The sequence below is a fragment of the Chelmon rostratus genome, chromosome 22 (assembly GCF_017976325.1).
Source record: "Chelmon rostratus isolate fCheRos1 chromosome 22, fCheRos1.pri, whole genome shotgun sequence".
In the NCBI taxonomy this organism is placed as follows: Eukaryota; Metazoa; Chordata; class Actinopteri; order Chaetodontiformes; family Chaetodontidae; genus Chelmon; species Chelmon rostratus.
This window is the reverse complement of record NC_055679.1, coordinates 6,222,068-6,366,246: the sequence shown is the minus strand read 5'-3', so window position 1 is coordinate 6,366,246 and position 144,179 is coordinate 6,222,068. Positions and strand designations below refer to the sequence as shown.

The 144,179-nt window shown below is 42.3% G+C and overlaps 3 protein-coding genes across 5 annotated transcripts; 1 reads left to right on the top strand and 2 right to left on the bottom strand.

Moving 5' to 3' along the window:
• Positions 1–28,461: 28,461 nt before the first annotated feature.
• On the bottom strand, positions 28,462–87,268 carry LOC121625898 (chemokine-like protein TAFA-2). The gene is made up of 6 exons (XM_041964215.1): positions 87,145–87,268; positions 52,141–52,244; positions 41,815–41,970; positions 33,910–34,034; positions 33,270–33,324; positions 28,462–28,686 (listed from the first exon to the last, which is right to left on the bottom strand). Exons 2-5 carry the CDS (start codon positions 52,241–52,243, stop codon positions 33,295–33,297), a joined length of 414 nt encoding a protein of 137 aa, XP_041820149.1. The 5' UTR covers position 52,244; positions 87,145–87,268; the 3' UTR covers positions 28,462–28,686; positions 33,270–33,294.
• Positions 87,269–88,418: 1,150 nt separating this feature from the next.
• etv6 (ETS variant transcription factor 6) lies at positions 88,419–116,802 on the bottom strand. Of its 2 annotated transcripts, none has more exons than XM_041963842.1 (8): positions 116,440–116,802; positions 112,393–112,522; positions 96,457–96,621; positions 92,499–92,633; positions 90,204–90,812; positions 89,828–89,970; positions 89,124–89,224; positions 88,419–88,965 (listed from the first exon to the last, which is right to left on the bottom strand). In XM_041963842.1, exons 1-8 carry the CDS (start codon positions 116,467–116,469, stop codon positions 88,863–88,865), a joined length of 1,416 nt encoding a protein of 471 aa, XP_041819776.1. In that variant the 5' UTR covers positions 116,470–116,802; the 3' UTR covers positions 88,419–88,862. The 2 variants fall into 2 exon arrangements, with proteins under 2 accessions (XP_041819776.1, XP_041819777.1); XM_041963843.1 differs by having other exon boundaries at positions 112,393–112,519.
• Positions 116,803–119,011: 2,209 nt separating this feature from the next.
• On the top strand, positions 119,012–131,853 carry si:ch73-252i11.1 (uncharacterized protein LOC553517 homolog). 2 transcript variants are annotated; one of them, XM_041964235.1, is made up of 12 exons: positions 119,012–119,372; positions 120,647–120,782; positions 120,950–121,646; positions 121,755–121,805; positions 121,920–122,046; positions 122,949–123,111; positions 125,533–125,653; positions 125,760–125,856; positions 125,976–126,054; positions 127,167–127,297; positions 127,817–127,968; positions 128,419–131,853. In XM_041964235.1, the coding sequence occupies exons 1-12, from the start codon at positions 119,074–119,076 to the stop codon at positions 129,003–129,005; spliced, it is 2,640 nt and encodes an 879-aa protein (XP_041820169.1). In that variant the 5' UTR covers positions 119,012–119,073; the 3' UTR covers positions 129,006–131,853. The 2 variants fall into 2 exon arrangements, with proteins under 2 accessions (XP_041820169.1, XP_041820168.1); XM_041964234.1 differs by having other exon boundaries at positions 122,946–123,111.
• Positions 131,854–144,179: the final 12,326 nt, after the last annotated feature.

Below are 144,179 nucleotides of genomic sequence, written 5' to 3'. Positions count from 1 at the left end.
CCTCCTCGATCCGAACTGGATCTGACTGAGAACCGGATGACACGCTGTGGTAGCAACTTCACAAGGTAGTCACACCCTAAATTTATTTATTTATTGTCTATTCCACTCTAAATGGGACCATAATTTACAAACTGAGCATCATGCTGGGTTGAAGGAGACTTGAAACTAGTGACTGAGCCCATAAACTCATGAAGAATATGTTTATCAAGTGAGAAGAACAGCCTTTTTCTCATAAGCTTACACACATTGAGACTAATTTTTGCAGCTTGTGGAGTCGACCCCTGCTGCATGCAGGTTTATGGCACTTCCACATTGGGTTCACTTCACAGACTCGAAGGCCCCGTCCACTTGTTTTACTGAGAGGGGGCCAACTTTGTTGTGTGTTTACAAACCTCAATCGACTAATCTGACTCATTCTACCTTGAACTAACTGTAGTTCGCCTGGGCGTTCCAGCTGTTGACTTGTTGCTGCTGTTCACACAGTCACTGTGGCAGGAATAGACACTCCATGACTTTGAATAATTAGCTGCTTTTTCTGGCAACCTGTTGACTTGTGTGAGTTGTGAATGAGCCTGTGCAGAAGGTTCTGCTGAGTGAGACTGAGATACTTTTGTCATCCTTTGTTTTTGAATTGTGCAGTTTAGTGAGTCGTTAGCTTGGATAAGACTGTGTAAGCCATGTATTTGATACATGCATAGATGATGTGAACATACATGTCTGTGAATGCTTTTAGAGTTCAATCTTTTTAGCATTCAGGCGTGATCTGTACCTCAAAGGTTGGTTGTTCTGTATAGATGTTTGTATGCTAAGAAGATGCATAAAGAAATGTGTGTAAGACATTTGTATACAGTATGTACATTTAAAGATATGACACCTTAAGGTTTACAAAATGACCATTATGTGGTATTCCTCCAAAATAGAACAATATTACAAATCTGGATCCAACTTTGTTGGTAAAATAACACATATTGTCCAGTTTTATATCTTAATGACCCGTCTGACTGGCTGCTGAACCTTGCCACTGCCAAAATGAGCACTTAGTTTTATAGTTACTCTAACAGACCCCTCTGAAACACCAGATGGTCCCAACCCCCAGATGCCCCCTTGGTTGAAATGGGCCAGAACCACCACTGAAAACACTGTTAAACGTTTTCCCTTAAGTTGTATATTAAACCAGGGGTTTCCCACTAGATTTGTCCAAGTACCAGCCTAACTAGCCTATTTGTTGTTTAGTGTTTTAACTTTCTGACAAAGTTGTTATTTTTATCGTTAGATGCTCATATGTTCTGAATTCTGTGGGACAGATGTGGACCAGTCATTGTTTTTGATCTCTGTCTCTAATAGAGATCAAGTGTAGGTTAGGGATATCACATAAATCAGTAATTATATGTTACTTCAATTTATGTTTTTTACTTTTTACCAGCATCTCTTTAACACCTAGTGTCAGGATGTTTTAGTGTTATGTTGCCGCAGTATATCTGGGCCCAGACCTCTAAACATGTCAGACTTTACAGTTTTTGGGGTTGTCAGATATTAGGGGTAGCGCATCTTTCATGTCACAAGAGGTCAGTGCAGTTGACATGATGTGCTGTGATTGAATCGAAGTAAGGTAATTTGTGCTTCAGTAGCCTTCCAAAACATTAACTTGGTAAGCCGGGAGGATATGAAATCATGTTTTATTTTACCGACTTACATTTACTTTCTTTAATAATTAATTGTGTCAATTCAACTTTGGATTGTATTTTTTATGACTTTGTAATATTTTCATTAAATAGACAAAAATCCATCAAGCTTAATTATGAGAGCAGCAGAATTAAGAATTGAATTGGAGATTTTACACCAACCAGTAACTTCTTGGAGTTTCTGCTGGGGGGCCAAGTGGTCCTGACCAAGACATTTCGATCGCTGGCAGTTAGGTGAAAAAGCTGTGTAAGAGCCTGTGTAGAGCCCAAAGGACGCTAAAAGACAACGCTCACTCAGCCACAACCTGTCCACCCTACTGCCGTCTGGCAAGTGATACAGAAGTATTCACTGCCGTACCACCAGACTACAGAGCAGGGAGTAGATTTTTGTTTTGTGTGTAGCATAAAGGGACTATAGCTTGCGTTTTTGTTGAACCCTGTGTTGTTAAACGATAAATAAATGAATCTTGAAGCTTGACAAGGTGAGAGCTTTTTGGGCTTGTTGCAAGGCAGCATCTATTTCCTGGAAGCAGTGCTCACCAACGCAGACTCGGTTCATGCCAAAGTTGAGAAAACATTGGTAGAAAAAAAAAAAGTTGTTGTTTTTTTGCCAGCACTATTAGGGGTCATCCTGGTTTAAAGTCTGGACGGACTACCTCCCAAGCATAACAATTTCACTGGAAAATAAGCGTGACATACATTAGTTTTCCCAGTATTACATGTCAGCTCACACCTTGGCTGTGACTGACAGCATACGAGGAAAGATATAATGAGATGCAGAAAGTGCTGCAGGACTCTCTGCTTGTGGACGTGCGCTGTAACAACTGTTTACTCCTATCCGAGACATAATTCCTGATATAATGCAGGGCCACAGTTTATGTAAGGTGCTACTTTGTCCTTCTCTGACCGTCCTGTTTCAGATGAATTTACACGCTCGGAGTGATTTCCACACTAAACACTTACTCGTCTCTTGCCAGGACGGATTTAGACAATGTTCCTCTACTATATTCATTTCTTTCTAATCGTCTTTCCTCACCTGTCCTTGTATTACCTGTCCCGCCGTCCCTCCCTCTCTCCTCCTCTTCTCTCTCTCTCTCTCTCTCTCTCTCCCTCCCCCCTCTCTCTCTTTCGGCTGAGTGACTCGTTGAGATGGACGTAATGAGACAGGTCCATGCAGGGAGGGAGATGGAGGCAGTGGCATGAAGGAGTGCAGCCGTAAACAAGGTGAAAAATAATCAGGTGAGGGTGGACTGCGGCTCTCTGAGGGCCCGGTGCAGCCACAGGCGCAGCAGCCAGCATAGCCTCGCAATAATACATCACTTTCTCCTTTTAGAAATGACTTTTTTACCTTCAGTCAGCTCTCATTAACTCCCTCACAGTTCAGCTTTTTTGTTTATTTGTTCTTATGCCTGTCTTGATTTAGCACTGACTGGCCTTATTACTTATTTGCTCTCAGCCAATTTGATTATTCCTATAAATCATTTCTTGCATGTCTGTCTGTGACCTTTGCAAGTGCAAATGTGAATTTCAGGTTCACCGTGGCAAAGTATTGTTTTCAGCAGTTTTATTTTTTGGTCTCTTTTTACATATAAACTTTATTTCTATGGTACAATAATTCAAATGCACAAAAGCAAAGAATAATGAATTTCACAAGGGACCAACAAAATGAGGATAAATACAATAAAATTTAAGTTGAGTGAAAAAGACTAGATATGATTAGATAAAATTGCTGTTGGGTAAAAAGAAGCCCTCTTTCTGGTCTCCTGAGATCTCCTGAGCTTAATATCTGGCTCTGGCCAAATGCTCCACCACGTTCACCAGGTAGTCACTAGCTTTGTCTGCCTGCTTTTTGGTGCTGAGCAGGTAATGCACAGGGTGTTTATCTGAGCTTTTTTTTTTTTTTTTTGCTGAAAACAGCTGGCTGCTGCAAATGGAAACACCCCTGATGAGAGCAATGAGACTGAACCACAACAGTACAGCTGAGAGAACTGAGTCTGAGAAAAACAACAGCAATGAGCTGAAACGCGCTAAAACACTCTGTAGAGCTCTGTAAACACCTTTTATGTTCGTCATCATCATTTGACCCATTGCTCATACAAAAATATGCACTAGAACAGCTTTAATAATTTGCTGCGCTTGCTGCCATGTTTTACTGAAAATCATAATGTACCTGTGTGAATCTCAGCTGTGAAAAGTAATCACGTTTCCACAGTTGAGGTATTATCTTAAACTTGCAGAGTTTATCAGATTATTGCAACCATAGTATTATTTACAAGCATCAATCCAAAGCTAGGTTTCTTGGTTTTAGCCAGAAAAATCTCTAATGTCTCTCACTAAAGTATGAGATATCAAGATGAAATTAATACCTGTGCCATGTGGGCGATAATATAACAGCAGCAAAATGCTGAAATCCTGCTGAGAACATAATCCCAACAAAATCTAAGGAGCACTCCTGATCACAAGGGATTATGGGTGGAAAGAGACAGGTGCTGTTCCTCATGATTGGAAAGCTGAAAAGTAAAAAAAATTAAGTCTGGAATGATAATCTTTTTAAGCTATTTTGTCCTGTGATGTTAACAGTATCTACTTGTACCTGGACTGGAATCAGATTCAGTCAAAACATCTGACCTGAGAGAATTGCATGTAGCGGTACAGACTAAAGATATCCAAAACAAGGAGTCCTGTGTTAGTCACTTGTATTTGTTGTGTTGGAGGGCAGTAGTGGTCTGGCCAGGCTGTCCACATCAGATAGTTTGATCCCACAGAGAGGCGAGCAGACGCTGCCCTGAACCGCAATAACAACTGACCTGCCCTAATGGCCCTTAAAGGCAATTAAAACTGGCTGCTGGACGGCCTTTCAACTAGTAAACCCACGGAAATGTTAAACTTCCGAAATGTCTCCCAGAGGCGCCATTCCCTCCACGCTGTATGCCAGTATGAAGGTGGGGAGCCGTGTACAAAGAGGCTGGAGGATCCTCTGATGAGCCGCGAAGGTGTTAGTTTAACTTTAGAATATTTGTCCTCTTTTAAATTACTATAGTTTTTATCCGTTTATCTGAGAAAAAAAATCCAACAGGACTTTCATGTACAACTAATAGGATCATAGTTTCATTGCAAACTTAATGGGAACAAACTATCTTGTTAGACTTTCCCATTAGACTGTATTAAGTGAGACCCACAGTATGAAGCCGACTCCAGTACAAGCATCAGTCACATGGAGTCTGTCTGTCCAGGTTAAGGTTAAAGGAAGTTATTTTAAAGTCCGGCTAAGGTTTTGTTTTAACAGTCACTGTGAGCACCCACTGGGAAATATTACTGTGAGGTGATTCAATCCCAGCAGCAGTAATGCTGTCCAACAACGGTAATTAGACAGGACATTTAACTTTCTTGGTGTCGTCCAAGAGTCGCCTGTAGGTTTTGACCAGTCAGCGGTCTCATCCAGTGATACATAGAACACATAGAAAACAGACTCAGGTAGAAGCAGTCGTCATTTGTCAGTTTGGCACCTGTGGTCCACAGTAACAACTGTGTTAGTGTTTGGATCGAATGTGATTTAAGGTAGTGCATTTCTTCATTCCTTCACTGCGATATTTCATTTATTTATTTAAACATTGCTTGTTGAGATAGATTCATATATACCAATCAGAGAGTGTGTGTTGAGGGTGTGGGCAGGCCTGTGTGTGTGTATTAGCCAGCGTAAACAAATGTTTGGTGAAACCCGCTAATCTTGATTTTTTTTTTGCACCAAATGTTTTCTTTGGTGTCGGTTACTTGGTTGGTGGTAGTTTAACGAAACGTCCGTATGGTGAAGAAGTGACTTTTTTTTAAATGATAAACTGACTGACTTAATATTATATTGTGATTTGACAGCCTTTGTGCAGTTTGTAGGCTTTATAGCGTCTGAGTGTATAAATGTGTATATATACTGATACGTGTCTTGCAACTCCAAAAAAGTACATTTGGTGCCTTTATATGAAAATGCACAGTTTTGTTTTTCATTTTTAGATTATGATAGACAATCAACAGTCAAGCTAATAAAAGTCTCTTTCTGTTGGTGAGTGTGTGTTAGTTTAGGGACAGCTTGTTTGCGTTGTACCCCTCCATGGTCCCTTTTTGTATTTTTTCAGTATAATTACACTCAAGAAACATTATTTGTTGATTAAAGGTGCGGCTTGTTTTGCATTAGCTACAGTTTAGTTGCAAGCCAACCCTGGCACATTTTGGTTGTTTCTGAAAATGTCAGATTTGATGAATGTTAACTGGCCCTTAGATAAACAAATAGACAGCAAAATATCACACTTTAATTTGACAAGCAAGTCCTTTGTATTTGTATGTATTTGTTTTGCCCTTTAATCACAATCTAGTAAGTGTTTAAGAGACTAGCCCATGTGAGGAGTTCTGCAGAAGTATCCCAGGGGACAGCACAGTTTAATGCAATAAAGCATTAAAATGTCTTCAGAAACTCTTACTCATCAAATGTTTTTATTTCACAAAGAGCAGTCAGGTCAACACTCTTTTGAAGCTTTGCATAAATTGTCAACACAGAAATAGAGTAAATTCAAAGGATGCACCTGCATTCATGTTATTTGAAGTTCATCTTCCTTGATGTCTGAAGCTGAGATCAGACAACACAATATATTTATCTCTAAGATGATCATTGTGTCAGAGAAGGCTATAATAGTCATAAATTCTTGCTGTGACTTGGCTGGGAGGCATGGCAGACTGCACATGAGACATCAACCCATCATAGCTCGCAGTTTCTCCTGATGGCACCAACAACAAACGTTTGCTTATGTGAATACAGTTTTATGAATCAAAGTGCGCCTGGAAACAAGCTGTGTTCTTGTAAAGAGAGCAACACAAGACAACGGCATGGCAGTCGATAAACACAACTTTTTAAAGTTGTCAAACTCGTTTGTGTTCGTGCCCTCTGATCCAGTGCTGAATGCCAGTGAAGTTGGCTGAACTGCTGTGTGATCGCCACTTCAGCTGACAGCGCTGCCAGCAGCCACAGGAGAGACGCTCCTCAGTGCGGGAGGATTTTATTGCTGAATTTAGACCAGAATGCTCAAAGTAAAACATAGTAGGTAGTTAAACACCCAAAAAGCTGAAATATTCAACCCAGTGAAGAAAAGCTCATGCATCTCTACCCCAGGTTTGCAAACTGTTGGCAAGGCAACACACAGAGCTGACGGTAAACAGGCAAGAGGCTGTGTGTGTCAAAAACACAGATTAAGATGCGTATTCTGAATGTGCATCTTAATGCGTCCAAAGAATGCTCCTAATACCAAATGCCACATGTCTTGATCAGAAAATGCTCCATTTGAAATAAGGCCTAATTGGGAAAATCCAAACTAAATTTGCTGTTTACAGGATCAATCGTATCAAATTCAGAACATTGTCATAATCAGAATAACAGTGGGAAATTGGTGTGCATGTGAACGTAGTCAGTGAGCATTTGTTGCACCCAGTGCTCACTTTATCCATATGCCAAAGAAATCTGATCACGTAAATGCATGTCACAGTGTTCAACTTTAATCCCAGAAGTTAAAACCACAAAGGATTTTGGAGGTCTAAGAGAAGTGACTCAGTTTTTCTAGTGTTAAAGAAGAAGTCTTGTGTATCCATCATGGTAAATGCCAATTGTAGATGACTCTTAAAAGACTGATTAAGATTCATGTTTATTTTTACATTTTGCTGCATTTTCTGCAGTGTTACAAGATCTACAGTAGCAGCCTGGTCTCAGTTTCCTTCCTGTAAGAGGAAATTCAGTAATGTGGTCAGCTTTGATCTTTACCACGCTGCTGTGCAACACTCCAGTGTAAACAATAAAGGTAAGCCCAACCAATCGCATCGTTTGGCTCGCCCCGTTGCTACACTGCTGTTTTTCTCCCAACTCGTGCTATAATCAAGGTTGCAGAGGCTGAATCGATCCGGTCATCCAGTTCTGCTGTAAAACCATTTATTAAAACATCAAATACTTCGCCCTGGTGGATGTGTGCCCAGTGATTACCTTTGCAAATCAATTAAGCCACTGAGTAATTGATTGGATACGAGTCCATGGTTCCAAGATCTTGTGTTTTTTGGAGCCAGTGAAGGTCAGCGCGTTTGTACCAGCTTTCCTTTGCATTGCTCTCTTTGTGTTGAAGAGAGTACAGTTAACATGAAGGGTTGAATCAATACAAAAGGGTTTGGATTTATGTTTTGGGGTCTCTCTGTGGGTAAAGGAATAGATTGTGAGTTTGTAATCATTAATTGCACTTTCTCTTTAACAGAACATTCCTGCACAGTGAGATTAAGATCAGTTAGTTTTCCGACTGTAAGAAACATGTCTTTCACTATCAAAATTAAATATTAACATGGAGATCGAGGGATTATGATTGATACATTTTAGAGGGAGAAAACACCTAAAATCTACATCTTGAGCAGCTCCTAAATGTTCCATTTGTTTTCTCTGATTGTAGAAATAAGTTTGACTCACGCACAGATTAGAGTTGAGCCTTACGAGCTGTAGTAATCCATGCGTTATGCTTAGTTTTTGGTCAGTCGCCTCTCTCAAACTGGGAACAAATTAAGGCAGATGGTCAATGAGCCTCCTTCATCCTCTACGGTCTGAATCGGAAAATAAAAGCACCAGTGATCTCAGACAACCTGTTTTACAATAACAATTCCCTGCAGCATGAAGATGTGGACATCAATGCAATTAAAGCAAAGTTCATCCCCACAACACCGCCGTGAGTTTCATTAAAAACAGGTAGCAGTCGGAGCGCTGGTTGAACGCGTGAACTCGGCTCTGCATTAGTGGCTGTATCCTCCAAGGCCTTTGCCATTATACTTGAAGAGGCAGGTTTTCCAACAAGGCAATTATTCATTAAATTAGTGTGGAAATGAGGTTCTGGTGGTTGTGTACTGATGAATTACAGTGGCCAGTAATTTGCACGGTAATTAAAGATTTGAGCTCCTCGCTGCGCCGTAAGCATAAATCACATTTGCAAAGATGTCGGCGAGAATCTGTGAAGCACTCCACCTTTTTACAGCCAAACACTCTGACTTCTAACAAGGTTTGGACTCCAACCTTTATCACAAAGACTTTTCTACAAGCCAATGAAATGTACAATGGCAGTATTCTCTGCAGTGCAATGAATGGAAAAGTTAATTTGATATGAAACAAAAGAGTAATTTCTTCAAATATGCTTGCATTCTCTCATTATTGACTGAATTTAAATGGCAGTCATTCCTGAAATTGTCATGTCAGTAAGGGTGGGTAATGAGGACAAGCAGGGCTGCACTGGGGTGATAATTCAGCCTGGGAATCTAACATCAGTCCAAGCATCTCCACACATTCACAACAGACATTCAGAATCATTAAAAACAGCCAAGCGTCTTCAGCTTCAAGAGCAGGTCCAGGATTAATGGTGCTTCTTTTGCAGCAGGCATTTCATTTATCCTTCCACCTGTGAGAGAAGAATGTACAGATCTTTATTTTCTGTGTTATTTCCATGGATACATCTCTCCTGCTGTCCTACGTAGCATGGTTAAGTGTTAAATTTTTCTGAAGCATAGAGTCAACTTGGGAAGGGTAGTTGTCACATTGCGATGTGCTGACGGTGGCCCCACTAGGATGTTGGTTTTTTTTAAACACTAACCACGTCCCTTGCTTGTGAACATATCACGTGTCTTTTTGCAGCATTTGGCTGCATGTTCCTTCAGGGCGTTTCTCCTCCTCTTCTCTCTTTCTTCCCTCCTTCCATCTCTCTCCTTCCTGTGCTCTCCATTTTTCCCAATTTTCTCGATAACAAGTAACACACATGAGTAAAAATGTTTTTAAGGAACAAGTACTTACATTTTTTTGACTGTACTTCTGCTCTTATATATGTATTTTTGAGGCAGTAATCAACTCTTTACTCTGCTTCATTTGCCATTTAAACATTTGTTACAACCGGTCTGTTTGAAATGCGGGGATGGAGTGTCGGGGGGGTTGCGTGCGAGGAGCACCTCTGCTGCAGATGGCAAGTTGCCAGCTGCCAGGAAGAAAAAGAAGCACCACCTGTCTTTTGACCACGATACAATGATGACTGAGTAAAGCCCAGAACAAGAGACGGCATCCACTGACAATCCCTGGCCACACTTATTATACCCAAATCTAAAAAAAAGACAGCAGTTGCATGATGATGCTTTCTGTGCCTGCCGAAAAACACTGAGCTGTCCGGTTTTAAAAACTCCTCCTCCAACCTCCGCAAGCACATGTTCCACACACTGTTGGTGAAAATGTTGTTTGGTAGCTAGCATTAGCTATGCAAATTTTTCATATCTAGCATTAATAATTGTCGTTGGACTTTCAAATTGTTTTGCTTTAGAACAACCAAACATAATGCCAACCTCAGCGTGAACGTTGCTTTCATACGTTTCATAAGTTTTATCCAGAAGTTCTCTTTTTTTCATTATTTTGCACTGGTGACTTGTAGTCTGATGCCTCCACAAGGTTGCCAAGCAACCGACAGAGACCCCAGCCTACCAACTCTCTGCATGTAGATATGTGCCATGCAGTTTCACGTTGCTCAAAATCTGATGCGTTAACTTGCATGTGCCTGCTCTCGACACACGAGCTTCCATCGTGGAGGGGAGGGCTTGTTGTTTGTCTTGCATGCAGCCGGTCACCTGCGTAGATCTCACACAGTAATTCTCACCACCCCTCGGTGAACAACACTTAAAGGATGTTCAGGGTCAGCTTGTAAAAAACGGGCCTTGTTACACATTATGTTCCCACTAAAATAATTGAGTAGTTAAGAGAGTACAGATAAGTATTGACACAGGTATTAGTACCCATGTTGATTAAATCGTGTTTAGTCTGTCACTGTCTGGATTATTCTTTGACGAGCCTTGGCTCGCTTTGCCAAACTGTCTGCGTCATCACAAGACAAAGGGATCTGGGTGTTTAATTTACAGAGCTAACCACATGGCACCGTGAGTGCTAGACCGACTATTACATCACTTCAATAATAAGTGGCTCATTAGAAAAGTCGCAAGTGTGCAGTGTTCAAACACTGTAAACAAATCATTGCCTTTAGCAGATTACTGCTACTGATTAGCATACACAGTATGTGTGCATGTAAATGCACACAGTGCTGAGTGATTATTCTGATTATTTTTCTGTTCTGAAGAGAATTCTAACTGGCAGTGGCTCGGATGGTTGCTGTCTCTGGAGGACTTTAGGGGCCGTACTCTATGTTGGAGTAATGATGTATTTGTGTCAATTTATACTGTTGTATTCGTCGACAAAAAGATCCTCAGGATACACAGAAGCTGAAGCAAAGACCCATGTTGAACTGTATGTTCTGTAATAATGTCCAATACTCACTTCAAATATAGTCAAAGCAATGCTGGAACCGAGAGGCGATGTGTGAAGTACAATGAGCTCCGTCCAACTTTCTCTGCTTAATGAACTTCCACTGAGATTAGCGTCGACTTTTTTATTTTCCTTTTCCTTCAATTTAATTTCCATAGTTTCTGTCAAACAATGTTTTCAGCGCTTGTCATTGTTTAATTAAGAGGAGGTGTGCACGCACACTCCGGCTGGATGAAGGGACTCCTCCACTGGGACTTCATTCGGTTTGAGAGACTCGCGTGGGTGGAAGAGAGGAGATACGCTTGCCAGAGAAACGTACAGTACTCCACCAACACACTGAACGCCCCGCGGGAGTTAAGGCAAAGAATTCCTCCTGGATTTTCTCTTTCAGTCTCTTGCTCTCTCGCTTTCTTGCTCCCCCCGTCTCTCTCCTTCTCATTTGGTTGTGGTAATTCATCATGGAATATCAAAACCATTCAAAGCTCGAGCCCAGAAATGAAGGCTTCGGAGCCCGTGTATAATTGGTTTCTGTGACGTGCCACCATCCCTATTGAACCTTCTTGACTCCCTGTCCCTAGCAATGGCAGCATGTATGATAAAGAGACAAGAAAAACCCCTGGAGACATTGAGATCATGACGACTGCGAGAGGACGGAGAAGCCGCTGCGCCTCCAGAACATTCATGAAATTACAAGCTTTTGATTTGCTTTCTCCCTTTTCATCTGTTTTAGGAACATGCATTCACATTGCATCCTTTTGAACACATACACCAGTGGAGAATGTAGAGTCAGAAGGAGCCCTGAAGGCAGAAAATCCAATGGGGCCCTTCTGACTGACTTTCATTATATTTTCCAGACCTGTAAATAAAATAAGTAATTATACCGAATGATTATAATAATAGAGGCAAAAGAGAAAATTATTCTCCTCCAAGGAAATTTGAATCAAAGAGACTGTCCTCCCAAGAAAATAGACAGACTCGTCCATTTCAGCAAATGGCTAAAAACATGACAAAGCCGTCTGGAGTTAGCAGGAATTAAGAGGAAATGAAATCATACCAATCTTAAATTATTTACTAATGTCCTATTTGCACTGCAACACCTACAGTATTGTATATTGTGCCAAACAGCAACTTTTTTTTAGCAGGATAAGGGCAGGGCAGACATCGATTATTATGTAAGCAACAGATTAAAATACATCAGAATCAGCCTTGCTTTTTCTTTAGGATGCGTATTTGTCTATCCTGCTGCTGATAATAAGCCAGAGCAAAATAACTTAAAGCGCCATTTTTTTTTAAGTTGATATGACAGATGTGTTTGCACACAGTTTCCTATTTACACATCCAGGCGACACGTAGCGACATGAGCATTTTTGATTTTTTTGTCTCGAGGAATGTTAAATGCCCTACTCCCGCTACTGTTCAACCCTTAATGCCGAATTCGCATCATAGCGCTTTAATCCACGTTGCAGCCGAATCACGCATGCATTCCTTTACTGCCGGTTTGTGCATATTCAACACACACCTAGGAACCTTTTGCAAGCACTGGTTTCTCGGTCAAAGTGAAAACTACATCCATTGTGTTGTTACAATGTCATTGTCGTTGTAAGCCAATTTTGTGGCTTTTTTGATGAAATAAATGAATTTTGAATACACAAAAAAGATGTTTTTACTGCATTTAAGCTTTGAAAAAAGTGGACATATACTGTTTGTTTGAACCCTATTCTAGTTGGTGCTACAATGTAAATAGTTGTAAATAATTTTGTGGCTTTTAGACAGATAGATAGATACTTTATTAATCTCCAAAGAGAAATTATGAATTTTGAAAAAAAAGTATTTTTATTGCATTTAAGCATTAACGCCTGTTGTCGCTAGTTTGCATCATACCTAAATTTATATCAATTGTATGTGCTACAGAAAAAATCAAAAACAAAACACAAAGCAAAAACAAAGCAAAAACACAAAGAATTATTTTTTTAATATAATTCTAAATAAATTCAGGTGTCAAGGGGCTAAGCTACTTGTCACTAACCTTGTCTGCCATTTGGTGCTGTAACATGTGATTAGTTCTCAGAGCTTTTTCATGTAAAGCACTTGCCTGCTGAAAATGAGTTTGACAGTGGTGAGACTAACCCAGTAAGTGTGCAGGCAGTTAAAACAAAACTATGAGCTGAAAGATAAAAATATGTGTAAAGGGAACTGGAGCCTGGTGATAATTCTCCATGACACCCTGAATCACATTACACGTGTATATTAATCCATTACTAAAATAAAAATATTGATTAGAGCAGCTTTAAGCAGTCAGGTTACAGTAGGAAAAGTAGGAAGACATTTCTCTTGTCTGTCAACAGCATAAAAACAAAGGACCCAGAGCAAATCTGTTATTGAATTTAATTTAACCTTTATCTTATAAGGTTAGTCCCATTGAGGTTGGAAACATCTTCGGCAAGGGAGACCTGGCCAAGAAGGCAGCATAAGAAGTTGGAAAAAACAATTAAACTTTAAAGGCTGCTTTGAAGCACCTGATTGTGTTAGACTGCTGCTGTCCGCTTCTGCTTTTAACCACAATAAAGACAGCGTTGGAGCTGAGAGCTTCGTGAGCCTTTGCGACTGCAAAGCGCCAATGGCTCCAAACGCCATCTGTGACTTTGGCCAGACAATTCCTGCTGCCTGGCGCAATCACACAAATCACACACTCAGCACCACTGCATCGACACTTCCAGTCGAGATCCGACAGTCATCTCCAGCCAACAGCGGGCTCCATTCCTTCCTCCCTCCAAAGTGCTGAGGAGGGGAAGACCGAACATGCCCTCTGGTTTTAACCGAGAGCGCTGCTGAGATGAGAGAGGCTCTCAATTTACTGTGGCATCTGCTCCCTCGGACAGCATCATCCAGCTTCAGCCTGCAAGCCAACAAAGCAAGCTTTCTTTTCCTCATCCGTTCCTGTGGAAAGGTGCAGGAAGTTTGGATACCCCAGCACCAATTCTTATGAGCGGAGCTGGTGGTAACTGGTTAAAGGTCTGGGTTAGTGGGAACAAAAAGTAGACTGAAGTTGCCAATGACCAAGTCATTAGCTCAGGGGTTAGGCTTAGCATGTTAACATTTGCTAATTAAGACAGAGTGGGTTCCAGTGGGTTGCACTGGAAGTCATGTTAAATCAGACAAATGTATTTTCAAAACCATCAATTAATTGTGAAATATTTTCCACATCCTCGTCATGCACTTTTCACCTCCGTCTCTATCTCTCTCTCTGAACCCTCCCAGCGCCACCCCTTCAACTGGGGAACATTGAACAATAACAAACTGAAAGAAAGTTTTATTCATCAAAATATTCTGTTTTGCATTGGAAAAAGAAACTATTTACATTTCAAAATATCCTTCAGTTGAAGGGAATGATCATAAAGTCCAATGATGCTGTGTTTCTTGATGTAACTGCAGTTCCCTTGGGAAATGTGCAGAGATGCAAAGAGTACTAGAATACTATACTCAAGTTATATGGGGGGCTGCAGTTGCATTGAATTTAAATCCAACAACACGTGTGGAATGACATCACACCACTGAGCTCTGATATCCAAAAAACAACAGCTTCCGTTTAGAGATTTTGCAGCCTGTGCATACCACTGATTATCAATGTTAAATATTCGACCTTCTTCTGTCTAGCCTCACTGGAATTAACCAGAAAATAGGAAAACTCAGATAATTAATCAGAAATGAACAATAAAAAGAGACAACAGTATAGACAGAGGTAACAACAATAACAACAAGAGCTATGGACACTACAGTGCAACAAACATCAGGCAACAGAATTGAAATAACTGCCACCTCAACAGCACAGTAAAATGTCACCTAAGTAGATGACACAGAGATGTATGTACAGTATAAACTTCACTGTGGTTGCAGTCACAAACTCATGTATTACGGTGTGTTCAGACCAAGCACGAAGTGAACGTTTCGCATGGCGCCATTACATACACTGTCATACACTGCAAAATAGATGCTAATTTGTTAGGTCTATTGTAAATTTTGGGCTGTTTCAAAGCTGTTCTGCACTCCCATCTGTGACAAACTGTCAGAAACAACAGGAAGTCCTCACACACCTCACTGAAGGAAGAAGTTCCTCAGCAGTACAGCAAACTTAGAAGTCACGGCTGGAGGATCCACCGTTAGCATTTTAGCGTTTAGCCAGATCCAGCCTGCCCCTGTTGGTCAACATAACATGCTCTATCAGGTTTACCGAAAAATAAGCGGTGACAGTTTGTGCTTCAGAAGAGTTTTTTATTTGCTTTGGTCAGGGATTTGAACACGGCTTCCCAAACTGCATGCAGTTTAGTCCTGATCCAGACATGAAGAAGAGTAGCTGGAGAATTTCTGCATTTTTCATGGGTTCAGAAGCTTCAGTCATTAGTGTGATGGGGAGGACAGACAGTGTGCTGCTGAGCCTGGCTTTGGTGATATGGTGAGAGTAAACCATGAGGGGCAGTTTCAGTGGCTGAATTTGGTTTTCTGCCTTCAGCTGAGCTGCTGCTGTGTGTGTGTTGGTATTTGTGAGGATGAGGGGATATCCTGTCATTTGGCTGATGCTTACAGGTGTTTACCATGCAGCACTCTCAATGAGACAGCTGACGCGCCACGGAAATGAGCGGTCATTAATGTATCACAGTGGCAGCCTGGTGTCCACTTCAGCTCTGTTGCTCGCCAAGGTTTCCTGTCTGCAAAACAAACAGGCTGTCTGCTGAAGAGAGGGGATCAGTGCTGGAGAGCTGTGCCTCTAATAAATCCCATGGCTTCACACACTCATGAATAGACCGCGAACAAAGGGTTAGTAAGAGGGGGGTCAGGATTTACTGTCATTCCCCCATATGTTGATTCGAGCAGCAGGGGACATATTCATTAGCAACGCTGTTATCCAACTCCTCAAACACAGTTAATGAGGTGCAGCCATGTTATGCAGTATAACTAATAGCAAACATGGTTTCACGGGAGTGCATATTCATGCTGACATCAGTGCAGCTCTTCATATTAATTGTCTATTTCAGGAAAATGACGTGTGTAGTTGCATGTCGCTTGGACCAAATCACATGAATACATGTGGTGGGCTGAGTTTTCACCTCTCAACTCCGAAATATTCCCCATTTTCATTCAAAGCTCAATGAGCAGAATCACACAAACATTTTTTCAGGCAGGGTCCCTTTCAATAACAAAGCAATTCAAGGTGCTTCACATAACGCATGCAGAATATAGAAAGAATGCAAAAAAATGAAAGTAGTGGAATGAAACTTTCATTGTATAGTTACTGTTCCTTGATGATAATGATAATAATGACTTTTGATAACTAGTTAGCATGCTTACGAGTTACTAGATTATGGCAGTTATCCATGCAATCAAGACAATTGGAGCAATTACATTTGTTACATTCGGAACCCAATCTATGTTTCAGCATGATTCAAGCACAAAAGTGCAATTTAGGTGCAAGAGTTGTATTAGAACAAGTCAGCCACCTCAGTCGTTCAGCCTGTGTGCAGCAAAGGCTTACATAGTGAGTTTGAACTCACTTTGTGTGGTCTATAGTTTGGGTTCTTAAATATCAGTTTTTCAGTTAATGGCTCAGTGACGAAGTTAAAAAAAGCTGCAGTAATTGACCTGTTTTTCAGACACTAAAATGGTTCTTAATAGATGTTCCGTGAGGCTCCTCTAATGCAGCAAGGAAGGCAGGAAAAAGCTATTTGTTACCTCAGTGTTTATGCCATGTTCATGTCGACATTAATGACAGGGAAAACTGAAATCATCTCTTAAATACACTCTCACAACCCATTCAATTAAACAACTTGCTGTTAGCAAAGTGTTCATGTGCTAGCTGAAGCAAATTAGTTTTCGTGTGGCCACTTGTTATTAATGCAGCATATCGCAGAGCACTGCTGCCTTTCTGTTCTACCTCTGCAGGTAGTTAATTGCATGCAACTTGTCTCCCAGGTGTAAAATATTTCCTGATTGGACAGCTAGAATGAAAAGCAGCTCGAGTGAGAACCACCACATTACCACTTATCTTGAATTAAATTGAATTTCGAATAACTTGATCTGAAAGTAAACAGTTTTCACAATTTTTTATTATATTTTTTTAATATATGTTATGTGAAATCAACTAATCAAAATCCAAGTCATTCACACACGTCGTCACACACACGTACACACACACCAGTTTGTCCCTTTTAGGGGATTTTGAACCTCTGCTGCCTCAACCACGGCAGCAACCTCTGCTACGCTCCTGTGGTTCTGCAGCAGCATCCTCTCCCCTCCCCTCAGCAGAAACCAGCCCCGTGTCCAAATAGAGATGTAGCAACAAGAGAATCCGGGGCTTAAAGAACAAAAGAAGAGGCCAAGTTTGAGCGAGACTAAGAGAGTCTTTGAGATTAGAGCCGTCAATCCCTGAATCTTTAGCACCTAGCGAGGCCTCCTTGTGGGATCAAGCACAAAGTTGTAATAGAAGCGAAGGAACTTTTTTAGTCTACCACCGCCCCACTTCCCTCCCATCTCTCAGCAGCATCACGACCGGGGTTGAGAGCGGTTTAGGTGGGGTAAGTGGGTGCGTAGGTGGGGTGTTGAAGAACTTTCCCTGAACTCTTTCCGGCTTTGTGTCTCTTACTTTCATCTCAGGTCACTGTCAGTGGAGGGTTTATCTCGTTAAAAGCGGCCCTAAGATGAAACAGGGACCATTGCTGCTGAACACTAAGGGCCTGGCTTGCGGTGCTGCTTTTTGTTCTCCACATACCTCCGAGTGAAGTTTTTCTTTGTGCTAAATAAGAGGTCATTTAGTCTCCAGATGCAGTCACCATACTCACACCCAACTCACGACGTGATTAATTAATTTGTGACTGGAAAATTCCACAAGCATGAAATTGTAAGGAAAAAAATGGATTGTGCACTGAGGAAAAGGAGCCCTGAAAATATCTAATCCCATATTTCATTCTTCATAATTGAATGAGTAAAATAAGAAAAGCCACCACGAGGGAATAGAGACAGAAAGTCTATTATGGTTCTGTAGCTTGGCATATATAGCAGGTAGTCACACTGGGAGAAAATATCTCAGCCGGGGCTTGATGAGTACAGAGGCATACCTAGACGACATGTTTGGATCAGTCAGATAAAGACACTGTCAGGAAACAAAGACACCGACAGAACTGACAATAGACACATTCGTTCAGTTCTGATGTGCCACCAGAAATCTGACAGTTATTGAAATGACTTGCTTTCATGAAAAGCCTGTGTTTTCTCACTCACAAGTTATTTGGTTGTTGTCAATCTCTATGCGCCATTGTTGTCGCAGACCTGGTTTTATGATAGCAAATTCATCCCTGGCTGGCTAGATAATAAAATTGTAGCAGCGATGGTAGACACAATGGCAAAGCAAATGACTATCAGAGTCTGTGCTTTATCCAGTATCTGTCTGCCTTTCCATGCTGCGCGCAGGTAAGTGTGATGACACTGATGGCTCACTCAAATCATCATTGCCTTCACTTTGTCTGCTTTGTTGCAGTAGATGTAATGCTGAGCAACATCTCATTTGCTCTTGCAGCATCTCATTTGCTCTTGCTGTCGCCAGTTTTCAACCAAGTTCTAGCTTCACAATAGAATCGGAGATTTGTGTCAGCGGGCAGACAATGAAGAGACAGCTTTGAGGAAAAATGATTTCTACAGACCTTATGCAGCACCACATGTCTCGGTCTTCATTGTATCCATGACTTTAATTTAGTTTGCCAAATCGCACTGGAGCATAATGCAAAGCTGCACACTTCTCTGAAAGCAAAGCTTTGACAGCTTTTTTTTCCCTTCACAAAACCAGTGCTGATATGAATCAGTGTGGTAGAAAATTAACTTTAATGGTGCAACATCTTGCTAGTTATTGCTTTCATGTCTTTCATAGTTGCTCTTTGAGGTCAGCTGTAAGAGCCAAGTGTAGGTGTGATGCATTGAATAGTAATGCTACTTGTCCAGTATAGTGCAGGCACCTCGATGTTGTGGAGAGCTCAGTTTTCATATTTATTAACAAAATCTTTCACAGTCAAAAGCATACTGGAGGTCAGAGGTCAGGCATGGCTAAAAAGTCAACAACTTATAATCTGTAAGAGTTGAGTTCTGGTTGATTTGGCAACACCTGTTCTTGGTGTTAACACTGAAAATATCTTAATAAGCACCAGAGTCCCAATCAAAATAAAATGCACTTTGAGCAGGTACTCTGACACAAATACAGCAGAAGGAGACTTGAGCAACCTGTGTCCAATATAAATCTCTGTAACTACCCTTGTACCAATGGAAATATAAATCCTATTTTAAATCCTCCTCCAGATCACGTCACAACACGTGACATATGCGTATGTGCGCAAATTAGGTGAAATGTGGACGTGCACTGACTCTTGTCTTCTGAATGTCATACAGATGTGCATGTGTTGTTCACTGAATCCCTCATGCATGTGTTCACCATCCGATGCTTTCAAATACAGTGAAGATAAAGAAGTTCAGCTGCTTATGCCCCGCCTGTCAAACCGGCTACACCCTGCCTAGTGCTAACTCCATAGGCCGTCTGTCAGCACTGTGCATGCCTGCCTGTGGAGCTCCAGTGGTGAGTGGATGCCTTCATGGCGCTTCAGATGGATGGCAGCGATGACGGAACCTGGGCAGACTGTGGTGGCGTCCCCCTGGAGGACGAGACAGACAGACTAATCTTCAGTGGCGGCTTCCTAGACATCCTGGAAAGGGACTCAGACAGCAGGCGCAAGTTGTTACAGTTGTTAAATCTCGTGTATGCGGTGGAACAGGAGTGAAGGAGGTTATTATGTAGGTATATTATGTAAAAATAGGAAAACCATCCCTCAATCCCCCCTTCCTACTAATGCTGTCCTTTAATCCCTTACCAGGAGACTTAACAATTTTTCACAGTTGGCATCAAGTGACAACCTTAACCAATGTCGGTCACACAGCCAGCCGCACGTTTTCAAGTTTCTACCACCAAGTCCAGTTGCCCTCGATTCAACCCTCCTTGGGTATTTCTAAGGAGAAAGCTGCACTCCAAACAGTGGAAGTCATACAGCAATCTGAAAACAATGGGTTTCCCCATAAACTGGCAAAAAAAAGTTCTCCGCTCCCCACCCAGTCGTTAATTTAACTGGGTGTGGAAATGAACTCCACCGCCATGAGAGCTAAGCTGTTCCCAGCCATGATGGATGCGTCGCCACACCTCTGTGGGTGTGATGTCAGTGATGCATCCGCTGGGTATGATGTCCACAAGCCATGTGGTTGTCCCCTTAGGGCTCCCTCAGGAAAATTCAGCGGTAGCCTGGCCGCCTGTGCCTCGACCCAGTTCAGCAAATACCGACCACCCTGCCCTCACTGCAGTGAGACCTGATAGACTGCAAAACTCCCTGTGTTCTGTCGATGGGGGATCCCTTCAGGACTGCGACTTTGCACATTTTGGTGTACACAGATGCGTCTCCCTCTGGCAGGGGTAGGATGTGCGAATGGGTTCGGAGAATCCTCCATCACCTGAACATATACTGTCTGGAGCTGTCCATGGTCCTGGATTTTTTAAAGCACTGGCAAACAGACATGACAGCGACGTACGTTCAGCCCAGCTGCTGGAAATGGCTGATTATAATAAATAGCCCATTTCCCCTGTTTCCTCGCCTCTTAGTGTACGTTCAGGAAGAGAATGTGGTGGTCAGTGTGTTTGCACTTGAACAGCTAAAGAGCTTTTTGTGTGTCCCAACCATGCTGGTACAGCTGCTGGCAGGGAGACCATGGCAGCGCCCATGTGGCAGAGACACATGGTCACAACAGTCACACACAGTAGTGACAGGTCTTAAAAGGCTATGCTTATACTCACAGAATGCGGAGTTACAATATGTAACTAATGTCATTTCCGCAAGTTTAAAACCGATGTCACTTCATGTCCTTTTGTTTTTTCTCCGACAGCTTTGTACTCCAGTGATAAGGTGGTTAGTTCATATAATCTTGGACATTCAAATACGAGTATAATTGGCTGCTCCGTTGTTTTTTCTTTGTGGTTCTCCTGGTTGTCATGGTGATGGAATGGAAGAATGAAAATTAGTTGTGTACTTACATGAGAGCAGCAGCCACCTTGGGCAGGCTTTGTTGCTTTGTAAGCGTGATCACTTTCGGTTACACTTCAAGATAAGTGCTTTAGATATTTAGGCCTCATGCAGCGCTGCGTGATTGTTTTACCGTTCTCTTTGCCCTGATGGACACTGTTTTTGTAGTTATGAAGTTGATTAGTCAGAGGTTAATGTCAGTAGACGTTGAGCAGGGTGGGGGCTGAACTTTCTGTGACACAGAGGCCCAGGGAGTCAAGTGTTATATGTAAAACCAGGACAAATCCCTTCTGATTCCTTTGTCTATGAATATAATCCAACACTGCACTGTAGGGATGTTTCACACAGTTCAGAGAAATGATGAAAGCAGATGTGATTCATCTTGGTGCTAATTAGAGACATTTCATTTTTATTGGTGTGGCAAAGACCGGATCTGCTCGGTGTACATCTTCCATGGCCAGGGATCTTGATCCTCATCAAATTTCAGATAACTAAATATAGCTACAACACCACTCAGGGCAGTCTTTTCACAACATGGGGCAGGGCAATTCATTTATGCAGCACTTACCAATGTTTGTGGTAAGTTTTCTTGTGCTGTGCTTCTTACAATGTGTACATGGCAGTCATCGGTATTGTCGGCACGTCTTGAGCCAATTACATTGGCATGGGTGAAACTGCAGCACCTGTTGATTAAATAAAGTAATGCCTCATATTTATTCTGAACATTTTATTTTCCATACCAGCTTTTTGCAGCTGCAGCACTTGCTGCTACACCACAGATTTGCAATTCATTTAAAGTACTCAGTTAAAGTTTTTCTGTATCCTGTTCTGAACCCTGTCATGTTGTTTCTCTTTAAAATTCTACGTATACAAAAATATGAACTTGATAACCAGAAAATTGAAGAAAGCCATTATAGGCCCACATGCACAGTTAGTCTAACAGGTGAATTCCTGAAAATGCATTGCAGAAGCGGTATTAGCACCTCACAAAAATGGAAACGGACTGAAATAAACACATCATGAAGCAAGTTAAAGAAATTACAAGTAAAAGCTCAGTTTTATATTCATCTGATCTCAGAAAAGCTCAGATAATGAAAATCCTCTTCAAGCCCACATAAATCCAATGCACCTATCAGAAGCAATTAGAATGTACAAAGTGAGAGTGCTAATTTGCAACTACTCATTTGCAAGATGGATGATGTATTATATTTAAGATTCATTACAGAAGCTGTAATATAATGCAACCATTTGTTTTATATTAAAAGTACATAATGGCAGCAGACATTTATATCATGTTCATTTGCACCTCTCAGATACAAAGTGTTACATTAAATTGCTAAGGCAATTTGAGGCATTATGGAATAGTCTTGAAATCTGTGTTTAAAACAGACTAGATTATGTGATCTCTGTGTAATCCAAGAGGATGTGACGTGATGTGGGTGAAGGCAAAGAAATTTTCACTGCAATAACCTGATAAATTTAAACAGCTGCTAGGACACACATATATACACAAGTATTTGTAAGTTAAAGTTGGCCCAATAATTTAATGTTTTACAATAAATGACTAATTGTAATGGGAAAGGGGTCTCTTGTAGACTGAGCGTTATCACCCAAAAATTACTGGTCCCCTCAGCTCTTCTGAGCTTCTTAACAACTCCCCAGTAAAAAAAAAAAAGTAATAATGATAATAAATCCACCTTCCCAGCACCAAGTGGCGGGCAAGTTAGCAGCCACTTGGTGAATATAGTAAAGCATTTAGCAGCAAAAAAGATCAATACCGAGCTAAAAGTAGGGTTGTAAGTAAATTTGCCACGTGGCCAGAAACACAACTTCAAATGAATGCTAATATTGCGCCACGTGTCCTGGATGTGTAAATTTGTGCCCCCAAGTCATCAAAAATAAATAAATCATTACTGCTTTAAGTTAGAGTTGCAACTGACGCAGATTTGCAAATCCAGCAGAACGCTGGGGTCACAGGCGTGGTTTTAAGAGTTATGATAAATGCCAACAAAAATTTCAGAAAAATGCTTTTTTTATTTGCATTTATTTTCCATTATTTTCCTGTCCCGTACAGCTTACTCAACATCATAGATTTCTTTCTGCCACAAGAGTAAACCTTCCACCTTCTATGTGGAGTAAGAATGAAACGTACATATGCAGGTGAATGCGGCACGCCACTGTTGATCTTGATGGCTGATACACAGACCTTGTATAGTTTTTAACTTTTATTGTCATCTAGATGGATGACAGGTTGAATTTAATTACTTCAGACATACGTTTCCACAAGCTGCATTTTGTTTGCATTCTGGTCACGATGCAGCTTTCACAGCTGAGACAAAGCAAAGTTTCCGACCGGAGTTCCCAGACTAGACATAAAAGGATTTCCACACACAGCAGTGAGAAGGCTACTGTGAATCAGCTCTTCTAGCAGCTATAACTGCTGAAACGTATAGATAATTTCACTACATCGAGTGTCTCGTTTGTCATTTGATGGCTTGATGAATGCATCAGAGGATTTCCCTGTACTGATGTGAGGTGCATCCATAAAAAAACAGCTTTCATTCATTAGTTGTATATCACGCATATATTGAAATGTCATGCAGACCACTGCCTCGCACGGGAAGAACAAATTACATGATCAGATGAAAAAATTTCTTGTATCTTGGTAGCTTTGCATGTGACATTCTCCACTTTTCAACATCTCTCCTCTGGCCTGAAACATGCGATTCTGACAAGTCCTTCTGTCATGTATAATGATTAAGTGAAATTGAAGTACAAAGCTGTTGATAGCATCAACGGTTTACAGTGGGTCTGTGTAATGAAATTTCTTTTCCTGGAGAATCGATGAGCTCCATTCCCCTGGTGGACGGTGTAATTACAAAACCCTCATTAGATTATGAAACTATACAGCATATGGTGAGAGGAGGAGATTCCTTTGATGTGCTCTTGTAATGACTGCAGCAAAAAGAAAAAGGAGAAAGAAAAGAGAGAAATGCCTTCCTTCACTTCATTTGGATCCCTTGAAAGAAAAACAAAGCTTTGAAAGTGAGATTTTCTGTATTTTGCAGCTCTCCCACCCCCAGACACTCCTCTGACTCCTCTGTACTGACTCACATACCAGCCGGGAGTCTAGCATTGACCCCAGAAACGTCAAACTGTTTTGACACGCCAAGGCCAGCAGTGTCGTGGCCTTTTGATTCATGGAGAATGTTTGTCGTTTTGCCAAAGGACGCCTTCGGTAGAGAAGAATGAGGCTTGATGTTTGAAGGAAGCATTCGATCCCTGTGAAACATGAGACAGACGCTTCAGGCAGCACTTGTCTTCTGTTCTCGGTGCAACACATTTCACAGACTCTGTGTGTTTGGAAAAGGATAGCAGGCTGGGAAACAGAGTCATTCAGTGTAACTATGTTTGACAGGAGCAGACAAGCAACAGTGTCTACAGCAAGCGCAGAGGGTACAGTATGTTACAAAAGGAAAACCAAGGTCCATTTAACACTTGAAGAAACCGAAGCAGTATCCCTGTTTGTAATCCTCTCATTTTCTGTCTGTCAAGCAATTGCAGCTGAATAACCTCCTGATTAAACTATTGCCTCTGTTGTGGAAACATTTTTTTTCCTGTAATTTCCCGAAAGAGAAGCGTTTAACAATTGAAAGGTGTCAGCAATGCAACAAAAAAGCAGGCAAAATCCTCAACAGTAATCGGGAGCAGCGCTTCTGAAACTGTGGGTTGAGATCCAAATTGAGGCTCGTTGCCGGTGGGTCCCTTTATGAGGAGGATATGAAATTTTTTAATAAGCCTGTTTCCCCGAGCAACCAAAGCTAATCTCTCACTGGGGTCCTCAGCTAAAAACATTTAAGAAGTGCTCATCTAGACGACAGAATTATGTGCTATATTGGGAAATTTAAAGGGGAGATAGTGTCATGAATCATATATAGAGTTATGGGATGATTGTCTGTACAGGTATGTGACTTAAAATCAGCAGCAGGTTGGATGGGGATGTGATGTATAGGTTTACAAACAGAGTTTTCCAGTTGCTCTCCCAACTCTACTGATGCACTTGTTACTTCCAATATCATCACTCTCTGTCCCCCGTTAAACAGCTAGAATAGTAGGAACTAAAATTATGCAATTATGCTTGGAAAAAGTAAGCAACAGTACAATTAATACTGAGATAATGAAATAACTGTTGGAGGAAGAATTAGAAAACATATTTCTTTCAAAGTCCAAACTAGACTCATTATTCAATGGAAATGGTGTTTTGCATGGCTTAGGTATAGAAACATAAAGTAGGATAAACCAGAGAAATGGAAGTAAACCAAAATGTAATCTGTTTGGTAACTGAGGTCACAACATCAGAAATGCCTGACTAACAACACAAGCCACAGTTCATTAAAATGAGTTCTGGCACTGTTGGCCCCCCCATGAGACTATACAACTACAAAATCCTGGAAAATACAACTATATATGCAGGACTTTTATTAATTTATTTTGTTTATGATTGAATTGTATTTTTGTTTCTTTTTATTGATTTTTGTTTTTAATTATTTTCATATATTGTGTATAGCACGCTCTGGTCCTGCTGGGTTGCAACATGTCGATAAATATATTCATATTCATTTTTATTTTTTATCAACCTCCCATTTTTGTGCATGCATTGTCGAAAAGACAGACTTGAAGTGAAAAGAATGTTTTATAAATTTAACTAAGGAAAAGGTCTGTTCAGCAGTGAGAGGTGTGGGAAGCTGACAGGAAAAATATCACACACACACACGCACATACACACATGTGATATCTAAAATTTAAATATATTTTATATAGAACATTAAAAAATATACAAAAATAATAAATTCAAAATAAAAATCAACAAAAAGAAATAAAATTCAATAATAAAACAAAATAATAAAAGTCCTGCATATGATTGCAGCAGCTGATTGAACTTGACTGAACTCCTCTTCAGTCACTGGATGACTTAAAACCCTTCCTGCAGCTGCCTGGGTCTGACTATTTGATGGATAATTATGGATTGATAAAAACTGCACTGCACAAAACACTGAAATGTGTTTCCAACATTTCATCCGCCATCACATCGGATACATGTTTCTGTACAAATCAGTCCAGTCAACACCATCACTGAGTAAACCCCCACCATTAACAGCTGAATCAACACCTCTCCGACAATGCCCTCGAACCTCTATGATAATCTTCACAAAGGTAGAATTTATTACAGGACTCTAGTTTTAAATTCAATCTGATAACTCACCTTATGATTGCAACCTCTGCAATGTACAAGCTACTGTAAATACTGAAAGTGAATTGCACTGTGAGGAATGTATTGTGGTGGCATAGTGGTGAAGAAGCCGACAGCGTCCCTGCATTTCAGGTCAACTCTATATTGTTCACATTTCAAATAGAGACGAACAACCAAAAAAAAATTAAATTCATGTTTCAATACTAGCATTTGCTAATTAGCACTAAACAAGAGGTACATCCCTGACTGGTACTGTTTTTTTTATTGTATTTGGTCATAAGAGTACTGGACAGATTAGAAATTTGACCCGTTGATGTCGCTAGATGAAAGGTTAAGGCATCATCAAGTGATTATTAATCATCCTGTGGGGGGTATAAGTGTATGTAGCAAAATCCATCCAGTAATTGTTGAAACATTTCACTCACAACCACTAATGTCAACCTCTTGGTGGCGTGAGAGGAAAAATGAGGGGATCTCCAAATTCATGAAGATTAGTCCTGTGGGCACCATGAATGTCTATACAAAAGTTTGTGCCAGTCAGTCCAGTAGATCCCGTGGCATTTCATGTAAGTGAACAAGGAAAAAGTAGGTGATCACCAAAGTCATTAGAATAAATCCTAATCGGACCATCAGGATAAAATTTCATGGCAATGCATCTAAAAGTGATTGAGATATTTCAGTCTGGACCAAAGTGATGGACCAACTGACGGACCAGCATTGCATGTTGTTAATGTGGCTGAAAAGTAGTCATTGTTAGCATACAGATACGTAAAAGACACAAGACGTTAGTTACACAACCATAGTTTATTACTGATGTCATCACTTACACAGACAAAGGAAGTGTCAGCGATACCTACTGAAAGGTGATCAGCAAATCATACTGGAGTAACTAGTTGGAAACAGTTTTGGGGACATCGTTGTCAGTTAACCAGGAGTCCAGATGCTGGTCACCGGTTTAATGTACACTGTGTTTAATTTACACTGCTGTTGTCTAGAATCTGAACACCAGAGCTGTGATACAAAAACAAAATCTGGCACAAGCGGCAGGAAATGGCAGAGTGATTTTCAGAGGAAAAATAAACAGTGACCGCACCTGACTTTTTGTCTGTTGACAGCTGATTGGATTCATCAGCTTTATTTTAGCTATTTGAATTTTTAACAATATCTAGGTTGAACATGTAATAAACATATAACATAATCTATATGAGGTTTATGCTGAGTTTCAAATTGAATTGGGTCTATTTATTTTTTTCCTACGTTGGCTGTAGACCAGGGGTTCTCATACTTTTTACTCAAGGGTCCACGTCTGATTTTTATTTAGTGTTAGTGGTCTGGAACAATTGGAAATAACAAAATAGCATTTAATCAGTTAAATAATGTCACATCTCTTGTGATTGGGCCAGCACTAAAACAGGCCGCCAGTTGGTGATATGAAATGGGTAAAAAGGTGAAGTGCGAATGGAGCTGAGGCGGGCCAAATGAAACCTCGTTGCTGAAACAGAGCAGCTAGCTGTCATTCAAAGTAGCCACACCCATAATTATGCATAACTTTAATCCTTAATATAATTGATACGAATGAGTTTGATAAAAATTCCCCCCTCATACAGTTGTCATGAATAGGGAAATTAGCTGTAGAGGGCAAAACCATGTTTGTACCAGACTTATTTCTGCTGTTCAGTTTGCCATTTTTGCAGTTTTTGGCGCTTATTTGTTGGCTTCATTTTTCAGCCCTGGAGGTTGCCGTTTGGTTGTGGCACGCAGTATGAATGATATATTGATGAATGTGGTTGTGTATTTCTTTGAAAACCACCCTGATTATCTGCTGTTCAGCCACATATTTTATCCATATCTGATTCTTTGAAACTACACTTTGTTAGAGAAGAAAGCCACAATTGACTGATAAAACAAAACCACATTTTGTATTGAATATTTGCGAGGCTTACAACAAACTGACCTGCTGTTCATCGTGGTCAACTTGTGATGCAAAATCCCCCGTAAAGGACATAAATACTCTAGAAATAAACACATAGGCAAAGTTCACCATTGTCTTCCACAACAAGCAGTACACTGTCAGAGAATAAATCCTGTTGTCCGGTAAGGCTAATCATATGGAGTCCTTCAAGAAGAAGTGGCGAATAATCCGTACTCTCAATAGGATTTACTCCTTGTTTTTATGTCCAGAGTTCAAGAAGAAGCATCCACAGTTTTCCAAAGATTAACTGCAGTCCAGAAGAAAGGAAGTCTCTATTTACAGAAAGGTCCTTTGCATTACTCTCCTCTCCTTTGATGACCCAACCAGAACTGTTGGTTCCGCTGTAAGGAAAGAAAACAAATATTAAAATCAAATCAAAGTGGCGGCAACATCAAAATGATGTCTGAGAAAGTTACCCCACAAGCATACTAATAAACATATATTTATATACACTAAATATATTGTAGTGTTTTTAGAAAACACTGTAGAACTGAGTTTCTTGACATAAGCAGAGGCTGATAAGAGAAAAGAGCATGACCTACTGTAATAAAACTAAACTTTATCTGGAGAAAATCCAAGCAAGAAGAAGTGAGACTCCCACCCCCACTGATTGACATGACAAAGATGTTGGCGAAGCAAATACAAAATCCCATGCATTATTCAACACTGAAGCCTCTTTTCAGTCTCGCGGTTTGTTTTTCATCGCTGCCACTGTGAGAAAAGTCATTGTCTTCTTAGGAAAAGCAAGGCTAAAGGTCTCAAACCCCTGCTATGGGCCCTCAGAGGCTGTGTAGTGTAGAAGAGTTGGATGAAACAAACAGCATGCCAATTAGATTTTGATAATACTTGTAGAAAAGTGTAAATTTTAACCTGATTTTAGTGCTGGAGGAAAGGTCATGGTCATGAAAAACAAACGGGTATTAACAGATCTTTCTGGCAGCTTGGGGGCGGCCAAAGGAAGCAGCACATTATGATATGGCTATTTTGTGAGTAAGTTGTTGCTTATTTCCACATCCAGCTGACACAGAGAAACCTTAGCATTCATTTAGAGTAGAATTTAAGTTCAATATTCACTCTAGTTCTTTTCTGGTTTCCACCAGCTTTTGAAAGAAGCCTCTGGCTCTTTGGCTGCTCAATGCACCATTCGGTTCATTTGCTGGACGCCAACTTTTTCTGCTGTTTGATACAGGGAGGCTAGCATAAAGTGGGACAATTTTGGGACAAGAATATCAAGACTTTGTACTAGAAAAGCAACATCAGCTCCTTCCTAAGCTCCCTACATTTGCTTCTTTACGTCATCTACACAAGTCACTCTCCATCTGACAGGAGTTATCTGTCAACGAGTGTAAAGGTCAAGTTTTCTTACCCTATCACCTGTGGAGTTCTTTCAGATTCAATATCATTCCAGCACATTGATCTATCTGTCTCAGTGTTACGCAGTCTTCAGGATTAAAGGATGCTGGTGAGTTGGGTTTGTGCTCCACACAAAGGTTTTCTCCCTCCAAGTTTCGACGCGATCACATACTCTGAAGACCTCGGTTCTCCTTGAGATTAAATTGCCTGTCATGAAACTCCGTGGCTGACTGGCAGCTCCTCTGCTCCTCCAAAAGTACATTCTGGAAAAGACTCTCGAGGAACATAACAACCTTCATAACGATGTCCGCTATCGATTCAAACCGTCCATCAGCTGCCACGTAGGCTTGACGGACTGAGGCAAGCCATCGGCGAACTTGTAAGGCTCCATTATCGATGCTGAACTTTTGATAGGAAACAGACAGCTCTGACAGCCTAGTTAGATTAATTCACAAATGGGTCGCTCGACACAGAGCAGGCAAGAGCAGCAGCACGCCACTGAATTGTGTCATATAAATCATCTTCAATTATGCATTAAAGCAAAACAATCCAACAACCATCAGGCCATCACTTGACTAGAAAACCTGCATAATCATATCAAGCACAGGGTAGTAAAGAGTTTCCGTAAATTTATCTTGTGGCAGCACTTTGCTGCTCTCTGTAACGGCTGCAATAAATTCTTCCTTTTACAGAGTCATTTACATTCTGAGCTGTCACTGTGATTAATGTGGTACTAATTTGAGAATAATTCCACGCTGAAAAGACAAAGAGCGGAGCCACTTCTTGTCAGAAGAGAAAATGTCTACAGAGATGAATCTCCCCAGTGTCTCTCTACAGGGGGAGGGGGGTGGGGGTCATTAACAGCATTTGAGTGACTGTCTGAAACAATGCTAAAAATACTAAGAGGAAAACTCTTCTGTGGGTGTTGCGTTTGTTTAATTGGTGGCTGACAAGTGATAATTTAGCTGGCAAAGGATGCATTTCCATTTAGTGCCTGAAGTAAGGTTGGCTGAAAGATTTAACACAGCAGGTGCATGGGCTTGTGTTTGTGTAATTCAGCCGTGTAATTGGCGCACCGCAGTGTCCTCCTCAGCAATATGTTGTGAGTTGTAACTACCGGTGCTTCGATTTTCATAGTATGGCCTTTTTTTTTTTTTTAATGTGAGAATCCGCCTGTAAAATCAGCAAAATCAGAAAGCAAGGACGCTGCAGATTCACCCAGACCCAAATAAAGTTTTTATGTCAAGACTAATGCGTAATTATCGCCGCAAATCACAACTTATAATGGCTGTTCTTGAGGTACATTTAAAAGTGAGTTTATATCAGTGTGGCTCGGCATTCATTTGAATGGAAGCGTCAAGGAGAACATGGGACAGCAGGGGGAGAAACACTCAGTATTCATTTGCCAGGCACACCTGTTATTATGAATATAAAACCTGCCTCAGGTACAGACACACCCACGAGGCAAACAGTACGATCAGTCATAGCTCTCAAAGGTTAGGGCACTGGAAAACTCTGTACCATGACTGTCCCAATAAAGTTTAGAAAGTTTAGCCAAACAAGTTTGAAAGTGTGAAACAAACAAATCCGAAAGCAAGTGGTCAGCGGGTCACGGGACACGCAAGACAGACACAGGCGTGAACAGCGATGTGTCTCGACTGTCAGCTTGTGATTGGATCACCCAAGACGCATGTTAATGTGTGAACAGGGTTACAGTGAATCTTTTGTTATCATTAGTTGTTTGTTCGTGACACAGTTTATGGAAAGCACGTTTCAATCGATAACAGCTATATACACTTTTTTAAATCAAAGTACGCAGCAGTGTATTTCAGTGCAGAGGTGGCAGTAAATATCTGCTTACTTTCTTCTGACAGAAGTTGAAGTGCCTGTAACATTGACTGCAGTACCTCTTCCTCCAAACTGTATGCAGCTGAAGTACTTTTAGTCCATGTATTTACAGTAAACCTGTTGTGACTTTACTGTTTAGCGCTTAGTCACAGTTGATGGTTTTAGTATTTTAGATGTGAGCTGAGACACTGCTGTTTTTTTTATATATATTTGGGCAAGCATTTCCAATATGCGATCATGTGCCGTGAGAAATTCTAATGGTTTTGACTATATTATAGATAGAACAGCTATTTGAGTAATATTTGATAATTGCAGCGCTAATGTGGATTTGATTGGTGGATTTGGGTTTGATAAAGTGCTTTCAAATTCCACCCTGTATCTAATATCTGTAATTAAATCACAGAAATTTACTTTAATGAGTTTAATCTATATAATCTAAATTAGAGGGGATGAGACACTCAATGCAACCTCAATGTTTTATTGTGTAGTTGCATTAAAGCCACTTTGAATTTCTTAGAAATGTTAGACGCTGGCACTCTCAAGTAGTAGGATCATAATAGATACCTTCAAGGGGAGGTGACGCACAAAAACGACCAAACCCCTCTTTGAACGGGACAAACTCATTTCCACGTGTATGAGGAGTGGCAGAAAAAGAGTTAAATAGAAAACCTTCCAACTTCAAAAAGAACATAGAGAAATGAAAGGAACTATGATCACGTAAAAATTCTACAGACAGTCCCTTTTAAAATCTTTCTTCGTGTAAATTCAAGAGTAAAACACATTTCTTTGAGAGACAAGTATCCAGTTTCCCTCAAACTAAAAGTTCCTTGTCTGTCAAAATTAAATTGTGAGATCTATCACATGCAGGATGAGCAGGGATTAGCAAATTTGAAATTAAAAGAGAAAAAAACTGTTGCAAACAGCAGGGAAATCCACACTCGCCATTGTTCAGTCTTTATTCTCTCTCATCCCTCCAGCATCACAGACGCTGACATCACCTTTCAGGATTTCTGTGTTTACAAGTCCAAAAGACACAAAACAAACTGTCACCTCTCACTGTCATTTTGGGCTTGCAAATGTAAGCAACCGGTACAGATTTCAACACTGCAGTTTAACATCTTTGCTCGTCGGAAACAGTTCATCATGAGATTTGCTCCAAGCTGAAAGACTGTATCCCCTGCCGGGTCCTGGGCTTTGTAGTAGCCAGTTGCTGCTTTGTTTATGCTTTGCATTATAAAGGTGCTTCCATTCTGTATGAATGCATTCATGATAAAGCGCGACAGAAGACGGCATAGCTGGGGATCCCAGGTTTATGTTGTGCTGTTTTCCCAAAGGCTCAGCAGAGGCGAAGAAGAAAGCCCGACCCCCCGCTGCTACAAGGCGCCCGCAGAAAGATTTGAAACTTAAGAAACTTGTCTCTCTAGCTGAGTTCAAAGGTGTGCGAGATAAATCTGCTGGGTAATGCCGATGCTTTGAACAGGTTGTTGTTGTCTTTTTGGATCGTACACGCCTTCTTGCTCTTCTCCGGAGTAGTTACGCTGCTGGGAAAGGTAATACCATTGGCCCTGTCTCTTTTAATGAACATGTGAAGTGACACCATCCAGGAAATGATATGCATACATTGCGTTTGCACAATGACATAATAATGAGACACATTAATGATCCCTGATGGAAGTTGAACATTTTAAATATTAAAAACAGAAGCAAAAAGCAGATTTATTACCTGGACTCTGCTTTGGCATCTGACGTTACCAAAGCTGGTCTCTGTCCGCAGAAATCTTTCCAGTCATGCATGTTAAAGAAGACAACAAAAGAAAATGGGTCTTATCAAGAGCTGATAACTACCAAACTCTCTATCCAGACATCTTCAGACACTCAAGCTTGTCTCAGAACACTCAGAGAAAACAAATTATATATATAAATATCCCATTTTGGTCCCGACAAGTCCCTGAATCAATAGCCCCAGGCTCCAGGCTCCCGGCTCCAGGCAGGTGTGGTGCGGGCGGTTTAAATAATTAAGTACATGGAGAGAGACAGAACTGAAGTCTACGGGTCATCATAACACAGTGAAGGATGCGGGCATCATGTTACAACGTTAAAAGCAGGTAATTGGAGTGAGTAATTGGCCAGTTTGGGTGCTCCAAGTGGCCTGAAAGTGCTAAGGAGACATGGCAGCCCATTGATTACAGGCCCCAGGGGCCCCAAGCACCCGCCTGCAAACATTAGCTGTTTTTAGGTAAAGGCAGGGTAGACGACTGTAACAGAAGCCACAGCCTATTGACTTTGAGCAGCTGGAAGTGTGCAAGGTCAGATTCAACAGGTTTGAACATGGTATGATGACAGTGATCGTTTCTTAAACTTACCTTGGTCGTTTTGATCTTGTTCCCTGTAGCACAGCTCCAGCCCTTCAGATCAGGAAGAACTTTGCATTCCTCCCCGTCAAGGCACGGATGCATCTGACACCACCACTTCTGCTCCACTATCGAGGCTGGTGAAAGAAAGAGCGAATAGTCAGTTCACATTGTCTGTCGGCCTTCATGCCTTCAACATTCATTGGTCACCTGTTTTTCTTCCATGAGGAATCATGATCAAATCAAATAAGAACACACATTTTTCACAATGTAAATTATGAAGAAATGTGTTACAATTAGGGCTAAAACAAATAATCAAATATATAATTGGCAACAAATTTCATAATTGATTAGTTGGGTCTGTGTTATGGTGCACAGCATGCAATGCAGTGTCTCCTGAGGTGGGGTCAGTAAGTCAGCCAATGCCATGCCTTGTTTGGCTACCGTGATGAATTACAGGAAATGACGCCGTCTGCTTTGCCTCTGGGCTAAGCGTTTGAAAAAATGGTGGAGACTAAAGACACAGCGGAGAAAGGCACGATTACACGTTTTAAATTTAAAAAAGAAAGGTCAGAAATACCTTCTGTGTGTTTTCTCTCCATTTTGTGATGGATAAATGTGGCAGGGTTTCTGATCAAGCTCTTTTAAAGCTAACTCCCCTGATAAAGCTTGATCCATCAGAAAACAGAGTGCAGTATTTCTGCAGTTTGTTTTTAAATGAACCTGGAATCATCTGTCAAAACTGACACAAACGTGCCAGACGGCAGATTTAGCTAACACTAGTTATCTGAAATTAGATCACTGGAGTATGTTGTACTGTTATGGGGTTTCTGGAATATTCCATACCATTCATCAGAGACAGTGTAACGTGAATTCTTTAGTTCTTCCCACAGAAACTTGAGCAATATCTGGTCAAATATATTGATTAGTTCCAGTTCCCTTTTATCCTCAATGTTGTTTATTTGATTTTAGTTTTTATTGTGGTAGCCTTGGCTGTACATGCCCTGCCGAGTTATACAAGAAGATAGATTGGAAGATGAATGCTTGAAATGATAAAATGTAACTTTTATTTTTATTAGATTAGTAATCCATTATTTAAAGTAATAATTGACAGATTAATTGATCATCAAAATAGTTGTTAGTTGCATTCCTAATTATTTTTTTTATTTATTAATGGAATTCTTATTTGACGGCCTGTATGCATCTGTGACATCACACATTGTGTGATCCTGACTGGTGAAACCGTACCCTCCAACTGTCTCAACTTTAAGTTAATGTAGCTGCGTGAGCTGTCACACTACGTGGTATTATTACGCATTTCAGTAACGTAAGATAACGTAACCGTTTCTCGGAAGGAAAACAGTAAGAGATCTATGGACTACATTCATCGACCGCCCAACTGAAAATTAGTGGCAGTAAAACAGCTTGGACAAATGATGAAAACATGCAGGCCAGCACATCGGCAAGATAACATCAAGGGCTGTGGGTGTAATGATGGAGTTACTTTCAGTTGGCTGCCTTGTAGGTTGTCAACTTTATAAATCTTCCCCTAGATCATCACTATAGGAATATTCCTGTTAAAGTTATCCTAAATTTATGATGATGATGTTACATTAGCCTCCCTTTTTGTTGCCGTGCTAGCCTGCATGTTTTTTTTATTTTCGCCACTGTCACCAGACGACTGAAAGCACATCCAAATCAAGTTCAAAATCAGCACTGCTTCATGCTCATCTCTGAACTTTTGCACAAATTTAACTCATAAGGCTTTTTTTTAATTTCAGGCCACTCACTGTTTATTATATAAGCACATTTCCATTACTACCAATCAAATCATTACTGCTGCGTCTCATCAAATCATGTCACATCTTGACAGCTGTCTCAGGTGAGTGATGTAAGATTGAATTTTGAGTGGCAACGCTCACTAAATCTATTTTGAGTATTCAAACGCGCGAGGTGTTGAGAGCCTCGTCATAAATATCCATGTGCTCTAGACGGGAGCTGGAAAAAGATTCCAGGAGTCATGTGAGGGGAAAACCTGCTGCCAGCTGCAGTGAGAACACCTCCTCAGTTGCTCCCATTAAAAAGAGCATTAAGCTTCTGCTACTCTATTGTACAAGGCATCATTTAAATTTGCCATATTACAGAGGTCATTATCAACATTCCACATCCCCATCCGCCAGCATTAGTGTTCTTCCTAATGAAGAGGATGGTTATTATAATCCACACATAACACCGGAGCCTCCCCAGACTAAATTGAACAGAATGGAGACTTTATGACATGAGGGAATCAATTTGCACCACACAACCATGGTTATAGCAGCACTGTGGTGTAAAACATGCATCAGGTCAACTGCAAGCAGATGGCGGTTGTGTAACAGCAGCTATTAAAAAGCCACAAAGGTTTCTCATGAAATGAAATGGGAGTATTGATAACATACATAAAAGTGTATGGGACACGTTTCACTTAACATCTAATGACGCTTTAAAAACACAAAGGCAGCTCAGGCTGAGGACATTTAGGAAGGTATGAAATAGGTTTATACTTTCATTGATACTACTTTTTTATTTTAGCTGTAAAAAGTTGCCTACAAATCTTGGCTTTGACCTTGGGCTCATATTCACGAACGATCAGAAATGGCTTTTGTTACATTTATGAAAGCAAAGGGCTGATAACTCAATTTTGCCAGAGGTCTGAGCTTGGCTACTTGAACACACATTGATATATTGCAACCTGAAACTTCCTAACGGGTCAACACAATTTAGATCTGAAACTTTGAAGTTGCATGAGGACAGTAAGAAACACAAAACCAAGCATGACCAGAAACATCCCTCGTGACTACCTGAAAGAGTGGGCACAAAATTCAAATCCCAGCTCACGCTCAAGAAGAAAAACGGGCTGAATGTGAATCCAACCTATGCCAACCCGACATCACCTGTGCCCAGTTTATAGGAGGTAGCGGTCAAACCTCTGGGAAAAGACTGGTGACAAAATTGCCACCTAATTATCGCTTATCATAGTGCCACAGACGTCTCTGTGTCTATGCCAGAGTCATTGGTAACGGAAGGACTGTCCAGTATCCTAACAGGTCATGCTGATATTGAACACTTCCATGCAGAAGGTAAGGGATGTGTGTGTGTTTCTGTCTAATTTCAGTTTTTTCGTATCATGATGATGAAAAATGTTCTGTAAGTTCATTATAATAAGCTACTATGTAGAACTCAGTGTATACATTTTAAACAAATATTTCATGACATGTGCTTGCTTCATTTTAGGTGTTTGTGCTGCAAACCACAAAAGCCTGTGCTAGGCTTGGTCCGAAATGTGTGAACTGGCTGGAAAAACCCTGGGGTCAGACTGTTCTGTTCCTTCTAAAGATTGAAGCTGGGGCTGTTGGGCGTACAAACAGAGGTTTCTGTGATTGGGTAAGTATATGACCTGTTCCACCTCGAAAACATATCTCTACAGTCCAAATCAGCGAGGGAGCTCAAAGCATTCATTCACAGTGAATGCACCCAGCGGGGCGAAAAGGACAAGGTGGCTGACCAATGTGATCGGGAGTTTGAGCACATTCCTAAAACCAGGGAAGGAGGGTAACAGTTTACAGCAGCGTACATGCAAACATAGCTGGCAGAGCAAGGACAGTTAGTTTTATCTCACCGTTCTCATTATTGAAATCATTTTTGCCTTTGGTGTTGTTTGTGTGTTGAGAATGAGGACTGCGTTGATGTGTTTGCAGATCAAAGCCTCCGTGGAGGACGGGACATTTGTGGCGTTCTGACACATCCTGTCAGACGTTTCTCTACCATCAGCTAGTTCAGGCTGTTCCTGCAGAGAATTGATGTCATCCTACTTCAGTGAAGGGGGACAGAAAAGGGGGCCACGGGGTGAAATGTATATTTCCCGTCTTCCCCCTAATGCTTTTCTCATATGAAAGTAAGAAAACAACTGTCTGTTCCCAGGTTGTTAGTGGCATTAAAAGCCTCCTCACTGCTGTAGAAAAGTATGGCAGCCAGACCCAAACCTGATGGTAAGAACCTGGACCACGGTGTGGAAGAGGTGGTTTGTCTTCACCATCCCTTCTCCACTGTCCTGGGCAGATGAGGGGTTTTTTCGTGCAATGTGTATCACATTTCTTTTTAAATTATGCCTGAAATGATGTTGATAAGAACCTTGACTTCCATTTCATTCTTCTATTTCATGCCAAGAAGAACAGGCAGAAGAGGAGTTCCAAGAGATGAAAATGACAATAAACACGTCATTCAAAGATAAAAGAGCTTGGACTGTGGGAAGTCTTGATGACAGAAGAGCCCTACTGCTCAGACTGTGGTAGGCTGTTATTTTTAGGATATAAACATGGCACAATCATTGTCACTGTTGATTTGGTCAGGTGGTTTGATCAGTATTTTCTTTTTTTGTAGAATATTCTACACATGGTCAAGACTATGCAACCAACTTGGACAGTTGGTAGCACTAAAATTGAGTCTGGAGCGCTGAACAGTATTTCGCACATAGTGAGTTGTCATTTTGCCGTTCAGTGCAAAATTGGAAGCCAAACTTGGCAGCTCCACCTGACTGTCAGCATGTGACCTTCCAAAGGTCCTTCAGCAAAGGTTGTGCTAAGATTTTAGATGCTGATGCTCAGTAAACTTTGTCCTCCATATTTGAGCTTGTTGTAGCTTATAGACTGGTAATGTAATAGTAGTTTAGGTACTCAGTGGCAAATGAGGTTAAAGGTCAAATAGTATCAGCCTTGAGTCTAGAGTGGCTGTGTACACTGTGGATATGGGAGAACATCAACGGACAACTTATGACCTGCAAGGCCATGATGGCGTGACAGTTGGAAGCAGTTGCACGATGATCCATGCAGTTATTTGTCCCAGCCAAGAAATAGTACCCCCGTAAAGCGGCACATTGTCATTTTGCACTTTACATAATTCGCACAGATTAAACAAACAAGACACACTGTATCAAATATTGAGCTTTAAAGGTGCTGGGAGATGTTTTTTTTCCTTTTGGTAAAGATCTAATCAGAGGTGGATACTGGACCCAAAGATGGCACCTTTTCAGACCAACCTGGCATATACACCAAAGAATTTCCTAGTTTCCTGGTTACTTCCTGGGTAATACTGCCCACTGAATCAGCGCAGTAAAGTTAATCCCATTCTGCCTCTGGTCCAGCCGGGCTATGTGAATCCCTCCCGAGACAGAACACGGACATGCCGAGCATGCTCAGACACAGCAGTGACATCATTCAGAAAGAAATGACTTTTCCCAATGGCTTAAAAATACACAATAGACAGAGTAATATTTGACAATGTTTTTAAGCAGAGGTGTCCTGTCAACAGACAATGGTGGTACAATGGTGGTCTATGGGGAAAATACTGTTTGGGCATGGGGGATTATTTTGTTGCAATACCGTGAGTGGCCACTGTGAAAGTTGAAAGCCAAGCTGATTTGCAGTGCCATATCCAGCTTTTTTAATACATCCATTGTTCCCAGTCTTAATGCTAAGCTAACATAACTGGCTGCTAGCTGTAGCTTCATATTTACCATCCACACATCAAAGTGGTGTCAGTCTTTTCATAAAACTCTGCAAGAAAGCAATAGTGTATTGCCAAACCGTTGAACTATTCCTTCATGGAATCAAGTGCGCACATATTTTCTGTGCCTACCTCTCTAAATTACACATTCAAATCTATTCAGTTTTTCTCAGATGTCTTGAGGTTCATTTATCTTCATATAAAGAGGAGATTGTGTCACACAGAGTGGAGCTAATGGTAATCCCTGGTTGTAGAAGAAAGAATAATTAAAAGGTTAAGTGCTGATCTTTTTTTTTCTGAGATCACCCATGGAGCTTTAAACTGAGGCCAGTGACTCACAGCTCTAATTTGCAGAAAAATGTCAATGCTAAAATGTCAAGGAATAGGTCAAACACGATTTGGTCCAGAGTTTAGCCAGAAACCCGCGCTTTTCAGACCATTGTGAAGCAGCCACTTCAGCTGAGTCGGGGGTCGGACACATTAGCATGCTAACAGACCCTGGCCTCTGGGTCATTGACTTTACAGTCACTGCCTTTGTGGTAGACAGCTTCAAATTCATAGGTGATTAAAAAAACCCTTCAGGAGCCTCTTTATAAGGGTGCTGGATTCACCAGACAGTACTCACTGCCTCTGTACAGTCAAATATAGCACAGTGATGTCAGCGTAATATAGGGCTTCTCAACGTTTTCACCTCAGTTCACAGCGGAACCGAACAGCAAGTCAATCCGGACTCATCCCATATCGTCAACTGGCGGCCCGCGGGTCACATCCAGGCCGCCAAAGCTTCCAATCCGTCCCACAATATATTGATGAATTCAGAAATTGATTGACAAACTCTTTTAGGACAGACTGGACCTCACCAGTGGAAGAGGTCCAGTCTGTCCTGAAAGTAATTGTCAATTGGCAACAAACCAAAAAGTCTGTAATTCATAGTTCACCTGTTCTACACAAAGGGAAAGTCAAGGAGACTCACTAAGCTCGTCTGGGGTTTGCTTTTGTTTGCCAACTGTTGGACTGACTCTTAAACTGAGTATTTAGGTTTGCTTCCTGCCATCGAAGAGGATTTTTTTTTGAGTTGAGATAAGGACTCAGTCATTGGTTGAACTGTGGGTTTTCTATTGAGCACTGACTGACTCCTTGGTTCAGTATCTAATTAGCATAATGGATTTTTTAATGTTTTTTAAGACATGCTAATATAGGCTAACAAAAATAACATACATTTTTGAAATGTATGTAATGTAAATGTCATTTTATTATTTTAAAGTCAGCCTTCCATAATGTCTGCACAAAGATATCAGGCCAATTCAACTTTTTAGGTGCAGATTTCTAACAGTGGCAATCATGCATATGATCCAATGCATCTGTCAAGCTCGGCAACAATTATTCAGTCATTTTGTAAGCAAAGATTCCAAACACACTCCGTTTCCAGCCTCTCCTATGTTGAGATTTGCTCATTTTCTTAGTCTTCAAACAAAGAATTGAAATATGTCAACCTGGGCATAGTGACAAGCATTACTAGCTATTTCCTGACATTATATAGGGGTACGAAAGAGGAGAAGAGCTAATGTATATTATGGCGACGTGTATGTGAGAAAGACCTGTCCTCCGAAACAGAGAATTGTTGAGCATGAGAGGTCTGTCAGGTGCAAAGAGCTTCATTGTCCTGTAGCAAGTCATTTTAATGAGTATCCACATCCTGTGTCTTCACTTCTTTTGGATGAGGATCAGAAACACATCAACCTATGGGCTTGAATGATGGGTTTGATTTGAGTGTCGTGCTCTAATTTAATATTTTTGTCTCTAATGTGCTGAGTGGTATGAGGTAGCATTTTCTTAGCAGTCATAGTTTCATTGTTTATCTCATAATGATCGCGTCCTCTCCTTTCTCTCACTTTTAATTGCACCTCGCAGAGCCTTTAAGCCATGTTAGTGGTAAACACTTTCATCCTTCTGGCATTTCTAGACCAGACAATTAGTTGAGAAAATAATCAGCAGATTCATTAAAAATCTGCTGCAGAAATTTATGTTTACTTTTATACATGTTAATTAAATTGGTGTAATTATCCTGTGTGGTTATCACCAGTCCCTTCCTCATATTGAATCAAAAGAGCTTTGTCTCCATAATGCAGTAGTTAAAATAATCTTTTTCCTGATGAGAATTTGTTCATGTGTAATCCAACGTGTAATTAGTTAATTGCCTAATATTCCCCACAACAGTTATCTCAGACTATTTTACTCTTCCTATATGTTGCCCCCTGACAGCATCCTCCAAAACCTATAGATGATCTCAGCAAAGCCAGTCCTCAAGATTTGCAGAAAGGCGTATCAGAAAGAAAGGGGGAAAAAAAGCCCATGAAATATGTAACTGGAGCGTACCATCTACACACGACGGGGCGGCTCTGGTGGTGCCGGCCACTTGCCCGGGAAAGCAGGAGCACTTCACAGTTTGCGACCTCTCCTCGATTTTGTTCTTGTTGCAGCAGCGATGCAACGCCACCACCTCGCAGGTGCCTGTTCGTACGTGGTGTGCAGCTGGAGAAATGACAGGAAAGATGGAATAATCAGAAAGCATTCAATTCAGTCCGTGTGCCATAGTTATTACCCTCATCTACACACCCACATTGCAGGCCTTGGATTGAATCCCTCAAGAATATCTCTCTTGAGTCTCTATTGCCTGCTCTGTATCCCTCTCATCAAGACAAAATTAGCAGACTACCAATTTCATTAAATGGGTTCTTTTATCACTAAGAGTTCAATTTCCCTCTTTTTATGTGCATATATTCTTTTGAAAGTATCATTTTGTTTGAGTGGGCTGAAGTGTTTGAGGTTGAATGCTGGTTTTCATTGTCCATTCGACCAGTTTCCTGGTAAGAAATTGAAGGGATATTACGCTGATTTAATTTTCCACTTTCATAAAGTTGGAGGGCTCTGAATAGAATAATTGAAGCAGCAGAGGCTGAGATATCCTCACTCCAGAAAACGTTGCATCCTAAATTTCCCATCGTGCAACCAGTAGCGCTTTTAGCGTTTCTTAGAAGCTCCCTGACTGGTACAGTAAAAGGCGAAATTCCACATGTTCACTTTGTAATGCAGGTTTTCTATTATACATGTAAACATGACAAAACATACTCCACTGGAAACCTTAAGTGCAACCCGGATGACATCATCAGGGTTATTATCTGAGACTTTACAGAGCTCCGTTCAGAGCCATAAAATGCGTTGTACAACCTACCAGAGTGGTACTTCTTGTACAACCTTTAAGACCATGTAGCACTAGCAGCAGCTTAAAGCAGCTGAGTTGAGGCAGCCAGTCCGGATCTGGCATTGTAAACACCATAAAGACCACGATCAGTGGACTTGAAGAAAACAGGTACCTTTTTAGATAACTAATAACCCAGGTGTGAGATGGTAATGATTGAAACTGGTATTTCCCACAAGCCAAGCAGCCATTAAAAAAAACTCAGCTATGAAGGGGGAAAGTGCAGCGCTGCAGTATTTGGAGCCAATATCCAGATCACGCGCCATTGTCTGAATTATTTAGAGCCTGAGCTGCCGCGTTCTCTTTTAATTGCATGTGGCATTTTCTTGAGGTGTCCTTCTGCTGAGATACTCGCTGCCGCGGCGGTAAACAGTAAATCTGAAATGGCTGCGTGGAACTGGTCCTAACTGTCCGTCCTGTTGCAGCACGGCTAAACCCATCTTAATTACGTTTTCAGCTCAGCCTGTTATGTTGGTGGACAGCCACACTTTCCAGTGTCTGCTGAGACGAGCAGTGATGGCATCGGCTGCTGTGACATTAAATCTGACAAAGATTTTAAGCAACTGTTGAGCCTTGCAGTACCTCTGGGATTCACCTTTTCCCGTTTTATATTTTTAGTTTACATGACATTAAAATCAACTGGGAATCTGATATTCCTCGTACATGTTTTACCCCTCCTGCAGTGTTACTGTCTGTGATTGCACAGCATCAAACATTTCACTGCTGCTAGAATATATAAGCAAACAGAAGGTGGAAAAAGACAGTCACATCTAAAAAGCAAAACGACAGAGAGACGGGAAAAAGAAGATCGGTTTTGATTATGAGCTCAACTTGTGAGAGCGCGTCTGTTCTAACAACCCCCACGTTTTTCCATATACATCAAAAATAATGCAGGTTGTCGGCCAAAAGTAGCAGGATGCTTACTCATGCTCTGCCCCAAACAAGAAAAGATATGAAAGACAAACCGAGCCAGACAAGCTGAGCTGCTTTAGATGTGAGAGAAGTGCTGCCAGTATCTCTCTAAAGGACGGGCTTCACACTGAGAGGCTGCGGTTTGTCTGACTGGATTTGGAGTTCTACTTGGATGCCCGCTCAGCTTCCCCCTGCCAGCAGATACAGAGAAAAGCATTTCGCTCGGGAATCATTCGGTCCAACCAGAGTCCAGCCGTAAACCTGCTGCGCCGCCGCTGTGTCAGAGAGGATCCCTCCGGCCCTGGAAACGCTGCTGCGGCTGTGTTTTGTAGATTTGTGTCTTTCAAAGTTTGATAAGGCACGCACGACGCCATGAAATTTAGATGGCGAGATTCAGGGGTGTCCTGGGGCCCAAGCGGTGAAGAAACAAACCATATGGCTGCTACATCCCAAGTTTGATTGTGGCTGCGGGGGCCTGTGTTGCATGTTGTTTCCCTCTCTCTCGAGCCATGCTTCTTGTCTTCATCTCAACTGACAACATCCACAAACGGCAAAGGGCCAAAAACAAACAAAGGTATCCATGCTTGAAAAATTAGAGAAGGACACCTAACCAGAAAGTGTGAGTAGGTATGTGATAGAAAGCAAAGTGGGACATTTATTGGACTTTTGCGTGGCTTAGTTTCATTGTAGTTACAAGTTTTGGACACTTTTTTTTGATAGCTCCTGAAGCAAATCTAAATGTTGTTTGAATTGTCTAAACCAAACACGAACCTTTGCTTTCATTATTTTAGTTGCCTTAACTGAACTACTTATCTGAAAATGTTGCTTCACTGTAAATCAAGCTACCTTCAGATCATTTGTGTCCTCTTCAGGGTGAAATATAATCATTTTAGTGATCGCCTGACTTTGCACCATGATCAGGTCAAAATTTTGCACTTAAGTATCTGTCCAACTTTTTGGTTTATGACCAAATACCTGCAAAGCCTCTGACATTCCCGTCAGCCTCTGCTGTACACTTTGAGTTTAGTGCTAATTAGTAAATGTTAGCATGTCCAACCAAGAGGGTGGACATGCTAACATTTGCTAGCATGGCTGTAACCAAGACCAAACGAGCCTAATCATCCAAACTGAACATGAACCTTTCCCAAACTAAAGATTGTTAAATAATCCTTCATCTGTAAATACAAATCTTTACACTTTCTGGCACTGTCACAGTCCTTTTAATTGATTTTTTTAAATAATAAAAAACACCATTGTCTCAGATTTGGAACATTTTCCAGATACATATTTGACAAGAGGAAGCAATGCATTGCATTGTGGATGAACGAAAACCAGAACTTGACCCTGAAAGATGATTTACTACAGTTCTGTTTTGGCTCGATTGTACAGTTTTAGAGGGAAAAAAAAAAGGCAATTTTCATGTGAAGAAAATGAATGGAGCCTCTCCTGTTAAAAAAAAAAAAGCCCTCAGGCATGTTGCATTGCTTTGTCTGCAAATAAAAGGAAGAAAAGCATGTACAGTTAAGAGGTGCTTCCAGAAAATAACGAGGAAACAGTTCGTGTCTGTTTTAATTAGGTTTGATTCTGTTTCATGTTTTTGTATCACGCACACACAATCTGAGAGACAGACTAGTCATCACACCCTTTGCCAATAGAAGAACTGGACAGCTTTAAGATGCTCTATAACAGGGAAGGAAAACAGTGGAATTGTGTACACTTTCGGGTCAAGTTTGATCAGATCAGCACAGTTTTTGGCAAATAGCAGAAACAACTCACTAAAAGCAGGATTTTCCCTGGATTGTTTTGAGAGAAAGCTGGCAAAGGCTGGAGAGTGTGTGTGGTGTGTGCAGCGTACACAGCGTGCACATTATTCCAAGATGGAACAAAGAGATGAAAAACAAAGATTGCGACTAATGACAGTGTTTATTCTGGCACAGGATTCAACATTCAGTCGAGGCTTGTGCAGTCTGCACATTTCAGTCTCCAGGCTCTTTCTTCTTCTGGATGAAACAAAAGGACACAGAGCCTGATGGAGGAAGTGAAGACAAAGTGATGGAGGAAAGGAGCTTCCCAGTGTGACCACTGAAGATTTTTTCCATAAAGATATTAATACAGAGTAAGTCACACTGAAATCCAATGCAATTCCATTGTAAATCATAATATTCACAAATAATAGGCAAGTCAGCACGAAGGTCCTGAAAGTAACATGAGCTGAACATCCTTTTCTACCAAAACTGGGTGAAACAAAGATACCACAGTGAATGTGTGTCCAGGATCCAACTTCAAACTGGAACCAGTAACACAGACCTCAGAGTGAGATCGGCAGGGAAAACCCCTTAAAGACTGGATCTCTCCCGGCGTGAGCAGCCAGGTGTTTTTCCATCACTCCTCACAGCGAGGGCCGTCACATGTGCGGAGTTGACGCCTCTCAACACGGGCCTGTTGCAGCTCAGCTAAATCCTTCTGCGGAAGTTCTCCGGGGTGGAAAGGTGTGACGTTCCCGCTGTGATGACAGTCATCAACAGATTGTGCGTCCAAAAAAACGAAGACGCGCCGTTTGCATCGGATGTGCGAGCTTGCAGAACCCACACCCGGTGAGCCAAGGCGTCAATCATCTCGCCAAGATAAGAAAGCTGTTTGAAAATGACAACCTACTGTCACTACATTTCATGGCTACACAGAGCGTAATGTAGTTGCGCTTAGCGTAACTGCGTCAGAAAAAATACAGAGTTTGACGAGGACGAAAAATAAGAAACTTTCAGCCCTCTCTGGGCTCATTTTAGCCTCAACCCAGAAACAATTAAGCTGTTTTTTAAATTGCTAATCAACATAATAATGTTTGGGCCTTTGGTCTAATAAAATAGACAGAAAGCAACAGTTTATCTGCCGTTTGTTGACAGGGTGTAGATTAATACCAACGACTGAATGACTTCTTGACTTGGTGCTAAAACACCTGACATGACTCCAGAATGTTGTTTTTAAACAGAGCCCTAATCTCAAGATAGTAGAAGAGCTGAAGGTCTGAAAGGAACAGAGGCATCACTCTGAAAAAAGAACAGGCACTCTGGATTTGTTGTCCTCCTCCTCCTTCGGTCACATGTTCCTCTTCCTCCAGCTCTGTGCTCTTGAACTTTTTAAAAAATCCTTGTACTTCTGTTCTCAGCTCTCATTTCTTTTCCCAGCACCTTTCTATCATAGTCATGACGCAGCCACGTGCATAGCAGGGATATTTCTGCATTTCACAGGGAAATATTGTAGCTTTTACTCCACTGATATAATGAATAGTTACCACTTATCAGAAAAGAAATAAAATGCATTGTTACAGATTGATCTCAGCCTTGTTGGCATGTTAAATATAAAGCAGTGTCTGGCTGGTGTCATCATTTGTTCCGCCAAAGATAGGTTTCCCCACTAAACTTCTCAGATGGTTTCATTAAAATAACTGTTATTATTATGAATTATCCAATATTTCAGCAACAAAAAGACGAGATTAGAGAAGCAAAAAGCCAGCTCAGTTTAGTTTGGCATGAAGTTTGGAAAGAGGGCAAACAGCTGATCCAGTTCAGTTCGAAGGTAGCAAAATCCACCTATTAGCGCCTCTAAAGTTCGCAAATGTACACGTTGTGTCTCATTCATTTAATCCTGACAAAAAAAACAATTGTAAAAACAGCACATCACTGTGAGGTTGCCAAGCAACTAGCAGAGACTTCAGAAAATGACTTGTTTAGTTAAGGCGAACAATTAAAGTGAATTAAATGTGGATCAGATCCTGAGAGCTAACTCGAACGTGAACTCCCCACACTTGATGCTGACGATCAGGCAGTCACCACGTTTCCATCAGCGCTCTCCATTTTTCTCCTGTACAATCTAGACTCTTCTCTTCTTCTACTCTGTTTATTCCAGCCATGCATAACGTAGCTAATACCACCAACTTCTGATGAAGGTACACTTTATGTAGCCTGGTTTATTTGACATAAAGCTGATAGAAACACTTCTAATTCCTTCAATTTTCTACAAATACACTTGACAATTAGATGGAGGCACATCTAGTATTATGTGTTTACCAGGCATTTATTCCTTTTAGTGAATCCTTTGAACTAGAGGTGCTTTCAGCGAGAAGTGATGGACCATTTCTCTCTGTGCAGCACTGAAATTACTGTGCTTGAGAAGCTTTTATATGTTAGTCCTTGGAGACAGAGAAGAAGCTGCAAATGATGCATACTTTATATCACTGCTGAAGCTGTTGTGAATGATAATAATCATGGGTTTGCTTTATGCACGGTGTGTGTGTGTGTGTGTGTGTGTGTATGTAGCCAAAAATACCACCTCTCATATAGAGAAATGATATTTGACGATGAGCTCAGCGAGTGTAATTCCCTCCCTACAAACCCGCATAATGAGGTTTGGAACTGTTATGTTAATAGCGATGAACAGATTTTCCCCTCAAAAGTATTTGTTGCTTTGTTAGTAGCAGTTTAACAGAGTGACAGATGAGGAAACGTTTTAGTCAAAGCACAATTACAAATCAGATTCAGGGAGCCAAACTCTGTGCAACGGTAAATACTGAGCGAGTGGATTGATTGTTATGGTTAACATGGGGATTTTTGTTGTGTCTCCGACTGTTAGTTACTGCTCTCTCAAGGGTGCAAGCAGTGTTTCCCTTTCCAGGCAAAATGCTTGTTATGCATCGTATAAATCATTTTTATTGCAAAGTGCAAAAAACTCTGCGGTGCAGAGCAAGCAACAATCTTTGATGCATGGATCAGACATCGAGGTCATACGTCAGTGCAACATTTGCAGCAGTCAGAAAAGCACCTCTACACTGAAGCGCCGCTGAAACCACCTGAGTGCTACATGTCTAAAAATACTGAGGAAGAACCATCGAGCGCATTTCATTCCACTCAGGTTCAGGTTCTGCCTTAGCAACCTGTGTGCTTTGATTCTTGCTAAGTGGTTTCCCCATTGTGGATGCTGAAATTCAGGGCCGTAATGTGTCTGCGGGGATCACGCGAGCACGACTTGAAGGTCAGAATTTGGGTATGAAGGCGCTGGGACATAAGCATAAAGCATAAATAGTTTTACTTCCGCTAAACACCAACGCATCCTGTTAGCATGCCTTGCATAGATAGCAAGAAGGCTAAAAAACAAGATGAAAGGAGGAAGAAGCTGAATGTGGAAGGGGCATGAACAAGCAGAGGAAAGCAGGTAACTCGAAGGATCAATTACAATAAAATGCTAATGGAAATAAATCACATGTTCCCACAACTTGCGAGCCGAGCCGGCCTCGGGCTGAGTCCCGTCTGACCCCCTCTCTATGCTCTGCCTGCCCTCTGGTCAATAAAGGACAGGCACAAAGGCAAACCGAACGGCCTGCCGACACTTTTCAAGTTTGTGTTGTAAACACCCACCGTAGTAAAGGACAGACTCTTCTTTGCCTGACGAGAGAGCAAAGGCAAGCCTTCTTTCTTCACATATCAGAGGGGAAAATAAACTGAATTTACATAACTGTCAGAGAGTAGAAAAGCATGTTTGATGGTGCAAATGTGATCCCGTCTTTGCTGACACAAACCGGATATTTCAAGGAGTGAAGGCTCATGTGTGCATTAGTAAATCAACTTGGCTGCTTGCTGAAATGAACTAAATTTGCCCTGCTTGTCAGCGAGTAGGCTTAGTTCTCGTCCTCTTCTTCTTCTCTGGGAAGAAACACATTTTCTCTATTTTGGAACGTGCTCTGCGTTCACTCCATCCCTTGAATGATAACAGGTTTACAGGAACAGAAATAACACCCAGGGGAAATTAGGGGGCTGTGGTGGCTATCAGGGAGAAATTGAATGCATGCGAGATTATTCTGATCCACTTCCTGCAGGAATGATGAGTGCCTTGAGCGGGGGATCGCTGCCAGTCAAAGCCACGCACATCAAAGTGCTGCGCTCCCGTCTAATTGGTCGACAAAGAGAGGAGAGGTATTGCGCCATTTCTATCACGCTCGCAAATGGACATCCTGTCCGGCAGCAGCGCTGCCTGCACACCACCAATTACCTGAAGCTGTGTATTGTCAGTGGGACTCCCAGTGATGAAACATGTGGGTCGGCCTCCAGTTGTAATGTTGGTGAGTTGCCATAATTGATCTCCCTGGGTTTACTAGTGACGACTCGACAACACTTTTAATGAGGCGAGGGGAGAGGAGTTTGACTCATACCTCCAAAATAGATGTTTTAATCCAATTACTCCCCCATTCACGACTGTGGCATTTTTATTTGTGATGGCGCACGGCGCGAGAAGTGACCGCCACTTTGGCGAGGCTCCCTCCATGTGTGCCTCCAGGCATCGGTGCAGCAGGGCGCTGTGTTTTGGATGGAGAGCTGAGGGTTCGCACCCTGGGCGACTGGAAGCAAACCTCCACAAGTTCAGTTGCTTCCTACAGAGCTGACGGATGGATGGAGACTCACTATGATCTATTGGAATAAACACCTCAAATCCAACTCCAGTCCTTCGCTTCATCAGCTGACGAGGCATAAAGAATATGACTCTGTTGTTCTATGCTTTCTCTTGCTCTGGAGGAGCTTTGTCAAGTCTAAGAAAATAACCAATGATGGCGTCATTAGGCCTCTCTCAGCTTGGGTTTGAATGTTGCACAGTCCGTGCTGCCATATCAATGCTGAATTCCACTGGAGAGAGGATGCACTGTACAATGTATCTGTGTCTCGGAGGCTTGCATCGTGCACACTCTATGGAAACAAATTTCCCCGCTGAGGACAATAAAAATCATTCCTCCCTAACCGATCTGCTGAGCTGCACTGTGGGAAACATAAGATGCACGATTTCAGAACTTGACTCACACCAGCACATCTCAGGCCCAGCCGCGTCGGTTTTGACCCCCTTTTTTTTTTTTTTTTTTTTAATCTGTTGCAATGAGATTTCTCAAACATTATTGGAGTGAAATACTAAATCACTGGAATACCTTTTTAAAAACATTTGCTTTGAACATTTTTGGATCGATGGAAATCTCATTTTGATGTTGCTACCGAGCTCCACCGGGGCTCTGGTCAAAGTTATCAGGAGAAAAAGTGTAAGTCCAGCTTCATCAACAGCCCAAAACCATTGATTCTTCAGTCTGTCTCTCAGTACCTTTATGGTTTCCCTACTCAGTCCGTGGCTGCTTCGGCCCGGGAGCGTTTGTTTCAGCTGAAGATTTAAATCTTTACAAACTGGTCACAAATGTATGTTTTTGTTTTTTAAAGTCCCAGTAATTTCTTAAAACCGCTGGGCACTGGCGTCACTCAAACAGAAGTTGTAAATATTGCATTTGTTGGGGACTATTTTCAGTTGCGGATTAATAGTCCTTTGCTGCTCTAGTGACTGTGACAGGACGGTGTGTGTGTGTGTGTGTGTCTGGTGAGAGGGGCGGGGAGACTGATTAAAGTGTGTGTTCATTGTAGTGAAGGAGCACGCCACATAGTTTTTGAGCAATAAGCTAGACCAGACAACACTTAGCTGGCAACATATACATTGAAAAAGCAGAATATCACCATCCTGTCATATCCTTTGACATTATGAAAGTCATTACAACTTAAGAAACATCCTCAAAAAGCACATGATTTTGCATTGAAAACATTTGAAACATTTGAAACATTCCACAGGTAAACAGGTTGATTGGTAACAGGTGATAGTATGATTGGGTATGAAAGGAGCATCCTGGAAAGGCTCAGTAGCTCACAAGCGAGGATGGAGCGAGGTTCACCACTTTGTGAACACATGATTGTATGAAGGATGTTACTGCATGAACTCAGGAACACTGTTGTCAGTAAACACAGTTTCTTTGCAAAGACTGAATTCTGTTTTTATTTACTTTATGCACAGCATCCCAACTTTTTTGGAATCGGGGTTGTATCGCCATAAATGTTGTCACTGTCAAAATCACTCAAAAAGAACATCACAATATAACACATAAACCAAGCTGCTCGCACCATAAGTCAGCAATAAGACAGATGGATCAAGGACTGTCTGTGAGACGATATGCTAATAATGCTTCTCGCCCAACAATAGCTCGGGAAACATCTTAAGTGGTATTATGAAGATATTTATTTTTGATTCCACGAGATGATATGGGATCAGCTAAAATTGCTGCAAGACAGAAGCAAGAGGTGACAGTTTTAACACTTTGTTAGTTTGCCTCGCTGGAATATGTCTGTTTGAGTTTGTGCACAGAGGTAAACTCTGTTTTTCCATTGGTTTGCTGGAGAGCAATGGAAAACAGTGCAGAGCCCCTACAGTCCCAAAAGGTGACAAGAACAATATCACTGTCTGTCTAAATCATGAACTTATAGAATGAAATGATTGTAGTAATAGTAAAACAGTATGTCTGATAGTAATATTACAGATTCATTAATGAAAAATGATATGTAATGTTTTCTAAAGAGAAGACAGGATATAAGGAGAGAGAAGTTGAAACTGCCACCGTCCAGGACTTTTATGGGCTCTCTTCCGGAGCAGAATAAAGCCGGATGTTGATTTCGTCTGAGTGTACTCACCTGTAGTGGCTTCCGTCGGCGCGGTCATATCCCAGACGCTGATCACGAGCACCATTACAAGTAGAGCCCCTTTACTTCCGATCTGCTTGTATCGCTCACTCATCCTTGGAAAAAGAAAGAGGAGTGTTACCATGAGCAGGCCGTTTATTACAGCATTACACAGGGGCTGTGTCACCAGACATTTGTTTCTATTCCTTTGCGAACCACGTCTTTTAACATCTGCATTAACCTCCACTCCTTTGGTTGGATTTGAAGGTTTTACGGCGCCCGGCAGAAACAGGATGCTGTTCCACTGTCTCGCAGTTTAACTTCATCGCAGCTTAGCTTGTCTGAATGCATATTTGCTCTTATCAAGAGGCGATACGGGCTCTTATCCATCTCCTTGCTTTTCAAAACAAACTGCAGCTGCGAATGTACCCTAGATCACAGTCTCCAAATCCTCTTTCTTCCCCGGAAACCTCCTCCCCTCTCCGAAGGCTCTCACGGCGCGAACGCGAACAGAAGGTGAAGACCCTCTGCTGCCCCAACAGGCTTCAATAAGTCTCTTTAGGCTCTACAGCAGAGTGGAGGAGAGCGAGCGGGCCGTGGCGGCTAATCCCTCCCTCCACAGCGCCTTTTCCTCTGCGCCCCGGCTCCCTAATCAAGTGCGGTGGAGCTGAGGCCACACTGCATAAGCCATCTGGCACAGTGTGTTATCACTGACAGACAACGATCAAATTTCGAACGGGGATGCAGGAGCGGTACGGTAATTACTGGAAGAGGCACGGTATCGTATGGCGTGAGCTTACAATGTTACAAGCTGCGTTTGTGCCTTATTTACCGCCTCCCGCCTCTTATCTGCCTGCCTCATTGACATATAGATTGGCGAAACCTCGCTGGGGTTCTCAGATTATTTGTGTAATTAAGTTTATTTTGGCAATGCGAACATGACCTTTTGTCCAGATTTTTTCATACCTCTCAGTGTCGCTCAGGAATTACAATGAAGTGATGTGTCAGAAGAGCACAGACAGGACTCACATGTTCAGCGTGCCCTTTAAAATTATGAATAAGATGTCTGCGATCAAGACATGCAGGCTGTGACAACATAAATACAAGAGAAACAATTTCACCTCCTAACACTGCTCATGGGAAAACACCGCTGAAAACAACTGGTCTTGGCTTTGAACTTGAAGACACACGTGTTTGCTGGACTGGCTCAAATGCACATATGAGGGATTTTAATGGTCTGTAATTATTGCAAATTGCCTTCAAATTAATATTCAATGATGCATTTCATTGCTAACATTAGCATTAGCTAAAGCAGCTAAAAGCAAAAAAGCTGTCAACTGTATCGTGAAGTCTCTTCAGTCATCCAAACCTTGTCGGACGAGCAGTTTGTCAACATCACCACAACCCTGCTTTTACCCGCTTCAGTGAGCGATAGTCGACATTTCCCAGAATGCTCGCTGGAGATATCTGGACATCATGCCACTTATCCACATAAATGGACCAAACTGATCTTTTATGGTTTCATGGTAAATTTTTCCCCAACCAAACTAATGTAAGCCTCCACAAAGGCCGAGATTGCCGGCTTCATGACACACAATCAAAGAGCAGAGCGAAAGAGACATGTGGAAGGAAATTCACTCAAATGTGGAGTGTGATAGCAGCGTAATGGTGAGGTTCACGTATTTGCTTAAATTGTACACCCGGGTACGACATCGGCGGGTGCTAATGTTCGCCTTCATGGCGACAGATTTAAGGTTAGCTGAAGAATTGGAGGTTGAAATGGCGGCCAGTCGGCTTGGCTGTGCAGCACAGTGATGTGTGTGTGTGTGTGTGAGAGAGAGGAGGGTCATTGGTGACAGAGCGCAGGGCAGAGCGCCACAGCATCATTTGTTGGGTGCTGTCGAAGGGTGCAATTCTATAAATGACATCTCATTGTCCCTGAATGTGCCGTGTTGTCATTGGTGCGGCGGCGTGCTCGGCAGAGCGAGCCGCTGACGATTTGTTACAGTTTCGGGCCATTTTGCATCTTGACATTGAAGTGCAGGTCTTTAGTAACTTTGGAGATATACAAAAAACGCTGCTGTATTCTCCAAAACTCCCTCCTGTGTGAGTCATCGTCGCATATTCTTTTGAGTGAACGTCTGTTTAGCAGCTCTCTTCTTGCTGATACAACAGAACAAAGTGATTCCAGCCTGCATCCAGCTCAGAGAGGTTGTTCTGACGGCTTTTTTTAAACAGTCTGGTAGCTCTTTTTTGCTACGCAGGCAGGGTTGCATTTTACATATCCTTTCCAAGACTCTTAAAAAAAACAACTGCATAATTTCTATCATAAAAGTTATTCATCAAACACTCTGCCGTCTCCATGCTTATGGTTTGGATATGGTTAGGGAACCTTATATCATGGTTAAAAGAGGCCTGGAGAGAATTATCACCTGACTCTGTGCTTCAGCTCGGCTTCAAACAATTTTACTGTTTTGGTTTTCTGAAGGAGCAGCAGGGATCTGGTTTTAGTAAGAACAACAGATGGGCCTAAACCTAAATGCTTCCGCTGTACAAAACCCATCAGCTAAATGCTTGAATGCATACTTCCAGCCCAGAACTCCCCCTAATATCACATTACATTTATGCATGAGTTAAACAACCAAGACACATTGTGTAAACAAAAAGAGCAACAGGTGTTTGTAGGCACAGGTTTTACCTTTGATCAGAGCCAAGCTAGCTGTTTTCCCCTGATCCAGTCTTAATGCTAGGCTAGGCTAACCATGCTCTGACTCCAGCTCTGTATTAGTTGACAGACAAGAGAGTAATATCGATCTTGGAATATCAGAAAGAAAGCAAAGAAGTATATTTTCCAAAATGTGGATTATTCCTTGAAGAATGATCTCCAGCATAATGGGGTTTCTTTCATCAGGCCAGAATAATAAAGATCTCGGTAGTGATAATTACTTTGGTGAAGCGCCAAAGTATTGTTACAGGGTTTGTTCATTTTATACATTTTTGAATAGTGGAGCTTTCATTGCCACCGGGGACGACGCAGATTCAAATGGGTGCTTTGGAAAGAAACAAACTCTGACTTCCATCTACAGTGCAGCTCTAATTGAAAATTTTAGTTTATAATACTTAATGTATAATGTAGAACTTTTGTCGGCGCGTAGGCCCTGAAGTGAAACACGCAGTGCATGCAGATGATTGAAGTTCGGAGGATCGCACATGAAAAACAAATACTAATAAACCGACGCTTAAATGAAATGTGTAATTATCCTCTGATTGTCTGCAGCGCTTTATTTCTCCTCTTGCCAGCAGAGACAGAACGTTTTCCACAGTATACTGTGCCTGCACTTGAGGACACTTTCAAATGCAAATGAACACCTTTATTGAAGAATAATGCATATTCTTTTCACTGGTGTCGCTTCAGCGGCTCCCCTGGATTTTTGTGCTCAAATTTATCCAGCGATTGGACTTTTATCCCTTTGTTACGACTTGGCTCTGTTGTGAGGCGCATAAGCCTGCGGTGTAGATCATCGGATTTCCTTTCAAGAGTACAAAATGAATTTGTTAAAAACTGAATGAAGCAAGAGTCCCTATCTGTGACCCAGACTCTGATCGCCTCAGTCGTTTAGGCCCGCCCTCCCCACTCCCTCCCTCTGAAACAAACCGGATAGCGGCAGACCAGTGAGCCTGCTCTAAAAAGACTCCACTGGAGGCTCGACCTTGGCGAGCGGACACACGGCCAGAGAAACTATTGCTTCTAAAAGACCTCCACACGAACAAAGATGAAGTCAACTTCCTGGAACAACCACTGCAAATTCCCACGTCAATTAAATCAAAAGACATAGTTGCATTTATGTACTGCGCTAACGCTGCCAACCTTATCTCTGATGTACTGTAGCAGAAATGTCCCTGCACTGCACACACCTCAATACCTCCATCCAATAACAACATAAATTATGAGCCAAGCTAATCAGACTTCCTTACTTATAATTTTCTAATGAAAATCGGCACCCAAAAATGGTCATACTGGAGCTATTTTCTCGTATTAGCTCATTAGCATGCTAGTTCCCAATCAAGGGTCTACCAAATCCACATTAGCATGTATTAGCAGCACTAGTAGCAGGGCTGCGCTATTTAAGCATCAAGTAAAAAGGAAACTGATGTGCACTCATAGGGTATAATGTCAGCATAAGCTAACAGCTAACTGTGGCTTCATTCAGAAATTAGAAAACTTCACAATTACTGTGTCAAGAGAAATATGTATTTTCAATATATATTTGAAGGCCTTCACCATAGTAGATCTCACAAGTCCGACGCTGGACCTCTAGCTTACCAGTAAAAGCTTTTTTTCAGGCTTCTGATTGGCCAACACTGTTGGTTTGGCATGCTCCTGACAGCGCTTCCATTGTGCTTGGGTGGATGGGAAAAAAACAAGTTTTAAATAACACGTGTGGATGAGAGATAAGTCATCAACCTCACAGTCAAAGCCAGGACAATTGTCGGCAATATTTGGTGTACTTCATTTCAGGGCTGTCACGCAAGCCAAAATTCTGGGGAGGGGGCACAATAAGAGCAGAGGGCATGGGGGTCCATGCATTTTCATGCTATTTGTCAAATATATTCTTAGACTTTTGGGAGGATTATTGAAAAACTTCACTAAATCAGCTTTTGTAGCTCAGTAATCTCCCACTTTATATTCGGGTGAATATAGTATATTTATTGAGGGATTTTCATGTCAGTTATTTGTGCTGTTATGATTACTGAAAGTGACACTTATTCACGCACTGCCTCACTGGCTTCTATACCGCTGCCGCTTTTCTTGAAGAGCTAAATTGTGTGTGATTCACATAAAAATGGACATTTCACACACAAAGACTGTATCCACAATGTAAATTGATTAACAGAACATAGATAATTAAACCGTAGATGAAAGGAACCTGCTGACATGATAACAGCTGTATTTTCACAATGCACGGGAGGCATCACATGGCAGTGTGTGCTCCATTTGTTGTTGTTGTTATTATTTTGATTATTTGTTGTGAGAATCATCATTAGGCTCATCACTTATCTCTACCTGCTCCACACAGATCAGCAACTTGAACTGCCTGATCATCATCATCATCATCATCCCTTGACTGCTCTGAAATGGTCGTTTGACAGAGGTAAGGAATCTTTCATTTAAATCTACATACAGTGCATGTCACACCCACACTAAACTAGGCTACGTTTGAACTAGCATAGCTGGTGCAACCCAGCGGCGATGTGCATTAGCATGAGTGCTGTGTGCACGCAGGTGCGTAGCCTTGATTTCGTCCTGCAGCTACTGGAAGAAACAAATACCAAATTAATTTTTGAGGTATGACCTGTGACATTAGAATAGTTGTAGTAGTAATTACAAAAAATAATGCTCGTGAAATAACTTATAAAATGCAATAAAAATGCAGTATTCTATAATATTCCTGATTATTGTTTGAATCTGAATGTGTATTTTCATTCATTCAGTCAATCAGCTGTTTGACTCAGAAATTAAAAGAGGTCGAGACCTCATTTCCAAAACAGCGGAGTAAAAGACAGAGACCACAGATGCAAGAAACACAAAGCTTAGCGAAAAATGATTTGATTTGGCAGAACGATGCCGAACAGTTTAGTGAGACCAAGGACGGCAAGTCGATCCTGATTCCGACCTCTTTTCTCATTATTGTCCCATTTGTGTCACTTATTTTCCTACTTTGATGGGCTTGCACAAAGCCACAATACTTTTCATTAGCGGGTGAAGGACTCTAGCGTCCTTGGCCTATTAATAGTAAATGTTGTTTGCGAAGGAGAAAAAAAACTGGGGAATTCATCCTTCACCTGCTCTCTGCAGGCTGATGAGGAGTTTTTGAGGTGATGCAAATCACTTCTACAGCATGCAACCCTTTAAAAATGCCTTTTTGTAAGAGACAATGATTTACAATTGAAGGTTTTACTCAATGTCACAAGTGGTTTTACAGGCAAGTACAAAAAAAAGTACAAATCCAGATTTAAAGGGCCCCTCCAGACATGTTTGTCAAACATAACTGCTGGACACAACATGTCTCCTGCTTCACTGGAAAATTGTCAGTGAAGGTGAACTGGAGGCTGAAAATCTCCACATCTCACTCGTGTAAATTTAATACTGGACCACAGTGGACTTCCAAACTCGTTGCGATATCACAAATCCCTCACAAGCTTTAAAACTGAGACTAAAGCAGAGCGCGGAGACGCTTTCCACCTTCAGCAGATGAAAATCTCTGCACATCCCGTATTCTGCGCAGTGAAGCTCAAACATCCAAATCAAGCAGCAATAAGAGAAACACATTTTGAAGTGGAGAGGGACTAAGTGGCTCATTTTGTTTCAGACTCTTTCAGGCTTATAAGACTGGCGGAGTTTTCCATAAATATCTGGCCTGTAAAGCAGCTTTAGTAATAAACCATAATGTGTTTTACTTTTGTGGCAGTAATCATTTTTAAAGTGTAAGATTCAATTTTCAGTTTTCCCCAATTGTAATAAGATGCACCGTTGAAATGCTCAAGGCAAGTGTGTAATCCACAGTATCACAGAGATTGCACGGTGGGCGGGGAGCGGGGGGGGTGTCACTAAACCATAAAAAGCTGGACTTTCCCTCTCTGTTTCTGCAGCAGCTGGATTCGATACAGGGATTACCCCCCCCACCCCTTCCCCTTCATCTCTATCTCGCTCTTTACTTGGACCGTGACAGAGTCTGTCACCTCGGACGGCTGCAGGGAGCCGATTGCCCCGTCGCAGAGCAAACATCGCTCATTCGCCAAAACACAGATGTTCCCTTCTGACAGCTGAGGAGTGAAGCTCTCAACCCTGTCACGCCAAACAAGGGAGTTTGCCCACTCTTTGTCACGCGCTCTGTGAAGCGTCTGCCACAAATCCTGCTCAGTTCACTTCATAAACACGACAAGACAGCTGTCAGGGCCGTGCTGAAGTTGATGTATGAACTTATGGCTATAAAAGGAGCCCCGCTTTAGCGCTCTGTCCTGACGCCTTGCTAATCAAATCATTATACACCAGCCTGCAGCGGGACCGAGCCGCTCCGCCGTGTGATTCGCAATCCAAATTCTGACATAAGAGACTGTAAGTGGCTCGGTTCACTCCTCGGGCCTTCATGCTCACTTCTGATTTCCTGCTCATATCTGATTATTTTTGGATGACTGTTCATATCAGTTCTAGGAGGTAATCCATATCACAAACCGAGGACTTGACAGCTCTGTGGAAAATCCACATGCAAAAAATATGTCTTTGGACCTTTGTTGCACTCGTTTCTAACAGATTTGAGCTGAGCCATGTTCACCAGTTTTTCCGAATCTCCATCGATCAGAAATCAACCTACAAATTTCTCACTTGCTTTTCATTGCAGTGTCTGGTTAATGCTAATTTTTCTCTGCAAAGCTGGCCCCGCCATGGTGACTTTATGAGATCCGCTTTGGATTTCAGCTCACAAAAATCACCCGGTTCTGATCAAAACCGCGAAACGTGACACCACACAGCTTTTTACCGCTCGCGCTGATTACAAAATGTCATCTCTGGGTCGCATGTGAGGGGGAAACTGATTGGGACGCTTCCAGCTGTGGCGTGAATGGAGCCCGAGCAAGGGAGGCCTTGATTTCACATCTCGCCAAAGAAGAAGCCCGGGCAGAGCAAATATCAGCGCTGTTACCCGACACTGATGCTGAGTGCCCTTTCAGAGAGTTAACCACCAAAACGACCTTCCGTAACGACACGTCGAGATGCTATCTGAGAGGCCGCGCTCATCAAAACCGCAACAGCCAAATGGTCTCAACCTTAGTTTTCCTTTGATCAAAGTGTCCGTGCATCACCGTCTCATGATCCAGTGTGCTATTTCAGTCTAACCCCACCTTCAAATATGGCCTGGCACCATCAGCGCGTAGCACCAGTCATAGAGATCACAGTGTAGCTCTCTAAGACCGGTCTCCTCTTTTTTCTTTTTATAGTTAAGATCTCATCACACGACAGCATATTGTTTGCCTCCCTGTAATTGCTCTCTTAGCTGAGGCTCTATGAATTATCAATGAGTGCAGTCGAAACACTTTAGTAAAAATAAGCGCGTTTGTAGGTACGTATCACCGACTGTAAAACCACAATGTGTAGTTTTTACACTCATTTTTTATGAATTAAACAGACGAAATACAATATTTTACGTTGTGAACTTTAGAGGTGCCGGTAGGTGGATTTTGTTACATATAAAAAGAGCCGGGCTAGTCATTTCCCCTTCCAGACTATATGCTTAGCTAAGCTAACTGGCTGCCAACGGTAGATCCATATTTACTGCAAACGCGCAAGGGTGGCATCAATATTCTCATCTAACTCTTGGCAAGAATTTGAATAAGCTCTCCAAAATATGGAATAATTATTCAAGGTCTTAGTGCAGGAATTTAACTTGTGCCGGAGTATTAATACAATGTGGTATTCATACTTTCACTTGAGCACAAGTAAAACAAATTGAAACCGGCAGTGAAAATTCATTTTCTTTGCAGATTGAAAGGCCAAAGACCATTTTCTACAAATGTACTGTTAAAAAATTAAACATACAACTAATGATAAATGATCTTCACGAAGATCAAAATGTGTGTCAGAGGCTTAATTTCCACTTAAAAACTAGAAGGTTACACATATTGACTCTAAAATCAGCTTCCACACTTCAAAACGGCACATGAATATCAAAAAAAAGAGTTGAACTGCTCTGAGCATTCACAGAAGTGTCCAATTTCATAAACCCAAACAGTTTCATGAAGGACACGCAGGAAATGTGGTCAAACTGTCAAAACTGCATCAAGGTCCAAAGTAGGTTAAATCACCAAGTGGCATTTTTGTCAGCTCTTTTAAGAGATATATCAATGTCACATTCTGGTGTCAGCGAGTCCTCGTGGCTCCAGAGTCCGCCCCGCAACTGGACGGGCACGGGTTTGATCCCTGCGACAGCCCGGCGTCCTTGTGCGAGGCGCCGAATCCCCTCTGCCGCCGCGCCTCGCCGCGGATGAGTGTGTCAGCTCAGTGACTGCGGAACAACACGGAGGATAATAAATAAATGATTTATGAAAAATTATATTTATCCCTGACAGCCAGTCAGGTGTGTGGGAGTCAGCAGGAAGCTCTCGGTCTGATTTCATTTCAGTTTTGTGGGTCACAGTTTCATGCTATTGCAGTTTCTAACGCATTGGGATGTTTGACTTGATTAACTTCAGTTGGCTGCAGCGCTTATTGTCTCCCTGCCATCTCACCAACACCTCAAAGACAATGATTGTTTCTACATTTTGTGGCAGCTACAGGACTCGTTCCTCCGGATAAAAAGCAGGCGTAACAGACCTGAGTCTGAGCCTTTACGCCGTCCCTCGGCTCGGCTGTCGGTTATGTGATAAGCCCGAGCCGAATCACAGGCTTTTTGATTTTGCATGTATCAGAATATTAAATGCCATTTTTCTTGTGTCCCAGTTTGATAACAGTGGAGAAATTGCGCTCTGTGTCATAGAGCAGATAGGAGGACTGGGGTTTCCACTTTAAATGTGCTGCAAATTGGCTTTTTGAAAATCATTTAGAAAGTATGTTGTGTTTATTGGCGTTGTTGACAGAGAGACGGGATGTAAAGAGGTGCTTAACGCCGATTGTCGCGAATTCCCATCATACCGCTTTAATCCACATTGCAGCCGAATTGCGCGTGCATACCTCTAATGCCGGTTTGTGCATATTCAACACAGACCTACGAACCTTTTGCAAGCACTGGTTTCTCGCTGGACCGTACAAAGTGAAGACTATATCCGTTTTGTTGTTGTTACAATGTGTAATGGTTGTAAGCCAATTTTGTGGCTGTTTTGATGAAGTAAATGAATTTTGAATGTCTTTTATGATGCACATTTATGAATTTTGAAAAAAAAAGTATTTTTATTGCATTTAAGCATTAACGCCTGTTGTCGCTAATTTGCATCATACCTAAATTTATATCTATTGTTTGTGCTACAGAAAAAATAACAAACTTAATTTAGGATCAATTTGAAAGCAAAAACACAAAGAATTATTTTTTGAATATAATTCTAAATAAATTCAGGCGTCAAGGGGTTAACATGCAACAAAGGACTTTGGTCAGATTCAGACCCAGGATGTTTGTGTCTGAGGAAAACTCGCTGGTTTTTATGCTGCCTTGCACCAGTTGCTTTACTCCATTATACTATCTCACCCCTGTATGCATCTGCAGAAACCCCTTCCTGATATTGACGCACATTGACCGACCGACAGTGTAAGACACTGTAAGTGTTACTGTAACTTCCAGGTTATCCACGGCTTATTGTTTTGGTATAAAGCTCACGATCTCTGAGCTAATATTATCACACCCATGCTCCAATTCTGCTTCTAAATGATCTGATTGATCATCATCAAAGTTCAGGCCATTAAAAACCCTGCAGTATCTCAGGAAGCGGTGCTCTGCAGCAGCACAAAATGAGGCCAAACAAGAAAACACAGCATTACCTGCCATTACCGACTACCTAACTCCTGTCAGGAAAAACAGGAAATCTAAAAAAAAATCTTGTCTCTGAAGAATAAAAGAAGTATTTTCAATCATATTGACATGTTAAAAGAACAGTTTAAAACAGTTGGAATGGTTTTGAGCGTCGATCTGAATAAAATGGGGTGATCAGACAGGGTGGTCTCAAAGTTACAATTAGGAAACAGATTCTCAGTTGTTATTCATTCAGTTTTCCAGTGAAAAACTCAACTGCTCTATGAAGGCTGTCAGAATCGATTGACAGTAGCCTGGAAACGTAAGCAAAAATCCCAACAACCACCATCACATTCAAATACAAATGTTGCTGAATTCTGATTGGTGCACAGACATACACGGCATCAGCTTTTCCAAATGGCCCCCACCCACTTAAAACAAGTGAGGGAGTCCACAGAAAACACTCTCGATCTCTCTCCTGAAAAAAGAACGAAAATGTACTTTCGCTCGAACAAATAAGAGCCTGACGAGATTAGCGATGTTTAAGGGGAGCTGCCTCATGTAATTTAACCACAATCAAATTACCGCTAAACCTGTCCCGCAGCGTGGAGCGACTGATCGCCGCCACTGTAACACGGCTGCTATTCATTTCAAATTCACAGCGGGGGCCGACTTCTCTTTAGGGGCCGACTCCCCTTTAAAAATAACAAAGAAAAGCTATTTAAGAAATCACATCGGAGAATAGGAATACATTACCCACCGAGCTAGCTCGCCATTTATCATCATTATTAACAAACAGCCAGTGCCTGAGTCTTGTGCCTGTACGTGTCAGAGCGTAGTGCTCTCTGGATACTTTGTCCCTTTTTACCTTTTGTCCATAACAAGTTAGAACACCTAGAGGAGCTGTTGGTAAGTTTTCCTCTCTGTTTGAAACAATAATAGGCAGCACTGTGAGTAAAAGAAGGGTTTCTAGTCAAGTCTAAACTGATATAATTGGCTTTAAACTCTCACTGCGTCTTTACAGAGAGGAGTTATTGAGCAATAGTTCTATTCAGATTCAGTTCGGCGCTGAAGGGAAATGGAAGGTATATAAACACAGCAAATAGAGCCACAGAAGAGGGAGAACGTCAATCAAAACATTGTGATATTCGCGCACTCGGTGAGAAATGGCTGTCAAGGCTGCAGCCGCCTCGCTCTTTCTGAGGCTAAAAAGGATAATTAAGTGAGGAGACGCAGACAAGGAGCGAATTTGTGTCTAAATTCAGATGTGAAATGCGCAGCTCTGAGAAATGCAGCAGAAGAGAAGGTGACATGAAGAGGAGCGACTGTAAGCGATCAAGTAAAATGTAAAAAGAGCATTAACGCAGGCTTAGCCTCGCAGCTAGAAGGTTGTGGGTTCGATTCCCGGCCAGGGCAGGGTGGGTTTCTTACAGGCGTTCTAGTTTCCCCCACCATCAATACTTTTATCTTAGGTCAATCCTCCTATCAGAGCCCTCGACCAATCCGGTGCTTTGCACAGTGGCCGCCCACCGCTCCTCGGGGATGAAATGCAGAGAACAGATTTCACGTTGCTGTGCCGATTCTACTTCTGTCGTCTTTGGCGGCGGGCTCAGCGCGCTCGGCCTCGGCACACTCCCTTAAGTCTGTGTGATCAAAAATCCAAAAACTCCCACCTCAGATTAGTTGCAGCCAATAAGCGTGGGGGAAACATGAATAGAGTCGGCTCTCGCACGCTTTGATGAGAAGAAAAGGTGACGAGTGAGGTGTCGGAGCATGGGGGAAGTCTATTTTTAGGTGTCTAATGAAAGTTTGCAGTGCTGCACCGATGACAGGGGGGAAGTTGACAGGCAATTATGATACTCTTTAATTAGCTCCCAAGCCCTGGTATATCTGTTAGCCAATTATCATCACTGAACGCCATGTTTGATGTCTCCTGCTCAGGTTTTATGTCAAAGAGCAAAGGAAATGTGCACTAGGTTTATGAAATAGCGCCTGATGTTGCTGGACTTCTCGTGAGGTACAAGTTCGGCCTTCAAGCCAGCGTGAGACGAGCAGGAGTCCTCATCAACTCCCCCAATGCTGTCAACATACGCGTGGATGTCTGTGTGGGATAGAGAGCTTTTACTGAGCAAACTTGGACAAAGTGACATCTTGTCCAGAAATTTTCCGCAACTACAAAGGAGCTGCAGCAAAAAATGTTTGTCTGATCTAAAACGTCACATATAAAGCCCAAAGGCATCTTCCTACAGCCACCATTTAGTTCTGATGTCTCACACTCATACAGGGAGAAATTGATCGGAGAAGAGACATATAGAGGCCAATTTAGACACCCACAGGAGGAGAAAAAGACCAGCATGCAATGCAGCAACAAGACAGGTTGGGTTTTGAGCCAGGGTCAGCTGGGAAATCTCTCACCATCACTGTCTTTCTCTGCTTCTGTGTAAAACCTGCAGCCGATTTCACAGCACTTCTCTGGGAAGCACTCTGGGAAATGTAGGCGATCACTAAATAAGACAGATGAGACAGACTGAGGGAACCATGGAATCACAAATAAGATAAATAAACGCTGGACAGCATTTCATGGATAACTGGTGTGTTCCATCATGGATCTTATGTTCAGGGCTGCAACTAACAATTATTTTCCTTATCAATGAAGCTGCTGATTACAATCTAGTCTATAAAATGTCAGAATATGGTGAAATATGTCCATCAGAAGTTTCCTAAATTCTAGGACGACAAAAAACATCTTAATTTTTAAATGATTCATCAAATCAAATATCAAAATAGTTGAGGATTAATTTTCTGTGGACTGACTGACGCACGTTATAGTATCATAACCAGTGGAAATGTTCACCAACACCACGATAATTAATCCTGAGTTGCGACAAACAAGAATGATCCTCGTTGACTTTGAATGGTGAAAATGGTAAACGTTGCTGCAGTGATGTAGATGTGTCCTCCGGGATGTGTCAGTGCACTGTGACATCACTGCTGGGTGTGGTTACAGGTGCACCGATGGACCGACTGGAAACTGTCATCCAGAGAGGGCAACGAAACACTGCTTTTCACACCTGGTGTAAAGTTACTTCGTTACAACTAAGGCGGAGCTGAAGTGGTGTGAGTCCTGCCAGTAGAACGCTTGTGTAATTGAAGTAAGATAAATGTGTGTGTGTGTGAGGAAAAGAGATCCGAACAGGAAGAAGAAACTGTAGAGAGAGGGCAGCCCTGCCAGCTTATCATAGCTGATCCACACACTCCTGCAACGGCTATATTTACATCCAGGCCATCTTTGTAGTACAACACCAGCGACGGTTATGAATGTGCCGCGACTGACAAGCTCCGCGGACACGAGCCATAAATCAACGTCGCCTCGCGTCCTCTGTCTCCTGCTCTGTCCTGTCGACCTCTGTCGCGTGTCAGAGCGGAAGCACAGCGGCGAGCGGCAGAGGCGGCGGCGCTCCTCTCGCCAAAGGCCGGCGAGGGCCGCTGGGGCAGAGTGGCCGGGGCAAGACGCTGAGGAACAGGAGGAGGGGTAAAAAAATCAATTCAATTACACAAAGCGATTGAGCAGAGCACACAGGCTTTAAAATAAAAATGCACCTTTTCTTTGTCGCGCTCCTCTCTCCGCTGTTTTACATGACGGAACAACGAGGCTCAAGTTATTTTAGCCGTGGCCCTCGTGAGGCTTATAATCCAGGCTAAGTGACAGGCTAATTTGCGGTATTAGATTGCTTTCATCGGGTCGTTTGGGCATACTTTTAATGTTAGCAGTACGAAAAGGCTGCTCTGCCTCAGCGGTCACATTGACTTGAATGCTGTGTGACTGCCGCGGGGTGGAACAGGGGAGGAGGGTGGATGCGAGGGGGGGTGGGCGCAGCGGCTCTCGGAGGCCATATTTCCTCAGTCGTGTTCAATCTTCTCACCGCAGATAGAGAACAAGCAAGAAGGATTGAGCTGAGGGTACAAAAACGGGAGCTGTGCGGGGAAACCTCCAACCAGCCGAGATCAGTGGACTGCTCAGTCTAATCATGGTCTGAATTCAGTGTGTTTGTAATGAGCGATGAGAGTTAAATTGAACTAAAGGTCCATGGAATGAGAAAATAGGTTTTCTGCAGGAGTGGAAATCCATCAAAAGGGACAAGAGGCGACTCTAGTGGTGTTAACATGGTTCAATAATGAGACAAAAACATCCAGTTGAAAATCTCTCCAAGCAGAAATCAAAGAGTGTGTGTGTGTGTGTGTGTGTGTGTGTGTGTGTATTTTGGAGTGTTAATGACAGGCTAAAGCCTCAAGATATATACCCTTAAACACAGACAACAATAAGATAGGACCCGTGCTAAGTCAACTTATTGCTGATGACCAATCAGAGTGTCAGAGGCCGGAACAAGTAATTAAAGGCAATAGAAAAATGGAGGATTAGTTCGAATTAATCCGCAACTTTTCCCATTTTCTTGCAGAAAATGTTGAAATGGAAGGATATAGAAATCTAGCGGAGCATAGCAGAACTAATGGCTTGGCAGCTCGCCCCCCGAAATGAGAAGGGACTAATGGATCCGCGGCCCTGGCTAAGATGGCTGAGCCAGATTGCATGTGGATTTAAGTGATTAAGAACATGGTGGCCCCGGTCCTCCTTTTGTCAGAGAAAATGTAATATATGACAATGAATGCTAAAATATGAAATTCCTCATTTAAAGGAACCGTCGCTGCCGCAGTGAATTCAGGGCACAATTCGCATCAGAGATTAGGAAAAATGTGTGCTGTTTGAATGCACGTCCGGGTGGGAATGGCAGGGATGCAGAGGGGCGTGGAGTGCAGGACAGCCGGAGTCTGCAAATGTCCATAAATCTGTTCATCTGTGGACTCCCTCAAAAAACAGCTGGGATCAACTTTTCCCTCTATTCCCAAATAAACTTTTGTGAATTAAATGTCATGTCACATGCACATTGTGGAAATATCTCACTCCATGAGCAGAATTTTTATTTAAAGATTAGTTAGTTGGTCAGTAAATAGTTTTGCTGTGCTTTGGGAAAAATGGAGTCCTCATTAATAGCGCTAATTAAGTCAGTGTTGAAGCACATTTCTAACTAGGAGTGCCACAATAATAATGCTGCATAAAAGGTGACAAGATTTAAGGAAAGGAAATCATTTCATCACATTTGTGGCTCTTAGTATTACAGATGTTATTACCGGCCTCATCATTTAACATTATGTTGTGCCTCACATGGACATATGAGCAGGTAATGTAATACTGTGATGTTGCCTCGTCTCAGAATTGATTGCCGGATCACACTTTATTGAATTTTTAAGCCATGTTAATACACAATTTATTACATTTCACCAAGTTATTACATCATCGATCAAGAAATAAGGAAAGACCAGAGGGGTGTGTGTGTGTGTTTGTGTGTGTGTGTGTGTGTCCGTCCGAGCACACGTATGCGTCTATTAAACTCAATTCAGCTGCACAATTACAAATTACAAATTTAACATGGAGCCATTCAGAATTTTTTTTACCGTGTATTAAAAATAATTGATTCTAGATTCGTGCTTTGCCCAACAGGTTCTCATCTGTAAACGATAAAGTGAGTCATTTGTCAGCGCGTTTGAAAAACAGCTCAAACGCTCCACTGTTGGAAACACGACCTGCTTGAGGTTAGGCAAAGTTCACCTTCATGATTTGAGACCAGAAGCAAACTCCCGTGTTAAAGTCGAGCACTTTGTACCTTTGCACAGATCCGTCCAGCCAGACTTCCTCCCAGTGACTCTTCGTCGTGCTACTTTGGGTCTTCGTCTATCTGAACAAATGACAACTGTCATGAATCTTGAGAGGATAAACTCATAGCCAGGCTAAAGGTCCGTTCATGCCGGAACAGAACAAGTTCGTACGACGCATTAGCGGTAGTACGCTCAGTTGTTCACATGAAAAGTGCCAGGAATAGTCGTGTAAGAGGAACAAGTTCGAACCCTGCTTCCTTTCTCACCTCCGCACAGCTGGCCAATCATGGTATGAGGTGGGTGTCGGACCGTCTGTGTTGGAAAGTTGCAGGAATGAGTCGAACGCAGCCCCCCCAATCCGAGACCAGAAGTGTGGTTTGAGGGTGTTTGTGATGTTATTACACATCCCAGTAACCTGGTTACTGTAAGCCACGTATACGTGCACTAAGCCAGTAATTAGATTTCTCCCTTACCACAGAACTTCTTTTGTAAGCTTTACTAACTTATTTTAACTCTAGTAGTGAAAGAGAAAACACTGTTTTTCTGAGTGTGTGTGTGTGTGTTTGTGTGAGAGGAAAGACTCTGTAGTGAGAGCACACAGCTTTTCATTGCAGCACAAATGCCTGAATATACAAATAGTCAAGTTTCAGCTCATTTTCAGTCCTTTATGTTTGTATATTGAATGTGATTATGCATGGCTACGTGCATGTCACTCCTGTCATCTTGCTGCTCAGCTGTCACGTTCATTTTCCCTGTCTGAAGTCTTTGTCATGCTCATGCACGCATGTAAAGAGCTGATCAGAAACAGGGGTGCACAGTGCAACATACATGCCACATGCGCTACGAAAAAACTGGTCTGTACGGTGATTGAAATAACTGCAGTCACACCCGTGTGATCCAACTTTACGATGCCAGTGTGAGACAGTCTGAAACGCTGCTAAAATGCTAACACCAATGCGCTTAAAATGTTAGTTAGTGTTAGCTTAGCCAAAGCCGGTGAATCAAGAGTGCATTGCTGTGCTACTTGGTAGTTGTAGTTTATCATGCAATTATAATGTCCTATATATGATAATGTTCATATTATTTTTCTTTATCTGACAAAAGTCAGCAGGTAAGTTAGTTAACTTCATATTAGAATAGTCTCTTCGCTTAAAAGAAGGAAACTTTTGGTGACTCAAAGCAAATGACACACTTCTAAATGAAAATAAGGGGGAAACGAGGGGGAAAATGTGTGGATATAGTGGAAAAAGGATTTCCCTTGGATAGCTTTTGATGAGGAACAGCAGCTTTTTGTTCTTTTGCTGGCGCAGGGAGGCTCCAGAAAGGATTCAAGGAGACAACCTTTATATAATGAGTCCTTTCATGAAGAGATGTCTTCTTGTTAAGGTCTGGATGGTGCCCTGTATGCAGCATTAATGTCCTTTGCCAGTCTCATGCCTGTTCAACTGTTGAACTGCCCTACTTGTGGTTATTTGTCGAGATGGTAACAAACGTTTTATACTCTTGCTGCAAAACTTTGTGCTATGTTCAGAAGTTATCGTACAGCCCTGAGAAACCCGCTTACATGTGAACATGGCTGGATTTTTCCCAGGGATTCTCTAATTTCTCCTTCACATGATGTTTAGGAAATCCTCTTGCTGTAATATGGCCACTTAAGTGAATGTAAATGCACTGCATCATGACTATGATGTTTAAAAACAAAGTTCATTAAGTACCTAATTACGTTGACATCTGTGTTTGCGTTTGATTTGGTGCATGTGAATGCAACTTTGCTCAGCAGCTGATTTGGAAATCAATGAAGCTGCCAGACAAAACGGGCGATTCAGAGAAAAGTTTCCATTCACTCCTTTTGAAATGTACAATTCGGTGTGCTCGTGCCAGAGCAACTACCCTCTCATTATAAGAGAGTAGAGGACATACAGAAGAAAGCGGAGGGGTGGGACTGCATGCGTGCCATCTGAAAGCGCCACTCCTTACAGCCGCGACAGACTTCGACAGGTGCTAGCGGATAATTGGGCGCCGTGCCGGCTACAACCGCAGCTCTGCTGTCTCCAAGAGCTCATTACTATCACTCAGAAGTTCCCTTTAAAAGGCTCCACAGCCACATGACTCTACGTATATGGAAAACCAACAACCGAAATCTGTTGAAACGCTGACATTAAAGGGGCTGTCAGTCTGTGAGCTGTTGACGTGCTGTTCAGACAGGTGAATGATTGCGCCCGGCATGTCGGAAGCATGGAAGACATGGGGTTCAGCACACAGGTTCGACTGTATGCAAAAAAAATAAATAAAAAAATATGCATATGGTGAGTTAGAGTCAATCAAGTGTTTATCAGATGGTGATAACCGCTTTAAAGCAAGACCCAAGCAATGTGTAATCGATAACAGGGTGATTAATCAGCTTCAGTGAGCCAACAATATCTGACATGGTGCAAACTTTCTGCCCTCGAAAAATCACTTTCCATGTATTTGTACTGTTTTAAACTCCACCCTCAATAGCTGTTGTATGCCGGATATTTTTGCTTGCTCGTTAGGTGATGTTGCAGGCATTTGTGCCATTATTAGTTAAAAGTCGATGCAGTTAATAAGGATGGAAAGGCAGGAGAGGAAGGATTCCACTGAGGAAGCAGGATGTCACGATTACCTTTCTGACTAACTGACCAACCAGAATGCCACCCACTGGGGCTATTCAGACTCAATACAGCCCTCAGCAAATCGCTGTGGGTCTGTGTTGGTGTTGCTGTGCTGCCAGTGAGTAAATATAAACCAGAGAATCCAGTCTTGGCTTGTCAGACATCAAGAGACTGCAAGAGTTTACATTATACTCTATTAACAAAGGTTTATGCAAGAATGGAGCAATAATGAGCAATAATTTTGTGCCCCATCTCACTGCTTGTCAGGTAAATCATAAAAGTCCTTATATGCTTCAAGCTACACACTACGAGGTGTTCTACTGATATGGAGATTTGCACATAACTCAGGTACTGCTGAGACCATAGACTGTATATATAGTGGACAGAACTTGCAGGTCTGAAAAGTGGGTCAGCAGGGGGCGACTCCACTGGCAACAACAGGAAGATTGTATGCTAGCTTACGAGAAAATTACTTTTTCTCACTTGATTTGTTACCTCAGTCAACAGTTTCCTGATGAGTTTATGTCTCAGTCACTAGTTTCAAATTGTCTTCAATACAGCAAGATGGTGATTTTGTAAATTATGGTCTGCTTTAGGCCTACGTTGTGATTGACAAGTCACGACCACAGCGTGTCCCCTGGTTCTCAGTCAGGTCCATTCAGGATAGAGGAATAGCAATGCATGTCCTCCCCAGCTCAACCCTCTCATCCTATTATGGCCACTTCTGGCTCCAAGAAACCAAGATGGCGACGGCCATAATGCCAAATTGGAGCTTCAGAACGGTAGTCTCATACAAATGAAGGAATAGTCAGTCTAAACGTGGTCTTACAAGCTTTCTTCAGAGCTCTCAACTGGATCTCACCGTTGTCATCAGCCCATGAGCTGGACCTTTGAGTTGAGAATATTATGTCACACATCATAAACTTCCTTACAGACTTGCATACGTTACAGGTGCAAGTGCTCAACAATAAAAAACAATGACATGACAATGGAAATGGCTATACACTGTAGAGCAGTATAAAAAGGTTTTTTTTTTTTCATGTGTTGCTCTGATTACTGATCTTAATTGGTTAAAAAAGGGACTTTTTGTGTCCAGCCCCTGTAGCCCAGCGGAATGAGAGGAGATTGTTGTGGTGCTTTCATGGTCCGCAGACTTTTGTTGGAAGAGCTAAACTTAGTTGACGTTATTGCCGTTCCTCCTCCTGCTGCTGCTGCCTATAGCAGTCAATAAAAACGCTAATTACTTAATGCCCCTATAACAACTTTAAAAATCATGTCATGCTGTTGCATCATGAATTTCTGATAGCTGATTGGATTTCGGTACACAGCGCTGTGACTGGGAGGCATCATTAAGCTTTCGAATAAACACCGAGCCTATGATCAGATAAGAGTCCCACACATTTGCAAGTCCTCTGTCACTTTGTCTGCCATTATTTGCTCAGTGGAGAGAAGGCGAGGACCGGAGGGGACACACTAACGACATCAAGCAAGCAGTCAAACTCTGTGGTTGAGCAATCACAGAATACAATGTGATCAGTCGCAGATGCCTGCTGACCATCCTAATGATTCCCACAAAGCATGGTTAGCCATGCAAAATTATTTACTGCTTTATCTCTTGTGGTAACGAGGGGGCAAGTTGCTTGATTTACGTGCATTTCCAAAGAGGAGAATGTTGGTGTAGCTGGTGGTCATTGCTTCATATTTAATAAACCAAATGATTAGACTCTCTGAAATGGCATCCTCTGACGGCTTCGAGAGAGCAAACGCTTCGCTTACACGCCGGAAATAATTCTGCCAGAACAGACGCATCTTTCAAAACGGTGCAGATGTCACTGAAGCAAATCTCTTCAAATTCAAACTGGGATCAAGCAAAATCAAAAATCAATAGACATTTGTGCATAGTTTGCCAAGCTGTTCTTGTTAGTTACGGTGAATTATCTTTAGCTTTTGATTGCAGTGTGTTCTTATTAGCAGGGCTCTGGTGCGCCCGTGTGCGCACTCATTCCTCTCCCTCAGTACAAATACAGACCGTGCTATGCTGAGCAGATGCTCCTCAGTATGTATCACATCTTACACCTCTGAATGAAGGCTGGCGAAGAAAGCCAACACCTCGGGAAGCAACTGCAAATTGCTGCAGTGCGCCGATACCCTGAGTGCTGTCATGAAGTGGAGGTTAAGGGAAAGTCTGCATTTTATTAAAGCTTTTCGTCAGTCTCCTCTGTTCTCATGTCACAGCTTTGCCTCCTTCCAAGGTGCATGGAGAAGAGGTGAAAATTGTCAGACCAGCACATTTACACCTGTGGTCTTCATCAGGGTGATGAAATGATAATGTTGTCGATGAAGTTGTTCTGTACGCTGGGCGGTATACTGCAAGTGCAAGAGGTTTTACCTCCGCACAGCTCATATTCTCATTATTTTAGTGAAATGCCGCCTTTCTTACGGGCCGTCTTGAATCGAGTTTAAGGGGCACACCTCAAGTACTTCTTTAGTCTTCCACTTCCGTACTTCCAGGTCTGAGTCCATGCAACAGAGGCTGAGGTACCCTGACTTTTAAGCTCTAGTGTGGGTTAGGCTTCAAAAAGACACAATCCTAAAATTGAATCCAAGGCAACCCTGATGACATCATCAGGGTTATTTTTTCAAACTTTCTAAGGCGACCAAAGAAATAGTACAACTGTGTTAGTTATATATCCATACGTGAAGAAATATGTGCGTTTCAGAGATGTGCAGTATTCATGCAGTTTATTCCAATATTCCAATTATAAGTGGAAGGATTTGGTTTGTAATTTGTAATTTCAGCTTCATTTTGTCATTTGTGAAATTTAATTAAAAATCTTCCCAGTTCACATACGTAATTTGTCAAGCAACATTTTGATTGGTCAAGTTCACTTAGCTGAGGAACAGTCACATCTAGTTGTAAGTATTTCCAGGTGATTAATCTCTCCAGAAGAGGCAGAACTTGTGCGGTGCAACCTGTTTTAATTAGCGACCACTTCTTGAATCAGGTAGATAAATAAATAAATGAGGTAATTAGGCTCATTTTGAACTTACTGAGCGTGGGTGTGTTTTGGTGTCGCTGCTCACATCGATTAAGAAATGACGTTAGCAGCAAGGCAGACGTGACAAACAAGACCTTTAGAGGTAGGTTCAGTCCTCCCTGTAGGCAGAGAAGCTCAGAGCGGCACCCATCAGGAGATCAGGACGGTCTCCTCTTTTACAGTTTAGACTGATAACATACAGGACTGCTTTCATATGATGACTCCCAGCAGCCAGGTGTGCCATCTGAGGAAGACAGTCTGCTCGTTGCAAGTGTTTCCTCGCTCTGGGTTTTGTAATTACCTGTCAGCACCTTGAGCTTGACGATGTAATTGGTTCCTGTGCTGCTTTAAACTCATTAAAGTTGACTATTTGAGAAGCTGATTTGCGATGTCTCCTCCAGAGAGACTGAAAAGGAAACGTTTGGTTCACTGCAGGATTTGGGCGATCAGGAGCGAGCCAATCCTCCGGGTCATCCTTCTCTAACAGTCAGATCCAGCACTGACTGGTCGCTGGGCATTGTGTGGCATCGCTTTTAATCTATAAATGACAAACTTGACACTCTCCATCCGTGCAGTATATCACTTATTTTTTGGATTTCACCACAGCCTGTCCACAGTTGACATTTGCCGCCCTAAACAAGCAAAACTGTGACTGGACTGAAGTGGCGTCAGGCAGTCCTGTCATAAAAAGGTTTCTGCTGTTGGATGCTGATATGATATAATATGATATAAAAAGCTATGATGAATATTCATAATGCCCATTGTTTAGATTAAATGTTGCACATGTTGCAACTTCAACATGAATACATGACTATTAAATCATGGCACCTTAGTGTAACGATTGGAAACCAGTGTGAAAGCAGTAAAAAGCATAGGTCACCTCGATCTCACACTGTTGGTGTTGTTAGTGGTTGTCCAAGTGAAACCACATTTTGCAGATGCTGTGTTACTTCCTGTCCTCCCCACCGCCGATAATGAGGTCGTTTTTTGAGCAGCTTTTTCATTGTTCCACCATCTGCCCTCACCAGAATCACGAAAAAGCTTCAGCGCTGTTTGCCCTGGAAGAACAGCGCCCTCTTCCTGCTTCAGTTAGTGCTATGCTTCAGGTGACTCTGGATAATGTGCAATAGCATATTTAGCCACTTGAATGGTCAAGCACTGTACAATTTGGCAAAATCTGAGGCTTTTCAGTACATCCATAGTGATAAAGTCAGGTGCATTTTTTTTTAAGGAGATGGAAGAGAACCACATCCATCTCAAAGCAGACGTCAAACCAAGTCAGATCAGCTAACTTAGTTATTGCTATCTGAGCTCATGTCTTCAGGTCGCCCTCAAATTTCTTCATTATTCGCCCGTTTAAAGACAAAGTTTGACATTTTGGGAAATCTGCCTATTCATTTTCTTGCTGAGAGTCAGATTTGATGATTGGCAACACTCTGGCTAACTTAGCTTAGCACAAAGACTGGGGGAAGCAGCTTGCCAGGCTCTGTCCAAAGCCAAGAAAATCCTACTAATAGCAATTCTAAAGCTCACGAATTAACACACTATAATTTGTTCCGTCACATATATCCCAAAAATCTCTAAGAAAAGGAATGCACCTGTAACATACGGCTAACTCGTGCATATACCAGTTCAGTGAGAGTAATAACAATAAGTGCATATAATTCATGCAAGGTATCCCAGGGCCAGGAATAAGGTTGATAACATATTGCAGAGCTGAGGTCAGGTGATCGTCCTCTGAGTGTTTATCACTAAAAGTGACACCTTTTACATTACACGGTCATTTAATCCATTGTTAATATAGAAACCCTGATTAGTGCAGCTTTAAACCTCACTCTGATACATGGTTTGAACCCGAATTATCGTTCAAACATGCATCAGCAAGCAAATTAGGAAGCAATTGCCTTGCATGAGGTCCTAACCTCAGAAGCTGGGCCCTGTGGTCTACAGTTCAGTCTGTCTCAGGTTCAAGCTGTTCAGTTAAATGAATAAATAAAACTCCTCTTTCTCATTCTGTGACGCCGTCAACAGGCCAAGACACACTGCTAATTGAATAATTTGAACATGAATCTGTCCGGCAACTATAACAGATTGGCAACGATCTCAGGAGGCACCTGGAACATCTGGCACGTGGATCAACAAATCAACAGATCCCAGAGCCTTGAGACTGGAGCTCAGTGGGTTCTGCAGTCTGGAGGCTTGCTGTTACTCATTTCTGGCATGTTACTGTACTCGCAAGCCAATGTGACTGCATTTCTTTTTTCTTTCTTTTTTTTTTCTTCCTGTCTCCCACAAGTGTATAGTAGCCTGACGTTGAGCCAGAGAAGATAGGGAGCTACAGAGGCATGGACGCGCTGTGGAGTTTATTCATCAACGCCTCCACTGCTCCTTCTTCTCCATGAGATATTCTGTTTTTTTTTTCCTGTCAGATTGCAAGAATGGCAGCTGATGCAAGACCCCAAGATCACGCTTAAATATTTATTCTTCTTTCTGCGTGGCATTTGATTAAACACCATAAGCCTACACCAGAGCGGATTTGGCATAGCTAGTTTTAATTTTATGCTAGTTTCTCAGAAGCAGAAATGCAAAACTAACAAAACAGCTTGAAAGCAAAGGACAAACCTGGGTTGACAGAAAAAATACAGCGTATGTACTATATATATATATATAGTACATAAACACACACACACAGTGACTTATTTTATTGCTGATTACCATGGGATCATGTTGAAAGGTCACCAGCCTAGCAAACTAGATTACTTGGATGTGGGCTAATATGGCTGGCATGAGCTTGAAATGTCTTTGTTGTCTTTAGCAGCAGAGCTCAAGGCTTCATAATATTATCTTTCCACTCACTGGCGTCATGCCTTTTCTTGGGGTTCAGTGAAGGTTTGGGTGGATCAGTGTCTCAAGTATCAATACTAAGCCTTGTTTTTAGTATTGATGCAAAAATGGTTGGCCTCTCCTCTCTGTTTTACCTGTTTTTATCGCCTTAAAGAGCAGGGAGGCTCAGCAAACATGTTCAGTTGGCATCCTCTGCCATTAGATCACGTTCTGGGGATGAGAACACACACCTTAGCGCATACATGTGTTGTTTCTGTGCTGCTGTGTGCAGCTACAGTGTTACCACATTAGTTCAGAGAGCACACACATAGCTGGTCTGATGGCTGAATCGTTTGGAGTTACTTCACGTGCATGAAAGTGAGTAATTAACAAAGAATAGTGAAAGAAATTCTTCAAGGAAGAGTTTGACATTTTGGGAGCTTTGGATGTTCTGGTAGGTTTGGACAGAGCCAGGCTGGCTTTTTCTCGTTTCCATCCTTTATGCTAAGATAAGCTAACCAGCCACTTGTTGTGGCTTCATCGTCAGCGTACAGACTTGAGATTCGTACTCTCACAAGAATATTTTCCAAAGTGTCAAACTTTCTTCAATGTTTGGCAAATCATTTGGTGATGAAAAAGTTTGAGGAAGTAGCATTATCAATGACACATTCAGTGTGGAAATCATGGTAACACATCAGCCTTTCAACCTGCACTAACTTTTTTTAACCACTTGGGGACAGCGTAACGCATAACCTGAGAAAGTTGATGTGGCTAACATGTTAGCAAACAGTTGCTAGCCAAAGCAGAGCTACATTAGCATTCATTTGGATTGGTATTTTTGTCGACCTGGTGAATATTCACTGTCCTTTTAACTCTGTTTTGGTCTTAACCAACTCCTGAGGGAAATATCTGGCGCTTTAGCAGCTACTTTTTTCTAACGTCAATATAAAAATAGTGATTTATGCAGCCTTAACAAGACAAAAAAAATCGATGCATCCTCCTTTAACTTAACAAATGAGATCATTTCTGCTTCTATGAGACGTTTGCAAACTGAAAACTAACATGTTTTTTTTTCCTGCTGCCTCTCCAGCTCTCGCTCCCTTCCTCTCTGTTTCCACCTCTCGCCCTCTCCCCTCATATCTCCAGCTGTCGCCTGGTAGAATGTAAATGAGCCTCTCAGCACAGAGCCTATGATGGTGTCAGGCCTCTCCTTAGTCTCTGGTCTCATTAGAAGCCGAGTGTAGCTGACATTTACCCAGCCGCTGTGTTGACTAGCTCTTCATGCGGGCCACATGGGTCAAAACAATACATAGTGAAACTTCAACAGTCCAAATGTCTTCAGAGAGGAAGGTCGCTGGAGCCTATTAAATGACTGGATGTCAACAAAAAAAAGATAAAATGCCAAATAAAGCTTTCAATGTAAAAAAAAAAAAAAAAGAAAAAGAAAAAAATCCATCCATATTCCTTTACTTTGGATTCACCATCCCTGATGATCCGTGTCCTTGCTGGATCCTGTGTATTGTTGGCGTCAGTAAGTTGTGAGTGTTTGTGCACAAATGTCACCATGACAAATTCCTGGCAGCTGGACTCATTAAGATTCTGAATTAACAGCAAACGCTCCACGTTTTTCTTCCCTCTTCATCTGCACAAATGCACGAAAAAAGCTGAAATTGTCAAGGTGGCTGTGCACAGTGACCGGTGTGATTTTACACATTAGTTACTACCAGTCTGCACATTAATAACGTCAGTGCGATGCACGCTATTATCTCAGATTTGCTTTGATTTGATTTGAACAACGGCCGCCTCCCGAGCCGTGCAGTTAGCTGGAGAAACGGCTCTGTGAGTCTGAAATTAATAGGATGGCCGCAGCTATTTCCTGGCTCTTCCTCCTCCTGGGATCTCACAGCTCTGTTTTTCTGCGGTCCTCTCATCCTGTTACTAATGCCTGACTCTGTGTAACCCTTATCTCCATGCTCACTACATGGCCTGATAGGGCTCTGTGTGTAAGCAATTAAAACGGCTTATTTGCCAGATAAGTGAGGCAGAGCGGTCAGATTGAAAGCCACAGGCTGCCAGTATCAGGTCTTTAGGTTACAGCCCCCGGGTTAAATAGTCGGAGGGGTGCAGAGTGAGCCAAACGAGGCGTACTGCTCAGTGGGAGTGTGTGTCGGGGCTGAAACTCGAGACAGAGCCTCCTCTAATATATATGGATATGTAGCCTGAGTCCTTTATGGAGTACGAACTGTTGGGGGAGTTAGGGACAATGTGATAGACTGTGATTTTCTTTATGTACTTTTTGCAATTTGTAGCCTGGATATATAAATCTGTGTGTAGGGTTTAATGAAATGAAATGTATTTTTTACATCTATTAATTGATGGCAATTTGTAACAGGTGTTGTTTGTCATTGTGGATTATGGGTAATTAAGATGGTGACTCTCTGTATTTATCAGAGGTCTGAGGTAGAGCCTTGTGCTTGAAATGTCACAGCTCATAAAAATCCTTTATATGGGAGCAGATCTATCTGTTTCAGCTCTGCTATGTTTATTTCGATCCAGCGCCCATCCTGTTGGACTTTTTTACTGTTTCTTATGAGGCTGAAACTCTGCCACAGGCAGACCCACACACGGCTCTCTATGCTTCCACGTAACCAACATGCACCAGAATGAATATTTAACCATTATCCCGTGATGCGAACTTGTCAGCTTTCGTCAAAATGTGCTGTTTTTTCCTCAAAATAGGTCAGCCATGCATACTTCACCCTGTGGCTGTCCACTGAAGTCATGATCAGCCCCACTCTGCATTTGATTGGCTCCCCCTGACATTCTTACCCCAACCCCAACCAGTCACTCCTCATGCCTCAACCTCACCAACGCAACAAGCCCGAGCCAATCAGAGGCACAGTGGGGCGTGTCATGGCTCCATCAGACAGCGGAGCAGAGAGGTGGACACAGTGAACCAGGCAACCACGCTCGTAACTGTAAGTGCAATAAAGCCTCTGCAAACGAGAACAGTAAGAGGACTTCAAAACAAAACAAAAATGTTTTCATCTGCTTTGTCTCCCACCCACCGCATGTTTGACACAACCACAGCGCGCTGCTTAGCCTAACAGCTAATTATCAGGAACACGCTGTATTTATATTATCTTGACTTTTTTTATTCCACGATCATAAGGGGATACAAAAACATGAGGAACACAGCAAGTATGAAGAAAATAACAAGCTGTTGTGCCGTGTTTAGCTTAGTTTGGGGAGTCTGCATCGTGACTTTACTGTCAGAAACATAAATGCAGCTTTAAAATTCTAACAGATGCGACTGAGTGTGTCTTATTGTCAGCACTGCTTCATGTAGGAGGTCTGAATATCACTCACAGGCTTTTATGTGGCACTTGAACAGAGCTTGGATAGAAAAATGTAGCGTGGATCACGAGAGCGGGCGCTGAGCGCACAGCGTCGATATGTTCTTCACCTGGCTGCCCCCCCGATCATCAGAAAGGGTGGATGCGTTCCTGAGTTCAAAAAGCTGTTCATGTGTATACACATTTAAGTAGCTGTGCACAAATACAACATAATATAATGAAACTAATTCTCTGTGAAGTGCTTCATGTCTGTACATCAAAGCCTTTTCCACCTTTGATTTCTAACAGGCAGACAGGTGCCATGTGAGCTCAACACTGGCTTCAGTGCTGAAATACATATGAATAACTGGCTTTCCCTCATATTCTAATATGCTCAGTATTTCTCCCCAATATGTTGATGTTAAAAGTATAAATAAATAAAATGTGCTATGCTTTGACAGGAAACCATACACCACCATGAACACAGTTGCTGGGTACTTTACAAACAAAGGAGGAAACCTTCTTGAGCTCTTCCTCTTGGCCGTGACAGCTAGCTGTTAGCATTTTGATTAAAGCGTCATAGGCTATGGCGCTTTAATCAGTCAACCGCCATCTTTAACTTTCGCTATTATCATCAAGTTACCTGCAAAGTTCATGAGACACACATTCACCCAGTGGCCAGCGATGGAGCTCAAAGGCGTATTCAGCTAACGTTAACGTCTGATATGCTGAAACTTCACTTGTCAGTTTTCGTGTCTGTGTTGTGACGCCGCCGTGGTTACGGCCCGGTTAGGTTTAGGTTCAGAATAGATCATGTTTTCGCTTCAGGTGCAAACATGGCTGTCGTACCACCACCATCCCCTCAAACTCCGTTCATATACATGTGACTCTACTCTGAACTACATCACTTTGACACCTACTGTAGAAACGTTGATATGATGCGAAATGAATTAATTGAACGTATGTGTGGTTTGCAGAAATGGACAGTGGTAATATTTGATGTTATGACAATGGCATGTACTTATCTTGTAGCTGTGGTCCACTGTCCACTGGAAATAGCATCATGTCGTTTAATGTTGAACCTGCTCTTTTGGTGGAAACTTTATGCCCTTGAAATTCTTTTTACTGGAGCGACAAATGTAGCATCTGCAGCACTTTTGCTAAAATTTCTGTAGACTTGCTTTGCCTTTGGTACATGGTGCTAAATAATCATGATTTATATGTGTGCAAAATCTCAATTTACTACTCACCATGGAGTAAACTGTGGATTGTTTAGTCTGTGAGTGATATAGAAAGAATGAGCGAGTCGTTTTGGGCACAGCGACTGACTTCATGTTGATGGAAAGTCTGTCAGGAGTCTATATTTGTCTTATTGTCAAGACCAGAACCACTCAGGGATGTCCCACGACCGCACACGTATTTTCAATAAAGCCAAAAACTGATATGTCTTATTCCTCTCTGAATCGACCACCAGAGTTTCTTTAAACTCGATCCCACACACACCATCCTGCTGCCAAAAATACCCACTAGAGCACCAAATTTGGATTCACCCTCTGCTGAAAGTCTGCAACAAATTGACTTTTCACACCTGTGTGAGTCACGCTTGCTAAAAACGGCAGCGGCCAGCTGATACAGGAACTAACTTCTGAGAGGTTTACGTCTTCAGCTGGAAGGAATCAGCTTGGGACTGAGTGGCAAAGACGGGGAAGGGAAGTCGGACGGTACCGAGCACGCGAGCCACCTGAATGCGTCATTGTCGGCTCACGGCGGTTCGTTTGGACGCACAAAACCGACTAATCTCAAGTGTCCTACATGTGCTGCATCACTGTAACCACAAAATTAATAAGTGGCTGACAAAAGCTTCAATCAGCTGAACAATGAGCATGAACACCAGAGTAAAACAAGAAGAACATGGAAATACAGGACATCACGAACTGCAGTGGAGGTTTGCACTCACTGAAGGTCAACCGGGTCACAGGAGGCTACATTATCCAAGAACCCTACCACATTAGATCGTTTTATTTTTCTAATAACGTTTCAAATCTCCAAGCTGTATCAGACTGCTCTTTTTTTCTTCTTTTTCTCGAGCTCAGTCAATTATCTGGCGGGCCACCGTAACGGCTTCAGATGTGGCTGCTGGCAGATTTGCTCGCAGGGCCTAAAACGAAAGCATGTATAGAAAAGACGAAAAAAAGCGGCGGTAACAGAGTCTGCTTCTGAAGACATCGTGGCAGAGTAACGGAGAAGACTTCGACCTTGGCTGTGACCTGAACAAACTGTAATGAGTTCTGAACTTCTGCCTCAGCTCGGTATTGTTGTGGTTTTCAGAGTGCTGAGAGCTGGTAAACAGGATATTGAGTCCCAGATGGGCTTGGCTCACATCATGAAAGTACTGTAGGCCCACAGCGCCGCACAAACCATCAGCCGTCGAAATGAAACGCCGGGAAGGGGACGGGAGGGAGAGATGTTTCTGCTGTCCAAAATGTGCGTTGGTGTGTTTGTTTGGAGGCTTTCGGAGGCTGGAGTTATCCTGCGTGACGGGCACATGTTCATAAGCCACTGGGCCACACACAGAGCAACGCTAAGGCGCTGCTGAAGAGATAAAACGGCCACGCGGGGGGAAAAACCTGGACACAGACCAGCGGATCTCCGCTTTCTCTCACTGTCTTTTTCAGCCTCGCTCGCTCGTCTTCCTTCCTCCCTCTTTTTCTCGCCCTGCATGAAATAGGATCACAGTGAGCTGGAGTGGCGATGCTGAACGAGGGGGCGGGCGGTGTGAACACGAACTACAAAGACCAGGGCTGTCCCAGCAGAGGAGGATTCTGGGACGCCAATGGGCGACGAGAAATCGTGCGCACAGAAAGCAGAAGTCCATTGTAAAAACTAAATAACTTGTGACGCCCCTTTTTCATTTAATATGAGGTGTTTCAGTTCATGTGACCAAACTGTGAGCTAGCAGGTGGTCTTCTAGGACTGTGTGATCGTCACAGTGCCCCTCCCGTCCTGTCACCTGCACACCGTCAGAGTCAAGATCACATGATGCTGCAGTTTCCTTCGCTGGCCGTGCTCAGGGTCGGTTAAAGGGGATGGAATGTGCTTCTCATGTATTTTATAAATATGCACCTATTTTTTGGCAGTGTGGGCTTCTCAAGACAGCAAATAACAACATCATTTGTACATTCGTGCCCATTAGGCAAGGCTTTTCTACAGCTATCGCAAAATAGAGAAATATATAGATTATTGGCTTGTGATTATTTGTTTGCACTGGCCAGCCTGAGACTCGCCCAGCAGGTGAGGGGAGTTTCGAGCAGTGTGGTTGGAGGCTATTAAGGCGAGAGGAAGTAAAAATCAATGGTGGTCGGCACAGTCACATTTATCATGCGTTTGACCCAACAGAAGTCCACAGAGGCCAATATGAAAGACGCCGAAAGGAGCAGTTATAATAAAGCCCCACCGTAAACTCAAAAGGCAAGTGTGACAAAACTCCACTCGGAAGAAGAAGACAGAGGCCGGAGTGAAGAACGTACAGGAAGCTTTTGTTTTTTCATTTCCGCTGAGCTCCTGTTTATTCAGTGGCTGGTGAATTAGTTTTACCTGAAATGAAAGAGAGAGAGCAGAGCGAGCGGCAGATCAAATAGAATGTGAGAGTGTGGGTGTGTGTGGGGGGGGGGGCGCTCGCTTCCTGCTTACATCAAACAGCCGTACGGTGGCTGCCAATCAGCCGCCGATATTTTACACAAATTCAGTGGTTTCAGAAGAGGAGAGCACCAACCTGCCCGTCTAGGCGCTGCAGCCGAGCACCTGACCTCCTCTCGAGTCTTTTATTTGGAGCGACGAGGAATGAATCCCTGGGCAGTTTCCACGGGCTCGCGGGTCTCATCTCGCGCCACCAAAAGCTTTTTATACACGGCTGCGAAAAGTGTCGGGACTCATCTTTAAGACTGTTTTCCTAGAACAAAAAGAAACCTGCCCCTGCTTACGCCCTCCTGTCTCTGACGAGTTGTTCCTAGCTGCTAGCTAGCGTTAGCGACACAGCTACGTGGCGGGGACAGGGCGAATGGGATCCACACAGTTTCACCCCTCGTGAGCAGAGACGGCGCCTTGTCAGAACACGAAATGAGAGCGCAGATCAGCGTCTTTGTCACCCGAACCCGAACCCCCTCGTAGATATGACATATGCGAGGCGGGGTCCGCTCTAAACGGGGCGCTCGTCAGTCAGACACAAAGAGGCTGCTGTTCACGCTCGCATCCACGCAACTTTAGAGCTGTGCGTGCCAGCTCCCCACAGAAAGGCGTCATCCAGCAGGAAGGTGTTTCATGTTTTAGATATTTTACATATTCAGCAAAAACAAAACATTTAATCATCAGCCCTGGATGAAAATGAGCCAGGAGCCAAGAGGTGTTAGCATAGCTTAGCATAAACACTGGAAGCAGTCCAGAGGTAATGAAATGCACCTGCCAGCACCTCTAAAGCTCACTATTATAGTCGAGTGAGCCCAGAAAAGAAAAAGTTTTCATTGTTTTGGTTTGTGTTCATGCTTTTTAATCATGATATCTTACATTCTGCTGTTCTGTCATTGGTCCGTGCTGTTCCTACTGTAACTGTCCTTGCACATGTAATTGTTGCCCCAAAATCTGCTCTGTTTATAAAAAATATTAAAGGAGTCTCATAAAAAAAGGCCTAAGCACCCACACAGCCCGACCAACTCAAAGACCCCCCACTACTGGCTTGTTGCATGTCACAGCTGTTCAGTCCTAAGTCGGCCTGCTTGGCGAGGAGCAGCGGACCATGAAGCCTCAGTGTCGCCGCTCTGGATCAACGGCGAGGCGGCGCGAGGACGAGGTCGCGTGACCCACGGAGAAAGGTGACATTGGCTGATCTGCCGGACCTGGCCAGACAGCCTGCGCCAGGTCGCCCAGCTGGAAGGGGAGCGGTCTGACCTGAGCCAGGCAGCCCAGAGCGTTAAACCTGATCTTTCACGGTGGAGAAGCTGCGGCGGACGCTTCCAGCTAACTGGGGACTGCTGCCAGTTAGTTCTTCTCCGAGGGAAGGAGCTATTGGCTGCTACAGAGTCGCCAGATGATGTCATCAGGTGATTTGCTGCATCCCTCTGTTCTGTGCTGAGACACAGAAGAGGTAGATCAAGCATCCACATCCTTGAAGTGAATAAGGATGAGCAGCAAAATGTGCTTAAAGTAAAAGCAGTGCTGCAGAAAAATGTCCTCTGTGGTTGAAGTTGATGCTAGTTTTACCTCATTAATGGACAGTTTGGTAGTTTAGTCCAGTGGCTCCCAACCAAGAGGTCAGGCCCCTCTGAAAAGACAAATCTGAGGGATCATCTGAGACGTTCAGTGGCTAAATCTGTGTTATCTGAAATATGACCCAATAAGGGTCACAAGCCAAAAACAAGCCAATGGAGTGTGTTTTAAAAACTCATATGTTTCTCTGTGTAAAATCTTAAAATGAATAGTAGCTAGTGACTGTAGCTGCAAAATAGTACAATTGTTTAATCATTATTATAAGTATTTATTAATGCTGTTTTCATGCCAGTAATCCAGTTTCCAGGAAGTCTGAGGACTGGCTCGATCAGAAATAGAAACAGCAATTGGAGTTTTACCTTTGCAGATGTTTAATTCCGAGCTGCTTTTTTTAGGGCAAAAATGCTGTAAGTGGGAAAAGGTCAGTGGGTGGAGCCACAGTTTTTCTGGCTATGTGATGTGAAACTAAAGGTCAGGCAAAAGGTGAGAGAGGAGGAAGCTAATGCTGTGATGACAAGGACTGTTACTAACTGGAAAAAGCACGAAGCTACCTTTTCGCTGCACAAACGTGTTGTTCTTTGAGGTGTAACTCAAGATGCTTTTTTTTCTATTTTCACCACCAGAGCAGCTCCACCTCTGAGACATGATACTCCAACATGCACCTTCGCCCCACCGCTCCACTGTGTGCTTTTTTGAACGTGGTTTATTTCTACCTGCCGTCTATTCCTGTCATCCGATGTATCATCCCTGCGTTTGTGCACCAGTCTCGAAAAACCGTCAGCATGCCTAATTCCTTTTGTCCCTGATGTGTTCGGCAGATTAAAAGCGTGAGTTGTGTGGCAGCGGGTGGAGGAGGAAGTGTCCACACGAGCCCGCCGGTACTTCCTGCCACAGTGTCACAGTGTTTCATCATCAGAGGACTCGCGTCATTTGCTTCAGGTGGGCTGACATTAGTCTCAGTGCGGGAGGCCAAATCGATACATTGCTATGAAAATGAGTTGACTACCTGACAGCGGTTTGGTGGATACACAGAGTGAGCTCTCTCAGTGCAAAATGCTTTTATAAGACCACACAGCTGAGGTGAACACCACGATAGACTTTGTGAAACCTGGTAGTATGTAGACTCCGTTGATCAAAAATAAAATCAACTGAATTGATTGGAAAGCTCCATGGCTTTCCAATCAATCATTTATTTCACTGACAACTGGGAAACTGCACTCACCAAAGCCAAAAGAGTGAATTTAACTCAATACTTCTATTTTTCAAGCAGTCCCTGTGGGAAAATGTCGCAATAAAATGAATATAATTCTACATGAATGCATTTTTTTTTTTTTTTTTTTGGCATGAGTATAGTGGGAATAGAAATGAGGCATCACTGAGGTACAGAGGTGCAGAACTGACTTCAAGAAAACAGTTGCACTGCAAAATGAATCTCAATCTTTCTGTTTTAAAACTGTATTTTAGGAATCCGTTACAGATAAATTATTTTTTTTCATGAATGCCTGCGAAGTGACTGACAGCTAAACTAGGCCAAATAATAGTTTTTTTTTTACGGTCACACTTTCAGTCCTGATCGGGTGTGGACGCGGTCCTGATGGGCTCTCTCGCAAGGGCAGCGCGGGTTTGTGCGCCTGACTGCGCGCACTCACCGGCGGGGAAACTCTTTACGGTCCCCGGGAGAGGGGGAAACAGTGACCGTCGGGGTCTCTTGAACGGCTCTTACCTGTAATTGTCCCACTCCCTTCCCGCACTTTAACGCCCGTTCAAACCATCGGCGGGGCTGCTGCTACAATCCAGAGGTGTGTCTGTGAGGTGGAGACATTTGCGTCCTGGGCTGGCGGATAAAACGGGAGTGGTGGCTGTTCTTTTCCCCCTCGATCAAATCAAACAACCTGATCAGAAAACACGATTGTTCTTCTACTGACGCGTCAGCGTGGGCACCTCATCCGCCGCACAGCCGAGATGCTCCTGCGTCCAAGCCTCCCCTGTCCTTTTATTCCGCTGGAGTCCAGAAAAACCAACAGCCCGTTAAGGCGGATAATGCGCTTTAATTGCGTCCTGCTGGTGCGCCTTTGGTGGGCGACGCTCACCCACGGGATCTGAACGCACGTTCAATTTGAAAACATGAATTTCTCCAAGTGGGATCGATCCTGATCAATCACTTCAGCCTCCAGTCAGCGCTCCGCCGCGTCTCCTCTCAGTCTGACAGCTCTGCTCTGCGCGCACTAACTTTTATGGAGACTCCGGAGCGCACAGCGCACCGCCGCTACCTCTGCCGGTAACGCGTTACTGTACTCTGATTACTGTTGAGGATTTGTGTCACATTTAGATCTGATCCCGCTCATTTGAATGTCACAATGACGGGTCTGAAAGGAGGTGTGATGATCAGTCATTCTAATTAGATATGAAAAAGTCCAAACTTATGTTGTGATATTCTCAAACTAATGAATAAATTGCATGATCATTATACTACCCAAATTTCAGCAGGGGATAAATAAAGTCTTATCTACAAGGCGCATTTTCACAAAATTCACAAAACTGAAAACTCATTCAATTTTTTTTTTTATAAAACTAATTAAGTGTTGCGCAAAAATAGCAACAAAGAAACGAGTGATGTACAACACTTAAATGGCAATTAATAGGCAATAATTAACTTTTTATTAATCGAGCTCAACAGTCATCATTTCCCACTGTGACATCATCAATCTCAACCATAGGAAGAATTTCATGAAAGACCAAAATATGTAGTAATTCCAACTGCAGCCACATTTTATCCCGTAACTGACGCTTTAAATCTGTGTGTTTGATGAACTGTTCAACTGTGGACGTCCGCTGCCGCGCCTGTCTCCACAAAAATGGTCCAATACTGCCACCATGTGGACATTTGATGTATTTCACCAAGCGTCACAGACACCGTTCTTCATTTAGCCAGGAAGTCCAAAAGAAAAAAGTGGTAATTGTAAATATGTTAAATTTGAAGTATGCTCCACACTAGGAGACAGTTTGATCAAAAACGTTTATTCCATGGTGAAAACATTCCTGTCACACACGCACACATCCAATTTTCTTTTTACAAACAGCAAAATTCCCTATTATAATGCATGTGAGGAGACAGAAAAAAAATCATCAAAGTGACATAAGCACAAAGTGACTGGCTTTTGCAGTTCATCCAGAAATAAAAGGGAACACTTAGAAAGTCCTTTCAGCATGGTCCATCGGGATAATCAAAAGAACCGATGCTGTTTTTGTCTTTTTTTACTTCAGGAAAATATCATCCTAAGGCAATCTTAAGAGAGGACAGACTTCACGTCTGCCTGTGTAGGACTGATACGAGCGAACGACCACGCGCTCCAGATTCAACGATTGTTCAGGCTGCTTCTGAAAGGCATCAGCGGCTGTAGTAGTAGTAAGTAGTTCATGGACTCGTTTTCCCAGAGTTCCTCAGCATTCCTCTTTGATATAGATTTGTTCGTCTGTGTCGGACTCCATGTGCTCCAGCCGGTCCGTCTGTCCGTTCATTATCTCGTCGGGAGTTTTCATGAACCTGGTGAACGTGACAAGGACACAGGTTTTGTCATTCATTGAGGCTTCTTTTTATAGTGTTTGGCCAGTAACCAACAGGAAGAATAGACTCAAAAATGTTAAATATATCATGAATCGCCTGACGAATTTTCAAACGAGGGTGTCTTTGAACTGACATACCTGAATAGAAGTCTTTGTCCAGGCTCTTTCCTGATAATGTTCAGTTTGTAGTAGTGTCTCAGTGCTCGCGACATCTTCTCGTACGTCATATTGGTCCTGTTCTGTAAGAGGGGAAAAACAGAAGTGTCATTATCAATAACAGTGGGGCAACGCTACTCTGAAAAATAGACTTATATAGAGTTAATATATGCTAGCATGTTAGCAAGCTGCTGCTATTGATTTGGAGTTTCTGACCATCCAATGAATGGAAGTCTAACTCTATGCTCTTTGTAAGGGAAACATCTGGCTCAAATGCTCCACTGTATTCGTCTCATTGTCTGTCTGCTGATTGGTGCTGGGCAGGTAGATTATGGTCTGTTTCTACACAGGGTTTTATTCAAGCTCTTCTGCTGAAAACAGCTGGTTCCAAGGTTGTTGAGAAGAGTTTGTGCGTTGTAAAACCTTAATAAGGTGACTAAAAAGGCTCAGCTAAAGGTGAAACTGCAGAGTTGGGTGATATTTCTCTGTGAATTCATCACTCTGAGCAACAGATTTCACATTAAGCACACCTGAGTCATTGTTGCTATAAAATATATTGATAAGGGCAGCTTCAAATGGTTCTAGAAGTGACAATGATGGGTGGGAGGCCCCTGCTCATTGGCCACCCGCAGCCTGATCACTGGCAACAATAACTGAACACCTGGAGCCCTCTGCTGAGTGTGTACCTTGTGATTGCCCCAGAGCCTGGCCAGGCCGTTGGGGTCCATGATGCGGAAGACTTTGCTCTCTGTATCCTCCCAGCGGATGTAGTTCTCGTACCTGCTGTCTGACAGGAGCTGGTAGACGTAGTCCCACAGCAGCCTGCAGTCTGCGAGGAAACATCAGGGAAACGCAGTGAGTTCACATGACACAGTATGGACTTGTTTATGTTAGTTCTTTTAACGTGTGATGCTTTGTCAGAGAATACCAAAGGGACAACATAAGTAACTAAAATCCTGCCGTCCCTGTGATGATCTGACGTTGTGACTAAAGATTTGTTTTTCAGTCAAGATATCACCTGTCAGAGCTTTAACCTCTGACATTATGAGGGCTACGTCTTACCCGCTATCCGTCCGATGGGTATTTGTTGCTCCTCTGGAGGAGACACGGGCATGATGACGTGGTTCCTGTAGAGTGCCTCCTCCTGCTGCTGCAGTAGATGCTGCTGTTGCTGCTGCTGCTGGACCAGTGGTATCTGATGGTGGTGGCTGTGGACTTTTCCTTCGCGCCCGTTCTCGAGCGTCGCCTGAGACGGGGTTCCACCGCGGCTGTGCCTGAAGTCCATGGCGGCACCCCCGCCGCTCCTGTTCGGGCTGAGGAGTAGGGGGTTCATGATGGCACTGGGCATTAGCTGGATGACACGGGGAGGGCCCGTCTCCGGGCCCCCAGGGCTTCCTGGGCACGGCCCTTCTCGGGGTGTTGCGCAACGGCCGTTCGGCGCAGCCGGGGACACTGACAGAGGGTACATTTCCTCAGGCAGGTGGTGGTTGCTGTCTGGCAGCTGGGAGAAGGTTTGCAGGTGGTCCTCATTGGTTTGGCGGGGGTGGGTTGGCTCCGGAGGGGATCGCCTGGTGTTTGGATGGTGGGGGGATCGGGAGCGGTGCCGCAGCTCGATGGTTGGTGGATGCTGGGGGAGCGGGTCTGTGCCACGTGGTGCCCGTCGTACCGTTTCTAGGGTTACGAAAGATACAATATGTGAATATGTATCTACCCTGTCTATAACTGTACCTATACATCTGATGACACCCCCCTCAGCTCGAGTTCTTTCCACTAATTTATAAAATAGGTAGCAGAAGAGTTGCGTCCCTAAACCGAAATCATTTTTAAATTGATTATCTAGAATAGAGAACAAACCATCAACATGTGGATTTGTGTGTTCCACAAACTACCAAATTGCCTGAAGCCAGCTGTCCAGTGACGCTGTGAACACTTTTAGGTGTACACAGTGTTCTGTGTTTGCCATACAGGCGTCTCACCAGTAAACACATAATGGTTATCAACAGAAAAGTGATAAAAGAGCAACAGTTCACCAGCTTCAAACATTACCACGGAACAGAATCAACATGTCACAGTGACAACTCAAATTATGACTCTTGGTAGACTGGCTTCACATTAGAAACGACCACTAGGTGTCACTACTGTCCTACAGTGAGGCCGAGAATTCTCATTACACTGTATCTGTGGAGTTTCAGTTAAGGTTCTCTGGTTCATGTTGAAGTAGTTTGAAATTTGCTCTTCTTTCTTCTTAACAAGCAGTTACAAAAACCTCACCGGAGTGGAACCCACAACAAGGAAGAGAGTAGAAACAAATACCAGCAACCTAATCACTGCATTAAGCCACGGTGCCGCACTGCAGCTTGTTTAAATAAAGCAGCGTTTCCTCATGGAGCAGGTTTTACTGTCAACATGTGACGTCTTGATTGTTGCTGTGTCACATTTCCTCAGATCAGAGCCAGAAAACAGATACGAACACTGGTGCCGTGTGAAGACGTGTGTGGGTCTGATCAAAGAGGCTGACTGAGGCTTTATTATCTACCTACTCGTACTATCTTTAGCACCAGACAAACAGAACATTATCTTAAATTATCTACAATTTCACTCAGATTCTCCAATTCAAATGTTTTATTTACCTCTGTTTCTTTGTCAGAAGTAAAATTTGCGTATTATTACACAAAAATGAGTCTGATACAATTCTAATGCACATTTTTAGAAGCTTTTCCTCCTCAGTTATTTCTCTAAAACTTCAACGGTCATTAACATCAATACTCAGCTACAACTAGTATTTTTTACCAAAGAAAAAGTGACATCACTTATATGGTACCTATTGTAATTATGTGGCTATCAATTAGTCTGCTGCTAATTACAAGATCAAATTAGCCTCCCAGCCTATCGCTTAGTCAATTAAGTTAATTTAAAGACAGCAATATTCTCTAGTTTAATGATTCAATGATTGGTGTAAATATATATTGATTGTAGATGACAGTTTATGCACTATATGTATGATGTTACAGGCATATGCACATTGACTGATGACACAGCTGAAACCCTCTTGCAGATACTGGGTGAGTAATCAGAAACCTGTGTGTTTAGTTATTCTTATGTGGAATTTAAATTATAGCAAAGCTTGGATTTATTTTTACCAATTTTAACCATTTTGGGCCCATTTATGGAAGAAGTTCTAATAATCTACACACCTGAAGGTCACGGGATAATAAACGTCAACTTTGAGTGCTTTCCTTTCAGGTTTAGCCAGCTACCATTGGAATAAATGAAGGCCTACAGAAATGTATCTAATCTCAGATCTGAAAATGTATGAAATGTGTGCATTTAGGAAAAAATACAGTTTATTGGACTGACCTTCAAGCTTCAGGTGCTGCACAGCGCTTTCAGGCAGCGAGTGGAAGGAGTTCCCAGGGAAGTAGGCAGACGGGTAAAACACATGGGGTTTCCTCTGCTTCAGGATGTGCTGCAGCAGCTCATACAGGACGTCCCCTGCAGAGATGCAAAGGTCAAATGTTACCATACGTTGCCCGGCAGCTTTTTGAGCCTGCATAAAATGGGAAATTAGCGGTGGCGTCATACATAGAATCAGGTTCCCCTTCTTTTTCCTCTTCACTTTCCAGCAATAGGGAGCTTGAGCAATAATGGAAGAGACTCTGAGGGGGCAGACATCACGTCAGAATGGAGGTTTCAGCACAGAGGCTGAAAGATTCAGGCTCAGGTGACTGCACCCAGTGAGCTTCCTCTTTCAGAAGAAACATTTTGAGCAAAGCAAAATAAGCCATTATATTTTAACAAAATTCAGTGGAGGTGGAAGTTTACCCAAGACAAGATGCCTTTAAAACTTGGGTTCACACTGCAAAGCTGGATTTTTACCAGACATACCTACATGAGGCATTGAAGGGTACATAGTGGACAGCACGACCCCGGTGTTGACACAGGTAAATGGGCCGTAGCTCTGTATGACCCTGGTATTCTGCTTTAAGTGGCTATACAGTGGTGGTGACACCAGGCACAAAGCCGAGCAGGAAGTTCACTGAATGATTAACAGCGACAACAACGGCTCCTCTCCCAGCATGACAAAGCACTTCGATGGTTAACTACTAACCTCAGGTGCAGTGGATGTGATTTTAACAAAGACTGCCATCACACATTGCCTTAAGGATATTTTTTCAAGGCTTACCATAACAAGGAAATGATTCTCATAAAGGAAGTGATGGTGAACGCACAAACACAAACTCGCCCCTTTCACTTCTCACTTTCTGATCCTGTGGCACCGAGTTGCAGTTTGGGGAAAATTCCCACCTCCTCATGTATTGAACTTTACTTTGAGTCTGGATTTAAAATGCTCATTCAAAACTCCACGTTTTGTCTAAATGCTGTAGACAAAAAGCGTGTTTATCACTGTGAATTGCGATTACCAGGAATTGAAAGAAACAGGAGAAAATGTCCCGTCATGTTACAGTTAGTCATAACTGAAATACGAAACACCCTCTTTGGCTTTACATGTTTCCCATTAAGCATACTCAGGTTGAAATACGTAGCTTTACAAACTGTGGGGCTGATTATTAGAAGTGCCGTTAAGACGTTCCAGGGGAAAAAATATTATTTTTATTAGAGCTTCTACACAGGAAAATATAGTGCACAGCAGGGCTTATGGGAACTGCACTCTTACAATCCCTCAAAGGAGGAAATAGACACATCACAAGCCAAAAAATGTGCTCTGTTCCCTAAAATGACGTTTTCACTGATGTCACTGACAACAGGGCCAAAACAACTGCTAATATCAACATTTAATCAATCACTGACAGCTTTATCGCTTAACTGCGTATGTTTTCAGTTGCTGATACATGAAACCGTTTCAAAATAAAATTATGTCAGTGTCACATAGAGACGACTAAAACCAACTAATAAAACCTGCGATGACGAATCACATTTTCCACAGTTTTTTTTTCACAGAACTCAATTTCTTGACAGGATATGAAAGTTTTTGCAGAGTTGAAATGTAAACATCCTTATACAGGCTTGACAGCAGCTGTCAGCTGGGCCACATCTCTCTATAAATACAGATTATTCCCCACAACACGTCATACAACTCGAACGGACACCTCAGGGTCTCTGAAATAGGTACTGGTGAAGGTTACCGTAGCTACCAGTAGCAGCATAGAGTTCAGCTTTAAACACTGCTAGCGAGGCAGCAGTAATAGAGCAGAATCAATCCTGTGAACTATCACGTAAAAACTGTGCAATTATCCATAGAAACTCTCCTTCTAAGGGACAAAAAATGACACCTGCTGTCACAAAATGACCGACTGGACTGATAGTTACATCATAAACATAAAGACACAGATGAATGATGAATGAATGAATAACTAAATAAGGACGAAGAAATGTAGAAAAACATATATGTTAAATATGTATTATTTCCTGACTAAAAAGGCCGTTTGAGTTTTCCCCTTTCCTTTACTATGCTATAGAGCATTTTGTACATGTAAAATGACTTAAGCTACAAACCCCAAAGTCTGAGCCAGAGTTATCCTCTCCCATAGAAAACACACTTCCTGAACTACCTGAAATGTCCTGTCAGTCCAGCCTTTTCTTCCATCACCTGTCTACGTCACTATGTAACACAGCACCACCTCCAGCTCTGTGACCATCCTCCGCCTATAGGTGCCTCGCTGTCTACTGTTGTTACACGAAGATGTGGACGGTAACAACATGAGCAAAGCTGCCAGTTTCTCTGTTGTTGGCTGAGAGAAACAACAAAAAAGTCTCCAGCGGCTCCCACCAGGACGGACCGTGGATGAACTGTATTTTTGAAGTGTCCCCTCAATAACTCTTGTATGTGCGAACCATTTTTCGTTGGACTGCTGCGTGGGAATAGACTGAATAACGAGAGTAGTGGGTCCGATGCTGGTAACTGCTTTTCATGATGTTTTAATTGTGTTTATACTGCAGCGCTAGCTCAGATAGCATTAGCTTTGTTGTTACAAAACCTGTTCTGCTCGGGGATCTTCGCTGGTATGTGTGCATGTGTTGCTGATGTAAATTTTCTTTAAAAGCTATCTCTGATGGGAACAATATAGCAGCATGAGAAAAAGAAATGGTCAAGCTGCCGACATTGTGTTACTTTGATAAGCACTCAGCACCCAAAAACACTTACAAAGCTGTAAATTTAGTGGCCCACTGGGCAGTGAGGCAGAGGTTACTACGGATCAGATTCATGCTCAAACACATGCGGTGGTGATGTTTTTATTTTAGAGGCGGCTGTTGTGGTGATATTCAAGGTAGAAGTCAGGAGCAGGGGACTTAAGGAGGACTGGACCAAAAATTGGACATTTTAGACAAAGAGAAAAAAGTGGACAAAATGAGAAAAATAATGTGTGAGAAAAACAGAATTTATTTCATTATTTATGTGTTTGGCTCAGCTTTTATTTGTTTATTCTTTTCTTCATGGGTTTTTTTCTGTAATTATTTCATGAACTTTTAGCCCTTCATACAATTCCCACACATTTCAAGTGGTTGCCCACTCTTATGACTATCATCTAACTGACTTCCAAAACTCTGCACAGGAGAACGTGAACTTTTTAGCTTTATTTTCATGCGCCTGGCCGCTGGCGTTGCCAGGGCAACAGTTGAGGTTGGTTTGTACTTCCTGATCAACCGTCTCCCACTTCCTCCCCGAGCAGCCTCGCTGTCACAGCTGCCTCCCTCCACTGTCGCCCGACAGTGCCGCCTTCCCTCTTCTGCTCCAGCTGGCTTTATTGATTTTTAAAGGGTGTAGTTTTGCTGTAAACACATTGATTTTAAAGCTGCACTGGCGCAGGTTTTCATGTACAAATAAACTGCAGTATTAGTCTAAACCACAAAGCACAAAGGGTCGCAGAGTTTGCTCCAGTTCAGTTTTGTTGTGAGAAAAAATGTGCTCACGGATGCTGATTTAATCTGATTTCATGATGTGTTTCACTCATCCATACACACTATCCATTTATTTAGATTCCTATCAGTCATTTTGTGACAGCAGGTGTCATTTTTTCCCTTAGAAGAGGAGCTTCTATGTACAATTGCACCAGTTTTCCACAGTTTTTCTGCAACTAGTCACAGTGTTTCCATGATCTAAACCTGGTCTTTCTTCCTAGTTGGTAAATCTTGTTTTCCAGTCTGGATCTTGCTCCAGTCGGACTAAAAAAACATGTCTCATGCAATCAATGAAAATGACTCATTTGTAAAACTTTTCACTGATGTCTTCAGTTTCCCCAGCCTGAAATACACCTCTAATATCTCAAAGAAATTCATGAGGAGCTGGAAAGCGTACCGGAGTGGGGGGATCGGTAGCGGAAGTCCTCCTTGGTGAGCAGCAGCAGAGCTTTGCCGTTCATCTGGAAAGAGCCGCTGGTGATTGGCCGCAAGGCGAACTCCTTCTCTGCCCATCGCAGCCACTGGGCCACATCCTCCCTGCTCCAAAACACTGGTTGCAAACCTGGAGGTGGAAGGATTTGGGGAAAAGGAAAGAAGGGAAGGGAAGAGGATGAAGGAAAGGGAATTGAGAACGAGGTTTGGTAAAGAAGCAACAAAGTGGAGGTGAAAGGGAAAGGGCGGAAGAAAAGAAGGATGAGATCAATGAAGAGGAGGCAGAAGGATGTGGGGTAGGGGGGCGAGGAAGGGGGGGAGGGCGAAGGGGAGGGAGAAAAGGAGGAGGGGAAGGGGGGGAGAGGAAGGAAGGAGGCAGAGGCGGTAAAAAGGATATTGAGGAAGTGGAGATAAAAGCCAAAAGGAGGGAGTGATTACGGGAACGGCAGCAGAGATAAAGAAAAAAAAAGATGAAGGAGGAGACAGAGTCAGAAAGGGAGAGGAGGTTAGAATAAAAGATTAAAAGATGATAGGTTAAGAGGAAGAATACAGAATGAATCACAAGGATAAAAAAAGAGGGGGAGGGGGATATATGAGAAAGACAGACTGTTATTTTATTTGATCTGCTGTGATCTGTGCTGTTCTTTGCTCTCTGAACTCCAGACAGGCACATCAGAGGACGGACAGTTTATTAGTTTGTGTATAAACGGACAAGGACACATGGAGGGAAAGCGAGCAGAGGAAACGGCAATGACAGTATCTCTTTTTATTCTCCTCCCTCGCACTCTGAGATATTTCTCTCACTGCCGTGGGAACAGGAGTGTAAAACATCTGCACTGGTGACCAACAAGCATTCAGAGGCAGCAGGGAAAGGAGAGAGAGGAGCACGAAAATGGAAAATAAAAATCTGAACAAAAGCTCGATTTCAACCGAATGTTGTGCAGCATGTATGTTAGCTGTAAAGCATTTCTCAGATCTGCTGTGAACACAGAGCTAAACTAGTGGAGCTAAAGCAACATGATTTTGTTCTGTGCACGAGTTAGTTAAAAAAGAAACCTGGTCAAAATCTATATGAAACTGTATATGCTGTTATATATATATTTTTTTATTTCATTCATTTATGATGTTGAAGGGCTAACGAACTAGCTTACCCACAAAGCAACAGAATTCTGTTGCGAATTTGACACTAGCAGCAACCGCCATGGCTAAATGCTAAGGCTAATATGTGGAGCTAACGGATACTCAGCATTGAGCCAAATGAAAACACTCAATTTTTCTTTACTATTTTCCACAGAAACTAAATAGGTTTATCCTGAAATACAATAATTCTGGTGTCTTTGTACAACTATTATGTGGCTAAAACTGGTGCATAAGATAGCTAGCGAAACTAGCCATGCCAGAATTTCATTTTAACGCTAAGCTTCATTAAATGAACATTTTGTCTTTTTTTTAATGGAGTTACAATCACATTTTATGAGGCCAGAGGAGCTTTTGTTCTCTGGCTCCACACACTGAGGCTTATGTCAGTCCTGATATGCTCTGACACACAAGGGTCTATATTTTTAGCCTTACACATAAACATTTTTCACCCTTATTTATCCTGGTTCACGCAGATACTGCCACCTCATAGTTTTGGACTCTATGCAACCCAATGATTTACAGTATGACTCAGACTGACCTCCCTCTCTTTTTCTATCTCATTCTCTCTTTCACTGGCATACACACATTAAAAACAGCCTTGCGACAGCGTGCAGCTCCGATCTGAACGTCAGCGATACCCACATGGCGCGTAACTACTCATTTCTTACATCTCACTTATCGCCCGGCCTCAAACACTTCCTCTGGGAGTCGGACAGCTGTTATCTTTGGCCGCCAATGTCACTGTCACACAAGTAATAGGAACCTTGTGCTCGCTTTCAGGCCTCCCCCTCTTCAGCTCCCCCCACCCGTCAAACAGAGGAAGTTTTCACAGAGCAATCAATATAAAATGAAACCCTGTCTAGCTTGTCAGATTCCCATTTCTTTCCTTCCCCTCTAGTCCTCTATATTCAGATAGTGGCACGAGCCTTGCCGATAAGCCCAGGAAGGCCCAGGTTATCTGACGCACAGCTTACAGTCTGTCAAGCTCTGACCCTCAGCTTGTCAACAGACATCCTCAGAAAGTGTCAGGGAGCGGGATACAGGTGTTTCACAACCACAGGAGCAAGTATTGGGCAGATAAAGAACTACATTTCTTTTTTCCTGGGTTTCTACTTTGGTCAGAGCTCTGGCTTTCCTGGCCGTGGTAGAAATCATAGCTGGGCTACATTATCTCCAGCCTCTAGTATGTTGAATATTCTGCATGTAAATGTGCTTGTTTTTATCCCTATTTCTAAACGTTGGGGATTACTTCAAATATGACTGGTAAAAAAATATAGGAAATATTAAGTTATCTTTATACATCTGGAGGACAGCGCAAAACCACTGACCCACAGTTTTCTGTCTCTTTTGTCCCAAATTTGTCTCCTTTGTAGCGTCTACAAATGACCTTATGTTTAAATTTAACTGGGCTATATAACAGGAATAGACCTTGGATGCACTGGAATACTCCTAACTGACAACATCATTGACTTTCTATCAATATTGAATCAAGCTGCCATCTGCACCGAATGCACCAGCTGTACGTTCGTCTCTCGTGGCTGACTTGTGAGAGCAGCGAGGCCGGGCGGGCAGCAGTGCAGCACGGGTCGCGAGGTCATGGCTGCGGTATGCTCTCTCCAGGGCCGAGAGAGGTGCTGCTCTGCCAAAACCCCTCCGAGATCCGGTCTGCCGGCCTCAGCCATCTGCACAGAGCCCAGAGGAGGAAGCAACAAGGGGAGCAGAAGGGAAGAGGAGGAGGAGGAGGAGGAGGAGGGCGAGGAGGAAGAAGGGGGCCCAAACAAATGTGTCCCACAACGCACTTTGGCAGGAAGCAATCCAGCGTGGGCTCTGTTTCAGCGCAGGAAACTTCCTGCGGTAAGGTTAGAGAGTGACGGCGGGAGGTTTATTAACAGACAGCAGCACGCAGACGAGAAAAGGAAGACTGGAAACAGAAGGAAAGTGACGAGAGCAGCAGTGGACAGTGTGTGACAGCGGGGGGAAAATGAAGGCAGATGAGGTAAAATAGCAGGAACAAGAGGATTAGACAAAGATATGAAAAGAGGAAGGAAAGGAAAACAGGAAGGGAAACAGGTACTAAGCCAGTACTCAAATGAAGCCCCCAGGGTGGATCATCATGCTCGGCCCTGAATTTCTGCTCATATCTGATTCTTTTGACTGTTCATAACTATTCTGGGATGTGACAATATATGAGGCGATGCCTGCAGACTAGTTCAGGCAGTCGACTTGAGTCAGCTGTCACATTCTACCAACGTAAGATACCCTTCGATTAGGGCGGCGTACTTGCGCAGTCAGTGCTCTGCTCACTCTTCTGCAGACGTGCCTGCTGCCTCTCTGCTCACCTGAAAGTCATGCTGTCACTTCCTGCCGCCACCGCTGGAACTGTTCATTCAGCATTTTAAAAGTCCAACTGCACCCCTGCTTTCCCCTGTCGTCGCTCCCCAGTCCCTGCTGTGCTGAGCTGGGTACTAGTGATGAGGTAAGAGCCAAGATGCCAAATATCACTGCTGCATTCACACAATAATTCATTCCACGTGAGTTGTCTGATTAATCTAAGGTTCTGTATTAACAGCCAGGTTAGAATTACAACTTTCCAACCAAATTTATAAGAACTTGTGAGGAATCATGCTTTTGCGTTTACTGACTCTTGAAAGCAGACCTGTCCTCGGGTCTTCAGCTTATCAAGTGGGAAGGTACGTTACTGAAGTCCAAGTCTTTTTGCCTCGTTCTAGTTCTTTATACTTTGCTTCCAGCACTCACGAGTCAAGTCTTCAGCCGGTCACGAACCAAGTCAGATGTGTTCAAGTCAAGTCACATTTTAACAGCTTCTTTGTACTTGTGAGTACAGTGTTTACGAGAACACTTTGTTCCGAAATGTATATAATCTTTCCAAAATAGTGTCATAATACAGAGAAGTGGAAACAAATTGATTTCATGGAAGATAGGAAGCATGTCAAAGATGCTGGTGTTGACTGCAGCTTGTATTTACTGTGATGGTACAGCGTCCAACTCAAGGATTCTGTCAGAAACAAAACTGACAGCAGAATCAGAATGAATCTTTTCTAATCACTTTTAACCCTGCGTCCATACCTACGACTAAGCTAAATTAACAGTGATGTTGAAAAGTCATATAAAGCAACAAAAACAGAAGAGCTCAGATGTATTACTCTACTTCAGTCACAGTCTGGATCTCTTGGTTTGGATCAAATCAAGTGTCTCTCCAAATGCAGATCAAGTCAGTCATTTTTTCTTTTCTCTGCATCGACGTGCTTTCTTGTCCTAACATCGCTCACCAAGCTGCCAGAACTATGTCAGCCTTCGGTGAATCACAAAGATGTAGTTGCAGCCTTGTCAACACTGATACTGATCATTCCTGATTTCAGTTTTAAAACCTGAGTCACATTCCAGTTGCGAGTTTCAGGATCTTATTTTGTGTCTCACGTCTATGCGACCTAGACAGGAACTGATTCCAAACATGATGGGAAACTTTCTGTTGCAGTGCGGCCAGTGAGACACAAACATCCTTTGCTTACTTAGAGGTGGAAAGAAAAATGGGTGGCATGTGCAGGGAGGGAGGGGAGACGAGCGAGACCACCTTTGACCCTGACACTCTTTTCCTTCAACACATTCGCACACTTCCTTAACCTGATGTCCTCTCTGGTTGTCTTCTGCCACAGAATCTGTTACAGATTTGTTGCAGCTTACAGGAAGAAAATCAATTTCAGTCTTCCTTGTCATCAGTCTCTGCCTTTGTTGAATGCATCTCAGGTTCACAGTACTCACGAGAGTGTACATATGTGTGTTTCTGAGTATGTGTGTGTTTACGTTGAATAAAACCGTCAAACGTGACAGCAGCAGGATCCCAAACCCTTGACTAAACCGTGGGCTCCTAATCCTCTCTGATGACACATAATTTTCACTCTGTGGTTTCTCAGGCCCCCGCTCATGCTCACTAGCACACATACACACACACACACACAGAGCGCACAAGTTGCCAAGGCAACTCATAAGCGCTTGGGATGAATGAAGGGAAGAGGAGGATGAGATCACTGGTATCTTGTTTCGTTGTTGCGGTACAGAAGCCCTCAACTTCCCCTCGCAGCCAGACGAGTTAATGAGGTCCGTCCTGCTGTGAGGCTTAAAGGTCCCGTCCAAAATCTGTTTAGCTCTGCGTGTCTCACCAACACTCGTATCACTGCCATACTGCTGCTTATTTTTCTCTCACCAACTGAAAACTGCAACAACCACTGCCTCTCTTTACTTGGACTGACAAAAGATGGCTTTCGACTGTAACCCCCACTGCTGGTGGCCATTTTAAAAGATCCACAGCTTTTGGGCAAACGTTCAAGCTCTGCAAAGATGATCAGATTTGGTTAATTTCTTTCTGTCTGTTTCTGATTGGGAACTAATAATTTTGTCACCAATCTCACTGATTGAAGCTACATTCTAAATGCTAATTCTACTCTTGCTAATTCTACTCACCACGTATATTTTCACATTGAAAAAATGGTAAAATGATTAGAAGTACGCTACAAAAATCCCTTGACTTTTTCATCGTAGTATTGCTGTCCCACAATGCAACACAGAGTCTAAATGGAGGACATTGTGTCTGGACATAGTGAAAAATATCGAGCCCAGAGCACAAGACAATGTCTATCAATTGTTTCAATTTGTTTTCTGACGAACAGCCCAATACCCAGAAATGATGACATTTTAATGTCATTTACAATAAAAAAAACAGGGAATAACAGAAATAAATTGAATGGAATTTTCATAGATTACATTTTCTGCCAATCATCTAATTGAATAATCAGCTGATCACCGCCAGTCCAGTAACTGAGTAACAAATCTGGGGACGATTTTTGTTCACGATTTGTGAAATTGTCAAATTAGCGCTAGCATTCCAAAGACACAGGCTGATTGACTTTCATTGGTGAATGGCTAGCGTCATTTCCTCTGCATGCATGAAGCAGTTGGCTACATTTTTTGTATATTAACTGCTGTCAACGCAGGCTAAAGGTGCACTCGATGATGTTTTACCTCAAGCCTCCATAACTGGGGAGGCCAAGGCCGTTAGACTTTTCTAAAGAAAATGAACATTTGTCTGGGATCCTTAGTAGCTTATTGGTATGTAGTATAGCAGTAGTAGTTGAGAAGAGCTCGCATTACAATATTAGCACAAACATCAGTGTTTCTGCTAGTTAACTCTATAGTTAGCTGGGACATTTAAGTCGGTACCTTGAGTTAATTTTAGGCCATAAGTACGTAGTATACCATTGAGGCACATTTGAGAAGAAGCTAGCATTATAATGTTAGCATCAACATAAGTCTTTTTGCTATTTAACCTTATACTTAGCAGGTAGGCCTGAACATCTGTGATTTTACATGTTAACGTTATAGGTAACACGTTTATTTAAGTTGGTACAGTTAACTTTGTCACATTCGTTTGTTGCGTTGCATAGCATTGGGAAACAAATTTTAAAAAAGCTATCTTTACAATGTTAGCATTAGCAACAGTGGTTTTGCTAGTTAATTTAATAGCATGAGCATGTAGAAAATGTGGCTAGTGTTATGATTGTAGCAAGCAACCCTGACAGGTAAACTGAAGTGACGCCTCTCAATACACAGCTAATGCACAGTATTTCATAGTCAAGATAAAGCCATGACAGTCTGCATTGTCCAGCTCCATTTGGACACAAATCTTCCTCCTCACCAGCCTCTTTACTTTGTCTGTGGTCCTTCCTGAATGGATCAATAGCCACACAACAAGCAACAGCTACCTCTGGCATCTGTTTCTAGCCTGTTTGGTATTACAGTTTTTTTTTAGCACTGGTTGATGAGTGAGATAGGACAAAAGTAAAGTCTCAACATGCGAGAGCCAAAATGTTTATGTAAGGTTTTCCAAAGGTCATGTATATTCATTTCTAATGATTTCGAAACAGCTGTTGATTTGAATGTGTCAAGTTTCTCTAACGCGTCATGCATTTCTGAGCATTTCCTTTCCCTTCATTTGTAAAACTGGAATAAAACTGCACACATGCTGTACTTCGAGTCATACTGGAATATGAAAGTCACAGATATTATTTTCTGCTAGAAACTCCCGACTTTCAGCAGTCTAAATATACACAAAGACACGACTGATGCACATAAAAATTTCACACTGAGGATTTCTGCGTAGCCTGAACCAAATGAACTGTAACTACATAAACAAAATGAAAAAAAGAAAAGAAAAGAAAAAAGTGGGGAAAGCATTGCTGCATCAGTAAATCAGTAAGGCTGGGACTTTGCTCTTCTTAGTCACTCAGTTCTTCAGTAAATGTTTGCCTTTTCTCTCGAGCAGAAGTAGGCGGATATTGGTCTAGCTATCTCAATAGAGAAAAGATTTTTCTTTCTCCAGACAGAGGAGGAGGAGGCGGAAGAAGGAAGGAGGAAGGAGGAGGAGGGCCGGCCATGACCTTCTGACACCCTGACTCAGGGACATGTGGGTATGAGAGCAACACAGTTCCACAGTTAATCCTCACACACTATTCATCTCCCCTCGCTTTGTGTGTCTCTGTACATTGATTCCCTGTCAGGTGGGTGAGGCAGCAGGGGGAAATCCACCTCCACACACACACACTTTTACTTTTCACTCAAGAGAACCCCCCCCCTTCTCTCATATTCATCCTCTGCTTCCTCCACCGGCATGCACGTGCCTGTCCCCGTCCAGCAAATCTGGACTTCATCCAGCCAAAACAAACATAAAACAGATCATCAATCACATGGAACTTTAATGGCCAGGAAGTAGCGCGACCTGTTTTTGATAGCTTGTTGTCGAGCGCAGGAGCAAGCCGGCTCTTGTAGGTTAGTTCCTGAATCCAGCGTCAACTGCCACTCTTCCTTTTGTTCAGGAGCCAGATTTTTTCTCTCTCGCTCTTTTATTTGGAAATGCAGAAGCTTCAAAGACATTTAAATCAAAAGGTCTATGCTTGTCTGAAACATTCACACGCGCACGTACTTATGCACGTACACACACACACATACCCTGTAAGCACTGTATATACCCTTTGTTTTTTTCCATGTGGAGAAGGTGAAGTCAGCATTTTGAGCAGTGCAACACTTAGGTGATCACTTCTTATGCAAGTCTTCCATGGTAGTGTTTCAACCTTTCCTCTGAAACTGACTACTTGTGAACGCTCATCCCACGTTGCATATGTCTACAACCAAAGAATGATTTTCACTTCTCAGTTTCATTTAAATTATTTTCAGAAAGTACACCTTTACATGAACAATTCTATGTTGCTAAAATATGTTTTATTTTTCCCAGCACTGGGAACCGCTGGTGACTGATTCATGTCATTTATCTCCGCAGCTTTTCATCAATGACTGTTGGAGTGGAAATCCATCAAAGTCTCACTTTGAAATGTGGTCTCTGTCTTTACTGGTAAGTGTTCGGCTTTGCAGGGCTTCCACACAGCGTTTCCTAGAATCACTTGCCAATTAAAGGGAAACTCCGCTGATTTAAGTCAGAATGGATTTACGAGTCACAGAGGCGACATGTGAAAGCAGTTGTATCATGTCTAATCTGTGGCTCTGGAGGAGTTGTGTAAATGTAAAAAGACATCAGTTGGGAAATCTCATCACGTACTTGAAAACTTATTCATAACAGAAAGACAATGTAAAAGAACAAAATGGGGACATGTGCTATGTATCAGTTACAAACTATTAATTTTAAGTTAATGCCTCATGCAAGCGTGCTCAAAAAGTCAGTATGCACAGTAAAAAAGACCCCTTATCCCACAAAGCAACATTTTTAGGAAATACACAAGCTATTCACAGCAGTGAAACATTGAAATAAATTGCAGACAACTCCTTGAAAACTAGAAAACTCAAAAAATATATTTAAGAATGAACCTCTGGGATGGGATGTCTTGGAAGCCTGGAGGTTAAGGGGCCTAGCACATAATAGCAGCATCCCCAGGTTTCATGTCAGTCCAGCTGGGGGCATGTGTTGCATCCCCCTCTCTCAACCAGTGTGTCCTGTCTGTCTCCACTATCGCTACCAAAGCATTTCATCTATAGGCATAGTTTGTACTGCATCGTTTTCTGCACTTGTACAACAGTAAAGAAATGTTCACTGTACTATAAAGATAAATATAAGACACATACTGTAGCTTGCAGTATGGAATTGAGGCAAAGGTACGGGGTTTCATAGACATGGATGTTGCATTATAAGTGTAAGAGTAGGATCTAGTGGTTTGGGATTTTGGACCATTCTAAGGACTAAAAGTCAGGATTTCTCAGGCCCTGGAGCTTTAGTTTTGAACATTTTGTTTTTAATCTGTCTCTTGCACGTCTACCAACTTTATGAAAGTGCAATACTAAATCTCTGGAGTGCCCCTTTCAAACAGTGCTGTCTGCTGTCGGCCTGATGATGAAGTGTACGTTTCTGTAGGTGCTCTGTTATTCTGCTAAAACCCAGCATTTCTTTTTCTTATTCTAAACATACCACAGATAAAAAACACATCACCTCCTATGTGACAGGAAAGAGCAACTACCAGACCGAGTGTTCATACAGAAGGAAAGAAAAGGATTTCATTAACTGGAGGAAGAGCGATTGTGCTTTTGTGACTTTTCCTATTAAATCCTGGAATCAACAGGCCATCGGTCAGTAATATGTATGTGTGTTCATTGTGACGTTCAGTGTAAAACTCTGCTAGAAACGCCATGTGGAGTGTGTCGCGAACAGGAAGAGAAGGGGGCTGCGCTCAGCTCACTCGCTGGCATGTGAGAACAGTTTCCCTTTCAGAGGAGAAAAGAGAGCCAGTTAAAACACACACACACACACACACACACACACACAGACACACACAACAACAACAACAACATTTATTCAGGAAGCGCCGTCTGCCCACTCAGGAAATTCCTGAGGACAAGAGCTGCTTCCAGGGGCAGGAAATTTCCCCTCAGAAAGACCAAACACACACACACACACACACACACACACACACATACACACACACTTTATAACACCAATTCCCCCACGCAGTAAAATGGGTAATATACCACAAAGAAAGAGAGAGAGAGACCAAAGAAAGCTGCTGAGGGGGTTTGCAGTCATGTACGGTAACACACACGCATGGACACACACACACAAAAAATCTTACTCATACACACACACGCATACAATATACACCTACACTACCTCTGGCAAGCTTTGCACAAAGACACAAGATTCACTCACACTCATCCACCCACTCGTACAAGCATGCACAACGCAAACCCAGCTGTGAGCGCGCACGCTCACACACACACACACACACACACACACACACACACACCAAGGAAACCAGCCAGTCTTGTTTCCATGGACATGGATTTTTAAAAAATCACCCAGTAAGACATTTCTCCTCTTGCAGCCACTGTTCTTTGTATTCCATGCATGTTTATCGTAGAATAATATTGGAATGCCTTGTGTTTTAGACCTTTAAATGATTCAGTGTTTTCCCACTGACTGGCTCTCGGTTGCGTCATGCTCTGAGTACGTGGGCGCCATGATGAGCGACTTTGCCTGGATTGCGACTGAATTAAAACCCGACAAATCCAGTTCGGTTAACGTCAGCGATGCTTTATTGTGAGTGGTGGTGAAAACCCTCCCAGGCCTTGTAGTGCTTGTCTCGGCACAGAAAAACAAACAAAACATCACGGGTGGTTGACAGCACTCCTCCGCTCCCTGTTTAAAGCAGCACATTTGTCTACTCGCGCACTAATTCTGCTGGATGATTCCTTTGATGACCCCTTTAATGTGGATTTTTTTTAAAAGTCACATTAGAATTTAAAAAAAAGTCTACAAAAGGTATAGTTCATGTGTTGTAGTGGGGCACCATCTATTTCTTAAAAACACCCACTAAAGCTAACAAGCTCGAAAGTCCAAGTATATAGTCCATGATCTTTGTTCAAATCATTTCCTTAAAAACGCCTCTATTGAAAATATGAAATTAAACATGGCAACAACACAAAGAAAAGGAAGGAATAAAGGAATAGTTTTGGAGATTGTGTTATCTCACTTTTCTTGCAGAGAGTCAGCCGAAAAGGTTGATGCCACTCTCACGTCCGTATGGTAAATATGAAACTACAGCTAGGAGATGTTCAGCTTAGCTTAGCTTAGCTTAGCTTACCTTAGCTTATTTTAGCTAAGCTTTGCTTTGCGAGACTGGAAGCAGGAGGGACATGGCTCTGTTAGATTTTGTTGTATTTCAACAAAAACCAAAGCATAAAAACGACAAGTTGTGGTTTTAAATGGGTTGTATGTGCGCAGCTATTTCTTAGCTGGGTGCACTGACCTTGTCGTCACAGTGAGGTTACCTGGCAACCGGCGCAGACTCTAGGAAGTCTATGCTACAGGCTCCATAACTTGACTGCTAACTCAAGAGGCTCAGACCTAAGTTGCTTTACATTCACTAAGCACAAGTGGAAGCTGTCTGAGGTAGTTATTGTCTCTTATTAAATAGTATAGAATGGAATAAGTATTCATTATTCAACCATTGGTCACGACATATTTTTATTGTTTTATATAACGCCCCCACATCTTTGATTCAGCATCACATTATGGATGCACAATGCTCTTGAAAAGCAATGTAGCTAACTTTAACATCATGTCACATGTTGTTCACCTTTTGAACTGAATATGCTCATATACAACATATACCCTCCTGCATATAGTCTGTGCAGTGTGCTTCTCATTTTGCCTTTTCAATACTTTATATTTCCATGCTTGTATTTTTAACTGCTTTTTACACGGTAGTATAGTAACATAGACATTACCTTTATTTAAATCAATTTTAGTACGTATCTATAGTTTCCTTTTTGTACATACATATAGTATACTCATAGTATGCCAGCATTTACTTTACAATGGATATTGAGCATCATGTGAACAAAAGATTTCTTCAAAATGATCTTATCTCTTATCTCGTCATGAATACGTTACCATGGTGCATTCACTGACACCCGACAGCACGACAGAGGCCTTTATATTGACATGTCTTCTCTCATGGAAAGGTATATTATAAGGGATATATCTAATTATTTCACTTTAGATTCAGTGCTTCACAGAACAGCAGACAAAAAAAGAAAAAAGCAAAGGATCTAAACAGAAAATGGAAGAAGTTAATGAAAATATATTTTAGGGAGTGATTAGAAAAGAGTTTATTCCACATACATTTTCATGAGGTTGGGGTTTGTGGTGTGTTCCAGTGATGTCTGGCTGAAAGGGTTAAAATTGAGCCTGGTAGCATTCTTTAGTTGAGGAGCAGGCTGCAACTCTCCCCGATCTAATCCACTTCCTCCCCAGGAAATGGAGAAGGCGGATTTCTGCCCACACTGCAATTTCCTCCCTCATTCTTTTTCTTTCTGTCTTTTTTCCCCCCCTCTCCTCCTCCCTCCTCCCTCCTCCTCCTGCTCTCTTCCTTCCCTCTCCCCCCTCAGGACAGAACTCCCTCTGAGTGCGGGGGTTAATGTACAGCTTGTTTTCCAGCACATGTGTGTTTAGATAGGCAGGAGGAGAAAGGACGAGCAGAGGTGTTTCAGAATGTGTGTCGCAGTGACAAAGACATGTTGCTGTCTGTCTGAGGGAGAGTGGATCCCGACCAGCGGCGGCCATAAACTAAACACTGAAGAGAGAGAGAAAAAGAGACATTTTTCTGACCTGCAGATGTGAGAGTCATGTCTGTGTAAGGAACTGTGTTTGAAATCTGATTAAAACAAAGAAGGACTTCCACATGTCTGCGGATGTGAACTGACCCATCGGTTTACTCGACAGGAAACTCAACACGGACCTGTTGAGCGTTCTTCCTTTTTCTGCAACAATGCAAAAGAGGAAGTTGAAGCTGAGCTGAGGGAGTTTCCTGTGCGTCTCATCCAGCCTCAGCCTGTACAGCTGCCCAGCCCTGCGCCCCCACGAAAGCCCTGAACTTAACACTTGCTAGGAAAAAAAATAAACTGGTTAAATATTGACGGACGCGTGGACAAAGGAGCTCAGGGTTACTCTTTGAACATCGAGCCTATCTCTTGGCACAGCTCCAGCCCCGCCTGCTCTATGATTGGTTAGGCAACAGTGAGCCAATGCAACCGAACCAAAGCCCCAAAGAGCCATAAATGTCCCAGTGTTGCTTCATTTCATTTATTTACACCTTTTCAAAATATATTTCCTTGACTGCCTCACCTGCTCAGGGTTTGCCTCTCACTTTGCTTCCTCTCTTGGTTCAATTAACACCAAAGAGTTCAGGCAGTGTGAAACGCTGACCGGTTCAGGTTCACCTAAAGCCTGCAATTGGTTTTCATTCGTCCGAAGCAAAGTGAAAAACGTTGGAAAACCAAACAAACCATATCTTTGCTTTGTTCTAATTCAAAGTAGCCAATTAACAGACAATCAGTGCGTCTAAACATAAGCCACATAACTTCCAATTAGCTTAGTTACTGCTCTCATCAAAAACAATACTAATTCCAGCTAGTCTAGCTTTAGCTAATCATGACAAATTTGCCTGGTCTTTTCCTCTCTGCTATTCATGCCAGTTAAAGCGACCAGTGTTTAAGAATGCAAAATCAAGCAATATTAAAGTTGCCCTGTGGGCTGATTTTTGTAAACAATTAACCGCTATGTTCACATCAGTGTTACTCACAAAAATGCATCATGTGATACCATGTGTATCCTTGAGGTCGAAGAAATGTGCTGAATGCATTTCCTTCCTCATACAATATTTGCAAATCCGATTTCTGAAAATAACTTAAATCGCGCATTGATACATGTATGTTTGCTTGCAAGCTGGCTTCTTCTACACTGCTTTTGATGGCACATTGTGACTTGGTAGTGCGCTACCCCCAACAAATGCCTATCAAAGGAAAACCAACAGCAGGATGTGTGCCCACATGCATTTTCATGTGCATTACAAACGAAACAGGGGCCATGAGTGCTATGAGTGGTTAAAAACTCGAGAGGATACCTTAAATGTGGTGAAATTTTAGCCTGATAATCAGACTCAATTGCCATTTTATTTTATTTCATCGATGAATCTGACAATACGTTTATGTTAGTTATTTTCTGTTAGGGAGAGATGGATAATTTTGTCTTATTTTGCCAGAACCTGAACAGAATCAGCAGTGAGTGACACATAAAGCCTGTCTATGTCATTTCCCTGCAAGACATATGCAATAATGGTTGCCAGTGCACTTAACTTAATGTTTTTCACGTTGATGAAATGTCGATTAAAGGTGAGACTACACAACTTTTGCTGAGCAATTGTGGGGAAAAGGGGAAATGCTTATACGTAGTACAACAGTAGCTCAAGTAGAAAAGAGCCGTCAGCCAACTGACTCAGTAACAGTAACTCAACCCAACACTATCCATCTTCAGTTTGTTAACATTAGCCAAAATTAGCCGCTTTAAGCTACTCGCCCCTGAGTGCACTGAACTGAGCAAAAAGTGCAATTTACTGGTTATAAATTTCACTTTTTCTTTGGTGAAAGGAAAAATGTGTTACGTGGTCTCCCTTTAAGAGTTGTTATTTCTATAAATCTGTTTCAACAATCTGCACAGCTGCGTCAATAACACTTTCTTTCTGTTGTTTTTCAGGCTTCTTGACATATCCTCGTTCTTAATCCAGCCAACTGAGATCCGATTGGCTCAGTTGCTTTTCGACAGCAGCGTGGCTGTCAGTGAGCACCCGACCTTTTTGAATAAATTGCAAAATCTGAGATGTAATTCGGACCTAATATCATTCCAAAATGGGGAACATTTCACTGCCTTTATTTTACCAAACATTCAATTATTCTTCATGCAGTTGCAAGCCAGGACGAATTCACCTTGCTGATGCACACAAAGAGGTTCAGGGTGTCTCTAATTCAGTGGTCAGGATATGAGCATTGAAGAAAAAAACATGCCGATAAATAATCAATCAATATAAGCATCAATCCATCATAATTATGTTCTGTTTGGCATTCCGGCTGTGACGAGCCATATCCATGTCCTACACATCAGCTTTGAGGATTTCTTCTCTAAAAGGTTGGGATGACATTCTTAATCCTACTGAAATTTGCAGGAGTCTTAGTCCCCTGACCCTAGCCCTCCACTTCTTCAACCCTCTCTCCTCCTAATCAGTTTGTCATCCTTTCCCCTTCAATCACCACCAGCCCGTGTGTTCTCCGCTCCATATTATGTGTGTCTGACTGCTGTGTAACTGTTGGTTATTCCAGAGCAGCAGGTCTGTCAGTTCTGGTCCAGTGGAAGTGTGCACAGTTCAGGTGTCTGACCCCGGATCTGCTTCAGCGCCTCCAAGCTGAGAAGTCCGGCATGACTGGGCCGGCGCTCATGCAGTGATAACGGCGTGTGTGTTGTCATAATTGCATGTGATGGGTTTTAACTATTTAAGTGATATTTCGCAACATTTTTATTTATTCGTGTTGGCTCTTCTGACTCTGATAAGACTGTCTCCAGCTTCTGCTGATCTAAGCTCTCTGATATCACCGCCCGCATATACAGAAAAATAAAAAAATGTCACAGTCCCGCCCACACAGGTTGATTGACAGGTGATTTACTGGATGAGACAAATAAAAATCTGACTTCCCAGATTACCACTTCAAGCAAACAGAAACATTTACATTGCGAGATGCTAAAAACACTGACAAAAATCAATCTGTCCTGTTCAAATGACCGACTGATCAATGTGGGTAGGAGTCACTGCTCATCTGGGTGTGTGTGTGTGTGTGTGTGCGAGTGTGTGTGACTCACGCAGGTGCGCAGGCAGCCTGGCAGGCTCGTCCTCCATTCGGCTGGCTGGCCTCGCGGCGGGAGCATGGACGGGGGAGGAAGTGGAGTTTGGCAGCGGGTTCGCGGAAGGACTGAAAGAGCTCCTCTCCTGCTATGAATAGACACAGAGACACAAAGCATGGCTCACAAAGCTCCACGACGCACCGGCCCTGAACCCAAACAGCCCCACGCCAACGCGCCTCACCTCGCCGTGCACCCACAACATCGGCTAGCCTTGGCCTCATCTCGGCACACAGAGCAGTATGTGCCTCTGATAAACCAATACACACATCTGTCATGCTGCGAAGATGCAAATATGTAGAATGCCATACATGCTTCAGCACATGTGATGCTTTTTAAAGTCCTAAATTAACCAGTGCTCAGTTTGGAAAGGTGGCAATCTCACTGACCTCAGGATGTTTTAGTGACTAAGAATCAACACAGCTGGATTTTCATCATTAATCGTTGGCACTATAAAATGTTTGGAAAATGTAAAATATGCCCATCACAGTTTCAAAGAGCTTGAGGTGACGTCTTTAAATTGTACGCCCAACAGTCCAAGACATAATTTTACACATCTACAATGATATAACACCTTCAGGAAGCTGGAACCAGCAAAGGTTGGACGAATTTTCTTAATAAATGAAATATTTCACTATAATCACATTTTTTGTTGATCAACTGATCAATAAAGCAACTAATAATTTTGGCACAAATTGGCACTGTCTTTGCAGCAAACACATTTGATTACTGGACACACAAGGCAGTCTGCAACTAGGGATGCAGCTAATTACTTTTATTGATAGATCTCAATTATTGTTTAAAAGAACTGTTTTTTGCTTCATGTACATTTCTCATTTTTGCTTGACAAACCAAAATTTCATATTTACTTCCATTGTTTTTTGTTGATTGATTATTTAATTCTTCAAAGTAATCGAGAGCTGAAACAATTGATCAATGAGTTCATTGAAATAAAATTATTCAGCAACTATTTTGATTTGTCCGATTTGTTGTTTAAGGTATTTTTTTGCCAAACATTTGCTGGTTCCAGCTTCTTAAACATGAGAATTTCCAGCTTTATTTTATCTTATATCAAACTGAAGCTCTTTGGTTATTTCACTGTTTGTCGGGCAAAAAAAAAAAAAAAAATCAAAGATGTCTCTCTGAAACTTTGACAGACATTTTCACTGTTTTCTGTTGTTCTAAAGGCTCAACGAGCAATTAAATAAATAATAATAATCAGCAGATCAACACCTAATGAAACTAATTGGTAGTTGCAGCCCAAGAATAAACATCCAAGTGAAGGAAACTTGCGATATGGATTTCTGATCTGAAGTCAATAGTGATTGCTGTATGGATCATTTTTAATATCACCGTGGTAAACTGTTCAAGTACCATGATCATTTGGACAAATGCTTTAGAAGTTGTTTCTTACGGATCTTCTGTTTAAGGGTGCAAAAGGCAGATAAAACGGTTTTACTGCATTTTACTATTCAGTCTGTATTTTGGTCTGTTTTCTTAATGAGTCAGTCCAGGCCAGATGGAGTAGCAAGAACAACGAGTAGACTGCAGTACTACTACTTGTTGTAGTGATTGCAGTGCTTTGTCACAATGGTTTCCCCATTTTTCTTTCCACAGAAACTCACAGTTACATCTGCAGGCACGAACCAACCTGTTCAACCATTCATGTTCAAGTGAGTATTTGGATGTTGCTGTGTCTGTTCTGTGTGAGATCATGTCTGATTTTTTAATAATTGATCAGCTGTTTTTGTCTTTTATCATTACAAAAAAAGCCCAAAATTCCATGGTTTCAGTTTTCCAAATGTGAAGACTTGCTGCAACGTGCTTCTAAATTAGATATATTTGGTTTTTGGGCTGTTGGTCGGACAAAAGCCTCAATTTGAATATGTCACCTTGGGCTCTGGGACATTGTGATGGGCATTTTTCACTGTATTCATACCAATGTATGAGAGGAAACGATTATTCAGTTATTCAGAAAAAACAGCACATTTTTCCATAACGAAATCAGCTGTTAGTTGCAGCCCTCTCCAGGATACTCTGAGATTTTAGACACTCCAGCGCTGCTGTTGTAGCACACTCATGAATCTAGTTTATGGTACAAGGTTTTCCAGTTTGCTTTCATTCTCTGTTGACTGGTTTCCTTTCCTGCAAATGATGGCAGAGCATGAAGCCACTTTAGTTTCTTGAGGAAATGAAGCCTAGTTTCTGCTGTTTCTCCCTCCAGTTTCAGCCTGCTGTCACCACCCAGTCACTCTGAGACCTGCACACCAAGTATATGCACCAGGAATTTCCTGTGGAAGCCAAGCAATAATCTTTAAGGCTTTTATTTCCTCCCCTCAGAGTGAAGGCTTCTCTACCCCCCGCTTGACGTCCACTTTCTAAAAATTCCGTTGTCCAGAAAAATGTCAGGTTAGTGGCAATGCGACAGGGACGGTCAGGACAAAGCTTGTGGTACAGGCACTGCAGAAAAGGCAAAGGGATTTGTGACAGAACTGGGCTGCAGCATGAAGCTGAGGGGGAGTCCTGTCCACCAGCAGCTGTGGTGGAAAACTTCTCAGAGCGAAGTGCTGATCATTCTTCAGCATGCAACTGTAATCGTGCAGTGACATCAGACTGAGTAATGAGAAGACATCGCTCAAAACAAGACACCATATTTCACTTTGTGTCATTGAACAGCCCACATTGTTTTCAGTTCGTTCAGGCTGACATCCCAGACAATAGTTCTATAGAGTTCCTATTAGGGCTGCAACTAATGATTACTGAACCTGCCAATTTGTTTTTTTGGATTAACAAATGTCAAAAGACAAATTCACGAGCTCTTCAAATGTCATATTTTGTCTGACCAGCAGTCTAAAACCCAAAGACATCCAACTGAAAAATCCACAAAAACAGCAAATCCTCACGTTGAAGAGACCAGGACCCTTTGCTTGTTTTGCTTTATTACAAAGGAAACAATTAATCAGTTATGAAAACTGCAGATTAATCTGACAATTTTTCAGCCCTAGTTCCGACTAGAACAAGTCTGTGTTGACCATTATTGATTTTAATGTCTCATAGTTTGCCTTTTCATAGGGCTCCAACTATGGATTATTTTCATTACTGATTAATGAATGATTGATCATTTTAGATTCAAACATGATGACACATGCCACCACCAGCACAAAGTGTCTTTTCAGATTGTTTGCATGGCCAAACCAGCTGTCATAAAAACCAAGACATTCATTTAACGAATGTGTTGGTTTTGAAACTAAAGATTATTTACCTGATTGATTATCTATTGAGTTTTGTTTTTGATTAATCAATTCGTCGGTTAGCCTATAACTTGTCAAAAACAATGTCAATCACAGGGTCCATAGTTAAATACTCAGTTGACAATGGTGCAAAAGAAAGAAAAGGAGCACATCGGAGAAGCTTGATTTAGCAAATGTTTAGCTTTTTTGTTCAATAAATGACAAATCACTCAAAAATAAAAGTTGTTCATCAGTTTTCTGTCGATCGACTTTAACCCAGAGGAGTTTGTCAGTGGCAGTGAATCATTTCCATTTTAATATTCCCTGGGCTGTATGTGTAATAGGCCTATCTAATAATGACTTTAACAGCCCCGACTCCTCCTGATCTTGTTTTGTTGTGACTGCACGAGAGTCCTCCTCGCGCTGCCCACGTTTATAAACATGTCGTGCGGCTTCCAGCGTGTTCGCCCACCGGCTTCGATCACCTTTATTTTTCGGGCGGTAAATCGACCGTTCGGCGCTTCGCAGACAGTCACGACTTCTTCGCACCAGCATCAGAGTGGAGGCGAACTAAAAAGCGTGGAGCAACAGATGACGAGCAAAACAAACGCGCCTCCGCGAGCGCGGACGCCGCTGCGGCTCGTGCTCCCGGGCTACATGTCTGAGGAGGTGAGCGGCAGCTACAGTAAACCCGTCCCCTCCACGCCGCGAGGGATTAAAACCTGTGAGAGGAAAAGTGTCCGCCGAAGGGAAACAAAGAGCACAAAACGAGCCTCACCTTGCTCGCAGCGGAGGAGGATTCAGACATTATCTCCCGTCAACTTCTCTCCCTCTCCTTCCACTTTTCCGTTGCGCTTCTCCTCTTTATCTCCTGTTGTTTCCTACAGAAATGCAGCGGCGGCAGGAGGAGGAGGAGGAGGAGAAGAAGAAGCAGCGACAGTCCGACTGCTCGGCTTGTTGCTGGAGAAGTTGTGTGGTTTTTCACGTAGCCTGCTTTTTCTTTTTTTATCTGCTGGCCGGCTCCATAGCGCGGCTGTCGGCGTGAAAACTTCTTTTGTCTGCGTGTGTTTCCCTTCATATGTCGGCAGCGTGCTGGTTAATAATCCCTTCCTGGAAGAGCGAGACTAAAGAGTGAGAGAGAGCGACGTCCTCTCTCTCTCTCTCTCTCTCTCTCTCTCGCTCACTCTCTCTCTGTCTCTCGCGCTCACTCTCTCTCTCTCTCGCGCGCGCGCTCATTGATCTGGATGTGTGTAAAACGGCGAAATGACGTGAATTCCCAGCATTGAGCCTTGCCCCCTTTTAAAGGGAAACCCGTAGCAGGAAATCGCAGCAGGTCGCGAAGCAGAGATATGGCTGCAGGCTGAGAGCCGCGCTGACAGACTGCCTGATTTTCTCCACACTTTTTTAAAGGTTACCTTAATGCACGCGCGGTTATACGACAGCTTAAACTGCTTTAATGACAATAAACCAACAGCAAAAGTGTGACGAAAGGACATACAAAGGTATCAACTTGTAGAAACTCCACATGAAACCAATCATTTCCTACTAATTAATTCATGTTTTATAATTGTAATAACATGAATAATTAAATATTGCATAAGAGACTAGATTAGTTTAGATGTAACTTTATTGCACATACAACATCAACCAGAAGTGCAAAAAGCAGGAAAGTGCAGAGTGATGTGCAAATGTATGGATACACAGTCAGGGGTAGATAGATAGATGAATATGATAAGCTACGTATTGTGTGAACGGGGTGAAATGAAAAAGATATACACCACATGTGCTGGTGTAAGTACAGCTGATGACACTGCTGAGACCTTCTATGTCGTTGCTTGTTAATGGCCTTTTATTTATGATCCAAATGCCTCAAAGTATGAAACGGTCACTTTCATGTGACTTCCACTCAAGAGATGTAGTGCAAAAACTCTATAATGCAACAGACACAGGCTAATAGAGGAATACTGTATGATAAAAGAAATGATTATTATATGTTGTATAGCATTTAAGAAAAAATGCAATATACTCAACGCTTAGCAGCTAAAGAGCCAGATAGTTCCCTCAGGAGTGTGTGGAGACCAAAACAGAGTAAAAAGACGAGTGACTATTAAATTTTTATTTGTCAGGTGTTCATATTTATAAGTTGATAATATGTCAGACATGAGATAAAAGACCCCAGCCAGGACCCACTTGATAACCTGGTATCTTACTTGGTATCTTAGATTACTGGACCATGGGGATACCCCTTTCATTTCTTTGTCAGCCATTGTGATTCTCCAGGTTCAATTTGACAGTGAATCTGGATTGAAGCTTCAGAGTTTTCGAGTGGCAGTAGATGGTGTTAGAAGAGAAAGGCAAAAAAAATGATAGAAAAATCACTTCCGACATGTATATTCTCCTCAGGGAGAGGGGGACGGGAAGCAATGAGGCTGATGGGAAATGTGCTGCAAGTTAACGAGCAAATGCAGATGAGTGAAGCTGAGGGATGACGAACGTTCATCCTGATGCTGCAGACTGAGACCTGGCAAATGATTGGACTTGCATATTTTATGCTATTTCATTTTATTTTATTACTTGCAGAATCTAATCACAGTGGCTGTGATTAGGATTTGTTGTTACCATGCAGTATTTTTGAGCTGGAAATTGGGATAAGATACCGTTGTTTTTTTTTTAGTTCTTTCCCGTGTTGCTCAAATGAAGCAATTTGTCAAAGCAATTATCATTTTGATAGCTGTGAGGATATAACTGTAAATGTATTGAACTAAATTTCAGTGTTTTTATGAAAATTCAGGGAACCGCAGGGGAGATTGTGCTAGGCAGGTTTTTAGCTGGTGGGTCTGACTGATCACATTAATGACATTACAATAATCAGATTGAAAAGGTGCAACTGTAATCTTACACATACTGTACACAGTAATCAGATTACAGACTTACTTGCTGATAGTCAGACACATAAAATGCAGAATATTAATATCAAATTATCTTTAATGTGTTTTGCAGAAACTTCTGCAAGAAGTAGAACAATTCCAACCAGATGGTCGTCAATCTTCACTGGAAGAGTGAATCACTGGACTGAGATTCAGTGAATGTGACACCACCAGATAGTTTCTTAATGCATTTATTATTATTACATTTATTGTTTACATATTATTTCCGTATTTTGATGTGTCTCTACTGTTCAGGTAAGAGATGTCAGGATTAGAGCAGAGGCAGATCTCCTCAGTCCTCACATGAATCTCGGGCTGTGTGAGGTCACGTAACACGAGGACGCCCCCAAGCGGCGAACAGCAGCGTTACACCACTCCTGCTAAAAATAGTTAAGTTTCGGTTTCCAATCATCAGAAAAGATACCGAACTTCGTTTCTCCTCCTGAGAAATTAGCTGCTACGGTTAGTCTGCGCGGTGGAGGGAAATGCAGAGGATCGTTAAAATGATGGAGGCAGAAATACTGAAGTTCATCTGCGCCAATCAAGGATCGGTTAACACTGATTATTTGTTGTTTAATCTCGCTTTTGGCGATTCGGTGAACGTGTCGGAAACTATTTGTAACCAAGAGAAATTTGCTTCGTGTTGCCCCTTCGGACAGCCGAAGGTGGTGGCCAGGACCAATCTGAGACTGTGCCGAGCCAGAGACTGCCAGGGAACATGCAGGGGCCTGCATCTGTGTAAAAACATCCTCTTCACGGGATCCTGTCAGTTCAGCCGGTCCAGGTATGTATGTTTGTTTAAACTACGAGGCCTGAAGTGTGTCGTGAAGTGGCCTGTGTGCCTGAGGTTACTGGGGCAGGGCAGGCAGCAGGAGAGGGCTGTGAGGCTTTCAGAGCTGTCTAAATTGTTTTAAAGGGACCGTTATTGTTTAAATTATCATAATTTTCCATGTGAGATTAAAGCTGTTCAGGGTAGACCGACACTGTGACAGGATGGTTTCGGCGATGTGGTAAAATTTAAAGGCCTCGACGCGCCTGGTGCGTTCATGCACCGTTGGCGAAGTCTGTTACTTCATCTCCGAGTTGATATTCACCTGTGGCTCGTTTGAAAACTGTTTAGACTGTTCACTTCTGGCAGAGTTAGATAAACAAGATTGCTGCCACTTTTACACTTGTCTATAAGCTAATTATTAAAGCTAACTTATCTGTATTTTGGCTCAAAGACTGAAAATGGAAACAAATTGCTTGACTCCATCCAAATGTAGCTTTACCTCTCAAGCGCACCAGGCAACACATATCTGTGCGGTTAGAAAATTATCTTATACTGAAGTGTAAAAGCTGTATAGTTTTAATAGAAGTTAAGTAACAGACTTTTTTAGCACTAGCTTTGGGCGGGGGGCTTTGCTAGGCAGCCCTACGTGTTGAGCCCCACGAAGTTAAAAATGCTGTTTTTGATTAAGTGTGTGTTCAATGGAAATGATTATTTTGGTAAAATAATCCACCCAAAAAGTCAAACTAATGAAGCATTACATCCATTCTAGATGTTCTGCAGTTTGCCATCAACTTTACACCCTTTTTTCACAACTTCGCTGCTTCTGCAGTTACTATTCCCTGACAGTGGAGGGCAGTGTGGGCTCCTGTTTTCAGTCTTTATGCTAAGCTAAGATAACCAGCTGCTATTATGTTTACTTGTTTCAACACTACACTTACATACACGGGGAATAACCAAATGCATCATTCGGCAGTATGCAGGCAATTAAAGCCAGTCAGATATATTGCTAGCTCTGTGGTGACCTTTAGCCCTCTGAACATGTTACAGTAGATAAGTGTGGTGTCGGTCACAGGTACAACACTTCAATGCCTCTTTCTAGCTGTGACTCGCATATTTAATTGTATTACTTTGTAGTTAGCTTCACGTATGTCTATCGTTTTTGAGTTTTAATTTAGTGACACATCAGATCACTCACGAAACACCAGGCAGGAATTGATTCTTTTCAACCGCACATGTAAAGCTCAAACTTGTGACTGGACTGTGTGCGCTGTGCTCTTTGACGACAGGAGAGGATGCATCTTCTCCCATGCGCTGGACTCTGAGCACAATACGAGGATACTGAGAGAGCATGAGCTGGAGAGTCTGAGCAGGGCGGAGCTGTGCACGCTGCTGCTGCAGAGCGACGACAGGCTCCTGCCACCTGTAAGTCTGACGACAGACAGAAGATGCATCTGGAGATTTTATAATCAGATATTTGATCGGCCACAGAGCGGATCAGAGCTAAAATCTGTCACCTCTGTTGGTTTCTCACCATTTCTCCTTGCTTTTTTGCTTTGTTTAATTGTAACCACCTCTTCTCCCTGTACCAGATATGTTATGATTACAACAATGGTGGCGGGGAGTTCGGCAGGTGCCAGGATGGTTCTGGTTGCAAGAGACTGCATATTTGTGAGAAGTTCCTGAACCGTGACTGCAGCTGCACCAGGGTTCACGATTTTACTGCTCAACAGCCTTTGAAAATCCTGCAGGATAAAGGCGTGCCTGAAGACCTTATTCCCTCCTTGAAGTCAGTGTATGCAAATATCCAGGCTTTGAAGTACTTGGACAGAAATGGCGATAAGGGCAACAGTCCACAGCGAGGTGGTAACAGGGGCAACAGAGGAAACAGAGGCAACAGGGGCAACAGGGGAAACAGAGGAAACAGAGGAAACCAGGACCACTGTCCGCAGCGAACCCTTTCCACTAGTGATATCTTTGCTGCCATCAGTGCCTTCGATGACGTTGACAATGGGCCAAATAAAGGCAACAGTTACTCGCAGCACCCAACGTCCTCCACCAGTGACGTCTCTGTTGCTGCCAGCGATGATGGTCAGAGCACAAAACCAACACAAAATCTGAATAAAACTTCCACAGCTATCAGAGGGAAAGTTGGCAACCGTGGCAACAGGGGCAACCATCAACCACTGCCACGAACCCGTTCCACCAGTGACATCAACGCTTCCGTCAACGGCGACGCAAACGGTGATGATTTGTCGAACAGAAGAGAGAGGAACAGGCCTGTCAGAGGTAAACTGCAGCAGCTGCAAAATAAAAAAATAAAGGTATATTCTGAAAGAACTGCTAGAAACCAACCAAACAACTCTTTAAAGCACTCTTTTTGTGTGTTTCCTTTAGATAAAACGGAGCTATGCATGTACTTCATCAAAGGACACTGTATTCATGGGGGTGAGTAGCAGTTCTAACAGCAATAATTGCACTTATTTTGTGTACTTTAGAGCAGTCATGACATTGGTTTTCATTTGGTGACATTAAATTGTATTGTGACCGATGTGTTCACAGAGCGATGTTTTAAAGCTCATGACAAGATGCCCTACAGATGGGAGATCAGAGTGGATGATCAGTGGACCGCCATGCCTGAAAATGAATCGATTGAGAAGGACTACTGTGACCCTAAAAACACAATCAGGTACTGCCTACTGACATTCAATGGGATTGTAGTTCTGTCGATCTGGGATGATATTAAACTTAACCATCTCAAGGTGTACACTTCAACAAGCAGTTCCAAATCTTCAGTAAAGCCAGTCCACCAGTTTGGAGGATTGCAAACACTTTTGAAACATCATCCACACCATCGGTGGACTTATAAATAGCTCTTTAAAGAAATAGTTTTGAGAGGTACATTTGTTGACCTTTTAGCCCAGGGTTAGATGAGAAGCTAGACACCACTCTCTATCCGTACGATAAATATGAAGCTACAAACATTAGCCAGTTAGCTTGGCTTAACATGAAGACAGGAAACAGAGGGAAACAGCTAGATCAGCAAAATCCAGCTACTGTGCTGTCATCCCTAATGTTCACTGACTAACACACTATATCTTCTTTGTTTAATCCGCACAAAAACCAAAGTACAAAACCAACTAGTGGGTTTCACGTGAGTTGAATGCGACCGTTAAGCTAACTGGCTGCTAGCTGCTTCCTCAGATTTCCCATGTAGCCATGAGAGTGGTATCAATGTTCTCTGCATGTCTCTGCAGGAAGGTGAATAAGCGTATTACCCAATTGTGGAACTACTTTAAGGCAAGGCGAGGCAGATTAAACTGCAGACTTTAGACAGAAACTCCACAAGCTGTTGAGTGGAATCAGACCTACCTTGAAGAAAAATGAATGTTGTTTTAATGTGATAAAATTTGTTTTAAGTTATGTTATGACTGGGAATTATGACCTAATTTTTCACTGCATTGGGAAAATCCTGAATATTGGCCTGATGCATCATCAAACTAATATACTGGTGTTACACAATAGATTACTTGCTTTTAAAAATGATTTTAATTGTATCATTAACTGTTCCTCGTTTGCTGTCTTTAGCAGCAGCTATCCACCTGTGGATTTTGACACAATGACCCGTGGACCGAACAAAGTGCGTCGTCTCTCTACCATTAACTCTTTGCTTGAGCCGACCTTCATCCTCACCACTGAGTGGGTCTGGTACTGGGAGGATGAGTACGGAAAGTGGAACGCGTACGCTTCAGCTGTGAGTAACTGGAGTCAGTCTTGTTTTCGCCGCGATAATGCCACGGTTGCACAGTTTTAAAAATACAACCAATTTCCTGTGTTGTGCTAAAGCTAAAAACAACTGCAGATGATGCTTAAACGAGCTACTGTTTGCTAATGGGTTGACCAAATGAACTGATGAAATTTCAGTGTTTTGTTTACAATTATTTGCAGCTAATGCATTTTAAAGATCATGCTGTCGCAATAGATCATTTTTTTCTTAAAATAGCAGGTATTTGCTATTTTTCTTGACCTTACTTGTGGTATATGATAAAGATGCTGAAATAGGGATTTCCCAATGTTCCCCATCTGCAACATTTGATACTGCAACCAATCAGTGCATACATATTATCTGGACATTTCTCTCAAATAACGCGGTGTTCCTTGTCGCTACAGTATAACAGTTCCTACTGTTCCTAGCAAACAGTGGAGCAGCATGAAACAGCAGCAGCAGCCAACAGTTTCATTGAAGATATGCACACTGACAACATGCCTCGGCAAGCGAAGCTAGTGGAGCTGACTCCGGCTAAAAATGCCCTTTTTACCTCTATTTCAGTGACATTTCATTGCTGCACCACAACCCTAAATGCTGCTGTAGTGACAACAAGTCACTGCAGCAAACTCACTCTACTAAATGATTAGTTTAGTTTTATTTCAGTCAGATATACACTTCAAAGCAACAAAAGAAAAAAAAAAATTGACTGAAAAAGGCTCAGGCAGAAGCAAAGCTTATTAATGCCCGCCTACTATGCATCTTAAGCTACACAATTCATGGTGTCAAGTGGGAAGAAAAAAACGAACAAAAAAAAAAATACATATATATACATACATACTCATGCACATACATATCTCTTTTCCTCTTTTTTTCAATTACAGCCATAACTCCTAAATATAAATCCACATAATGATTTTTTGAACATTACAAAGGAAGTACATTGCTTAAGTTTGAGATCAGCTCTATTCCACAGATGAGCCCCTTCAAAAGAAATACATCTTCTTTTAACTTATTTTTTAGCTTTCGGTAACACAAATTTGCTTCCAACTCATATTTACTCTCAGACACTATGAAAAACCTACGCACACTGTCTGGTAGTTGAAGAAATTGAAGAAGCGAGGCTGTCCAAGCTGTACTCTTAAGTGAAATTTCTGATGTGATATTGGCCTTCTGATGCGATCCTCGGCTATCTGAGCTACACTCAAATCACAACAGGATAGAACTTCCCACTTCATCTCTCCCACTCGTGGTCTACTAAACCTGCGCTGAACTGACGACTACATGTGTTTACATAACCCTGAAACTCTTCATATCCTCTCTTATCCGTTTAATGTTTATAGCCGACATTTATTTTTTTCCTGCTGTATTCTGTTGCTGAAGATGCTGCCCATGCACATCATTAAAGTTCTAATCTAATCATTTATGGCTCTGCATCCACACAAAAAAATCAAAAGAGGCAGAGATGCTGCCACACTGCCTGAGCTGTGTGCACAGGCTGGGTGGCAGCATCTCTGAGGAGAGAGATTAGCAGCAGCACAGATTGTTGTCAGATTGCATAAATTTGAATTTGTCATGCTCAAATTGGACCACCGAATTAAGAACGTTTTAAAAAGGCATTTGGTGGAGCTACCTCGGCCATCTTTCAAAGCAAATATACGCTACCGATTTCAGACTTCCAGAGGGGCATATAAACACAGCATGAAAAATCTGATAAAAAGCAAATCCTGGACCAGACATGTGGCATGCATGTTCACATTGTTCCTCACATTTGACTCAAGTGAATTCAAGAAGTGAATTTTTAGGGCACTTTCTGTAATTTGCCGCATTTGCAAAAGTGAAACTGAGCAGTGTTCTAAATTCAAATTCTGTTATGCCCCGGGACATAAGATATTTAGGTAGTAATTAATAAATATATTAAGTGAAAAATTAAATGCTGGCCCTAAACTGACTAAACTGTGTGCACTCCAGAGTAGATCAAAAGCCAGGAGGTCGTCAGTTAGGCTATTTCTTGACTCTGCTGGTGATGGTGAAGACTGGTAGATCCCAGGCCAGCTGTTTCCCCCTGTGTCCAATCTCTGTGCTAAAGTAAGCAAACCAGCTGCTGGCAATAGCTTCACATTTAGCCTACAGACAAGAGGGTGGGGTTGATCTCCTTTAACTCAAGAAAGCAAATAAGTGAATTTACCTAAATTTTTTCTTTAAAAACATGTTTGTTTTCTTAGCCATTGTGCTAAAATCAGCTGTATTTGCAATAAACAATAAGTTGACTGAAGTGCACATTTATATAGTTCCAGTTTTTGTAGGCAATAATATCTTTGCATATTATTCCAAGTGGCTCCTGATTGGTCATCTGCCATGTCAAATATGTTCTGAGGTAAAAACAGACGGATGTGTCTTGTGTGGCAGGATGGTGGACACAAACCAGCAGACATGGACAGCTCTAAACTGGAGCAGAAGTTTCTGGACAATGACAAAGATGTGGTGGAGTTCAAGGCCGGTTTACAGTCATATTCACTCAGTTTTCAGGGTAAACAAAGATAATACAAGCGATCTCTGTGTTGACAGTTTCTCTGTGCAGACATTTTTGAAATGTTAAAGCAGCGTCATGATCATGTCTCCTTGTGTCTCCTCAGACATGATACAAACAAACAAGCAGTATGGCACTAAAAAGGTTGTGAAAAGACGTCCCCGGTTTGTCTCCGCGGCTGATGTCCAAACGCGGAGAGCGAGGTACGACATCCCTGATGAACTATGTTGACCCAACTTGTGTTTCCCACCTTTAAAAACATTTTAATCAAACTGCTGCATGAACAAACTAATTGTAATCGCTGTTTGTTTTCTGACCACAGAAGGCCGCTTGGTCCAGCAAATTTCACTACAATACCAGACCACTGGGACAAGACACAGATCCCTCAAACAGGATACAAGGTATTACAATATACACTCACCTGCAAGCTGCCCCATGAACTTCTTGGCAGCAGCAGGGATTTGATTCTCACCAGCGGCTCTTTGCTGTGTGTCATCCCCTTTCTCTAACCCTCCCCACTGTTCCTTCTGTGTATACTAAAATCAATACTAATTTGTTGGCAATACTTTCTTATTGTGAACAAATCCTGTGAAGAGGAGTAGTTTGTAGTGTGCCCCATTATTGTCCAAAAACTATTGAAAACACACCGCTGAGCCACACTGTTGCACTGGGTGACATGTTCCTTCATTATTATGGACATGGCACTGAGTCAGTCTCACATACAATCCCACAAATTGTGTATTAGCCCACTGCAGAAAATAGTCCCCAACAAATACACCATTCTCTCCTTTCTGAGCAACCCTGGATAAAAATGCCATTTTTTTGGACAGTAACCCACAATGTAAAATATCACTGGCTTTATCCTGAAGTGGAGAGAAATGACTGCCTGCGAGGAATGAAAAACACATCCAGAAATCTAACAAGGGTACACCGTGTCAAGCACCCAAAACCAGGCCAACATCATCCATCGGCAGAGCCAGAGAACAGTTCCAGTCCAACCTGTTCGGCCTGTCGGCAAAAGAATTTACAGTTGCATTTTAAACTTAGGAACATGCAGCTACAATAAAAGCAAAACCTGATTTGCTAGAGCTCATTGGCTGCAGGTGACACAAGTGATAAAACCGAGGCAGCTCCCCCTTGTGGAGAACCTGCAGCTGGTGAGTTAGTGAGTAACAAAGAGACAATGACATGCTTTGCAACTGAAAACAATATGGTTCGCTTTGGAAAGCGGTTAGTAATAATGCAAAAGACTTAAAGCATGCAAGCAAAGATGTGGCCTTCTAATGTTGTCTGATCATTTCTGCATATTTCATCTTCTTTATCTGCTAATTTGGAGTTTTAGCAAAGCAAAACTCTGTTAATTGCAAACAACTCTGTCACGCCAAAAGCACTTTCCAATGATTTGAGTTAACTGACTGTCAGCTTACTGTTCAGTGGGGCCAAAAAAGTTAGGTATCGCAGGTACTTCGGCAATAACAGTTAATTTCTTTTCTCTTTGCTCTGTGTTTTCTAGCGAGTCTCCCTCCAGCGCTCCTCAGATGAATACAAGGAGATTGAAGCTCTCTTCTGTAAAACCATGAGAGGCTTTGACATTGTCAAAATCGAGAGGATTCAGAACAAAGCTCTTTGGGAAGTCTTTCAGTGGTACGTATGTGATTATCACGTTTGGTCCGGAGACTTATTCAAACATGCGTCTGAGTGGCGGTGTGTTTAATGTCCTCTTAACTAGCTTCTTATTGTACCTGCTCAGATGAACACCACTGTCTGACCGTTAAAGCAAGACGATGCAACTTCCTAAAGAAGAAATATTCTACGTCTTACAAATGAAAAGCTCAACATACAAGCAGTGAAATACATTGTTGCTATGGAGTTTGGCTGCTGTGTCGAGTAGCTTATGGTGGCTATTGTTAGCTAATGTTAAAAGTTTAGATAGTTATTGCCGGGGAAGTGACATTGCAGAGTCTGTTCACTGCTTTGTGAAGTTCTTGTACTTGTTCTACTGTTTCGTTCTATTTTTTCAAATTTACCATTATCCAGTGATTGCCACCTGTGTCCACACCAGTCGCTGTTCAACAAAGTTACGTGGTTTCACTTTATGTTTGCATGCATTCCCACATGCATCAGCTTGATTGAAGTTTTCACATTTCTTGTTGCTAAATGAAGGCAGAAAACTCAGATGACGAACAACAATGGCGGGCGCAGTGTGACAGAAAAAAAGCTTTTTCATGGCACTGACTCGAAATACGTTGACGTCATCTGCCACACCAACTTTGACTGGAGAATCTGTGGAACTCATGGAACTGCTTTCGGCAAAGGTGAGTTGGAGGAACATTTATTGTGGGCTGTTTACTGATGAGACATTGCTCATAACTCCTCCCAAGGCAATGGATCTCAGTTTGCTATGTGGTGCTCAGAATGCCAAAACATTACATTTTGGAAAACAGCACATTATTAAGAGCTGAAAAAGTTAGGTGATTAATCAATGGGTTGATCGACAGGGAATTAATCGGCAAATGTTTGGTAATTGATCAATTATATAGGTCATGTACGAAGCCAAAATGCCAGATGTGCTAGTTTCAGTTTCACAGTTGTGAGGATTTTTTTTTGTTTTATGTGAAGAAGAAACAATTGTTTATTCAAGAAAATGATTTGCAAATGATTAATCAGTAATTAAATAATTGTTGGTTTCAGCCCGAGCGCCTTTCTGCAGCATTTTGACATTACAGTAATCCAGAAATTTGAAATCTTTCTTTGTCCAAACCCAGGTAGTTACTTTGCCCGGGATGCAAAATACTCCCACAACTACACCGGTGACTCTGATGTCAAATCCATGTTCATCTCACGACTGCTGGTGGGAAACTACACCAGAGGGTCCTCCGACTACCGCAGGCCTCCTTCCAAGGATGGCGGGGACATAAACTTCTTTGACAGCTGCGTGGACGACGTCATGAACCCTTCTATCTATGTTGTGTTTGAGAAGCACCAGATCTATCCCGAGTACCTGCTGCAGTACAAGACTACGCACCCGCTCGTTGACGTATTTGGTGCTGCGTCTACATCTGCATCTGCACCGGCACCAAAACCAGTACCAGCACCAAAACTGGTACCGGCACCAAAACCAGTACAGGCACCGAGGCCGGTTACCCGACCCAGTGTGTCAGTTTATCAACACAGCACATCCACATACCAACCTAGCACATCATTTTATCAACCCAGCGCAACCCCCCAACCCAGGACTTTGTCCTACCAGTCCAGCACAAGCTCTTATCGATTCCAGCCCACACAGTCGTCTCCACCTTCCCCACCAACCCAGAGTGCAAAGAAACAGTCTGATTCCTGTGTCATTGCTTAGGGACAAAGGCGAAGTGAGGGCAGGCTTTGATGGAGCTTCTGCAAAAAGTTTGGGGTCATTTTGGTGATAAATGTTTCGTGATGAGCTGCTTTTATGCAGCATATGACAGTGTCACTTAGACTGGAAAACCAAACAACACTATAGTTCTTAATTACACAAATTACTTAGTAAAGTAGAAAAAAAATACTATAAACAGGAAATATCAATGGCAGAGCTGCCAATTTCGAAGTAGCATTCAAATTTTAAACAAATATGTAGAAAATCGGCAAAAGAAAATGCAAACGAATGCATGTATTACAAGTCGCGAACGTTAAAATTTACGGTGGCGCTGGTTCTCCAGACAGGTGACATTAAGAAATCGCAAAAGAACGGTTTTAGTCGATGTACACGTCATGTACTTCATGATTTATTACTCACTCAGGAAATGTTACACATCACAATGGCATTAAAAAATCACATTAAATAAAATCATATTCAATAGCTGTAATACTGAATTCATCATATTTAGCAATTATTGCATTCAGACCAAAACATGAAAATCTCTTAAGCTTCTTCTAACTGCAGACCATATTTGAGGCTTCTAACCAAAAAGCTTTATAGAAAAACCCACTGACTTTGAAGTGGACTTGAAGGGAAGTGGAAATGCTACAATGTTAACTCGTCTCTGGGTTTTAGGACTCTTGATGCTGTCATCTCCGGGTTTTATAATGTGTATGTTAGCTGTTTTTGTTTCACAAAATGGTAAGGGTGTAAGTTTATTGATTATTTAAACCACCAGATGCAGATTTTGTGCTGAGTTATTCCTTTGCTTAAAGGTGCAATATGCATCTGAGAATTTATGTGTAAACATTCAAAAAAGAACTAAAATGTTCAACGGAGTTTGACGAAATGACACTTTTGACATTATGTCAATGACATCTATGTATTGTATTGAAGAGATATCCACTAAAGTTAGCATGCTAACTTGCTAGCCACAGCCTGTCCTGTCTCGAAATACCACTTTGTGCCTTAAGAGGCAATCGTTCGATAGCATCGCCCACAGTAGTTTCAAATGGGAGATGTATGCTAACAGCAAATCTGCCACGTTTAATAAGCTCTCTTTGCTTTTTGAATCTAATAAATAAACTCAACTCACCAAATGTCAAGAAAGGAAATCTGTTTTCCTTATCAAACAGAAAAATACAACCGTACACCTTGTGAACTCAAGTTTCTCTCTTTTACGAACTTGAGACGAGGTTAATTGCCGGGTTAACTCATCGTAGAACACACTTAGTTGAAACGCGACAGAAACAGAATGAAACTCACCAAATCGTCTTTGTCTTTCCGCTGTTCCAACAACAAGATGTGAAAGTATTCTGGCTCTACATGCGGTTTTCCAGGCTGGTGATTCCCCACCACCGTCGTCGGGGTTTGAGTCCTGGTTGGAGCCGCTGGAAATCACCTCGGTACTGCACTATCCCAGCCGTCCAGCACCAACACTCAACCGGTGCTCCGAGCTCCTGGTCTGGGCAAAGTCGGCTAATAGGGCCACTAGCTGCATGGCTAACTGAGCTAAATAGCTAACGCCTGCTTGTAGCTACAGCCACAAATGGTGACAGTTAAGAGTGTAGTGAGCAGTTACTCTTACATATTGCACTATTAAATGTGCAATATGTAATGTGTGACTAAATGAAGGTTTTAACGTTTTGTATATGTTGCAAAGATATCAACTGAAGTTAGCATGCTAACCAGCAAGAGGCGATAGTGAGTCAGTGTAGCGCCCAGCCAGTCCAACAGCACCGAGGTGGTATTGTTACCGTGTTTGGCTCCTAGCACCCCAACAGGCTGACCCCGCCGTAACCCTCACTCAGGCCTCCAGAGGTGGCGCTGACAGGCTGGCACCATTCCCCGCCAGCATTCCCCGCTGGGTCCCCCTGTCTCGACCCTGAAAACCTGCTCCTCCCAGAGGCCCAAAGCTCCTGTGCTAAAGGTGTAAACACCAACACTCCCCATCAGAGGGGACAGTGAGCTAACGCTAATTGGACTGCTAGCTGATGCAGCTAGCTGAGATAACCAGCAGCTACGGTTAGCAGCAGTTAGCTGTTACTCTGGTGATAGCTGCCTCGTATTTGAAGGGTGAATTCAACAGGTGGCCAGTTCGTACATATTGCACCTCGAACGTTACTGTTCCACTAAAATAATACCGTTTCTGTTGATGTTGTACATTGAAAAAATGCACACAGAAACAGTGTTTTATTTTCCAGTCCTTACTCTGCGGCATTGTTACTGGTGGAGCCGCAGTTCTCTGTGTCGTTCTCTGTCTGTCTCGTAATTGAATTGAAAACACCACCGGCGTTCGGGCCTCTTAGTGAAATGAGGCAGGGCATGAAAAATGATCAATATGGTTGCCGGTGCTTCCTGTGACATGAGACATTAGGTTTCATACCCCCCCTTCTTAAACACACACACACACACACACAAACCGTGTATACTGTACATACACTAGCAAGCACCTCCTCTTGTGCTTCCTGACAAACTGCAGTGTGAATGTGTTTGCATGTTAAGATTTCATCTTATCGTCACATTTCATCTCTATATCTCATATTTCCTCTACGCAGCCTGACTTTTTCATTGAATCATTCCACATACGAAAACATGCATTGATTTACAATAAAGCAGAACACGGATTTTTACAATATCTGCATTGAGTTATACTACGCCTCTGCTTTATGCAATGATTTATATTACTGTATGAATGTGAAGACATTAATTTGTTGTGCAGGCATGTTTATGTTTAGATCTGCTCTGATCAGTACAAATGTAACAGAAATTCTCTGAAATAAACATCTTTCGTTTGAGCCATAGGAAATTTGATTTAAAGCTGTCCTAATCAATGTTTTTAAATGAACAATTTCTCAAACTGTGTACTGCGACAGATGTTTCTGGCGCATCCATTGGGGCTCCTTATAGGGACGTCATGGGCTAACATGTAGTTTCTGATTTGACAGTAATGTTTTGGGTGTGTGGGATGTGAACTGAGTTGAATAATTTGTATTAACGATAATCAAAGGGATTTGGGAGGATTCACAAGCAGTGGGGGATACTTGAGGGTTGGTGGTGGAGGACTGAAGGACTGGAGGATTTTTTCCCAAGGGTATGTGGTTAAGTAGGAGGGCGCTAATCGAGAATATTTACTCCCCTTTAGTTCAAGACATATGGCCTTTTTTTCTCTTTGTGGGAAAGAGAAACAGCTCTGACGGTATAGTAGATTACGAAAAGACAATTCCCAGGGAGAAAATGGATTTGGCTGTCACTACGGCTGCCTCCATTTCTCCACCCTCGTGCTTCATTATGTTCGTTGCCCGTTAAGATGGAGCTGTCCTATGGGAAATGCAGCTGTGCCCTGCAGGATGCGTCAGCCCACCCAGTGACAGTAAATATCCACTGACATTAACCAGCCTAAGCAGCTACTTCCTGTCTGATGTGTGCCCGTGGTGGCTGCCGTATCCCGCCCGGCCTGTCGTTTCCTGGTAGACAGAGCAGATCCTCCAGGAGCGGCTGCGGGGAGCTATCGGAAAATCTGGTTTTCCTGCATTGCATGAGCTTATGAATTAAATATGACTCCTTTCCTTTTGTTTGCGTGCACCCCTCCTGTTGTTTGCGGTGTTTATGTTTCTGCTGAGTCATGATGGTTTTGTCCCAGCTGGTGGAAGGATGCCATAGTGCCAAAAACCCCGATGTGAGTGGAAGTGAGTCAGATCTTTATTTGGCTGAGAGCAGGAGAAGTTTTTGTTGAGTTTCTCAAATGTTTTGCAGTGATTTTAATAACAGCTGCCTTTCCTCTTCCCTTTAATGCTGCTCGTGACTTAAAGCGGCTTCATGCAGCCTGTCAGTCTCAGTCTTTACACTAATTTGCACTGGGCTCCAGGAGGGAAATTGTATTGAATTGCTTTATGGTATAAAACAGGAGGGCGTTGCTCTGCCAGGGAAAATGACCAAAGCTTTCACAGCTGAGAACTTCTTATTTTCTCAGATTTAAGATTACTTTTCTGTGTTAAGGATGTGGGGTTTTTAATGTCTCTTGCAAGGTTAATGCTGTTTCTTGTGTGGCTTTTTCTTTTCTTTTTAGCCTAACAGGAAATGGTACTGTCAGTCAGTCAGTTAGTCCACCTCTTTCATCCAAACTCTAACATCTCTATAACTATTGGGTGGATTTTACAGATATTCATGGTTGACAGACAGTATATCTAATGACTTCCACGGTCCCCTGGCTTTCGTTCTAGTGCCACCATGAGGTTGAAAGCTTTGGTCTTTGGTCGGAAATGTCTGGGCATGACGACATGACGATGATTCATATGTGTCCAAGCTGCCCACTATGCTGAACTGCTGAGTATCAGTTATACTGTATAGCGCAGGGCTGCCCAATGTGGGGCCCGGGGGACCAAAGTTGCCATGAGACCCTCCAGGTTTCCAGCCTAAAAACAACAACAAAAACAATAATAATCATCATAATCATAATTTTAAAAATAGATAATAGATTATCTTTAAATATGTATGATACTTAGTTATTAATTATTTTTCACAATCTCACTATGGTGACACATTGTGCAGGAAGTCTGTCCATTCAGGGAACATGGGACCCAAGTACCATTTTGCATCTTAACAATACAACACAATACAATGCAATACAATAGGTGTCAGCTTCATATATTTCTCTATAGATATTCAACTTAATGCAGATGAAGGTTTACACTGTAGTGTAACATTAAATGTGGAATTAATTAGTCGCTATCGCAGCATGCGTGAATGAGCTGTTTGCCTCAAGAGAGCCGGAAGCTGGACCACAGCTTCTCATTAAAGTGTAATTAGCTCCAACACAATCACAGGATTTGTACATTCATTCACATAGTTACCCATGAATTCATTAAAAGTTTTCTTAATCCGGCTTCGTGCTCATGATCCTGCTGTCTAACGCATTCACTGGAGACTGCAGTGTCATAATTAGGCTCTGTGTTGTAATTACTATTCATACTCTCCGACATATGATCAGTTAGACACCCAATTAACGTCTGAAATGATATATTTTGTATTTTAAGAATGATCAGAATCACAAACTGCACTGGTTTCAGCCCGCAGTCTAAAGAAATCTTTCAAGGCAACAAACTCAGCAAACAGACAGGAGCAACTGAGTGGCGTCATGGCCGCAGATTGTGGGTTAAAGGAGATTTATGGTGTTGTTATTACACTCTGTTACATCAGTGACAGCTGTGGGTCGACGTGTTCTCCTGCACCAGAGTGCCTCATCAAATATTTACCCCTGCTGATAAGCCTGACAAATATCTCAATCATTTCACTTTCCAGTAACGTTTTGTTCATTAATCATTTTGACAAAAAGGTTGTTATTGAAAATTTTGCAAGGGCCGAGTGGGCGCCTGAATGCACCATTTAAAGTAGTAGTGATTGACCTGTTGGCCACACGGGGCACAACAGGAAAACCTGGACAAACAACATTGATATTTGTGATGGCAAATGTGTTAGCAAACAGCTCCCCTAGTTACACAACCAGCAGACACTGAGCAACATTAGCATTCATTTGGAGCCATGTTTGTGCCCACCTAATGAATGTAAGTCCGATATTCACGCTCCCTTTAGCTCTTGTTTGGGCTCCACCAATCACAAAGTGATTAAATGGCAGTCGTGCCCCCAGAAACTTTTCATAGGGGAGGCCAGATGGGGCCACTGATAATCTTACCGCACCACTGCTAAATGCTCCACTCTGTTCGTTAACTAGCTGCTGAGTAGCTGTTTGGTTCTGGGCCAAACACTGTTTTTTTTAGTCGAGCGTTTTGGCAACGACCTGAGATGTTTGATAAAAATTGAATCAGACTTTTGTTAAAATTGCACATCAGAAAGCAGAATAGCACCATTTGTTTTTTCCACCTATGTCTAATATGATCCACAGGAACGAGCCCTACACGTAGCTGCTTCTCAGTGCTTTAAAGTTGTGCCGCATTGTTGTGGTAATTTGTTAATCTATGTTTCTCACTTGAGAAATTGCATTAAAGCTGCAATTAAACATCATTTTGAGAGGATTTTCTTTCCTTAAACCAGCAATTATTGTTGTTTTTTTTGCATTGATTAGTGCTGCTGGCTGCATTATGTTCAAGTTGATCAGCTAAAGTGCATCATTGATGTGGTATCATGGTCCAGCTGTGGCGACATTTCAGTTGTGTCTCATGGTGATGTAAATGAGAAAACACAGTCTTTTATAAAAATTAAATTAAGAAATACATTTCAATTTCAGAGGCAATAAAGCAAAAAAAGAAGCCTTACATAGTAGAATATTATGATTTTTTTTTAAATTCGATTTATTTTTTCCTGTTTCACATTTTATTCCCTTTTGCATCACTTAAAGATGCTCCCTCAAGTTCCCCGCTGGCCAATGAGCTTCGTGGATCGACTGCGGTAATAAATCCACTACACCCCTCACGTTCCCGGCATGCATTGTGGAGAGAGAGAGAGAGAGAGAGAGAGAAAGAGAGAGAGAGAGAGAGAGAGAGAGAGAGAGAGAGAGAGAGAGAGAGAGAGAGAGAGAGAGAGTGGGGGGCTTGGCTGGGAGGCTGAGGAGGACCGTGGACCTGAGCGCAGAAGAAGAAGCAGCAGCATCACAAGAAGAAGAAGAAGAGGAGGAGGAAGAGTCATCAACCGACACTTGCTCGCCACTGACAACCGCTCAGGTAAATTATGTGCGCATTTCTTCCAGGCGTCATTCCCGCGGTTTGTCTCCAGTGTTTGCCTCCGCGTGTGGGCTCCCTGCTGCCGGCTGCTTCACATAATGAAGCTGATATTTTCCGTTTTTTTGTTGTTGTTGTTCTCATTATTGTCACTGTTCCTCGGATGAGACGGGCTTTGCCGGTGTTTCTGCTGTGTCAGGCTGATTTGAAGGGCTCGACAGCTTGGTGATGTACTACAGTAGCTTTTGTGCAGGGATTCCCTCAGCCATGTCTCCGCAGCCTCCAGTCCAGTCACTCCTCCGCTCAGCGCTCCGCCGGGGGAGGGAGGTGGGGAGGCTGGGGGGATCCATTTCATGACTGTGACCGGGGGAGACGGTGGATTATAAAAGTCGGTTTGCTCGCATTTTGAGATTCGTGTGTGTGTCCTTACTGATGCAGGAAAGCACTTTTAGCCCTCATGTTTCTCTCTGAGCTAATTGCTTTGCCTGAGGCTACTGATTAGCCTTATTTTACAAAGTGCACCCAAACAGAACAACGCATAATATCATACGCAGTAATTTAAACAATAACCCTCTTAATATTAGAAAACTATATGCCACCCCGTTTGTAAGCTAATTTACCAATTTTCTTGTTTTAATTGATTTCTAAGATAACTAGGGTTTATTAGGGCCACTTATAAACAAACTATTAGCATAAATTTGACATAGCATCACCTTTTAAGTGGACTGTTAGCAAACAGTTGCCTGCGTACACATCTATTAGATACGGAGCAACGTTAGCCTGGCAAAAAATAAAAAAAACATATATAATATATAAATATAATAACATATAAATTTCACTCTCTTTATAGCTCTGTTTTGTTCTCCACTTATTCCTGTGAAAAATGGCGCTTTAGTGGCTAAGTGCTCCATTCTGTTCACTAGCTTGTTGCTAACTTTGGCTGCTTTGTTTGCTGGTGTTGCTGTCAGTCAAATCTGATCAAACCACACCCACACAGTCCTGATGGAGCAGATTAATTGAGGAATTGGGGGCTTTTCTGAGCAGGTACTTAATGTCGTAGGGAAAAATCTAACATGAAACATCATCTTCAGGGGCTGTACGTGTTGCGTACAAACATACGGATTTACTGTAATTTCATTTTTAGCTCTACCTCCGTCTACGGAGGGTGCAGTGTCACAGTTCAGCTCAGAATATTGATGATAATGACACCATATTGTCAAATAAACACCATGAAATATTTATCAGGCAATCATGAGACAGGCACAAGTGTTGCCTCCATAACCAGTTATCTATTTTGTCTCTCAACAGATGCTCCTCAGCATGAAAGGCTGCCTGCAGCCACTAATGATCCCCCCCTTTTTTTTTCTGGCGAAATGATAAATTGCAAAATAGCAGTGACCTTTCTGTTCTTAATTAGCTGGTTCGCTGCTTCTCGGTGTGCACCAAACATCATGGAGGAAAGTGTCCAGTTTGTGATGGGAGGAGACTGCAGGAAACAAGTTGGAGTAATGTGGGGGCTGGTTTGTTCTGAATGGAGCTTTGAATCAATATGCTGCTGATGCAGTTTATATGGAAATGATTCATCAACAACCTGTTAGTCATAACTTAGATATGAATGGATGATGTATTGTATTAAGTAGTGCTATAGTGTTGTTTTGTAGTGCTGAATGGCAACATTGTGTTGTTCAGTGTCTTTAGAAATCTTGCATTTTTGCATGAGTTATGAAGCTTCTTTATTTGGTTCAACCATTGAATGATGTCCAGGGAACTCCTCAGCTGAGAGAGGTTGTCGCTTTCAAGGTTTCTTGACATTTGTTCTGAGTGCACCTGTCTCATCTCTGGAGTAGTCTGCACAGGGAGAAAGAAAGGTTGCCTCTTCCTCCCGCCTCATTGTCTGTGTGTGGATATTAACGTGGCGTCTGCAGTGAGAAGGGCGGTGAGGTCACTGCGTGGTGACTCGGCCGTGACTCCTCGCCTCACCAGCTCGTCGCTGCTGCTGCTGCAGACGCTCTCGCGCTGAGCTGAGACTGTGGCGTCGCTGAGCACATTCTGTCACTGCAGTCGTCAAGGTTCACAGTTCGAGGATGACTTTCTCATTCCTGCTGGGCGATTATGTGAGTGCAGAAAGCAGCAAGACTCTCAGATTAGGTTTCAAGAAGTATTGTTTGTAATTTATATTGTAAATTGATCTGTGTGCAAAGTATTGTCATCACAATTATGTCCCCATTATCTTATTACGTCTCATCTGGTTGGACTTTTCCTTTTTGAAAAGACCTGGAAAGAGTCAGTCTAAAATAGAAGCAGTGTACTGAAAGCATTTCACAGTGTGTTTGCATTTTAAAGCACTGAAATCAACAGCCTAAGCCTAATAGTGTCCTCACAATCTGCCATTGTACAAGTTTTGCAATGGCTGATTAACATAAAGCAGCAGGCTTCTACATAACTACCACAACAACTAAACACCAACTTTTCTGTAGCTGTCTCGCCACAGCAGAAGCGACAGCACGCAGGAAGTTCATGATTTTAGCTTTGAATTGAAACCAGCAACAGCCATTAATGAATTCTGAGATCGTGTTACGTGAGTCTGATACGGTGGGTGTTTCTTGCGGATCATATTGTTGGAAGAACAGGCAAGAAAAGATGCAGCAAAGCTTCATTTTCTCTTCACATTTTCTTTGTTTGATTGTAATTGCGTCCCTTGCTTCCCTGACCAGTTGCGGTGAGTTAATCAGCCTTAAACAATTTCATTAGGCTGGGATTCATTCATGCTCTAAATTGTGATTAAGTTTTGGAGAAAATGCTGAATATACTGCGTTTTCCATGAAATTTTTGACCATTGGCACAAAATGGACTATAGTTGTTTGTAGATGATGCTGATCTAGTTTATTCCACTTCTGCATACACTGAAGATAAGTGTGGCTAGTTTAAAAAATAACTGATTACGAACAGTAAATCAGTAGATAGTAAATCCCAGAAATTGCTACCAACATGCTGGTCCAGTGTTGGTTTTGGTTACCCTTATTGAGGGAACTGAAAAAAAAAACATGTTACCCAAATCACAATCTTCTCCTTTTAATGGCACATGTTAAAAACTGTTTCACTGAGTAGAAATATGTAACAAAATGCAGAAAGTTTTCACATGCCATCTTTCTGTACACAGGATGTTACAAATTTGATATAGATGCATGAGTCCTTCATTCATTCAGGACTGGAGCCTTAATGTCAAGATCATTAATATATGATGTTAGTTTTTAGAGTAAAGCTCTTTTTTTCATGGGACTTTTAGCCTCGTAGTGCACACCTCATAGCAACAATAAGAAGGTGGCAGAGTGCCAGACACACAGTGATGAGTCATGTTACCATCGCTGTTCCCTGAAAAGTAGGAGCAGAGTGTTACTTAGTTGGGCTCCTGCACCACATGTAGGATCACAAGTAAAATAAGGAGCGGGTTGCTAAGCGACTGTAGAAACACTAACTCATCTGATGCTGCAAAACGGATTGTTTTGTTGCAAAGTACAATGAACGTGTAGGAATTTGTAGAGCGATGGTGCTCAGTGGTGATCAGTAGCATGTACAACCCTACATACAGTATATACAAGAAAGGAGTTAATTTCTCTACACATTCATGCTAATTTATGTCCGAACAAAGTCTCAGGTAATAGAAATAAGGCAAAGATACAAAAAGCTGCACATGAAACAACTTGCTTTGCACTAATACTTAACTAATGCTGTAACTTTACTCGCTGTGATAAACTGATCAGAAGCTAGTTCTAGTTTTAGCTTCACAAACATTAAATTGCCCGAGTTAAATGCAATGAAATGATGTGAAGATGTTAACAAGATTTAATACCCATTTACACCTCATGTTAAAATGAGATCTGTATCTGGATACGTTATCCGGATAATAAATGATCCGATATCACCTTTGCGTTTACAGCTGATATTTTCAGTGTGTTCTCATTATCCTCACCGATATCGTATTGTATGCCTTGTTAACAGCAGATCAGCTGCACAGATGGTTGCAGGACACAGCGTTACTGTATATCATTCATTCTTCCTGCGGTTCTGCTGAATGATGTATCTTTTGGCTCTTTGATGGCACAGAATAGTTGCATCATCAGTAACTGAGGGTGCGCCTCTTTTAGCCTTCTGGCTCGCTCGCGCTTTAAATCTGAACAACAGCAACCTCTATTTTATGTTGGCTAAAGTGAAACATCACTGCATGTTGTACAGATTGATCTGAATCAGATCCGCATGCAGTGTGAGCCAGACTACCTCCAGATGTAGTCACGCAGGTCAGGTCGCACACCGATCACAATGGATTTACACCTCGTGTTAACATGCCTTTTTTATAAAGTCTGGACACAGATTCCATTTTAATACCAGCTGTAAATGGGGTCTGAGAGTCTACAGCCATGCTAGTAACTCTTTGAGGCTGTGTTAAGGCACAGTAGTGCTTTGAACTAAATGCAAACATTAGCATGCTAACACTTGTTCATCATCTTAGTTTAGTGTGCTAGCATGCAAGCTGAGGCTGGTGGGAATCTCTTATTTTTGCCAGTGTTCATAAACCAAAATATTGGACAAAGTGATGGTACGAAATGAGAAGTCAGCCAGGCATGATGGCATGAATGTTTGTATCTAATTTCATAGCAATCCATCCAATAGTTGTTGACACATTTCACTTAAAACCAAAAAATGATGGTGGCACAAGAGGAAAAGTCCCTCTGGGGACCATGAATGTAGAACATTTCATGGCAGTCCTTTCAAAAGTGAACTGGATTGAGTTAATAGTTGAGATATTTCTCTCTGGACCAAAGTGGTGAAGTGACAAACTGATACTGCCATCCCAAGAACGACTACCATGGCCCAAAAACTCGGAAGAACAGGTAAAATTAGGCCTACGCTAAAAAGTAATTTTAACTCATAGTCTTACTAAGAAAAATAAGCTTACTGACAGTCCATGATAAACTAACCAGAGGCTGTTTCAGTTTTGCAAACATTTCTAAAAGGCATAAATAATCTCTTTAGTTGAGCTCAGTCTTGGTCTCAAATGCCAAAAAAGGCAAGAAGCTGAAGCTGATACGAAGCCTCACAGTCTCATTTGACTGAAACATAACTATTAATCTTAAATCCAACTGAAGGCAGGGGGAAGCATTGGACAAGAACAGAAACAGAACAATGATTTCATTAGTCTTAGAGCCTGGAGCCAGGATGGAATTACAAAAGAGGAAAGGGAAATAACAAATTGAAAATGGCCTGAAGAGCATGCATTGGGTCAGTCTACTTATTAGGTTTATATATTTCGAGAGTGGAGATTTTGGGCCATTGTGATGTTGGATGAAAGTTAAGGCCTGATGGCCTGATGGCCTGATGGTGGCCCTAAAGGGGAGGACAGGAAGTCCTAAAAAATCGGTATCAGTCTCAGGTATTTAGACCACGTCATTCCGAAGTGGTCAGTAGCTGTGGAGATATCTTGCTCTGGACCTGGAAGTGTTGGACAGATGCACAGCTGGACCAACATCAGTGAACAAAAAAACAATGAATAGAAAATACTGCAGGATAGTGACTCTCATGAACATCCATCCAGCAGCGAGTCACACACATACATTATAATCCCCAGAATGCCTTGGGGCAGATTTAACACCACCTCCCATGCCAGCGTGTGGTCCCTCTGCTGTCCCACCTCTCTTTAATTTCATTTTCCTGACTTTGAAGCAGGTCCGGCGACCCTCTGCTCTAACTGGTTCCACCCCCGACCCCCCAGCTCAGTCTGTCATGAATAATAAAAGCCGTGTTCGAGTGCTCGTGGTGACACGCTGCACAGCAGACACACACTGATCCTGTTAAGCTCGTTACAGTTTACCAGTGTTGGACAATGACTGTGTGTTAGTGTCTTCGTGTGGGCTGTCAGGAGCCTGAGCATGGGTGCTAAAGCCAGTTATCATTTTATATTAACATTTAAACTTCATTAAATACTAAACATAACGTCATAAAACGGTGAGATGAGGGTTTTTAAAAGCTATCAGATTTCACATTTCGGAGCCTTTTTTATCTGTCTCCTGCCTTCATTTTGCATTTAGATCAAGTTTCAAGTTCTTTATTTGTCATATGCACAACAATTACAAGAGAGCAGTCACTGGCAATGAAATTCTTGTTCTCAGGCACCCTCCAACATGCTCATGCAGTATGTATAAAAAAGAAAATTATGCAAGCAGATGAAAAATGAATCTAAGACAAAAGACATAAAGTAGTGCAGAAGTTAAAAAATACGAATAAAGTATTGAGAAATAAAATAGAATATGAAATAGAGTATAATGCTGTGGTATACTGGTGTGCAGTCCTGAGCTGCAACATTTTGGCTAGTCTCTATAAACAGATGCATACAAACGCAAATACATTTTAAAAAAGCTAATTAAAAGCTAAATTGTTGTCAAACGCTAGCCGATGGTTACCTGGATACAGCCAAAGCCTGTTAACGTTTGGTCAGTACTACTCAGGCTCCAAATGAAAACCAGCTTCTGATACCAAAATCGCTTCCACATTCTGCATTCAAATGCAGATATCTGTTCATAGAGACTGTGGACGGATACTAACAGGATGTAGACTGGTATTGCACACACATTCATATGAATACGCTTACAGTTTGTAAATAGTCGTAAAATAAATATGCATGTATACTGTGATGTGTGCATTTATAAGCAGGTGAAATATATGTATATATACTATATACTAACAGATTTATTAATGACTTGAGGGCTCAGGAGTTCAACTGTCTTGTGGCCTGTGGGATGAAGCCTGAGCCTGGCGGTGCGAGACCAGATGCCACGGTCCCGTCTGTTAGACGGCAGCAGGCAAAACAGTGTGTGGCAGGGGTGACTGCGGTCCTTGATGATCCCGCTGGCCTTCGTCGCACACCCCCAGGGTGTAGAGGTCCTCCATGGATGGCAGCTTCATCCTAGTGATGAGCTGATCTGTTTTCACCACCAGGATGGACCCATAGAAGTTGCAGAGTATCTGCAGATTAATAGGAAGAATTCTATTTTATTCTATTTCCATTTTTATTCAGACTGTGAGACAGTATTTACAAGATGTTGGTACATGGAATGATTATTAAGGAACGCATCTTTCATCCAGAAGTAACCCTTGAGTACCTTCTTATCTCAGCGTCTGGTGTGTTTGCTGGTATTTGAAAGCACATGTTGGTCATTATTGCAGAACTCAGACATGCGGGGTAGGAAACAGGAACGCGACATTGTCAGATAAGATGGAACGGCACGACTGCGCGTCCTTAATAATTAGTTGACAGTTCTAACGGGATCTGGTGTGTAAATTCACAGGACAGACTTTCAGAATATGTGATAGAGTTGACAGATTCACAATGAGGATACAAAAAAACCCCCACCAAAAACTGAAGAGCGACACAAGAAAGAAAATGAGACCAACAGGAAGGAAGTGCTCGCTCCCTTAAGATGTATCCTCATGAATTACAAGATATTTAAATATAGAATAAGTAACACATACACTCCGAACACACACTGTGCACCAACAGGGGTTCCAGAGTCTGGTGTGGTATTAGCCTACTCCTCCTCAGCATTATAGAGCAAAGCCTGTAATTACTGCTCAACCAAAGTCACTTCTCCAATATTTCCTTTAAACGTTACTTACTGTACAACGCATCATTCTTCAATTATAGGCTTCTAAAAGGGTGGAGTGCAGTCTGTAAATACTGAGCATCAAATATGATTTGACATAACATCCACATCCTTTCGATTGCTTTTTACAGTTTGCCCCAACAGACTCGTACCACAGTAGGATTACTGAAAGAGCATAAATACAAGGATAACCTGAGGTGTTATTATGGTCCAATTCCTATTTGTATGTCTCTTTCTCTTTCTTAAGAAACTCTTATCCCCAATTTCTGCCACCAGGTCAGCAGTAACAGAGCATGGGGGCTCCCGTGGTTTCCTCCCAGTGTGGCTGTACTCCACAGAGGACTCAGAGGACTCTTTAAGGATTTAATCACGTCGGCTTCGCTCTGGCGCAGAGAGAAAGCAGCTTACTGGCTGTTGAGAAAGTGGGGAATGTGCCAGTGGTGTAAAGATAGTGATTTTCAGCATTTCAGCAGGCAGCTCCTTATCTGTCCAATGGGATCAAGTCGTTACGAAGAGGGCTGAGCTGGCAATCACTGGCCAAGTGACTGTAATTGCCACTGCTTGTTGTTTGCCTTTATTCTGTCTGTTTTCTAGCAATTTTCTATAATTTGACTTAAGCCCTGCCAGCTTGCTCTCTGTAAGAGCTTTGTGGTGGTTGACACATCAGCATACTCCCCAGGGGGAAGCCCCTTCATTCTTTGATAGGATAGGTTGTTCAGCAGCTGGGAGGCATCTTGCATCCCCCATGTTGGTGTTATTCCTTCTAACAGCAAGCATACGCCTTACTGAAATGCCCTTGGGCAAAA

Coding starts and splice junctions, on each gene's coding strand:
- etv6 (XM_041963842.1), bottom strand. CDS start 116,469: ATGTCTGAATCCTCCTCCGCTGCGAGCAAG. Junction 90,813..92,498: donor GCAGCACCTGAAGCTTGAAG/GTCAGTCCAATA, acceptor TCGTAACCCTAG/AAACGGTACGACGGGCACCA. Junction 89,971..90,203: donor ACCCATCGGACGGATAGCGG/GTAAGACGTAGC, acceptor GTTTCCTCGCAG/ACTGCAGGCTGCTGTGGGAC.
- LOC121625898 (XM_041964215.1), bottom strand. CDS start 52,243: ATGAGTGAGCGATACAAGCAGATCGGAAGTAAAGGGGCTCTACTTGTA. Junction 41,971..52,140: donor GCCGACGGAAGCCACTACAG/GTGAGTACACTC, acceptor TCATTTCTCCAG/CTGCACACCACGTACGAACA. Junction 34,035..41,814: donor CGCCCCGTCGTGTGTAGATG/GTACGCTCCAGT, acceptor TTCTTTCACCAG/CCTCGATAGTGGAGCAGAAG.
- si:ch73-252i11.1 (XM_041964234.1), top strand. CDS start 119,074: ATGCAGAGGATCGTTAAAATGATGGAGGCAGAAATACTGAAGTTCATC. Junction 120,783..120,949: donor ACGACAGGCTCCTGCCACCT/GTAAGTCTGACG, acceptor TCCCTGTACCAG/ATATGTTATGATTACAACAA. Junction 127,969..128,418: donor TGGAACTGCTTTCGGCAAAG/GTGAGTTGGAGG, acceptor GTCCAAACCCAG/GTAGTTACTTTGCCCGGGAT.